Source organism: Lepisma saccharinum, chromosome 2 (assembly GCF_977018435.1).
Source record: "Lepisma saccharinum chromosome 2, izLepSacc3.1, whole genome shotgun sequence".
Taxonomy (NCBI): Eukaryota; Metazoa; Arthropoda; class Insecta; order Zygentoma; family Lepismatidae; genus Lepisma; species Lepisma saccharinum.
This window is the reverse complement of record NC_139230.1, coordinates 55828509-55972687: the sequence shown is the minus strand read 5'-3', so window position 1 is coordinate 55972687 and position 144179 is coordinate 55828509. Positions and strand designations below refer to the sequence as shown.

General features: G+C 37.3%; 1 protein-coding gene across 1 annotated transcript; it reads right to left on the bottom strand.

Moving 5' to 3' along the window:
- Positions 1 to 48574: 48574 nt before the first annotated feature.
- On the bottom strand, positions 48575 to 103808 carry LOC145984436 (delta(24)-sterol reductase-like). The gene is made up of 10 exons (XM_083118101.1): positions 103459 to 103808; positions 86250 to 86405; positions 85139 to 85244; positions 82351 to 82469; positions 81967 to 82061; positions 76818 to 76989; positions 72560 to 72700; positions 67081 to 67278; positions 53514 to 53692; positions 48575 to 48865 (listed from the first exon to the last, which is right to left on the bottom strand). The coding sequence occupies exons 1-10, from the start codon at positions 103654 to 103656 to the stop codon at positions 48712 to 48714; spliced, it is 1518 nt and encodes a 505-aa protein (XP_082974227.1). The 5' UTR covers positions 103657 to 103808; the 3' UTR covers positions 48575 to 48711.
- Positions 103809 to 144179: the final 40371 nt, after the last annotated feature.

Here is a 144179-nt window from a genome sequence, read left to right as displayed (position 1 = left end):
GGTAACCACTCAGCCACAGGGTCCGGCAAATAACCTTTTAAATTATGTGTTTTTGAAAATGTTAAGTCATGTAGGTTAGATGTTAGACCATAGTTTTTGTAATGGCGTCATTAAAATCGGTTTAAAATATATCGTCATCACCACGTTGAAGTAACAAATGTGGAAAATCATATTTGTCACTTTCAACAGTTTTCAATATAATTTAATTACAAATTATTTAGCACCGAACACAAAGAACGTTATGTTCTGAAAAAAGAATGCAAAAAAATGTTGAATCATGAACATTTTTGAATAGGGCAATTTACGACTTCCAAAATAGCCACCCTAAGTGTTTTTATGATCTCCTGAAAACCAATGATTTTCACATTCATTACTTCAATGTGGTGATGACGAATGTGGACATTCGAAAACAACAAATTATAACAACAGCAAAATCATCCAAATAAATATTTTATACAAACTGCTAAATATATAGCCCACACTCACAGTTGCATGTAAGTTATATTAGGCCTAATAATATCCTTACAGCACAAAATCCTATTTCAACCATTTTTCATTGTTACAAGACACCAAGATGCTCTACAAATACGTCAGCAAATGTACACAACAGTAGTGGAATGCAGAGGCAATGCAACATGCTATAGAAGCTGTAAAAAGAGACAAGATGCCATTTGCTACTGCAGCGAAACAGTTTAATGTTACAATATGTAGCAGGGTCAGAACGATGGAAAATATTTCACTTCCAGTGGAGAACGTGCCTTTTTGGGGGTGGATACTACAAGGTAACCAAAAAAGTTCTTGCCGTTTTTGACGTCCCATTAATCGTGCGCTCACAGAGAGGAAACGAAATGATGCATGTGCCTGCCAAGCGATCGGGAGTTAGTCTGACCATCGACTGTCAGTAATAGAGGAACGTTGCACACACACAGCAGTCATAGCTCATCCAGTGTTGAAGAGAAATGGAGGTATCAAAGCAGCTTGTTCGCGTGTGTTTGTTGTATGACTTTAAAGTGGGCCTGTCAGCTGCCGCATCAAGTCGCTGCATTTGCCAGGCATTTGGAGAGAATGCCGTGAACGAATGCACTGCCAGGCATTGGTTCCAGAAATTCCGTTCGGGAGATTTGAGGCTTTTGGATGAACCTCGCAGTGGACGACCACATGTGTTGGATGACGAGGCCCTGAAAACAGCCATCGAGGAGGACAGTGGTCTAACATGTGATGAACTTGCAGAAAGGTTCCATGTTTCCGCTGAAACAGTCAGACTGCACCTGCATGGGATAGGGAAGTCATACAAGTTAAGCAAGTGTGTACCCCACACATTATTGGCAGCCAACAAGGAACGAGTGACAGCCTGTTTGTCCTTGCTCACTCGGCACCTGAACACATCCATATTTGATCGCTTGCTCACTGGTGACGAAAAGTGGGTCCGGTCCTCTATGACACTCCCAAGCATACCAGACATTGGTTATCGCCACGTGACCCTGTTCCTCTCACCTCAAGACCACCTCTGCACCCATGAAAGTTTATGCTCTCTGTATGGTGGAATTGTTGGCAAGTGGTGCATTACGAGCTCCTTCCACCTGGTCAGACCATCACTGCTGACCTCTACTCTCAGCAGTTGCAAAGGGTGCACCGTGCATTGCGGCAGAAGGAGCCGGCATTGGTGAATCGCAAGGGTGTGCTGTTCCTGCACGACAATGCCAAGCAACATGTGGCAAGGAGGACCCGGGAGACCCTTCAGCAACTTGGCTGGGAGACACTGTGCCATCCACCATATTCACCGGACCTTGTACCAACAGATTACCACCTGTTTCATTCCATTGACAACCACCTCCGTGGGAGATTCTTCGCAAATGAGGGAGACCTGCGGAACACACTCACGGACTTCTTTGCATCCAAGCCCACCGAATTTTATCACCAGGGTATTGTGCAGCTGCAGGAACGTTGGCAAAAGAAGATTACTTGCTCTTTGTTTATCACTGCTCTAGAACAGCAAGAACTTTTTGGTTACCTTGTACATTAATTCCCAAACGTAAAATGCCCCAGACCCCAAGTTGTTAAGCCCTCGTTTGTCTGTAATGGCATCTTCAAAATGGCGGTCATGACAAAGATTCTAAATCTGAAACCTGTTACTTTATTGCAGGTATTTATCATTCATGATATCTTATTTTCACCTAATTTGCAGTTTATATGATATTTGTATTATGATAACAAGAAATTAAAAAGGCCCACTTTATCAAATCATATTAGATATGGCAGTCAATATGATTGTGAAAAGTCTAAAAAATAACCCTTTCAGGTTTTTCATCATGTTTTGGATCAAACCTTATCTTTTGGATGTGCCAGAACTCAACGGTAGCATCCAAAATAGCGTCAGACTAAGCCAATGAAAAAATAATAGTTCAATTTTTGACAATCTGTATATGTACAGGGTGTTTCAAAAGTCTTGACACCATAGGACAATTGTATTATTAGTGCAGATGGCGAAAAATGAATGTTGGAAATGTGAAGTTTTCAAAATAATGTGCTTGAATTTTCAACGTAGCATGCACCGTTGAGGCTGCTCGCTGGTATGAACCTCAATGAGAACTGACATTGCCTTGTTGCCCACATGCCAGAACTACAAGCCACAAAACCCTGCAGTGCGGGTCGAGTAGGGAGGCACAAGTAAGCCTTTAGGGGGCCCTCAGCCATTGACATAGTAGAGGGTTGGTGTATGTAAAAAATAAACATAGTTACTCGGGGGAAAAAAACGAATACAATATATACAGATAAAGGTAAAGATCCCTGTGCATATAGCACCGTGCTGTGAAGATACTTTTATGGTATGTGGGGGTAGGGCCCACACATTTTTGATGTTTGACATCTTGGAGGTGATGTAATCAGCACCACGCTCTGGCTGCCTTTATCCCCCACTGGTACCATTTGATTTGAGGCTGGGTGAGCCCTGGAGCCATTTTATGAGGGGACAAAGCCAGAAAAATTTTTACCTTAGATCAAATGAAGCTAGAATTTCACGAGAAATGCATTGGTGAAGGTTTCTTCAACCTATCTTTAACCAGGAAATAGTTATGACTGCATGATTGTAATAAATGTATAATTTTCCAGGTCTGAGAAAACCGTGTAATATATCACATTACCACGGGTGCCGAAACCAGGGGCAAGGGGGACCTGGGTCCCTCCAGTTCTTGTTTGGCCTCCCCCTAGGGGGCCCAATGCATAATTTTGAACATACTACATAACTTTTGCACACAGAAACTTCACACACAGCAGGTGGGAAATTATGCAGAATTCTGCTTTGATTGAGACTATCACTATGTTTGAGTGTCTATCTTGTGCTTGTGCGTTTACTATTTCAGTATTTCTTTTTTCAAACCAACAATGAATTAAGGAAAACGCATGGTATATTTTGAATGAATATGTGAGAGGATAGAGGAAGATACAAGGGAATACTGTAGTCTTCATGCTCTTTAATGAGCCAGTCCATTGCAAAATAGGCACCTTTGTTTCCCTTCAGAAAAGTCAAGCAGAATTTCAAAATATTCTGTTTTCAATATGCTACTGTTTTATATATAGTCAGGATTAGTATTTTTTTCATTTACCTGTAAACATGTATGTGCTACTTCATACTGCATTGATGTGGCTGGAAGTTGCAGTGCTACGAGGGTTATTTTTTAAGTAAGGTCCGTTTTGCAATAAAAACGAAGTAAGTAAATGTTTTTCAAAAAAACATTTATTTTCTGAATTTACTTACACTTCTCTATTTGCTACATAATTTCCTTGCTGGTTTAAACATTTATCGTAACAAACTACAAGTTTTTGGGTACCCTCCTTATAGAACTCTGCCGCCTGTGAGATAGCCAGTTACTCACGGTCATTTTCACTTCTTCATCAGCAGTGGCGTCTTGTGGCCTCAAATTTGGCTGGGGCTTATTTTTTAAAGAATTTAAAAATATAATGACAATTCACACGAATTACAAAAAATAGGTATTTTTTTCTTCTAGACTACAAAACTGGACTTACTTTTATGAAAGAAATTAAAATGTAATGACAAATTACATGAATTACAAAAAAACGTATATTTATCTTCTAAACTACAAAACTGGACTTATTTTTATAAGGAATTTAAAATATAATGACAATTCACATGATTACAAAAGAAACAGGTATTGTTGTGAAACATACCTTTCTACGAACGTTGACTCCTGTTCTTCTGCTCAGCAAATTTTGTTATTACTTTTTCGTTGAAGCCCTCTATGTTTGAAATGTATTCTATCTCTATTGTAAGCAAGTGCCAAGGCATTTGGTCTGTCTTGTCCCATTGCATTTCTTAAGCAGGTTTTAATACGCTTCAATGTGCTGAAACATCGTTCAGATTCAGCTGTTGCCACTGGAGTTATTAAAACTATGTTTGTCATTTTTACTTTTATTGAAAAGGTACCCTCTAAATAATTTTAAATAAAAAATGAATGCAATCTACTGATAGAGTTTATGTTTTTCAACTCTTCACTACAATAAAGAACACGAAGTTACCTCTTCTATGAAGGGATAATAAATCTGGGAAGATGCCTCTGTTTAAAGATTGTTCTCTTTCATTATGTCCTCATAGAGCAAGTTCATGTCGACCACAGAATTTTAAGCAATCGATAATTCTATTTAATATATGCCTATTTTTCCGAACAAATTCATTGTGTCTTGTAATTGACAGCCTACGTCCTTCAGCAATTTGTGTTCGAACATCAACCCTGCCAAACTCACTCAAACATAGCGAATGAAAGCCACCCAAACACTACAGAACAACACGCGAGATCAAATGCGACGCAACGGAAGTAACCCTGAATCAGCACTCAAATCCACTGCACTCTCCCCTCCTCTCTTTGCTAACATGTGACCTTCACTGTAGCGTAGATGGGTGTAGGCCACGCTTTCCTTTGCGACGTGCCCCGCCCCGGAAAGCGATAATTGATATCAATGCCGCTAGGATCACTGTCGTATCCATTGCAACAGACGATGAATTTATGTGGGTAAGAATCGCCTTTTAAAAGACTGTGTGATAGTTATGCGTTATGGTGATTGATAATTACGTGAATACGTCCGTTTTTCTTTAGGGCCTAAGCCCTGGAAGCCCCAAGGGACGAGACGCCACTGTTCATCAGTGTCTAAATGCTTGCCACCCAGGAAGGTCTTCAGATGGCGGAAGAGGTGGTAGTTGCTAGGTGCAAGGTCTGGACTGTATGCAGATGATTGAATACCTCCCAGCCAAAAGATTCGATCAAACTTAATTTTTCCCTTCTAATCAAGGTAGAGATGGTTCGATCTATGCACTAGTTTCAATAAAGGGGTATACAGACAGAAGGAGGACTAGCAGTGGGTAACCCAATTTCCGGGAAGCATTGGGGATTTTTATGCATTACCTCGAGAAAGCAGTTTTCGAACAAGTGGGGGGGAAATATCAAATACTTCGGAAGATATCTTGGTAATCGGGAGGAATACAGACCTCACAAAAATGCTTGAGTTGCTGGGAGAACAAGAGGACCGAATTAAATTCACAAAAGAAGAAATAGTAGGAAATGAAATGGGATTTTTAGATTTGAAGATCGTTAAAGCGGGAATTAAGACAGGGGTATTCCATAAAACCTTAGCTGGAGATTTGTTTATCCGCAATAAATCAGAGCATGCTAGAAGGATTAAACATAACGTTTTCCTCAACTTTTTTATAAGGGGCATAAGATTGTGCAACCAAATGGATGAAAAGAAAAAGGAAGAGGAATGGATTTATAAAGTGGGAAAAAAGAACGGATATAAGGAGAATGACTTAAATAGGATTCATAGAGTAGCCCACAAAATATGTGGAAAAGACAGGGAAAATAAAGATAAGGATTGGAAGGGAGAGAGGAAAAAGAATGGAATTGATGGAAAAGAAAAGAAGTATAAGAGGTATCCCTTATTTCAACGGAGTATCCATAAAGATAGAAAAAGTGGTTAAGAATATGGTATCAAATGTGGGATGAGTGCTCCGTGCAATGTAGAGAAGTATTTCACGGAATATAAGAAAGACGGTAAGAAAAAGGAGAATGAAGAAGATGATAAAAAAGGGGTTTATATCATAAAGTGTGTTTGTAATATAGACTACATAGGACAAACCGGGAGAAGCATGAAAACCCGATGGGGCGAACATGATAAAGATATTCAGGATGGGATACCAAGAACTGGGTTATCGGAACATATAATTGAAGAAGAACACGAAATTAAGAAATGGGAGATTGTCAGGATTGATAACAAACCGTTAAGTCAGAATGTTTACGAAGCGGCATCTATTTGCAAAGATAGGAGTAATAAGCTAAACAGAGAAGATGGGAATGTCGACGACCTGTGGATCAAATAAAGAAAAGATCGGTTTCCGGGTCACTCCGACCGTGATTAGCGCGACCCAAGAGATCAAATAATTCGATCTTGATATGATGGAGCTCTCATAATACAGAAGAGGAAAGGTAGGGGGCGTGGGACATCAACCAAAGGACTTCCGTCATTCTATGAGAGACCACGCCATTCCGTTACACAACTCTCCAATGTGCGCATCTAAGTGGGGCTTTTAACGTGTTTGTGTGTCAAGCCCTGTGTTCACACGGCCTTTTAGATAAAGTTTTTTTAACTTGTTTGTGAGTTAAGCCTTGTGCTCAAATGGCTTTTTAGTTCAGTGTTTTACAGTTGGGAACATGGCAGTTTTATGCATATGGGGTCAGATGACTAAATGTTCCTTTTTATACCTTTCAACCCACTTTAAATTCCCAAGTCCTTGTCACATCTGATGCAGCTAAGGTGTAGTTACACTGGCCTAGTTTGGTAACCTGATGAAGGGATCAGTGGAATCCTGAAACGTAGTTTTCATTAAAACCAACACTCACTAATGTAAGTACCTTTATGTATATACATTTTATTGTATACTAAATTATTTAATGTGAGTAAGTCGCACGAGCACTAAATATGAATCAGGGTAGATCACCACTAAAATATATTGTCCCCAGACAAGCTCTTCTGTTGGTGCAAACCTGACATGCCAACAATAATGACGATTAAGAGGTTAACAGTTCATGCAGACTTCACATTTGGTGTCCTAGGTGCACCATATTGAGTAAGTTGTGTGTCTCAATGAATAAGGAAAGACAGCTGGTACCGTTCATCAAAAGGAAGGAGGCAGTGGCGTGGATCAAAACCAGCAAGAAAAAAAATAAAAATTTCATGATTCGTGTGTTACGGGTTGCTATCTTCCGTCATCATGCTGCTTCTCCTCCAGATCCCTCTTGCACACAGCCAAAGTGCCAGTGCCATGCATGGAGGGCATCAATATCCATATCCAATCTTTCGTCCCATTTTTGGAGGTACTCTGGACAACTGGGGACCTTAACCTCTGCTGGTTACGCTGTCTTCCCTTGTCAGTTGTCACCATGCCTTGCTTCTCTGAAGATGCCATTACAGACAAACGAGTGCTTAAAAACTTGGGGTCTGGGGCATTTTATGTTCGGGAATTAATGTAGTATCCACCCCCAAAAGGGCACGTTCTCTGCTGGAAGTGAAATATTCTTCCATTTTTTCTTGCTTTCCAACTGAACTACAAGAAACACCCTTAAAGGAGAGTTCTGAATAAAAATCGTGATGCGATGAAGATAAGAAACTTCTAGGTAACTATAGAAAAATGTTTACTGAGCAACAGAAAATGGAACTTTGTGACCATATATTTGACATGGAACAATGATTCTATGGTATTACCCTAAATGACTTATGCTACTTTGCATATTCTCTTGCAGAGAAGAACAATATTCCTCACCCATTTAACAAAGAGAAGAAGATGGCAGGCAAGGATTGGGTAGCTGGCTTCAGAAAAAGGCACCCTAACATAACTCTGAGAAAACCAGAGGCTACATCCATGGCAAGAGCCCAAACTAATGGCAACACTCTTTTTAACATTCCTAAAACAGTGCAAGACAACCACTTCCATCCTGCTCATAGGATATACAATGTCGATGAGACTGGCCTTCTGACCGTTCAAACTCGCAACTCAAAAGTATTCTCTTTGAAAGGAAGAAAGCAGGTCGGGGCAATAACTTCTGCAGAGAAAGGCTTACTCTCCACATTTTCAGTCTGCATGTCTGCTGGGGGCACTTTCATTACTCCAGTTATTATATTCCCAAGACAAAAAATGAAAGAAGACCTAACAGATGGAGCTCCCCCTGGATCTGGGTTTGCCAGCAATCCCAGTGGCTGGATGCAAACAGATATCTTTATGCAATGGTTTGATCATTTTTTAAAACATGTGAAGCCTGTAGCAGAAGATCCAGCTCTTCTAATTTTCGATGGTCATGCCACCCACACTAAGAACCTGGACTTTATTGAAAAGGTCAGGGAAAATCACACAACAGTGATAGGTTTGCCTCCCCACTGTAGCCATAACCTGCAACCACTAGATGTGTCCTTTATGGCCCCCTTTAAGACTTAAGACAAGCTTGTAAGAAGTTCCTCCAGAACAACCCTGAAAGGATCATAACACAGTTCCAAATTAGTAAACCTCTTGGAGAGGCATTTTTGCATGCAGCTGTTCCTGTTACAGCTATCAAAGAGTTTTGTAAGTGTGAGGTCTTTCCTTTGGACCCCGATGTGTTTTCTGATGCTGATTCTGCAGCTGGAGAAGTGTCGGATATTCCGATGAACCCCCAAAACAATGATCTCAATGTTGCCCAGGGGTGCCCATCCCCCCCCCCCCAAGGCCAATGGCTCAATCCCCCCAAATCTCATCATGCACCCCCCCCCCCAAATCATGTGGTAATCCACATTAAGTATTTCATTACAATAGCGTGTCTACTGAAAGTAACTTTTTTTAAGCTTTATTGAACACGATACTTGATCTGCCCATCCTCCTTAAACAGAGGTTTCCATCCCCAACCTAGACCATGGATGCATTACCCCTCAAAATAGTTTGGTGAATACATAATAATTCATTTTATTTTAAGACAATAGCCTGTTAAACTGTCTATATTTGTTAATGGTTCAAATTTTTGAAATTACAGAAAGCTAGCAATCTCAAGTGTCATAATTATATAAATATACAGTGTTTGTGGTTGAAGAACAAGATTTCAATAACCCACAATTTGGGTATTTAACACAAAGTCTTATACAACTTAAGATCGAAAATTACAGAACCCTAGCTAGAAATTTCTAAGGCTGGGACGAGAATATAATAAGGTGTCTCCTTCAAAGAACCCCCTCTGCTTGGGGTAATTACATTTTTTTTTAGTAATCCATAGCAATAATTACATGGATTTCATCTTAAGTGCAAATTTCACTTGCTAAAGCAAAATTACCCTGCAACAATAAGTTAGAAATGCGAATTTGACACTATTTATTTTCCTGTTTTATCGAGTATTGTGCAAGGTGTTACTATGAAGAACACAGTTAGTACAACTATTGCAGCATAGACTACAGGAAATCAATAATAAAATAATATTGCTAATAGAACCATATATCAAACTGACTCACCTGCTTGTTACGACCTTACTTATTTTGTAACTTTGAGATTCCATGTTAAAAGAAAACTTGATATAGTGTTACCTCAAGTCATTGTTAATGTCCGTGATACTACATGTTGTGACGCAAATATGAACACGCCAATCAAGGTGTTGTTGAACTAATGTATTCACCTTTCTGTAACTATCTAATGAAGACAGCTCGCTTAAGACAACGGGCATTTATTATGATGTAAATATAGATTTGCCAATCAAAGATTATCCATGTTTGATGATGTAACCTAATTGTAATTAAATAATGGCGGAACATTTAAATTTGTATATTTCCAAAATGTAAGTTTTTATCAACGTTAAGGAAATAATTGTTAACTGAAATGAATATGTAAACTTTCTTTGTAAATTATTAATTGCCAAACTATGTATTTTTCAAATGTCTTTCTGTTGTAATTTAGAGTATTGTAATAAGAAATTACCTAAAGACAGGTGTTCGAGGCTGGAACTTTGGATATAAATACGAAGGAGTTTGGTCCGTATGGAGGTCTGTTCTGGTGTCAGTCTAGGAAGAAGTGAATAGGTGCAAGCCACTCTTCTGTAAAACCTAGACTGGTCAAATAGGAACGGTCTAATCTAGGAAGAAGTGAATAGGTGTATGCCGCTCTTCTGTAAAACCTAGGTTAGCCGAATGGGATATAAGTTCCAATTTAGGAAGAAGTGAATAGGTGCAAGCCGCTCTTCTGTAAAACCTAAATTGGCAATCTCGGGTGATAACTCCAAGTCTAGGAAGAAGTGAATAGGTGTATGCCGCTCTTCTGTAAAACCTAGGTTTGGGCCACCCTAGTTTGACCTTTCCAGTAAGTTTGAAATTATCTATTAACAATTGATCTCCAAGTTCCAGTTATGAATTACCTAACCACTGGCTGTAAGTATTCAAGCAGTAAATAAACATTTCATTAAAACTTCACGACGTTGGTTGGATTTGTTCGCACCTACCCTGAAGATAGGTTTCGGTGTAGACCCTTAGAGCCTCAATGCTCCCGGCTATAGGAGTAAAGGGTGAGGAAAGTTACTAGGAATGTAACATGCTTTAAATTAAGCAGTATACTGACACTAAACATTATATTTTAAGAAATTATATTATTAATAAATATCGAGAATATTGTTTATGTCTTGTAATGCAGCTACAGTATAATTCTTCACAATTGTCTCATGAAAATGCCAGACACACATTTTTGCAATGCAACATTGTGAGCGAAGCGAGCAAGAAAATTTTTATATTCATTTATTTGCAGGCTTGCAAGAATATTAATTTAATGGGACTTCAATACTTTCATAGGATCCCTTGATATTTACTCCTTTCCAGCTTCTCTTTTCCCATGTTCGGCACCGAAACGTGTGCATACCATATTGCTAAATATAGTCCCCAAATATAATGTTCGAACCCTAAAGAAATCCCTTGACAATCTAAGATTTTACACTTTATTAAGAGCTCCATATCTCCTCCCCTCAAATTTAATATTCAATCCTTCAACCTAGATATTACTCTCTCCAAAAGAAAAACCTCCAAACCAAATTTTCCGCTACAATCTCAGACGTAATATTAATACACAAGAGTTGGATATCTCCCCAAATTTAATGATCACCACCCCCTAACTAAAATTCCCATGATAATCTAAGATTTATCAATGATATTCAATAGTCGGATATTGCCTTCCTCCCCCAACATTTAATTCTCAATCCCCCACCATAATCCAGATGTCGATTTAAGAGTTGGATATCCCCACTTCCTTAATAATAATATTACCCATTACAATTTCCTTGGCAGTCTAGAATTTGCTATTTATGTAACAACAGTGGATAGTTAATAACGTAATTCAACGTGTGCCAAATGCTGTACAGCTTCACATTAAATTTCCATCACAAAAAATCGTCCCCCCCAAAAAAAAAAAGTTGCTTGGACATAACGTGATTTACAAACCCACCTGTGGTCATCATCACTACCTACCTCTAAATACTTCATTTTCTTCATCTAATGGATTAAATATGGTGTACCTAAGGTGTAAACATCTTTACATTTATTTTGGAAATAATATATAAATGTTGAATTTTTTATTACATTAAGGACCCCCCCAATTTTGATGGCACAATCTGTGCCACAATCCCCCCCTGTGGGCACCCCTGATGTTACCAAAGATGAAGCAAACTGTCAAAATGCACTGGATGAACATGGAGATGGACCAATTTCAACAGAAGAGGAAGTAGTGGATGAACCCAGTGGCAGAGTTTTGGCTTAAAAGGTGACAGTGGCTGGACCCAGTGGTGGATTGCAAAGTTTGTTTGCAGTAAGTCCAAAAGAAATTATTCCATTACCAAAACAAACCTTTGTTAAGCAAAGAAAACAAAAGAGGAACTAAGGCAGAGCAGCTGTTATAACATCCAGTCCTTATAGAAATGAACTAATTACAGAAAAGCAGAAAAGAGAAGTAGAGAAAGAGGATGGAGAAAAAAGCCTCCCACCTAATAAAAAACATAATCCTACCATTCAGAAGAAAACTCAAACTCAAAAGGCAGTTCAAACAAAAAGACAGCTTACTTTTGAACCAGACGAAGAAGAAGAGGATGATCATGATGCAGAATGTTTCTATTGTAATGAGGCCTACTCAAACTCGAAAGGCAATGAAGGATGGATTAGATGTTTAAAATGTAAGAAGTGGGTACATGAAGAGTGCACAAGTTGTGACGAAGAAGATGGTGAGTGAGTGTGAATTTTGCAAATAGGCCCTATGCCTAATCCTTTATATATAGACTATTGATTACGAATTACTATTTACTTTACATTGTAAAGATTTCATACTTAAGATAATAATTAGAAAAGATAATACTTATGTTGTTATGTTACTTGTGTTGATTAAATACACACTCTGAATCAATGTGATTTGTTCATTTACCTATGCAGGTAAAGTGGCAAGGGGCTGGCCACTTTACCCAACCTAAGCAGGCAAAGTGGCCAGTTTGTAGGTTCTTTTTTAAAGTAATGTGTACATTTCAAAACAACAAGAATTAAAAAAAAAGAACACAGCAATTGGGTGAGTGAGTGAGTGAATTGGTGTTTTAAATCCACTTTATGCACAGTAAGGCTAACCGGGACTGGACCTACAGTTTAAAGTGGGATCCGAACCACTATGTGCCTCCAGCAGGTATTGAACCCGGGACCCCTTGATTACAAGGCGATGATGCTACCACTGCGCCATCGGGGAGGCCCTAACACAGCAATTGGAACTAAAGTTATTATACTTACTATTGGTCTATGTTTCTATAACTTTGCTGATTAAAAAGGTATCATAAGAAATCATCAAACCCTAGAGTGGCCACTTTACCCTTCCTTCCCTTATGTAAAACTGTCTACCTTAACAGTTTTGTTTTCATTCACTTCAATTTCTTCTTGTTCCTCAAGTCTCCTTCCCCAGTTGTGCATGTATTTAATTTTGGAATCACATCACCATAACAATTAGCTTTCCTGCATCTTCCATTTATATATAAAACTTCTTTTACACTTTTGTGTGATTGTCCCAGTACCACTATGTCTTCTGCATATGCTAGACACTGTCTTCTTTTGTTAAAAATGGATCCTCCAGAGTTAATTGATGCATTCCTGATGGCACAAGTTGAAGAGAATTTTGAAGAGTGAATCACCTTGTACTATAGCTGTCTTAATATTTTCTGAACTGTTTCCTTGGATTTTTACTTTATTGTTTGTTTTGTGAAGGGTCATTCTTACTAGCTTAATCAATTTCATCGGGAGTCCCAACTCTTTCATGATTTCAAATAACTGTCTTCTATGTAAACTAGGTAACATTATCGTATGGGCAAAACGGATTCCTTCTATGTAAACTATCATATGCTTTCCTGTAATCTATGTATAACTGGTGTACATACATCTTATTTTCATGGGTCTTTTAAGGTTTCGTCTAAGCATAAATATCTGGTCTGTTGTTCCTAGGTTCTTCCTGAATTCACACTGGTAATCACCAATTATGCTTTCAGGATAAGGTTCCATATGCTTCGCCAACATTTTGGTGAATATCTTGTACAGGATGCTGCATATTGTATCTACCAATTTAAGTTGGCAACCCTGCCAGAATACACATGTGCATGTGTGGCATACCTACATCTGTGGATAGTTGGGAGTCAGGCAATTAGTATAGCATAGAGCATTGGCCTGTGCAGATGCAGATTACAGCAGTGGAATACTTCATCCAAATAGGCACCAGTCACTGCGGCAGAACCACAAAGATCGCCATCCACCATCAAAAAGAAATATGTGCTATTCCATGGGACATGTTGAGATGTGTGTCATGAAAACCTTGCTGCGTCGCCTTGAACAGTGCATCCAAGCAGAAGGAGCGCATTTAGAGGACGTTATTTTCAAGGTGCACTGATGCCTGCACTGAGGAAAAAGTCTGGTTGGCTGCAACAAATCCTAGTTACAGCAACCAAATCCCTTGTTTGTTATACGCAAGCAAAACATTGAGGTTCCCTCTACAAAATTATTTGATTGACAATTTTGTTCATCCAACCAAATCTCTTGTATGGTGTATCTAATTGGGTGTTGTTCTCTGAACAAGATAATTAGTACCATCAACCAAATTAATTATCAATTTGTTGGCAGTAAAGGATATTTTGTTGAAATTATTATTATTATTATTAAAAATATTAAAAAGCATGAAAACCCCAAGGGGAAAGGAGATAATTTCCCCCACCAACAATTTTGTGCTACTAGAATCCAGTTGATAAAGGGATTAGTTTGCTACTTTATAAATACCTGACATATATATGTAAGATATAGAATTAATGTATATATATATATATATATATATATATATATATATATATATTCATATATAATAAGTACTAAACCCCGCGACAGGTTAAGTTAGCAGCAACTTTTCGCATATATAGAACAAAACATGTACACAGAATGAAGTTGAGCTGTAATACTGCATCTGGGATATGAACAGCTTGGCGGTTGAGCCAAGACTGGCACGGGAGATGCTGAGTGCCGTTCTCGAGTGGACTAATACATAAAACCTGCTACTAACTTAACCTGTCGCAGGGCTTAGGACAGATCAAAAAAACCTCCAGAGATCACATATTCTAATAAACAAAGCCAGGTATCCTACATGACAGTCGGACATCCTACTGACTGGACCACCATGGTTGCAAAGACCCATTGCAATGTTACTATATAATTATTTATGCATTATGTTTTATAACAGCATGTTTCACCATAGCTACAAAATCTATGTGGTGTACTCCATTTCCACACTGTCATTATAAACAACAAATAATACCTTAAAGAGGAGGTTCCCTAACTTTTTCATATCATGGCACCCTTAGTGCTTCAATATTTTTTCTGTGGTGCCAAAGTCTGAATGTACGCCTGTCTAATAGTTGCAAAGCTCAGTTAGTCTGGTTATGTTGCTTACATTAAGTTAAATAATAAATGTGTATTTCAAATGCAAAAACATTTTACATGTAAAAAGTACTAAATAAGCACATATTCAGAAGTAAGTGCAATTTCATTGAATATTTCACAGTGCCTCTGTTAACCAGCCATGGTGCCGCAGCACACACTTTGGGAACCAGTGCCTTAAAGTATTTTTAAACCCTTCAATAGAGGGGGAAAATTAGGTCTATTATTGATAGCTATAGTACATTGTATTAAATCTTAATTAGGAAAATAAACTTAATTTCTTACAACATTCCGCTTATCCAAAGAAAAAATGCAGGTCACCCTTTTGTCACACATGCACAGTAGTGAGAGTTGTTTGCAATGGCACAAGCCATCATGCGGTTCGGAATTTATTAGATGACTGGAAGGTGGGTGGTTTGGCTTATTGATATTGCATGTTTTATTTTACATATTATTGTAATATTCAGTTTATATACCATAATCAAGAATGGATGGGGTTCGGAGCAGCAGCATTGAAAATCAGTGTAAAATGCTTCCGAAACATGTGACAAAGTGTCTTCAGGTCAGAGAGCTATCCCATTTCTCACTCTTGCATAATGAACATAATGGGACACTGTTGCCCACAGGTTACTGTAGGAATAACTTTAATCTATTCCTGAGCCAGGTCGAAGGCCTTGAATATAAAAACCACCACCAATGTTGGAAATGCTATGAATTTTCCAATTTTTAAGTTATAGGAAATACAGTATGTACAATAGTTCTAGCCTGTGTGCAGGGCCTCCCCGATGGCACAGTGGTAGCATCGTCATCTTGTAATCAAGGGGTCCCAAGTTTGATACCCGGTGGAGGCACATAGTGGTTCGGATCCCACTTTAAACTGCAGGTCCAGTCCTGATTAACCTCACTGTGCATAAAGTGGACTTAAAACACCAAATCAATCAATCAACCAATCAATTATAGCCTGTGTACATACATTTGTTATGTGGAATGTTCATTGTATGAGGTACAACTGTATTTTTAACATGCAGAGGAGGGAAAATTAAAGGAAAGAATATATGAATACTCCTACAATGGTCTGAAGTGTCCAATATGGATTTTCACCCTACATTATACTACTCCAAAGGCACAAATATACAAAATTATGAAGACAGGGAGGTTTACATTAATTTTACAACAGTTATACAAAATATGTTTGGGTGTTCAATTTGTTCTTACAATTTACTATTTATATGTTGTTCTTTCAGAAATTGTAGACAAAGTAATATCTCACACTTACCAAAGTAGCACTTGTATATTGCTGGAGGCGCTATTAGAGAATTTGTTCAGAGTGAACCTAAAATCAAGACACCATTTTCTTACCTATATCCACCAAGTAATGAATAACATTGGATCTATGGTAAATATTTGGTGCATGTATTTTGAAGCCCTCAAGACCAAATGTATTAATACTAACACTGAAAAAAAATATGTAAAATTTATTTTACAGCTCTTAGTAAAAAAAGGATTACAAATAAAATTTGCTTGTAGGCATGGAAACAGTATTAATGTTAAAGATTCATAGATTTTTATTGTCCATCAATCTTCGAATGTCTCCAGGAATCTAAAACAGAAAAATATATACATATATAGTTGATATTTATAGCTGGTTGTTTGGTCAGTTTAAAGAATTATAAAATTCTAACAATAATGTTGCTAATTCTGGGAGATACTTCAAAACACTTATGACCAGGGCTAGGATTTAGGAGTTTGATGAATTACCACTGAAAGTTTGTTATATTTTTACAAATAGTAATGTTTGTAATGATTTACGACATATTTTATTGTCAACATGCTTGCATCTACCTATAACACATACTTCTACATATTTAAGGAAAATTATGTAATTTTATATATTTCAAAAGGTTTATTTTACATATTGTACATGTTTCATCATTTTGTAATTGTTCAAAAGAAAGAAATTATGTAGCCCAATGACAATTATAACTCACTGCTCTGGCACATGTCCTTGTAGTATAAAGAAAGCTGTCATTTTTTATGTTTAATGCAATGCATATTGTTTTGTTTGTTAAAATTGCCATGCTTTGATGGGTGTTAAGTTCACAGGAAAAGAAAAAGATCCACAGCTTCGAAAAAGGAAAAATTATAGTGCTCCCCTGTCCTTTGCACCACTCACCATGAAGGCGTACAGGGGATGTGGAGTTATGGCCCTACACTTTCTTTATCATGGGCGAAGGTGGGCGTGATGTGATCAGCACCACACCCCTTGCCTGCCTTTACTCCCTAGAGTTTCCTCCAGGTACCCACTTTACGAGATGCTTGGTGGGTGCCAAAGTTGCTTGAACAAGTGGAAAATTTCCCGGTTCTCCCCCAACTGGAATCGAACCCGGGTCTCTCATATGGTAGTCTGACGGCCTAACAACTGAGCTACAGTGGCTTTAATCTGTACTGAGTTAATCGTTTTAGAAATGGTTGCATTAAAAGGGCTGAGCCAATACCACTTTGATTGAACCAATACCAGGGTTGGCATTTTGCCTGTTTTTTTTTTCGAAAAAAAAAAAAAAACAACTTGGGTGTTTTTTTCTTCAGATAAAACCTGGGCAAAACTGGGTTTTATTGATTTTTTTCAGGTTTTGTTTAAAAATATATATTTTAAAAATGAAATACATTTTTTCCCTAGTAGTAATGCATCGTTGTATACCTTGTCCCAACTATCTTTGGAGCAAGCGAACAAAAACAAGTCTCTGTGCAAGTAGTAATGCGAGATCGGCTCCACCAATGAACATCAGAGAGAGAGAAATAGATTGCCTGGAGAGGGGTAAGTGACTGCAGTTACCAGCCTTCACAGCAGCATATATTGCTTCGCTCTGTCCACTATTTCCTCCCCTTTGATGCTATGTGCACCCTTGCTCCAGAGATAACTGTGACAGGGAATAGTTGACTAAATCAAAAGCTATTTACCATTTCTGTTCTAAAATATTTGTCCAATAGTTTGATTCTACTCTTCCTGGAGGGTGTAATAGTTAATGCTGTTGCTTCGTGATCAGTTTTCAGGGTTGCATTCCCTGAGGAGGCACATACTTTGGTGTATCTAAGAATCAGAATATCAGGGAGGGGACAAAGTATGGTATGACAAGTTGTTTTTTTATCTGGTAGTCAAGAAATGGTACTCCGTACTGGCACCTTATTATAGGTGAGGACTAATAACATTAACATTTTATTCTAACAAGAGAAATGCCTATGATGCCAAAAGTCCTGGGTTCGAATACCAGCCTGGGCATGGGTATTCTTTTTGTCCCTTCATCAATTTCATCATATCATCACTAGTTCTCATCTTTGCGATTACCCAAATGTGGCAGAAAAGAGGAAGTAAAATAAAGCAAATCAATCAATCAACCAGTGACACAATTGATTGATTGATTTGGTGTTTTAAGTCCACTTTATGCACAATAAGGCTAATCGGGACTTGACCTACAGTTTAAAGTGGGATCCAAACCACTATGTGCCTCCACCAGGTATCGAACCCGGGACCCCTTGATTACAAGGTGATGATGCTACCACTGCGCCATCGGGGAGGCCCCAGTGAAACAAACAAGAAAATGCATATGCATGTGTGTTGTGTGCTTGGATGCATCAATGTTTATAAACATAACACAATTTTGAGTAGTTGTTATGATGAACACAGTAGCATATCAACATATCAACTTGAATTGTGCTGGAACCTTTCTTCCCAGAAAAAAAGCAATAACTGTAACTTTGTACATACTTCATTTTATCAATCAGGTTTCCTACCTTCTTCCTACATAATGATACTCAAATCTAGGCATGTTAAAGTATATGTTTCTTCATGCACATTTTTAGTTAATACTATTAGTGAATATTCCATTCTGATCTTTACCGGTCCCCATGGCAGAGAGGTTAGCACATCGTGCTACGATGCCAGGGGTTCGAATCCTGGCCTGGGCATGGATGTTTGTGAGTGTCGATTCATCAATTTCATCATATCATACCCATCTTCACAAATTAGCCAAAAGTGGCACAAAAAGCAAAGTAAAATAAAGTAAATCAATCAAAACCATTCTGAACTTCAGTTTATGAAACAAATTATTTTGCGAATGCAGTGTTGTGCATATGTTGGAATGAATTATGCTACATCTACAAACACACTTTTTATCTCATTTATTTCATATGCCATCCTCAGTGTACCAACCGGGTCTCTGAGACCCATAACTGAATTCATATGTCTATACTTTTGCAAGGACTTTTGCACGGACTATGAGGTCATGTGACTTCGTTGCAGTTTCGGTGAAGATTAAGTGTTGAGATTATCTTCGTGTTTGAGTTTGCTAGTAGATTTTTACAGAATGTAGTAGCAACTGGTACCAACTGGGTCTTTGAGACCCACTGATATTTTCTATTTCAATGTGTAGATGGCACTGGGGAATGGTGCTCGTTGCCCTGAAACTATTTTGCTATTTGTCACAACCAAAGGACGTGACCCCAAAACCACAGTATTCGGGTTTCAGAACAACGCAATGCTTGCATCCTACTGTCCCAACAATGGCAAAGTAGTTGTTGTTCTCAGCACCATGCACTCCAAAGGCAACGTTGATGAGAGCAACTCATTGAGAAAGTCAGAGGTCATCCTCTCTTACAATAGCACCAAGGCCAGAGTCGATACAATGGACCAAATGGCTCATTGCTATTCTGTGAAGAGAATGACAAGAAGATGGCCAATGGTGATCTTCTACAATATGATAGATATCAGTGTCCTCAACGCTTTTGTTGTGTGGATGTCACCAAATGGGAAAATCACACAAACGTCGACTGTTCCTTACCGAACTAGGGAAACAGCTTGCTGACATTGCTGGTGCTTCACCCTCAGCTGATCCGAATCCTATTCCACCTCCAGCACGAAACAAGAAGCGAAGGAGATGTTCTATTTACGAGTGGAAGGCATATAGGAAATCCAATCACATCTGCACAAAATGTAAGAAACTCGTATGCATGCAACATTCACATTTTGTTTGTGGGAAGTGCATAGATTTGTAAATAAATTTCCTACTGCGCAGTAGTTCTTGTACCACTGTAATAAAACCAGAAACAAATAAAATTAAAATTAAAATTGTAATAAAACCAAAGCATAATGTTACAAAACTGAATAAAGTATAATAAAACATATTGATATGTATGTAGCAAAACGGAAAAAAAAAAATAACTAATCATAATGTAATAGAACAGAATATAGTAGAACTGTAATTGTAACAAAATGTAATAAAATGCAATAAATGAATAAATCAAACATAATCACATAAAATAAAGATTCTTAAATTAAAATCTGTTTATTGTTAATTGTTATACTTCTCCCAGGTAAATACCACATTTTTTAATACTGGGTCTGAGAGACCCAGATGGTACCAGATGCTATATTTTTTCTGCGGTACTCCTAGGGTTAAATAATCCAAAAATACTATGTTTGTTCACTTTATCACAGTTGTGTTATCCCATTATTTTTCTGGATGTTTCAAGCAAAAATACTTCCTCCTCATATTAACTATGCCAAATTATAAGTTTGCTGTATTTAATTGTCTGGCTGATTTCATCTAAATGAAATATCTTATACATCTTCCAAAATATCTGGCTACTACGAGAATGGCAATTCTCATCATCAAAACATTGGCGACCTCCAATTTGGTCCACAATGATCCCCAAACATGCACTATATTTCAAAACATTTATCGTCAAATTATAGCTTAAATGAAACCCTAAAAGTATATTTTCTTAATCTCCAAAAATGTAGTTTAGACAGAGATTTGAAAGTGTCATCAGAATTTTGAATCTATTTTTTATCTACAATCTTGAAATACTTTGAACAAATACAAATGCAAAACAGAATCATTCCAGAGGTGTATCTAGTTGTGATTAATTTTAGTGATTATATTCTCAGTGATTAACCTCTAAATTTGCTGTAGTTGTTGTGGTGTCAAAATTAGTGACTTACCCCCAACCTTCCTAAAACACACACTACATTACAGAGTTTTTATTAAAAACTTAAAACTCAAGTGGTGCCAAAACATTGCTGAGACTTGTGTTTCTTAATCTACGAAAATATAACCTAGTCAAATATGAGCAAAATTTAAAGTTCTTGCAAGACATGTTAAACCAGTCTGTTGTCTACTATCTTTAAACATGATGACCAATTTTTCTCAAATACAATGTGAGACCAATCCTTCAAGTTATCTTGCAACTATAAAAATTGCAACTCAAAAGCTTTGCATTTATGGCGGTTATCAAAAATGGAACGTGTGTGATTTTACCTATTACCACCACTCCTCTCCTAAGCTATGAAATATTATTTTATACGTTTTACTGCAAAATTGTGGACCAATTAAATCTCTAAAATGACTCAGTTTAATTCCTTATACTCTGAGTATGTATTCTAGACCTTTTTGAAAAGAAAGAAGGGTCTGCAACATGCGGAAAATAAGTTTTTCATCCACCATCTTGATAAAATTGTTCAATTTTGTTCACAAGTTTTTTAGCTGCAGAAATAATTTTACCTAAATGATTCTAAATTTACAGCAGTTATCATGGTCATTAAATAGATGACTTATCCCTCTCTGCCCATCCACACTAACTCATGCTCCTCCTAAATCATGCACCATATTTTGATAATTTTATTGTCAAATTATAGTGCAAATACATAATACTCCTTTAAGGCCGTACTAAAGGCAATTTTGTGGTAATTTTTCGATAACAGATGGCAGCACCATTTGCCATGGCAACCGAGGACCATGTTGCCAGATCTACGCATTATAATCCAAGTAGCTACATACAGGTTGGTCAATAAACGATAATGAAGCAACATTTACTGTCAATAAATGACGTCACGTTTGCGTTTCTATTTCTTAAGTTAAGAGAACTGAAACGAGGGATATTGGAAGAAAACAATGTGCTAAATATTTGATTGCAGTCGTCTAAATACATCCTAAACAGAAGAGTTATTTATTTCACCGTTGTAAAATGACATTGAAATATTAAATATATGTATGTAATATAATAACATTTGGAGTTGATGAAGTTGCAGTAATTTGCAACATACATTACATTTGCAATTGATGCGTCAAAGCAAATATTTGAGATTTTCCTAACAGTGTTGCCTGTATTTGTTCGAAAGCAAATGTAAAGCACATTAAATTATTCGTTCTCACGAAATTTTGCAACAAGCATTTGTGGAAAAGACGGAACAAAATGCAATGGATTACATAAAAAATAATAGTCAAATGACTCTAATGATTATACATGTGAAGATGGCAATATTTGTGGCACATAGAAACGAAGAACGTAACTGTACCAAATAACAGCCTCCTCAAATATTGCGTTAGTCAATTGTAGTCAATGCATGAATCCATGTACGAAGTCATTTTGTACTGCATTATTGCTTGAAAACAGAACAAAACAGATTGTGAGGTTTTAGTACCATCCGTGTAAATACGTAGGTTGTACCTTATAGTGGGTTCCAAAAGTACTTCTCAGATATACTTATCAGGCAGGCATGTATATTTACTGCGGCAAATTGCTGACTTAGAGTAGCGTCGTCTTTACAGTTTCCAAGTTACAGAAAGCATTGGTGTTGTTTAGTAATGTAATGACGATCTGACATTGGCAAGTGTTGTATAAAACAGCAATGGTTTTACACAAAGGGTTGAAAAATATCTTCTATATGTGAACAAACAACTAATAAAATAAGATTTCCCAGCTTCCCCAGTCTGGATTTCAATTCTGGTGGGAATTTAAAGGCGATAAATCTGCTGCACAATGAAAATTGAATCATAAAGCCATAGTTTTGACAAGGAAATCTGATGTTCTGCTCTAATTGGGTTCTTTAAAAAATATACTCGTATGGAATTACATTTTAATAACTACGTAAAAAAGCAGTATCAAAAAGTAATTATCAAAATACATGTGAGATTATTAAGTGGCATGAATCATAAATAGGTGTAAAATTATTTAAATATGGCCCAAAACTTAATCATTAATTTCAACTCTTTCTAAGATGCCTGAAATCAAGAATAAATCAGAAGGTTTTACAGAACGTAAGAAATATTTAGCAATCAAAATACAATATATGAGATATAGTAAAGAAACCCTTCTTATATGAACTGTAACAAAGGAACATCGTAACATGTAATACACACACACACACACACACACACACACACACACAGATTCTCAGCAGGTACCGTCAAGCATACAATAATAATGAATACATGGGCAAGCAAATCGGAGCCATATAAGCATATAGGACTACATGATAGATATGAATAAATGCACTACACAATTATTACATTTGTATGTCATAAACAAAACATGCTAAATACGAGACTCAAATCGCTAGAAAAAATAAACGTGAATATATTTAACCTAAAAAAAATAAAGCCTAACATGTTAGTCTTGTCCATTACAATTTTAACTAACTAAAAATCCTCATACTCAGTACATACATAACTTTTTACAGCACAGCACTACCAAAATTATATATTTAATTTATGATACTCAAAGTTTTTGTAATTGAAAAGCCTATTTTACATTTTTCTCTTATCTTCTATAGCCTTTAACACATGATCAGGTTCTCTAAGGGGCATACCCCTTGCTGCTCGTAAATCCACCAGTTCAGGTAGCACTGACTCGTAATAGAAATTGTAGAGTTTGGGATAAAGATTTTCCCAAAATGGCTTATTCTGAAGAATTCTTATTGTCTGGGTATCATTCGGGGACCATACAAACAAATCACACCAGTCTCTGTCTGTTATTTCCAACTGTCCTTGTATTTGATAATAATAGCGGTGTTCTTTTCTAAGGTACATCTTGCCGTTTTCGTTTACTTTCAACCCGATTTTGCTACTTCTAGCAACGTCAACAAGTCTTATACATTCTCGGGCATTGTATGGACATTTTATCTCCAATAAGCCGTCACTGTTCACCAAACCATCTGGACTAGTACATAAAAAGGGGTGCATTTTATGTACAAATAATCCACATTGCTGCACATTATAATTTGAGTGGAAACTTGCATATTGCCTACGAGCTTCTGGTTCATTATCCCTTCAATAAACTAGTGAAAGGGCACAGCTGCTATTTTCATGGAGATTCGTTATTCATTTTACCAAACAAGAAGTACGTGTTGTTGGTCTTCGTGAAGCAACATCTTTGAACAAAGAAGATGGTATTCTTTTACATCTTTCTTCACGCCATCTCTCGCTATTGGCTGGGCCACGTGTTAGTACTTCAAGCTCATCTGCCGTTGATACACTCAATCTTTTTACATATCTTTCAGCTAGATCGTCAAATATTTCTTTCGAAAGATCTGGAACTCTTGGGTTAGTTCCATAATGATTATCGTCGCCAGCAGGAATTTGTTTACTAAACTTGCGTTGTTCTGAAACTTGACCAAATTGTGTTCTACGGCATCTTCTTTTCTCGCTGCGTAGTTCCCGCCTCCTAATAAATGACGTTACAGAGGAAGGAGGACTGACACCTGAGAGTTCTCTGTGTACAGCATCATGCCACCCTTGGCCTCGAGTTTGGTATGACAATGCAGCTACATAAGCTCTACGTTGAATACTTCCAGCTCTAGAAAAAAACACCCTTTTACCTCTTACAGCTTTCGCAAACTGACTCATGTAGCTTTCGGCCGGATTGTTGGTAGCATTCCACAATAATGTATTTGCAATGGATATTTTTGTCCTGTCAAATTCTTGCTCAACTGCTCCTAAAACACCACTCTCTTTCATTTGAATGTAACAGTCACCATCAGGATCAAATTCCTTTCTCTTGCAAAATTCCCCACACTTTTGATGAGTGCCAAACACATGACAAATGACATTCCTCAATTGTTTTCTGAAATTCTGAAGTCTAGTCTCCGTAATTTCTTTCATGTTCTTTATTGCACTGGATTTAATCACTGCCCGAACTCCAACAGCAAGTCGTGATGATAGTTTTTTCAAAGATTTCCTCGATTTGACACCTAAAGGGCCTGGAAAACATTTGCTAGAAGAAGAAATTTTGTCCAGAGCACGACTAAATCTTCTGACAGCATGATTGGCACATTCAATTTTTAGTATACGCGAACCATACGATACACATTCATGCACTTTGGTCATCGTGCTTGCATCACCGTCACCAAGCGCAAGCGGTGCACTTCTTCAATATAATTTAGGCCATCCGCAATGATGTCTGCTTCCATGGCAGTAGATGGCCCTTGCCAGTTTTTAAAACAAATGTGGATTCTTGGTTTCATATTTTCTTCATCAATAGCGCGACATATCAGACACACTTTATTTCTCACGCCAACAAACAGCAAGCACTGTGTTTCGGTTCCAATAATAACTGCCTGAAATAGAAAATCAAATTCATAATTAGCAAATCGTCAACAACAAATTTCAACAACTGCCTTTTTACATCAATTTTATGACATAGACAAAATTCTAAAGCACAACCATTAATTTGGTCAGTGAGATGCAATGCCCTTGGTAATTTTCTAACAGTTGTGATGTTTGCGTGTGCATGTGTTTTTGGATGGGTGGATCTGTAAGTTGTTACGTGAATGTAAACTACTCAACTAGTAACTTATCTTCATTGAAATTTATCATAATCCTCGATATTAGTGCCCCTTTATGGCCAATTGCTTTACGTTTCGGCTGAAGTTTTTCTATTCTAGCTCTGGTACGCATTCTTTCTCTTTCTCCCACTCCCCTCTTTTTCTCGCCCTGTTTCTCAGTGTTTGAAACTCGTACGGAATCTGCTGTATTCTGAGAATGAGAATTATTACATTGGACAGTGCAACTTTAGATGTTCTCTGCACTGTAGTCATCACAAATAAAGCTAGTTATTTGTTACATTATTTTTTTTACGAATATAAGTTGCCGTAACCCTACAGAATAACTTAAATATTTTCATCTTCAGAAAAGCAAATTGCATTTTAGGCAGCTTCATCCCATTTTGCAGACGCCACTTTTTTAATGATCCAATAGTGTATAGAACATTGGCAGATCTTGTGAATCAGATATGAATTCTAGTCAGGAGGAAGGAATGATGTTTTTATTTCTATAATTCTTCCTCTTCACTTTCATCAGTGGCAGCGAATATGAGGGACAGGCCATTCTATTTCATTTTTTCACTACAAGGAACACAAACACCTACTTTTCACCATTAGGTTTATCCACCTGATTTGGATATGTGCTGCACTTGCACAATGAGGATAAATGATCAACTCAAAATCACTAAACGAGCTAGACTAATGTTTGAGTAGTTTGATTTGAGTTTACTTTATGCACAAAAAGGCTATAATCGGTACTGGACCCACAGTTCCAAGTGGAATTCGAACCACTATGTTCCTCCACCGGGTACCGAACCCGGCACTCCTTGATTACAACGCGATGACGTTAACAATCAATTAACAAAATTGCTATTGAAACTATTAGTTTAGATACTTACTACCGGTGGAGCCACTGTAGTCTAGTCGATGGGGCGTCTTGACTGTCACGCGAAGACCCGGGTTCGATTCCGGGGGTGGGTCATCTAAGTTGGAATTTTTCCGGCCTTGTTCCCTGCATAAAGCGACTCTGGGGCTCACCCTAGCTCAAATCAATGGGTACCTGGGGGCTATCCTGGGGGATAAATGGGTCATGAATGTGGAAGGCCTTACCTCCACACCCCTATTTGCTTTCATGGTACGGTGCAATGCTCAGGGGATAGCTTTACCTTCTATATTTACCATATCTTCACTTACCACTCCTGACGATGCATTGTACCCATGACCGTAGCTTCTTTTGCACCAGCCGCCATCAACAATAGCTGTAATGTTATGGAAGTTTTCTGAATTGATGTCACCTCTGTTTTCTGCTAACTTCTTCTCTTCGGCAATTGCTTCATTTAATGCTTCATTTGTACCCAGAGATTTCTCATGATGAATAAACGTTGGTTGGCTCATATATTTAATATTCATGGACGAGAATTTCTCTTCTTCAAGAGAGTATGAACTGCCAGCTGATAGGGCTCCTAGAACGGTAACCATGTTTATAGAAATTGGATTATCCCCTGAAATGCTTGTAATTGTATGCCTATGAGAACATTCACTTTTGTTACACTCATAGAAGCACTTACTCTCCAGTCCATTCTGTGATGTTTTAACTAGAGTCATGGAAACCTAAAATTGCATTTATACGAATGCGCCTAAAGTAATCGTGCCTGTTCAATTACGTGACCCATGTCACATATGGTAAAATTGTCTCCATAATGCACTCCCTTTTTAAGTCTCTCAAATGTGGTTCTGAGTGGCGATAATGAACTTAAAGAACTATCTTCACATGTATTGCTTTTACATGCATTGAGTGGAGGTGTTTCTTGTAGTGCGCGTAGATAAGAGGACAATGTAGTCCCTCTCACAAGGTGAAGCATTCGGTGTAGAGGGTACACATTCTGACGTCGAAGATGAATTATCACTATCATTCACATCCGAGTCCAAAACTGCGGTGTGCTCCTCATTGTTGTGCGATAAGGGTGCATTTGGATTGTCTACTGCATACCTGCGAAAGAAAGGCATGATTGACATCAGGTATAGGACTTCAGACACACAACACAAGACAAAATAATGCTCACAGGATTCTTTAAGAAACATAAGAAAAGCAAATAAATGCCAAAAATTATTTGTGATTTTTACATTATTATAAGTAGCTATAAAAATAAGAGCAGCGTGTAATTGTCACGAACATTATCAAATTAGAGCTATTGGCACATGTTGTCACAAACATCTGATAAGCAAACAATGTCTGAAAAAGGTAAAGCCATAGACGACTTTACGTTTAATTTATTGGCATATTTGGAGAATATGCTAAGGAATATCAAGTTTATGTGATTGATTTGCTTTATTTTACTTCGCCTTTTGTGCCAAGTTTGGGTAATTTGCGAATATGGGGATGAATGATGATATGATAAAATTGATGAATGGACACTCACAAACAACCATGCCGAGGGCTGGATTCGAACCCTAAGTGCTCGAACTCGAGTGCTAACCACTCCACCACGGGGGCCGGCTCAAGTTTATATGTCCGTACCCTCTGCATACTGTGTGTGTGTGTGTGTGTGTTTTTGCATATTAATTGGGAACATATTAGCTTGATTGATTGATTGATTTGGTGTTCTAAGTCCACTTTATGCACAGTAAGGCTAATCAGGACTGGGCCTACAGTTTAAAGTGGGATTCGAACCACTATGTGCCTCCACCGGGTATCGAACCCGGGACCCCTTGATTACAAGGCGACGACGCTACCACTGCGCCATCAGGGAGGCCGGAACATATTAGCTATTTTTATGATTAATTTGGGATATTTAAAATTATTGTTCTAATTTTCTCTCTTCATGAAAAGCCTACAATTTGGAGCATATTCAAAACAATAAATACATGTAGCCTAACCTTTCTATAGTAGAAATATGCTGTGAAATGCTTAGACTTTAGAAGGATATCCTAGATACGTAAATGTTCATAGTTTTGCTATCCTACAGTTTAGCATATATATAAAATAATACAATGAAAAATAAATGATTTAGGTTCACAAAATGAGAAAAATGTAAATTGGAAGGTACGCCATTTAGGGTAATTTCACAACCTCCCTCAAGTATACAATATGTGTTTATGTAGACCTATAACATACTCCCTCTGTCCCATAATTATTGTCCGGTACACTTTAGTTTGTTGTCACAAAATACTTGTCCGATATTCAAACTGTGACACTTGTGTATACAGAAGAAGAAAATGAAACACGGGAATGAGTCATACAACGTTATTACTCAAGGATCAGTATAAATTGGCCGATCAAGTATCGAAAAGAACTTAAATAAAAAGTTGGCATACCAGACTATATTTAAGGGACAGAGGGAACATCATTTTTGCATGTTTTGCATGTCCTCACAGCTATTTATTATTTGTATTGATCTTCAGACCTTGTTTTGTGAATCAGTGCAATATGATTCACACAATTATATCTCATATATATTTGTTCAGTTTGGAACAAAGCAATTATGAATTGTACGAGTTATACAAAACAAATACGACTACATTTGTAACGTGATCGTGCCTCTTATTCTTGACTAATTACTGGTGTAGTACGCATTTTGTTTAACACAAAACATTTTTTTCTTCACAAACGAAGAAAACATTTGTACATGAGAGAGATATATAAATTTATTGTAAATTCCATCCTGTCTACTGTTGAATTGCCCTTGCACATAACGCAGAATGCTTAAAATCTGGTTACTGCTATGCTCAGTATTAGCCATGTAAGCTATTGACATCAAAGTTTCTTGGTTTCAGTCGAATTTTACAAATTTATTTATGTTAAATACGTATATAAAGTATTACCCTTAGGAGGAAATGGGCCACGATTAGTTGAAAGTGATGAGAGGAGGTTGGAGTTAAAAGCGTTACAGGAATACTGTTTTTGTGCTAATTCGAAGCTCGAAGTAAACTGTAATATGTAGGGCGTTGTGGAGAAGTTACTCAATCTGACCAGTGCTAACCTAACCAGCTTATTTTAGCCAAATCTATCGTAATGTAATACTGGATCATGAGCAACCTAACCAATGAATGTTAACTTGTTCAAACCATCTCACCTCATCAAACTATATCACATTGTATGGACAAAACAATAATCGATTTATTATTAGTCACAAATAATGGAACTCCGATATTGAAGATGGTGCAAGGGCAAAGTGAATTCGTAAAGTGAATGGCTACTAAGAGTTTGCAAGCAAATATCCGTGTACCTCAAATAATCAACAATTGTCATTGACCTCGCGTTCTGTTTGTACGAAATAAGCGAACAGAAATCGTATGACTTGTGAATTTCAAAACTTCACTCACAAGGAAAACTGTAAACGTTTTTTTCTTGTGTATGTATCTTTTACACCTCGCATGCAGACAATACATTCATTTTGATTGAAAAAAAATGTGTAAAGAAACATAATAACAAATATGTATACTGTGTGAGAAATGTCCATCTGTATTATGCATACTGAATTTGTAGCACACTTGATATCTGTAACAGATATGAGCAAGCAATTAAATATAAACAAGACTTACCTTTTAGTTCTTTCTTGCTTTTCACGTTCACGACGTATTCTTTGGGACAATGCTTTTCTAGAGCGAAATGGGTGTCTTTTACTTCCATAATTTTTGTCTCACTTTCCCCATTTTCCACACACAATCATTCAAACATGACAATCAACGTATTAATAACATATGGAATGTAAACTTGGCAACAGCGTTTGATATAAATATCTTGAGGATGAAACGCCACTTCAAAAATTATTAATATAAGAACTAGTTTATGGACGCACAAACTGAGTTTAAATTTACACACAGTGCTCCTAATACTTGAGACAAGAAACATGTAAAGACCGTTTCGTAAAAATCATCCTTAATAGACTGGCAACTTTAAAAAAATGCACCGGTATTAACAAAACTACCACTTCAGCGCCATCTGTATGCAGCAGTTTGAACATGACGGAGACCTTTTATTTTCTGTTATTTACTTAAATCCCTTCAATCGTAACAAAATTATAATGTTCACATGTTCTAGTGAATAAAACAATCTTTTATGTCGGAAAATTTCTTCCTTACCGAATCTATATTAGTTGTATGGCTATCATTAGAAATTTGGGTCTATGCTTTAGCATTGCTTTAGAACCCCCTTAATTTTCATGCACAAAGTTGAAATTGTGGTAATTATGAAGATGCACAACTTACATGGGTATAGAGCTTCTAACCAGACATAAATAACATTTTACTGCACAGGCAAGCAACCCATTAGGAGGAGAAATGACAAAAATCATTTAAAGAGTGTTCCAATTTAATTATGTCACAATTAACGAAATTTCAATAAAATGTACTCAATTCTCCTTTGTAATGTTTAAACATGCAAAAATGTATGTTGAAACTATGATGTGCCACTATGGATTCCCCCCACATAAGGAAGTGACTGATAACCAAAGCACTGAAACAATTTAAAATTATAAGCTTTGTTCAAGTATGCTGCATCAATAAATGCAAATATTTTATCTAAAAATTTATGCTACTTTTTCTTTTTTGTTTCTTGGATATATAAAATTTTTATTTGTGTTAAAAGTTCATTTCTATCATGATTTAAAGAAAACAGCCTGAAAAACCCAATATTTACTATTTTTAGTAACATAAGCTCTGATAAGCCTTTTCTTTACAAGTTTTCCAAAACTTTTTGACAATCATAGAACCTCACAAGTATTTAAAGCAATAATTTACAACATTTTATGAAAAAAACCCACGTGGGGAAAACTGGGCTGGGCCCACCTAGGCCAACCCTGACCAATATTGATACAGATACCGATACTCTTACCAATTCCCACCGATACCTATACTTGAAAATTACAATAATTAAAATTTGTTCAAAATATTTACCAATACTCATGAATTTGCCAAGAAATTTGCTTTAGAATATTCAAGAATTACATCAGAATATTGAAATGGATGATATGTAATAAAAAATACAGCTTTTCATAAAAATTATAAGGAAAGTTTAATTTTGCATAATTTCCAAGATAATTACACTCCATGAAAATGTCATGCAGCATTTTTGTAGACCTCATGAAAGGCCAGCATGTCAGAAAAGTTTCGGCTGGTATCGGTATATGAATTCCAACCAATACTGATATCATAGGTATCGGTATTGGCTCAGCCCTAGTTAAAAGTTAAAAATTTCAAAATGTTTTGCTAACTTATTCATAAAATTATCAGTTAATGAAAACCATGTAAAAAATACTACTTGTTCATATTATTCTATTGTTAAATACATATCTTAAGTTTGCAACAAACTGGATTTACAATCTCACCTATTCGATTTGTGATTTGTTTTGATTTGCTTTATTTTACTTTGCTTTTTGTGCGTTTTGGCTAATTTGTGAAGATGGGATGAGTGATGATATGATGAATTGACACTCACAAATATCCATGCCCAGGCTAGGATTCGAACCCGGGACCCCTGGTGTCATAGTGTGATGTGCTAACCAGTCTGCCACAGGGGCCGGCCTCTCACCTATTCGATTAGGTTAAGTTTGTTTTCTGTCACTTGTCATTTTTAAGCATTAATGCAATGAAATAGAATAAATTGTGTATTTTATTTGAAATCACACAAATGAGGAAATCACTATGAAGAAGTCTTCTTTGCATCGTCATTTTACACATGTGGATTCAAATTTTGCCATTTTTTAGTCTATATATATGTACACACAAAGCCACTTGTTAGAACATATTAATCCCAGCCCTGCTTATGACCAGTCTTTGGAAGTAACTCAGTTACACAACAGCTACTTTTTGAAGAAATATAACTGCAACTAGTTACATTTAAAATCAAGTAGCTGTAACTGTAACTAGAGTTACTATATTCAACAGAAGTAACGCTTCAAGTTACATTTACAGTTACTTTACAGCACTTAAATCAGAGAAAGAAGCAGGGTGGTATTTGTAAGGGGGATGGGGGAAATTTCCCCCCTCTGAGTACTGGTGTCTCCCCCTCTGCTTGCTAAATTGTATCCATGGGGGATAGATATGTTATATGGCTTGAAGTCATTATTTCATGCTGTCCCTGGACAGTCAGTAGAATTTCCTCCCCACTGGAAATTTCTTAAATACCACACTGGAAAGAAGCAATGGCCAATATATGTCTCTTCACCGCTACACCATGTAGAATTATTTAGCTAGTTATTGTTTGCAAAAAATATGTAACAAACAATGGGAAATCATTTTATTTATGGTAGTTACATTATTTTTATAAGATTTATCCTGTACTTTTCTTACCTATTGTGATAGTTACAATTAGCCTGTTTGTGCATAGAGTAGAGCTAAATAAAAGAATTGAGCACTTTTACTTATTTTCAATTTTTCCAGGTTATTTATCCATAAAGAAATTTGACAAAGGCTTACCAATTTATACCCCAGTTTGTGCTGCAGCACTGGCCAATCATTCATAAAATGTCTCCCTGTACTTCCAGCATCTATGATATTTTCCTTCCTGCATCATGCTCAAGGTATTTTGGCAATGCATAGGACATGGTTCAGTGCTATTCAGGCTAGTCACCTTTAACCCCTTCAGACCCATTGTACATGATCATGTACATCACTTTTATTATTTTTTTAATGCATGATAGCAAATGTTTCAGCATTTGATTTTTTTCCACATGATTTTGTATGTTTCGAGTTTGAGTTGCTGTTTTAAGTCCACTTTATGCACAGTAAGGCTAATCGGGACTAGACCTACAGTTTAAAGTGGGATCTGAACTACTTGTGCCTCCACCGGGTATTGAACCCGGGACCCCTTGATTACAAGGCATGGGGGATTTTGTATGTTTCGTCTACTGAGAAATTGCTAAGCTACTGCCACCTGGTATCACTGACAGAAAATAGGGAGTAAATAGCAATGATGGCGGGAAGAGTTGACGACATTGAAAGTAAATATCCTACAATTTGTTTAATTTTATTGATTTAGATTAGATCATGTTCATGCCAAAAATGTATGGATATGTTTTCAGAAAAAAATAAATGATGTTGATTTTGTAACCTACATTTTAGCAAAAAAAAAAATATTTCGTTATTGAAAATAAAACAGGTCTGAAGGGGTTAAGATAAAGAGAAAAACAAGGAAATATTAAAGTATAGGTTCCACTCTGAAACATTTGTAAACTTTAATAACAATACAAGTAATACTGTCAATAACATGAAGAATGCATAATATCAATCACAGGTATGAGAATAACATTAGTAGTGAAAAATATGTCAAAAAGTAAAAACACTATGTTCTTATTTTACAATTCATAAACAAATTCAAAGTGTCGTTTTTTCATTGAGAAAAGCTAAATATATGTTAGAATGAATGAAGTTTCTGGTAGGCTATTGGAGACTGGGCCTACCAATGTCTCTCTCTCTCTCTCTAAAAATAATGGGCAAGGAAGTTACACATGGGTAGGTCAAGCACAATTGCGAAAGGGCACAAACACTGCAGTTCTATTGTGCATGAAACAAAACATTTCAGAATAGTTTTAAGAAATGTAAATTGCAATAAAGACATAAATCGCAATAAAACAAAAGGAACTTGGGCCCTAAAAACTTTTAATATCACCTTTAATACACTTTACCTTTATGTGGTATGTATGGGGGGAGGGGGTATGCATTTGGCATTACAGCTCAAATAGGTGTTCTCGGGTTACCAGCCAGGTTAAATTGGAGTTGGCTTTCAACGTTTCGAGGGAATACATTGCTCTCATCTTCAGGGAATGTAGAAATGGAGACCACTTTTGCTGAGAGAAGTAATTTTATTTTCCTAAACAATAAACAAAATATGGTTACATAGAAAGATTATTATTTTATGTATATGGATGGATCAAAAAGTAGTCAAACTACTTTCAGAGGTATGCGATTATGCCCTGGTACCCGAAAATTAACCCCAGGCGTCAATTCCACGAATTTTTACGGATTCCTCTGCTTTTCTTTGATTCATCCTTTATTTTCCATTTTTCATTACAATAATTCACTGTGACATTGGCATGAATGCCCCAGTGTGAAGAACCAAATTTGTTCGGTTTTCCTGAACAAAGTTGGTTTTACATCATTCTACAAGGTAAGAGGATTAAGATAAAGGTTAGTAATAGTAGGAAGTAAATATTTGTTAGTGTTTAACATTAATATTACTTATGAATACAGATACGAAATTACATAAGTGTGTAATTGGGTGGGTAATGTTTTGTTAGGATAAGATTTATTTTATGTCGTGTACATTAGTGTTGATGAATGAGATGAGGGATGGACATTTACACGATTCTATGAATGTTAAGCAGGGTCTAGTATGTTATGTTTGAGATAGTGAGAGTATTATTGGCTTTGAGATGTAAGTATTAATACTAGGAAGGGATATGAAAGAACGAGTGGTGCTTGATGCAGGGAGACTTGCGGGAGACCAGCAAGAGTTGGTCGGATTGGGATGAACATCGGTACAACGGTTGGTACCTGGGACATCATCAGGAAGGAAAGAGGTAGGGAGGGATTTCCTGGGAAGTATCGGGTACTTTAGTATGTTCGGTAGTGGAAGTACGGAGAATTGTCAAGAATCAGTGAGAGGAGTATGCAGAGTGTTTAGTAATGAGAATAAAGAAGGGGGTGTAAGATTACAGTTTAAGAAAGAAATGAAAAAGAAAAATCTGAGTTAAATTTGGTTGGTTTCTGGGTCGAATCCTTGCAGTGTTATCCTTTGCCTTTCTCCAGGGAGGCGTAACCTTTTTTTCTTTTTGCCGTATCACTGTCTTGTGTATTAGTGTCTCCTTCTTGATGTTCCTGTGGGAGGGTCTGCTTCATTATCCTCTTGGTGATCTTAGTCCGAAGGAGGGATGTCCTGTCGTTGTTGCGTTTGTCGAAGGTGGATTCTTTGTGATCTTCTGGGGGGGTATATTACATTCCGGAGGTAGGGGTTGAATGGGGAGGTGAGTGATGCTGGATTTGAAGAGGGAAAGTTCCTCTTTTGACACCAGGTTTGTTAAGTCGTTTAGTAATGTAAAGTGCTCGGGATTTCTTATTAACTGGTACATGTTGAAGTTTGATAGTTTTTGTCTTAAATCTTCGATTTGTTTGTTCGGTGTGTGGCAAAAGATGGCTTTATGTTCCGGTGTGTCCATCTTGGTATTACATTTCAGGCATTTATCAATCTGTCTGAGTTGTGCTTATTTAGGTGTTGACCGTAGGGGCCGTGTCCCATTAGGAAATGTATGAGACCTCTCATGGGGTGAAAATGGTCCATCGATAGTTGCTCTTTTATGTTTGGAAGGAAGCTGTGAAGTCTCCTTCATTGTGTAGCTTGTGTCCATTCCTGTTGCCAGACGCTAAACAAGTGGTGGTAAATTTCTGGTACCGTGGCAGGGTTCATTCCAATTAGGTTATAGATTTCGTCCTCTTGTCCATTTCTAAAGTAATATTTTGATGCTCTAGTTTTAATGGCAATTTCAATAGGCTGTAGGCCCGCAATCATGAGAAGAGCCAGGGTTGAGGTTGTTCTGAATGCACCCGTGATGTGAAGTATCACTTTGCATTGTGAAAATCTCAATCTGTTTTTAATGTACTCTTTACTGGTTTCCATGGCCCACAGGGGTGAGACGTAGGAAATAATAGCATTATATATGGTAATGAGATATGTTTTTGTGTGATAGTGGAAGGTTGTAGTTTGCGGAATTCAATGTGGCTAGACTGTTTATAGTTGTTTCGGCCTGGGTTGTTGCCAGGGCTATGTGTCTGTTAAAAAACATCTTCTCTTGAAGAGTAATACCAAGGTATTTAGCTTCTTTTACTCTTTTTAAGTTTTTTTTTTCCTCCGAGTTTGATTTGAGGGTTTCTTTCTAACTTCCCCTTAAGGATAATATAATGCGTCTTTTCCGCAGCTATTTTGAGTTTAGCATGATCACACCAATCGGATAGCATATTAATTGCAGTGGATGCTTTATCTTCGATTTCCCTTCTTGAGTTACCGGAAGTGAGCATTATAATGTCATCCGCATAAGCTATGATCTGGTCTATGTCTGGATGGTCTTGTAGTTTCATAAGCGCAGGCTCCAAGTTAATATTCCAAAGCTCGGGTCCCAGAATGGAACCCTGAGGACAACCTTTTGATGTAATCTTACTCGTTTGTAGATCTGGATATTTGATGCTAACTTTTCTATTAGAGAAATAACTTTTCAGAAGTAGAAAGAGTGTTCCTGGGCAGTTCATTTTTTTGAGTGTTTGAAAGAGGCTGGGCCTCCACAAGTTGTCAAATGCCCCGGCGATGTCCACCATAAATCCCACCATGTACTTGTTTGGAGTGTTTTGTGTTGTAGATGATAGCAGGCGTAATGCATCGTCAGTGCATTTACATTTCGTGAACCCAAATTGTATCGCTGATATGGGGTTGAGCAGGCAGAATTCTTTGAGTCTTTTTAGATTAAGTTTCTTGAATAGTTTTCCCAAAACGTTGAGAAGGCATATTCGTCTGTATGAATTGACCCTGGTTTCATCTTTATTTGGATGTTTCTTGATGATTATTAAGTTTGCTTCCTTCCAGGTTTCTGGGAATGTCTTCTGGATAAGGCACTCATTAAATAGTTGAGTAATGTAAGGTGTAAGTACTGGGGTGATTTCTTGTATTATTTCCACAGGAATTCCGTCTGGTCCCGGGGACCTCTTCCTTTTCATGCTGCTTATTTCGTTTTCTACTTCCTGGGTAGTGAAAGGTAATATTGGTGATTCTGGATATAGCTGGTGATAGATTTTTCTTGTATCCTTATTTTCATCGCTGTCGTTTTCAGGTTTGTCGTTTGGTATGAGATTCTTCATTAGGAAGTTGATGGTTTCTTCCAAGTCCTTTGTCATATTCGAGTTGTTCTAGTCATTAATTAAGGTGGATATGGTTTGCGGCCTTTTTATTTTGCCGGTAGCGATTTTATACGGGGTGCCCCATTTATTTATTTTCAGATGTTTTTCGATGAAGATATTCCATTGTTGTGTCTTAAAATTTAGTAGCTCGGTTTCGTGTTGCCTTTTTTGGCATGGTAAATCTGGATGTTGGCAGTTTTGTATTGTGCGATGATGGATTTTTGATATAGTTTCCTGGCTTTTGCATTTGTTTCTTAAGGTTGGTTAGTTTCTTTGGCCATGGTTTCCCCTTCATTTTACTTTGGTTATTTCTTGGTGTTGAATTTTGAATTGCTTGTCTGGTGTGTGCAGAGAGTTCCTCTGTGAGCGTGTTGAGTGATTTTTGTTGCTCCAATTGTTCAGGGATAATGAGTTCTTCTAGGAATTTTTGATGATCGATTTTTCTCCAGTTTAATATGTTCTTCTGGTCTGTCTGTTCAAGTTGATGTTGCCTGTAGATTAAGTCGAATAGTATTAAGTTGTGATCGTTTGTTGTGGCGAGATCTATTTGGTGTCAGTTTCTTGGCTGTACCACCACGAAGAGGAGGAGTTTGTGTCAGCTGTGATTATGATCTTGTAGTTTTTGTACACATTGCAGATCAGATCGATTTTTTTCCAGATATGAGTCTATGCCATAGCTGAATTGAATATAGCTATTTATTAAGATCCAAGAACCATGCTCGGAAGATATTTTAGTGCAATTTATGTGTGTGTCACAGAATTGTGTTATTTTGGTGACTGTTAGATTTCTGTTTAGGTTAATTACTGCTGCCATGGTTTGATTGCGGTCCTGAATTGTGTGTACGTTGAGTGGTATGTGGGGAATTTTTTTTTGGATGTGTATGGTTCTTGCATGAGAATTATGTCAATGTATTGCTCTTTGCAGTAATGGATTGTTTCAAGTGTTGCAAGCTTGCTTCTTCTGGTGTTGATCTGTGCAACACGTATCTTGTCGTTTTTTATGAGTTCTGTACTAATTGGTGGCATCGGGGCCATTCGTTTGTTGCTATGAACTCCATCCTCCCGTGTGCCCTTACAAAGTCCACGTAAACATCGTCAAATACCAGGGACTCTCTGCGACATCTGAAAACTGTCTCAGTTATCTGGAGCAGCTCCTCTGTGTTGGTAGGAAGGTTGTAAGTTTTAACGTTATCCTGTCCACTGCTTCTGGTATGGGGAAGGTAAAAGTTTTGCCCTTGCGATGCTTCTTCCTGACAAGTAGTCTCAGTGCGGTAATGAGAATGTCTCTCTCTTCTAGAAGTGAAAGTTTCAAGTTGTGTTCGATGTTTCTATATATTAGGTACGGATCCAAGGGATGGGTTAAGTGTTCTGGTGAGGGTGATGAAGGTTCCGAGTCAGTATCGAGATCGGTGTCATGTAAGTCAAGGGTGTCTTCTGCAGTGAGTTCAATTTTCTTGAATTTGAGAGGGGTTTGAGATGATTTGTCAGATAAAGGTGTTGGTGTCAGAGCGGGTTTTATTACCTCAACTGGGGCAGAAGGAGTTGGAAAAGGGTCATTGAGGATGGAATGGGTGTTTGAAGTGGAATTTATATTCTCTGATGGGTTGGATGGTTCAGCAGAGAGGTCGAGAAGGGTCCAGGGATTGAAGTATGTGCTATATGGGTACATGAAGGGGGGAACTCTGGAAGAGTTTACTAAATCGATTGCTTTTTTTAGTCGGTATGCTGCCGCTCTCTTAGCGTTTCTTTTTCTTCTACTTGGTGGATTTATTTTCCTTTTTGTTTTAGGGGTGTTCTCCATAGTCTGTCTTGTCCACTAGTCTTTGCCACGTGAGGGTGTATGTTGGGCAGTCTTTGTTGTCTTTACTATTGCATGTTTTGTTCCTGTTTTTACATGGAATGCATGTTTACGGTTGTTGTTTTTTTTTTTGTCAGTTTTGGCTTTCATGATTCTCATTCCCACAATGGGTGCACAAGGGTTTATTTTTGCAGTATTTTCCTACGTGGCCCAGATCTCCACATTTCAGGCAACGTGCAACCACAATATAATCTTTGATAAAAAGAGATAGGAATGGTAAATATACCTTTTCTGTGCGGAGAAGGATTTTTCTAATTTTACTTGTGGTTTGTACCACTAGATGTACTGTGTTCCTGTTACAGGGTCCTGTTTTAAATCTCACATTGAAATTATTTGTGTATTCTTCATATGGAATAGATTCTTGGAGGTTAAGACTGTAAAATCTGTGTAAAATTCCTCTGGGTCTTTATTGGCCAGAACGTCATATATGATCAGAAGTGGGTCCTTTTTTCGAGGGTTTTCTACTTGGATGTTATGTTTAGGAAGGTCTTGATTATTAATTAATTTCTCGGCTTCTTCCTTGGAAGCTGTTTCCACTATCACCATTTGATTTGTAGTTCTTATGCTTTTGATTTTGATATTTTCCCTCACTGGATTTACTGTGGTGCTCAAAATTTCCTGTATCTTCTTAGCACTCATTTTCCTATCTTTGTTGGACATAAAGACGGTGTGCTTTATGGTAGATGTGGCTTTCTGTATTTGTTGTTGTTTGTCGGGTTTCTTTGTTAATACAACCTGGGAGTATAATACGCCTTCTCTAAGGTTTGCAGATTTTACATGGTGATTTCTTTCTTGAACAATTTTATTTACGGTGTTGAGTGATTTGTTCTCCGACACTGTTTCTTCATGTAGTTGTTCTAATTTGCTCATCAGTTCTAGGAGGATGGATTTTCTTTCTTCTGATATGTTTCTTTCTTTAGCGACGAGGGTAGTAATTTCCAATACCAGTTTTCTGTGCATCTCTAACTTGATAGTCTGAGAAACAGGAACACTGTCTATTGAAGATATGCCAGTTGTATTGGAGTTTGATGTCTGGACGTTAGTGCCTAGTGTCTGGGAGGAAGGGGTGGCTGAGAGGCTGAAGGGGTTTGCAGGTGAGGGATTGAATGACTATTTCCAGTGGTACTGGGGCTGTTGTAGGGGTGAATCTGGCTTCCTTTTTGTCAGAGGAGAAGGTGGGGGGGAATGATGGACAGGGCCTCCCTGTCCGAAACCAAAGTGGGTGTTTTGCTTGGGGGTTGAATTTTTGTTTTGGGGTGTGGCGCCACTGGTGGGAACTTTGAGGAACACCAACAGTAGTCCAAGTTGTGCGCACTGATGAAATTTGAATTAAAGAAACCAATTGACGGAGAGCGGCCTTTAACTGCAATCACACGGTCACAAACACAGGTTGCCCGGTGCTACGAGAACTGACGTGTATTCTATAGTATTGGAATGGACTTCATACTCTCGAGTGACATCACGCTATGTGAATGTCCTTTGTAACAGCTGAGTGAGTGAGAATGACATCGCGATTTGGGTTGTCTGTGTCTGCTTGTTATTTATACCACTGACATCCTTTAGGCTTAACTGACGTGGCTTAACAAGGATAGCATGGGGATGTTTTTTTCACAAGAGTTCTTTGCTTATGGGTGAATTCACTTTTAGTTTATTTACAGATCAAGATTGGTCCTTCTTACGTGAGCGTTTGGGGGTGAGCAAAGTTAACTACCCCTTGGGTGAGCTACAGGGGGTGTCTTTGTGTTCATCTGTGGGCAACAGTATTCTCCATAAGAAATATATGGAAAGTGCAAGCGGTCACTATTTTGGCAGTTTTTGAGAAAGTACTTACCGGAACAGATTGTGGGGGTGTCCTGTGACCTAAGACACACCATACACTACCGCATGCAGCCCTCACTTACACTAACACTCACTAATTACCACACATTTTGTCGATTTTTACGGAGCACTTTTACGCATGACGAGGTTTGCTTGGCACATGTGTACACGATGTATGTGGAGACCACTGTAGGTTAATATACATGATTATAATGTGGGGGAGTTTGGATTTTGTCTTCCTATTGGCTCTCTCAGGATCCTGGTGTTCTCATTGGCTGGTGTCTTTTTTTTTTTTATGGAGAAGTGGGTTCCAGGCATGACTGACCTGGAGTCCCACGTCCCCGTTGAGATAGGTGCTTTCCCGTGATATGGCTATAGCTTCCTTTACCCATCGGTCCCAGTAAGTGGTACATTTGGCTACTATTTTGGTGTTGGCAAATAAAATTCTATGTCCCTCGGTGATGCTGTGTTCCAAAAGTCCTGACTTTTCCAGTTGGAATAATCGAATATAACGTTGATGTTCATTCCGCCACTGCTCAATGGTGCATCCCGTTTGGCCTATGTATGGTGTCCCACACTCACAGGGTATTCGGTAAACTCCTGGAATATGGAGTTCCAGGTCATCTTTGACAGAACGGAGCAGGGCCTTGGTTTTCAGTGGCGGTCTGTGAATGGTCTTCATCCTGTGCCAAGCTAGACTTCTACTTAACTTCCCAGAGGTGTGTCCTAGGAATGGTAAAACTGTTACAGTAGAGCGTTCCTGCCCTGTGTTTCTACTGGTAGAGGGGCTGGGCAGTGCAGTATCGGCCCTTGTGAGGGCCACACTGTTGTCCGTGCTTAGTCTCTGCTGAAATGAAACTGCCTTGTTGATTGCCCTGTTGTTATCTCTGATGTGGTATCCATTCTGCTGTAGACTGGTTCTGAGGTGTGTAAATTCTGATTGTAGATTCTCCTGGTCAGGAACGGTTACTGCCCTGTGGGTTAGAGTGTTCAGAATGGCGAGGCATTGTGCTTTGTGATTGAAGCTATTGGCATTTAGGTATGGGTCAGTGTGAGTGGCCGCGGTGGCTCAGTCGGTAACGTGTCTGACTACCATGCTAAAGGTCCCGGGTTTGATCCCCAGCCGGTTCAAATCTGGGAACTTTTCTAACGTTTAAAATTGCGACCCCGGCACCCACCCAGCATCAAATAACATGGGTACCTGGGGGAAACCCTGGGGGGTAAAGGCGGTCAGGGGCGTGATGGTGATTACATCACCCCGACTCACGACCGGATCAAGAAAGTGTGGGGCATTACCCCCAGACCCCTATACGCCTTCATGGCGTGGTGCTAAGCACAGGGGAACACTTTACCTTTTTTTTATCAGTGTGGGTGGTTTTCTGTACACACTATGTCCGAGGGTGCCATCTGGTTTGCAGCAGATTAGGATGTCCAGGAATGGGAGGCAGCCATCTTCTTCTATCTCCATGGTGAACTAGATATTTAATTGCCGTTTGTTAAGGAAGTCTAAGAAACTCTGTAATGCCAGTCCTCCATGTGGCCAAATGGCGAACGTGTCATCCACATATCTGTAGAAACAGAAAGGTTGGTTGAGAGCATCTTTCAATGCTTCATGTTCAAAATGATCCATGTAGAAGTTCGCGATTGCCGGTGAGAGTGGTGAACCCATGGCCTCTCTGTCAGTTTGTTTGTAATATTTCCCATTAATTGATATTATGCATTCTTCATGTTATTGACAGTATTATTTGTATTGTTATTAAAGTTTACAAATGTATCAGAGTGGAAACTATACTTTAATATTTGCTTGTTTTTCCGCATGCTGGAACCAATTTATATTACTTAAAAACAAAGAAATCTATCATTTTTAAAAAATCAACAATTCTCGACAGAGTACATTTCGGCAACTGACCCCATAAAGTAACAACATGCAATACAGCGATACATGGTACACATTGCACTGTTACACCAGTAGCATAAAATCGAAAGGTAAAGTGTTATAAAAATAATATTAACTGCTGGGAAAATTCCTGGTCAAGACCACCTGCCCCAAGGATCGAACCCAGGTTGTCTGTGTGGTAGTCAACATGCTTCACCAACTGAGCTATCACAGCTGTGTAAACGTAAAACATACTGGCACCACTTGTAATGTATTATACTGTATATTCAGCATGATCAGATATTACTTGCAAAATAATTACTAATTAAGATGCGAGACAAAACTGCTTCAAATTTATGCATTGAACTTCTACGCCTGTATTTATTCCAATTTAACATCATTAATGTTGCACTTACCAGCAAATGTAGATATGAAGCTTTGAAATCCCCATAAGTGCATGGAACTAGCAGAACTGTAGCATAGATATGGAACAGATCTGTTTTGGTGGCCATCTTGGCATTGGTCACACTTGCCAGATCAAGCAACAAAATGTATGTTTCTAATAACCAAGGAAGGTGTTTCTAATGACCAAAGACTGTAAGTAACAAAATGTTATCTTTGACTGAAACAAAATACCAGCAACCAAATAATTTTCTTTATGGAACTCAACCAAATTGATTATGTAAACAGTTGCACTGTAGGCGTAACGAAACTTTGTTTAACCATAAGAAATTTTCTGCAACAAAATATATTTTGCATCTGCAACTAATCCTTTTTCTCAGTGTGCATTGTCCGTATCATAAACTGCATTAAATTACCATGTCTCACCGTCTTACTGTTGTCATTTCAAGTTGGTAGATTCAATATGTGCTACCCTGTATGATACACTCAGGAGTGTACACTATAGATTTTACACAATAGCTTGCATGTATCCTTTTTGTGGATAAGACATATTATAGATGTGTGCCAATCATCTGGCATTTCCTCTGTTTCCCAGACAATGTCAATTATCTCATAAATTCCTCCAAAGAGATCTGCCTCCCTGTTTGATGAGCTCCGCACAGATTGCAGCCTTTATTATTCTTTAAATTCCTTATACAAGGTCCGCCCATAAAGAAACCGAACTGTCAAAAAAGAAACAAACCAAATAAAAAGGTACCATATTCTGGCAACTCTGCAATGAGCTATATCTAAACTTCCTGTCAGTACATGTTTCAACCTGTTACAGACAGTCGGTATAATAGCAAACGTGCGTCAGATGCAAGTCATGTGCAGGTGGCGTACAAAATACACGCACCAAGATGGAACAACGTTACAGCATAAAGTTTTGTTACAAATTGGGTAAATCGTTTACCAATATGTTATAGATGATATGGGCAGTGTATGGTGATGCAGCATTATCAAAAAGACAGAGGAAGCAGTGGAAAGAAAACAGCACAGATGTCGAAATCAAAGACAAAGGTGCTGTTGATCGCATTTTTGATTTCCAAGGACTGATCCACCATGAATTTGTCCCTGATAACCAAACAATCAATTGGAACAAGGAAGTGCTTGGTCTACTCAGAAACAGGGTGAAGCAGGTTAGAAAAGACCTCTGTGATTCTGGCCAACGGTTTCTGTTACACAATAATGCTTGACCTCATACCACATTGTCTGTACAACAATACCTTGCTAATCGTTCAATGACAGTGATCAATCACCCTCCTTATTCTCCAGATTTATCAGCAGCTAATTTTTTCCTTTTTCATAAGCTTAAGATTGCTATGAAAGGGTGAAGATTTGATGACGTCACAGACATTAAATTAAATGTTATTCGCATTTTGCGAACACTTACTGTCAATGACTATGAGCAGTGTTTCCAAGACCTGTACAAATGTTGGTCAAAGTGTATTTCCTCCTATGGTGATTATTTTGAAGGTCATGAAGTCATTTGAAGGGAATTACTTGTTTTCTTTCCTAAAAAAAGAAGTGCAGTTTCTTTATGGGTGAACCTTGTAATATTCATAACTGCCTGGAATATTGGCTTGGCGATTAGTGGTTCAGATACTTCAGCATTCATCATTTAGGAAGTTTCTGAAATATTCATTCCATGTCTTCAGTATTAATCTTTAATCACCCATGATATTTCCATTCTGGTCTTTACAGATAGTTATTCAAAGTTGAATTATAACACCATTAAGCCTTGCTTCCATGATATGAAAAACTAAATATGCTGAAGGACAAGTAATTGAAACCGCTTGGCATCAGAAGAAGTGTGCAGCAGGGGTATTCTGCCACAAAAGAAGTGATGTAAGTGAGGTGACAAAAATAAATTTTATAAAGAATATGGAGGACAGAATCAAGAAAATATGCACGAAAGAATGTGAAAAAGAAGGCAAAATAAATAGCCTATGGAAACAGCTAGAAAAGAATGGCTATGAGAAGCAGGATAGACTGGAGATAAACAGAAGAAGGAAGAAAAGGGGCAAAGGAGAATTGGAAGAGAAAGAAAAAGAGAGAAGGTTTGGAATAAGGAGTATGGGGAAGACCACAGAAAAGATAAGCAAAGTGCTTAGGAAAGCGGGCATTAAAACTTACAGAAAAGGAGGGAGAAGAATCTTAGGAATAGTGAAGAATGCTAACAAGAAAAAGGAAAACAGAGAAGAGGAAGAGGAAGGGATTATCTACGAAGTGAAATGTAAAGAATGTCAGAGTGTGTACATAGGAGAAACGAAAAAGAGGCTGAAAGACAGGTTGAAACAACATAGGGACGATATACAACTTAAGAGAGAGAGAAATGCGATATTTAAACACACGAGAGAAACAGGACATGACATAGAGTGGGATGAGGCTAAGCAGATAGGAAATGAGAAGAGAATGCTAGTGAGAAAATGGAAAAAGGCCAAGGAAATAGAGAAGAAAGGTGAAGAAGACACAATGAACTGGAATGGGGGACTGAAGTTAAACAAAGAATGGAAGAAGGTGTAAGAAAGAGTGGAAAGGACAAGAGGAAAAGAGGAGAGGAGAAGAAAGAAAAATGAAGGAAAAAGAGCGTGAGATAAAAAGTCCAACCACATTCTATATGGAAGTAAATATGTTTAGCCTTTTAGGTGAAAGTACAGTTGACAAGGGAAAGCCACCTGCTAGAAAGTTCCAGAACAACTTTATAATAGTTTGGAGGGAGTAATGTTTTTGAATATATAATGCCCTGTTTTTGTATCTTGTTACATTTGTACTTGATACAGAGTCTGAAGAAGACCTTGCTAGAAGGTTGAAATGTTACGTTTAGTTTATGTTTTTAATAAAATAAATTACTGCCTTGGTCAGCATATTTAGTTTTTCAAAGTTGAAGTCTCCTTTCACTTTACCTACTCCTTTATAGAACCCATGTGTTTCATTTTTCCTGAACATATCCTGCATTCCTTCCACTTGAACAGTTGTTTAGCCTTTTTTCTAGCTTCCTTACATTCCTTGTTATTGGACCTTGTATTTCTGCATAACAGCTTACGATGTGTTCTTCACCTTGCATTCATCATCTAAGCACATATCTTATTTTCTCTCTGTTTCTGCTGCTTTATTTATTGCTTGTTTTACGTTCTGCTATTTTTCTTCTACACCATGTTCCTGTTCGTTTCCTTGATTTTCATCTAAACATTTAATTACTTCCTGTTTATAATCCAGTGCTACACTTCAATTTCTTAACTATCCACATGAAATTTGATACTGGTCTGTCTCTTAGTTCATCCTAGGAGTGCAACTCTTTGTCTGTATTAATCCTTCCCATATCACTGTCTATATCCTGACATCTGTATGTCGTATGTCTTGAGTTTATCATTACATGATCCATTTGATTTCATTTGATAGACATGCATAAAGCCAAATAACCAATTTTAAACAATTAATAATAATTCTAATTCTAATTAGTATATCATTATTAATTTGATGTCTGAATATTCTGTCAATGCTTTATAAAACATAGTCATGCTTTCACAGCTTGTGGATTAGTTCTCTGAACTTCAGTTTCAATGGGCATTCATTGTGATAATGTTCCATTTTTTAATCCTCCACCATTTTATCCTTCTATTATCAGGGTGGCTAAAGACAAGCAGGGATGAAATTCCCTGACTTTTCCAAGTTTTCCAAGACAAAATTTTACATTTTCCCCTCACACTTATAAATTAAATACATGTTTTTGTAAATGGAACTCATTTGTAAATGTAAACTCATAGGGGTGTAATGGGTGAAGTCATGTCAACCTCCCTTTCATGCAGTACATGCTGGACTGCATCTTGCAGACAAGTGAGGCTTTGGTGTCTGGACTCACAACTAGTATAATCAATCCTCTGTGAGGGTTGTGTTGTGTGCTGCTCATGTATGTGTATGAGTGTCACTTGATCCATGTCATCTTATCACCATTCATCCTCATCTTCGCAATTAGCCAATCATGGCAAAAAAGCAAAGTAAGATAAATCAAATCAATCAATCGATATACTCGTACAGGTTCCAGGTATGGATTGTATTATTGTGCCTTTATTAGTTTGCAAGAAAGTGAGGGCCTCCCGATGGTGCAGTGGTAGCATTGTCACCTTGTATTCAAGGGGTTCCGGGTTTGATACCCGGTGGAGGCACAAGTGGTTTGGATCCTACTTTAAACTGTAGGTTCAGTCCCAATTAGCCTTACTGTGCATAAAGTGGACTTTAAACACCAAATCAACCAACCAACCAAAAAGAAAGTGGTTTCATTTCTTTATGAAATGAAATAGTGAAGTTGAGTCAAAAGAGTAATAAAATTCCAGCGGCACCATTGCAGCAGTGCATTTATGCATGCAATTTTTTGCCAGATGTTTCATCTGACAAATAGTGTACATAACAAACAATTGTCCTACTTGGATATCCAAGAAACATTGGATTGATAAGAGTAAAATGCATGCGATTTTTGTTGGATGTTATGTTGAGATATTTTTTCACAGTTCCACATTAGTCAGATGGCAATATCCGACAAAAAATTGCATGCATCAATGGCACCTTAATGTTCGTACCATGATAGTTTGTGAGACAAAATATCAAGTTACATAAAGGCCCTAATTTGATTTCATGTTCCTTCAGAACGTCTGACAAAATGCCATACTGTGATTTCAGACATCACCAGATTGGTGGTGTGCTCCCTCCCCTCCAGTCCACAGCTCTATCCCTTACTGCTCGCACTCATACAAGGGAAAATAATAATTCAATGTATTTCGCGTGTAATATTTAGATTTATATGTAGATTGACCCTCAGTGAATTTCTCTCCCCTTCCCACTGCTTGTTACTGGCAATGTGATTCTATCTAGTGGACGGATGTTTAATATTCCATTCCTATGCAGCACTTCATAACAACATCTTTAAAAGCAAACATCTAACAAATTAATTGTGTTGCATCAACAGTTCAATAAATAAACATTTGTCAATCAAAAAAAAAATCCTTGACTTTTCCTGGTTTTCCAGGTTTGTCACCACCCCGATTACTTTATTTGCTAACACATAATTTATTTATCTATGTTTATATACACTTTTACCAAAATTAAAAACATATCTGTTGCAAATCATTTATTATTATCCATATGTATATATCTGTGACCACTGTGACTATATTTGATATACAAGAATTTCAACCACTGACGTGGATTTAGTGTAATGTTATTTTATTGTGTTCCCATCTGAAGCACTTACATATGTTATTAAATTCTAGCTTTCTTATTTACTTTATCATAAGCTTCAGGAAAAGCATTTTTACATTGCAAATTCCTTCTCACTCTGTCATAAAGACTGTGATCAAACATCTGACGAAATTCTTCTCTAGTTGTGTAAGTGTCAGCATAGAGCATTTGAAAACTGAAAATTAAAATTAAATAATGTGTATTAATGTATAAATGCATTCAAAGACAATCAAATTATTATAATATTAATATATATCCAATATTTATATTTTTAAATGTATACATATTTTTAATAATAAATATTTTAAAAGATTTTATAAATATTTTAAATGTTTTAAAAATATCCTTAAATGTTTTCCCAAACAGATTGAAGAAATTTTTAACACAAATAGGCTACTCAGTACTGAATAGATTTGGCATTGAAATAAGCCATCAAATATTTTGTATTGGTAAAATCTTGGACATCTTGTTTACAGGTAGATAACATTAAATACTATGATAATAATGGTAATACACAGCAGCAGGCAGTGGTAGCAATACTGGTTTTGGGTTCCCTGCACAACTGAATAAGTATAATTGATATGTAAGTGAAGTACAATAACTTTTCCATATTTTACAGTTCACTAGATTTTAAGATGATAAATGTATTGAGAATTCAATAACACCATTAATATGGAAGAAAAATTGGCATAATGAAATAATAATAGTATATTTACATTTTTGCCTATACTGTGGTGAATACTATACACATCTAAGGGAGCATTCTTCTATAGTTACAATAAAACATTGATTTTCGACTCTACCTCAAACCCTAATCCTACTTCATATGGAAGGGAGACACTTGCACCACTGTAGACATTGAATGTTATGTGGCTCATTTTGCAAAATACTGTGTGTACTGTTACAATGGAATTCATTTTGTACTGGTCTTGACACTCAATGAACAAATAGGAATTCCTTCATTAACCCTGCATTAGGCACCTCGTTTCCTGTAACATGCATAGGTATACAGGGTACGACCCTTTAACTATAGGTATAATATTCATCATTAATTACACTTTGTATCCATGCTGAATGTTCAGCTGCAATTTTCTGCTGCATTTTCCAAATGATGTAATATAAAGCTAATGTCAGTCACATGCTTGGGGGACAGTTGTCTCCCATGTGCCTAAATATGTAACAACCCGAAACAGTGTCATGTTCAGCTAAAATTTCTTACGGTTCTTTTGAAATTTTGTTTTTAATGATTGTACCTAATCAGTATTTTTCAGGAATTTTGAACCATTTCAAATTTTTTGGAACCTACTTCAGAATTTTTCTAGCCTAATTTAAGATTTTTAGAATGTATTTTAGGATTTGAGAGCCTATTTTAGAACCTCAATGCACACTTTTAAGAACCTAAAAATCCGAGGTCTAACCCACTTCCATATAAAATCTGAATGTGCCATGTGCTCTGTCTTTCTACACTTTGATATTTATATTGTTATGTATTTAGTACCCCAAGCAACCAACTGATGTTAACTTTGTTATATTACGTTCCTTAGAAGTGCAACAGAACAACACAGCTGAGGCATAGAACAAAGCAAGAATGTTCAGCTACACAAAAGTACCCATGTACAGTATAGTTTACAGTGTTGCAATCTCGCAATGAATATCAATGGGTGACACTGGTACCCCATGCACCTAATGGAGTGCTAATGAAAAATTTCTTTGATCACAGTAATAATGATGTGTGAAGTTTCATAGAGGGGAAATTTGTATTCTCTTTACATAATGCAACAAATCTTTCTTAATGACCGTGGGATGAAGCCAACCATGCCTTGGGCTCCGAAGGGCCCTTATTTCCACCCTTTGACACACATTTTTTTTTACTTACCCAAACATTAAGGCCCTCTTACAACTGATGATGATTCTACCAGTCACAGAATGGGTTAGAATTAATTAATATAAATAGAGTGCTTGCAATGTTTTGATAAAACCTTTAGAAGGGGAATTAAACTTGAAGTACCTGAAGTATCAATCAGCTTTTTTTTTTTAATTGACCAGTATGAATGCAAGAAAATAAATATAATATAATTGAATACATTCAGTGGATTGAACTTATTGAGCTGCAACTTTTTGCTGCTTGTAATTATCTTGAACATGAATAGACAGGATCTCATGATACAACTTCAACTTCATGGAACAACTTCATAGTTGTCACTGACATTTATTTTTCCTGTTGGATGAAATTCTATACACTGTGGAAACAATTTCTTGAAAGCAGAGATACTATCATGGCAACAGTGGCGGTGCCAGCATTAATCATCTGGGGTGCTGAGGGAGTGTGGAATGAAATTCAGGGGGTGCGGTCTTCAAAGTAAAGGGAAAATGAAACAAGCATGTATGCTTTATCCACTACATCAAATACCAATCAACATTTAGTAGACTTCTATTCTATGAAAATATGCCAGTGAGAGAGACGATTCAATTTTGCTTGCTTGCTTGCTCTGATAACAAATTATACCAAGAAGTAAATGTGGCTTCTCTCTCAGATTAGTATCAATAACTTGCATTTACTATGCAATAATAGTGGTCTTTCTTCAGTACTTAATAGTATACACTCATGACGACATAGTTTTCATAAGTCATAACGTAAATGATACTACAATACAGAAAAACTGATTTGGTTGAATTATCAAAACACGTTTGTTAAGATATTTGGTAAATGTAAACAAAAAACATAATACCATTTACTACAGTTCGTAATTTTGAACAAATTCTTTGCTAACTATAAGTACATGTGATAGATTACTAAAGAGCATTTAGTACTGGTAAATAATATATTGTTTGTCACTCTTGTAAACAAATGTTTGGTAGTCAGAAGCTGTTTTTGGTTATTTAAAACTTTTCCTCCTTGAAGATTTAACAGTACTTTCGGTTGAAAATTGGTTTAAAAAAAAAGGGGTGCTGAAGGAGGAATGGAAGAAAATTAAGGGATGTGCAAGCCCCCTTTGCACCCTATGGGACTGGCCCTGCATGACAAAGTCATGGACTTTAGCTTTCTAATCAGATTATGCATTTAGAACCACACAAACAAGTTGCTTATTATATTTTAAGCATTTGCATAAAGAAAGAATTCATAGTCCTTGTGTGGCCTCCGCGATGATGCAGTGGCAGCGTCGTCACCTTGTAATCAAGGGGTCCCTGGTTCGATACCCGTTGGAGGCACACAGTGGTTCGGATCCCGCTTTAAACTGTAGGTACAGCCCCGATTAGCCTTACTGTGCATAAAGTGGACTTAAAACAACAAATCAACAACAACATAGTCCTTGTGAGACATATTCACACTCCAGGTCTTGCTTGATCTTTCTTTATTGGTTTCCAACAGAAATAATAAATGTCTGTCACATGTTTGCATACATAATATACTAAATGTGTCCAAATGTCCAAAACATGTTCAAAAATGATCCACAGAATGTCCAAAACACATCCTTCCTGCATATCCTATGGATGTCCCATGAACGGACATATGGATATCCAGGGGACGTACTATGGATGTCTACTAGACATTCCGGGACATCCTATGGATATCCAGAATTTTGGCATGAATATCCAGAAGATGTCCATTAGACGTCTTCTGGATATTTGTGAGCTGTATGGGCAAAAGCCCATTTTTGGAGATATTTAGCACTCATGAACCAAAACGTCATTAATAAAAGTTAATGAAATTATTGCCCTCCACATACTGTGAAAGTTTATCAATGAGTTGGAAGTACGGTAACACTCAAATCCATCCATGCCTACCCGATGGTATAGAGGTAATGTTGTCACCTTGTAATCAAGGGGTCTCAGGTTCGATAACCGGTGGAGTCACAGTGGTTCGGATCCCACTTTAAACTGTAGGTCAAGTACTGATTAGCCTTACTTTGCATTATATGGATTTAAAATACCAACTCAATCAGCATCAGAAGCAAAAAAAGTCTCAGTAAACATGGGGTCACAAACAAATGGTTTACGAGATAATAGCGAATGTATGGTTATGATCTGTCACTGACTTGATTGTACACATCGTTTGTGAGATAATTGTGAATGTATGGTTATAATTCGCCACTAACTTGATTATTTGTACACATCATGCACTTGTCTCCTTGTGCACTCTGAAGTTTCTCTGTTTGAAACTGAACACTGCCACACATGTCCTTGGTAATAAAAGCAACAGTAATGTCTAGTGAGGTGAACCTTTTAATTCTAGTATTTGTTACTAAATAGGACTATGGTACGTGAAAGCATACAATTTGTGCAAACAATCAAGTCTGAGGTGGATTCAAACCATATATTTGCAATTATCTTGTAAACAATTTCATTGCAACTCCATGTTTACTGATAATTTTTTTGCTTCTACTATTGTGTACTTTTCACCATATTTTTTATGCTATCACTTCTGGTATGCCCTGTGTGCATACATATATGCCTGCTTACTTCATATGTTTTTCCTCTGCAGAAATAAATTTCTAAATCTGCCTGTGTCCCAGATTCAATCCTCCACTTAATACTCATTGTTCACCCAGCACTGTGAGGACAATTGCCCTTGAAAGGGATAGTTGGAAACTCCCAATAGATAAAGCCATATTTGACTTGATGGTGTAACCACACACCCCCCAATAAAAATCTGCTTAACAGGCCTTTGCCCTTATGAGAGATGGCACCAACAAATTTTTGTGACTCTGTGTTATTTAATAGGTGTAGACTGTGGGTGACTGCATTATCTCAACTGAGTATTTAGAACTTCTAACTTACTTCCATCTGGCTGATCAAATAAAGGCTGAGATATTTGCACCTACCCTTTAACTTTCCTGACATATTCTTCGATTCTTCTTGTTGTTTCACGTGGGTGGAAGTCTTTCACCTTTGGTACTCCATATACTCCAATGTCAACATACATATCAGTAGTATCTTTTGGTGGATGCACCATACCAGGAACATTTGGCAAAGTAAATGGACAAAGCCAAAGTGGATAAACCTAATAGGGCAACAAATATTGATATGGTGTGAGGAGCAACAAATGAATTTTTCATAGTTGAATGTTACTAAACACAGCAAAAATTGTACACGTATATAATTTAAGATCACATTCAAATTGAGTAGATAAGTGTTTACTTATTTTAAATATTTATGTTGTTAATTTACGGGCATATTTACAACTCTAAATTCACACGAAATTCATTACTTGCTTTTCTTTACATTGGTAGTGATACACATAATGATGGACTGGTCACTTACATGAGCCTAAGTGGTCAACATTCAATCTCGCCAGGTTCAAGTGCCAGCCTGGGTGTGGGAATTCTTCTTGACTTCATCAATTTCATCCAATCAACACTCATCCTCATTGTCATGATTAGCCAAGAGTGGCAAAAAACAATGTTAAATAACAAAACTGCATACCCCCATAAATTATAGTTTGGCCCATTAAAATTTTTATTTAATTACTTTTGGAATATAAGTAGCTGCTTTTAAAACCTCCCACAAGCCAAAAGCTAATTCGAGAAGACTACCATGATTTGATTCCAGTTTATGGACAGTGTTACAAACTGTAAAGAACTTCCTTCAAGTTATCTGCAGCAAAAACAACTTTGACAATGAAGCAGGAGCAAAGAATGTGTAGTAAAATGCAACACTAGGAAGTTGTTTAATCATCTGTTATTATTCATTAAAAGTAAGTGTATGCACCAATTACAGATCAGTTACATCATCACTTTTGATGTGCTAGTGATATTATTTTTTTTTACATCAGCGAGCAGATTTTCAAGGGTGGGTGTTTTCTTTTTTCCACTCACAGATGTATGTACATTTCTGTTCACAAAAACGGACACACTCGTTTGAGTTAAAGATCAGCTGCCAAGCCGATCGAGTGTGGCACTACACCCGAAGTAAAGGTTTGGGAAAACAGCACTCTGCAGTGTTGCTTACCACTAAAAGTTTTTCAAAGGCTGCAGATAATTTTCTGACTTGCCGAGTGAAAAGAAACGGTTACAGGAAAGCCTTGCATTTTAATTATTAATGCAATCCAGTGTCCACATTTACAAAAGAATGGCTGGAAAAGAATGTTTGAGATACTCAGTATCCCATAACTAATCTAAAAAAAAAACTGCCTCAATCCCTTTGCTTGGGGAAACCTCATATTCATTTGAAAGCAGAGGGGAGTGGATGGTGGTTCCATTACCTCTATCCCTAGCTTAACGTAACAGCAACGTTGACGTTCAACAAGAGGACCTGGGCTCGAATTCCAACCTGAGCATTGGTGTTCTTTGCAAGTGTTCCTTCATCAATTTACCCATATCATCATTTATATTCTTAGTCGCGATTTACGATTTACTAAAAAGTGGAAAAAAAGCGACGCTAACAAAAAATAAATAACATTGACATTCAAGATGCGAATGGGAGAAAAGAAACAATCCAAGTTAATAAGAATATATATATATATATATATATATATATCTCTTTCTGTAACAGCCTGAATGATGTGACTTCAGGATCACATTTCTTTCTTTCTCTTACGTATGCAAATGCTTTTCTATCTTGTAATTTGAACACAAAAGTAGGATAATAAAGCTCACAAAATCAGTACAGGCTGGATGAATGTCTTCATAGATTCCTGACAAATCACTCTTCTCCATCAAATAGTTAGTTTAAAAATATAATAATGTATGTCCCATTGACTTATAATATTCGTAGCCACATATCAGAATCTGCTATGTTGACAGAAGCTAGAGCACGATGATCATTAGGGGTTGCAAACACTAACCTGGCACAAAAGCACGTCACGTCTTCAATCGTCTTCATTAATATACAAACACGGCATTAACTTAGAGTCTGTGAACAATGTGTACACAGCATAGAGACACTATACCATGAAGTGTAGAGCTTTCAAATGAATGTAATTAGAGAGAAGGGATATCGGAAGTTTGGAACCGGACAGGTAAAGGTGCAATCTTCAGGAGAAATTACCCAAATAGCATGGTTTCTGCACCGCAGCTTGTGTCCATGTCAGTAAAACGTCAGCTTCATAAGCTGAAATCCTAGGTTTGATTCCACTTGTGGTCGAAGTGGGTTTTTTTTCCTACCAAATGGGTGCCACAAAAAGTATTTCACTTTATTGTTGTCTGTGTGGCAAGAAGAAAATAATTATTGAACCGACTATGCGTGTGACATAATTTTTAATTTGGAATGTATTTTTCATTGTGTCGTTATGTCACTAGATGATCAAACATTATTCTTTTGTGAATGAAAAATCACAGAATTTAATTTCAAAACTTTGGGTTACATCAATAAGTGAATATTAATGTCTTCCATCTTTTCACCCCCCCCCCCCCTCTCTCACACACACACAAACACTGAGAGACAGGTTGCATGCTGGATTTTACATCATTATTTTCTGGATGGGAGGAGAAATATGTTGGTTAATATTGTAAAATCAAGGCAATTCTGTATGAAGGTTGAAGGTGTTATTACTATAGTAAATATTCAAAATTTATTTTAAATCGACCGAAATGATATTAATTTTGTGTTTGCTTGAAGAATAGGTCAAAATGTCTTCTAGTTTGAGAAATCAATAATTAAATTTTAGAAATGATGGAATTGTGAGTTTTACAGTAACTTGGTTTGTAATCTCTTATGAGATTTTGCTTACAACTTTTAGTATTATGAGACAAGAGAGCAAGTTTTATTCGTGAGGTGTAGTAGAATTTAGCACATATATTGTAGTTAAATGGTCATGAAAGAAAATTTCGTGAGCATGCACAAGACTGTAATTGGAGGTTTCACCTCTGTTGAGGGAATGAAATAAATAAAGTAACTAAATTACACCAACAAAATCCTATCCGTGTTGAAAATTATGCATTTAATGCTACAAAGTTCCAAAATATGACTGTAATTTTGAGTTTGGCACCTATCAGAACTCATCAAGTTTGTCATATTTGGTGAGCATTTAATTCAAACCACTAAAACCATGATAGAAATTTGCATACCGTCTTGCCTCTTTTTTATGCAGCAACATGGGCTATTTCATATTTTGATTATTGAACTATGTTTAATTTCATGAATTGATGTAGAGAATAAATTTTATACTTCCCTAGCTTAATCATGCCTATACAAGGGCCTCCGTAATGGCATAATGATAAAGTCATCACCTTGTAATTGAATGGTCTGGGTTTTGATACCTGATGGAGGTATTCAGTGGTTCGGATTCACTTCAAACTGTAGGCCGAACCCCAATTAGAATCTCTTTGCATGAGTAGACTTATATCAAAAGTCAAGCTCATGATGGAACAACTATAAAAAAATATCAGCCTAGATCTGTATTGAAGGTTCTAACTTTGTAACATCAAGTGCCTGAATCTCTCCAACAGTGAAGTGTGACATGTCAACAGATTTGCAAGACATTATGCAGTTAAAAAAGAAAAAAAAAGAAAAAAAATTGCAAGAAGCATGCCACATTGAAAATAAAATATTTTTAAAAATGTAAAGTCATAATTTTGTTCTTTTTTGAGTATTTTCCCCTAAAAATGAAGAAAATATAGGTTTCTCTTTGGCACTACTTTTTGACATCTGAAGGTTTGCTATTGAATTGAAAGTTGGCAGCTTTCACAATTATCTTATGCATTAATCATATTCATGAATGTTTTGGTTGTTTTTCAAAAAATCATAGAAAAAATATTTTTAATTTTTTTTTATTTACCACACATTTCTTAAATCTACAAAACTTCCTCTTTTCAATGAACAAAAATTTGTTAAATTTTCTTTTCATTTTCAGATATTTTTGAATATTTTTTTCATCAATGTTTTGTGAAAAAAGACAAAGTACAACATTGTAACAAATGTTAATATAGAGATATTTTAAGTTCGTAATCTGTAAATTTCAATAATTAGCAATGCAAAAACTACATAAACTATCAATACATCTTTTGAATCTTGCATAAGAATACTTCTTATGTGCACATAACAAAAAATAACTACAAATTACAGGTAATTAGCTTTTGTATGAAAAAGTTCGAAACATTCAGGAATGCAGAGAGCAACGTCACAGCTGGGACAGTAAAATGTTGTGTCTTTTCTTGTCGACTTGCCAGTTTCTTTAGTGCCTGTCTCCACAAATTTACATGACCTACAGGGCCTTGACTTTTTCTCTGTAGGGGCGGCCTGTTAGCCTATCTGCTGTAGTTGACATTGATGTTTGACCTTGAATATCTTCGTCCGCTTTGATGAGTAGTGCTTCCCCTACTTGGATGATGAACTTTTCCAGAGACATATTATGATTTTCCCTGTTTACTTTCTTATAAATTACATACACATTCACCACTGACCTAATGAACAAATGGAATGCAGAATTTCCGCTATGCGGTCTGGATCTAACGACACCATTCTAAACAATGCAACGTACATCAACCCGACAACAAACAGTCGCTGGTGCAAGATAAAAATAGGACATAAGTCACCTAGCGGTTGGAATTTCAACCAAGAGGCTTGAAGGAACACGCACATGAGACGAACTATGAACATAGCCCGTAGTTCAATCGGCAAAGCAATTGCATACCGCAGGATGGGCTATGCCCGTTTTTCATCCACATTGACTTTAAGTGCACTGCGGGCTATGCCTGTCGTGAGACTTCAATGTGTTAAAGTGTAAAACGAGATGTGTCAGCCCCACGACGCATACGCTCTATGCACTCATTGTGTGCAAAGGGTTCTGCAAGGAATCTCTCTCTTGCTTCCTGGGGAGAAAGCTAGGTGCAACGGAAATATGTGATCCCTTCTTATCTTTCTAGAGGAAGTTTCAATTAGATAATTTGTTGGCTGATTTACTTTAGTTTATTTTACTTCGATTTTCTGTTAGTTTTGGCTAATCGTGAAGATGAGGATGCATGGCAATAAGGTGAATGATTAAATCACAAACACAAATGAGCAGCATACACATTTTAATCCGGAAGGGGAGTTAGCATGGTGTGCCTCCCCTTGTATGTCACACACGGTCACAGTAATTTGTGTTCATGTGCAGGGACATGATTACTGCAAACTTGAAAGAGTGTTTTTTGAGTGGGCAAAACTATTATAGGGGGAAAACTTGCCTCGTTTGCCCCCCTTGAAAAACAAAATACCGTGCTTCTCTCTCCTGCAAACGTCCATGAGCACAACACAAATCCCACAGAGAATTATAACGACTGTGTTTCCAGATGTCAAAGCCTCGATTAGTATATTAAACACCAATCATTTGTAAGAAGGAGCAATATATTGCATGAAATATAAGTATCAGAGATTATCTGTAAATCAATTTACATAGATAAGTCACCAGAGATATCACAGAGGATAATGTGGAGTGAGAATAATATATTTGTTCATCTTTATAGACTGAGAACGCTGCCCTCTTATGATTGAGGTTACTATGTTGCATTCATGATTCAGGGACGTTTTTTCATGCATTCTTCCTCGAAAGCAGAAGATAAATAAAAGTTGTGTTGTTCATTCTCAGCAGAACCAGCGGGGTATTTAAAGATTTAATTTTATCTCTTGCACTTAGATATTTCTCAGGAAAATTAGTTTCAATGTTTCTCAGAGAATAATTCTTCATATTGAATCAAGAATTCAGTGTATTGAATGCACATGTGGAAGAACTTGTATCTGTATGTAGGTATGAATGTGTGTGTGTTTGTATGTAGAGTAATGTGCCCGCAGGTGACAAAAATTAGCAACTGGACAGAATTTCCCACTTGAAATAGGTTAGATATTCACAATTGTATTAATTTGAACAGTGACAAACATGATGCCCTAATATTCCCTATTTACATTACGTGTGAAGCGGTTAACCAGGACTGGTCCCAGATAAATATACACTATTCTAAACAAGAAATGTCTATTTCATCCTTATATCTAGCTTTATCAACAAATCTAGGTTCCAATATCTTACAATAACGGATACTCATTTCAACGAGTCAGACCTCTGTCTGGCCATCATTCATTCTCATCATTGTGATTTGTCCACTGTGAATTTGGCCATGTGCAATTTAAAAATACAAACAACTTGAGTCGCACACACGAGGCACCATTTTCCCATTATCACTCCTCCTACAACCCATAAACACATTATGGCAATAAGGACCCTGCTTCATTTGCTCGTGATTAGCACAACACACTATGATGTCAGGGGTCCTGGGTGCAATCCCAGCCTGGGCATGAATGTTTGTGAGTGTCCATTCATCAATTTCATCATGCCATCACTCATCCCCATCTTCGCAATTAGTCAAAAGTGGCATAAAACGAATTAAAATAAACCAATCAATCGTATCGTCATACTCAGCTTTCAGTAACTTGCTCACCACATTAGGGTTATGATCACTCAAGATTAGCATATCTGCATAAAGTGTACTTCATAAAAAATCTTAAATCGCATCTGCTGTTAGATGCACATATGAATTAATATACATACTATACTGAATTAATTCTGTGCATATTTTGGGGCTGGTGTCCATACAGAACTCAAGCTAAGCAAATTTCCTTTGATATGAAGGAGATGAGTAAATTGCTTCTCGTAGTTGGGTCTATGCTCAAGGGTTGCAAAAATGGAGAACGACTTATGAAGGCAAGAAAAGAAACTATACCTAAGTAAGATACATAGAAAAAAGGAAAGAAATACTAGAAGTGATACAAAGAGACCAAGAAACACAGGGTGAGGTAGAATAAATAATAAATATGGACAGAAAAATTGCAAAATAATAAATGAAGAGAAGAAATTTGTAAGAAGAAAGATACTCTGAAAATTTAGTGAAGATCTGCAGATACAATATAGGATGCAAGGAAAATGGGAGGGAAATTAAAATGGGAGAAGATTATAAAAATTGTAAATTCATTCTTATTGGAGGAAGGAGCGGCCACCAAAGGTAAGAGAGATGAGAAAATAGCATCATGAAAAATATGACGAATAATTATTTATATTATATATAAATTGTATACAGTATATACACACTACATAGCCGGACCCCTGTGCTGTTCACTCCAAAGACACCAGCCAGGTATCTAATAAGATGCTGGACCTCCCTTCGCTATTACAGCATTTACTCTTCGGGGCAGGCTTTCCACTAAGTGCTGGTATATTGCTGGTGGATTTTTTTCCCATTCGTACTGTATCCTTGTGAATAGTTCATGGGTGGTTTTTGGTCGAGTGGGTCTGGCATACAACGGACAGTCCAGTTCATCCCAAAGATGTTCTATGGTGTTCCAGTCAGGGCTTTTAGCAGGCCACCTAAGCACATCCACCTGATTGTCCTCAAACGACGATGCAATGGTCAGAGGCACTGTTGTGCTGATAGAGAAAATGGCCCATTCCGAACTGTTACCACAGTGTGGGCAGTATGCTATTGTCTAAAATGTCCTCATAAACACCACTGTTCATGTTGCCATTGACTAAAACTAATGGCCCGAGGCCAAACCAGGAAAAACAGCTCCAGACCATGACACTACCGCCACGCTCACTTGGGTGTCCGGTGAATTTTCGCTATATAGTGTACAAATATTATATTATTAATAATTTAAATATCTAATTATCAATAAAATGAATTTACATTTGTTTTCTAAACATAACATCAATGTTTTCCATCCAATAATCGTAGTTGAAGATTATTTTTATTTATATAAAAACACCTTCAATCAGACAGACAGGAATGTCTTGACTTTACAATTTTAACAGTAAATTCCTCCTCTCATTCAGGAATTATTGATTTAGAATCGAGCATGCAACCAGTCTGTCAGTGTTTGTGTGTGTGAGGGGGGTGAAATGAGGGAAGTGGCAAATGAATAACAGAAAGCATTAATATTCACTTATCAACGTAACCCAAAGTTTCGAACATAAATTCTGTGATTTTTTTTTTTCACAGAGGAATAACGTTTGCTCTTCTGATGGGATTTGTTACCAAAGAAAACATCAGAAGTGGTTGTTATATGCAAGGAGTTTCTGTAACAACACAATAAAGAAAAATACATTCCAAACTCAAAATTATGCCACACATGTAGTCAGTTCAATAATTATTTTCTTCTTGCCACACGAACAACAACAAATTATAAAGCTGTGACTCGGTGAAATACTTTTCGTGGCTCCCGTTTGGTAGGAAAAAAATACTTTGACCACATGGGGAATCAAACCTAGGATTTCAGCTTATGAAGCTGACGTTTTACTGACATGGACACAAGCCGTGGTGCGGAAACCATATTATTTGGGTAATTTCTCCTGAAGACTGCACCTTTACCTGTCCGGTTCCAAACTTTCAATTTCCCCTCTCTCTAATTACATTCATTTGAAAGCTCTAAACTTTATGGTATAGTGTCTCTATGCTGTGCACACATTGCTCACAGACTCTAAGTTAATGTTATGTCTGTATATTAATGAAGAAGACTGAAGACTTGCTTTTGTGCAAGGCTAGTGTTTCCAATCCCTAATGATATGTGACTACGAATATTATAAGTCAATGGCACATACATTACTATATTTTTAAACTAACTATTTGATGGAGAAGAATGATTTGTCAGTAATCTTTGAAGACATTCGTCCAGCCTGTACTGATTTTGCGAGCTTTATTATCCTACTTTTGTGTTCAAATTACAAGATAGAAAAGCATTTGCATACGTAAGAGAAAGAAAGAAATGTGATCCTGAAGGCACATCATTCGGGCTGGTACAGAAAGATATATATATATATATATCTTCTTCTTGAGGCGCTACAACTTCATGTATTGAAAGTTTTGGCCTTCTCAACAACATCTCTCCATTTTTTCCTATCCTGGATGCTCTTTGTCCAATTCTTTACTTTCATGTCTTTCAGATCTTGAATTATTTCATCTTCCCACCGTTTCTTTGGCCTGCCTATGGCTCGTATCCCAAGTGGTTTCCATTTATATATTTCTCTTACTAATCTTTCATCAGACATTCAATTTACGTGCCCGAACCATCTTAGTCTTTGTGATTTTATGAAATTTATGATATTTTCATTCCTGATTAACTTGTTGAGTTCTTCGTTGGTTTGTATTCTCCAATTTCCATCAGGTTCTTTCAGAGGGCCATAAATTCTTCTTAAGAATTTCCTTTCAAATATTGAGAGTTTCTGTTTACAGGAGTCTTTGAGGGTCCAAGTTTCGCATGCATATGTGGTTATGGGTCTTATTATGCTATAATAAAGTCTCAGTTTCGCAGATTTAGATATTAGTTTGCTCTTAAATAGGGCTAAGTTGGCAAAATACGCTTTATTACCTAGAATAATTCTCTCTTTAATTTCTTCTTCAATTGTGTTGTCGCCATTTACAACTGATCCAAGATATTTGAAAAATCTCACTTCTTCTATTCTCTCGTCGTTTATAATTAGGCCTTGTAATCTGCTTTTACCTTTTACACATCTGAGATATTTAGTTTTCTGCATATTAGTTACGAGCCCCATGCTTCACTTTTTAGTTCTTCAAATGTTTCTATTAATGTCTTTTTTGTCCTTGCTGTTATAAGGATGTCATCGGCATATGCAATACATTGTTTTAATCTTGTTGATATGTTTCCTCTCAATTTCATCTGTTTCAATACAGAGTTTATCACTATACTAAACAGAGTTGCAGATAAGGGATCACCTTGCTTGACTCCACCTTCTATTTCGAATTCTTCACTCAGTTCCCTGTTTATTTTGACTCTTCCTTTATTGTTGGTTAAGGTTAACATAATTAGTCTGATTAGTTTAGTTGGTACTTCATGTGATTTTAAAACATCTATTACTTTGTTCCTGTGCACTGAGTCAAATGCATGGGTAAAATCTATAAACAAGTTGTAGAGTCCAATATTACATTCATAGCTTTTTTCAAAAATCTGTCTTACTATGAATATATTATCTATAGTTGATCTGTTGGCTCGGAATCCCATTTGATATTCGTCAAGTTTGTATTCAGTGCATTCCAATAGCCTTTTATTTAGTATTATAGCAAGTATTTTATATGCAATGTTTAGGAGTGTAATTAGCCTGTAATTATCACAATTTAATCTATCTCCCTTTTTGAAAATTGGGCACACTATACCTTCATTCCATTGAGTTGGTAACTTTTCATCATTCCATACACTTAATATCAGCTTGTGCAACTTCTGTTTCAATGTTCTCCCTCCATTTTTAAATAATTCTGGAAGGATGCTGTCTGATCCTGCAGCTTTATTTGTTTTTAGATTTTGTATTATGTGGGTTATTTCGTTCCACGATGGAGGATGTAGTTCTTGTTGATTGTTGTCATTCTGTTCTATTGGTGCCTGCATACTTGTTGTTACATTATTATTAAGAATCCTTTTAAAGTATTCCTTCCATCTATTTAGGACTAGTGCTTTTTCTGAGATGATGTTACCTTCTGTATCTTTACACATCATTGGCGATACTGTTTGCTGTTGTTTAAAGGATTGTATCTCTTTGAAAAATTTTCTTGTCTCATTTTACTTATAATTAATTTCAATTTGCCTTATTTTATCATTCAACCATTTCTTCTTCTTCTCTCTACACATTTTATTAGCTTCTTTCCTTTTTATATTATATATTTCTTGGCTGGCCCTGGTCTTTATTTGCATCACTCTCCTTCTTGCTTTGTTCTTTTCTTGAATAATCCTTCTGCAATCTTCATCCCACCATTCATTTTTGGGGGTATTTCTTTCATTTTGTATAACTTCTTTAGCTGCCTCATTTTATGCAGTCTGTATATATATATATACACAGTGATCAGAACGCTACATTTTAAAAGTAGCTTTGCTACAGCTACAGCTACTCTTCCAAAATGTAGCTTCGCTACAGCTACAGCTACGTACATTTTCCAAGAAGTAGCTCGCTACGCTACTCCTGTTCGCTACTCGCTACTTCGCTACTTTTCCGCTACTTTTGCATAAAAGAAATTAACAACCACATGGATATTCCAAGAAGACCCTAGTATGATAGTTGTACTTGCTGGGAAATAGATTCTGTTATTCATTATCATGATTCCCGTCATTCTGTAATTTTGATAGCAGTGTTACTTCAGTTGCTTATTTTCAATATAGTGTTTTAGAATAACGTACCTATGTAAGCGACAGATCAATTCAATTAGGATGACACAAAATTAATGATTACAACTATACACAAATAAAATTTGGTAGAATTATTTACATTTATATATCAACATATTTTCCTTGAGAATAAATATTGAGTTAAGTCACATAGGTGTTCGAAACCAGTCTCGATTTGCTTATCTGTGCATAACGTGGACTCCAAATGAAAACTAGGAAAGACGCCTGGAGGATGGGATCCTCCTGCTTCTCCATTCCCCACGCTGCTCATCGTCTTTCATCATTCTTCATCATTCTCACAATTATCCAAAAGTGGCAGAAAGCGACTCTAGAAAAGATTGATTGACTTTTTGTTTTAAGTCCACTTTATGCACAGTAAGGCTAATCGGGACTGGGCCTACAGTTTAAAGTGGGATCCGAACCACTATGTGCCTCCACCGGGTATCGAACCCGGGACCCCTTGACTGTAGATAAGATATTTACTAAATAAAGGATTGATCTTCATTGTCATGAATAGCAAAAGTAACAGAAAAGCTAAAGGGAAATATATTGAGAAAACTGATGTGTAAATCTGAGAGTTCTGTTAACATACTGAGCCATTGATTGCTGGCACTATTGCTGTCATTCTAGTGGAAAATGGCTCGCTCATTTTTGCACTGCAAGTTGTGTTTTACACAGTAATTAATTACATTTTGCTGCCTCTTATACTAGGAATGTCCACAATATATGTTCCGGGGTGGCGCAAACGAGGTATTTTTTTTTCCAGGGGTGCCACAAATGAGGCATTTCCTCAAAATCTAAAAAAAAAGTAGCTGTTAGCTGGAATATATTCATATATGTCAGTTAGTTATCTGGATATTAGAATTATTAAGATACTAATGAAATAAATTACGCGGATACCTTTACTGTGATATCAAGATATTTATTATCTACATTATCCATATTTCCATGTAATAGACTTTGTCTTTATAATCCTCCTGCAAAAGTAAGCGTTATTGTCGATTTTTTTAATGCTGTTGCCACATTCAGAATTTACCTCAAAATGCTGAGAAGAAATGTAGCTGTAGCGAAATTTTCGCTACAACTACAGGAATTTTGTAGCTTCGCTACCGCTACAACTACAATTTTCAAAATGTAGCGCCGCTACAGCTACAGCTACAAATTTTGTAGCTAGCTACAGTAGCGCCGCTACAAGTAGCGTGCTACTTTCGACCACTGTATGTATATATATATATATATATATATATATATATATATATATATATATATATATATATATATATATATATATTCTTATTACCTTGGGGTGTAAGGGGTGACCTTCCACATAGTACACCCAAATGTCAACCTCACTTCCATGTTAGTACACCCTGGACTCAAGACTAACAAGGCTCTGGCGACTGGCCAAATGGCCAGTATAATTTTGTTTGTATTGTCATGTTGTCCTTATGTGTGCTGAGTGCCCGTTTACAGCCTCAGCTTTTAACAGAAGTCAGAACATTTTAAGATTTTTAATTCTGCAATGTTAGAGTTGTTCTTTGTACTGATAAGGGGCAGGCCCCCGTATAATGTGACGGGAGCAAAATAGCCTAAGTGCTGATGCTCCCACAATTTTAAAATCAAAATCAAAATCAAATCAAATCTTAATTCCTTGGATTGTTTCTTTTCTCCCATTCGCATCTTGAATGTCAATGTTATTTATTTTTGTTAGCGTCGCTTTTGTTTCACTTTTAGTTAATCGTGATGAAGAAGATAAATGATATAATGGGAAAATTGATGAAGGAACACTCACAAATAACACCCATGCTCAGGTCGGAATTCGAGCCCAGGTCCTCTTACTGAACGTCGACGTTGTTCTTACGTTAAGCTAAGGATAGAGGTAATGGAACCACCATCCACTCCGCTCTGCTTTCCCCAAGTGAAGGGATTGAGGCAGGTTTTTTTTTATTAGTTATGGGACACTGAGTATCTCGAACATTTTTCCCAAATTTTTTCCAGCCATTCTCTTGTAAAATTGGATAATTAATTAAGAATTAAAATGTAAGGCTTTCCTGTAACCGTTTCTTTTCACTCGGCAAGCCAGAATATTCTCTGCATCTGGTGAAGAACTTTAGTGGTAAGCAACACTGCAGAGTGCTATTTTCCTGAACCTTTACTTCGGCTGCACTGCCACACTGAATCGGCTCGGAAACTGATCTTTAACTCAAACGAGTGTGCCAGTTTTTGTGAACAGAAGTGTACATACAATTTTATGTATGGTATTAAATTGAAGTCCGAAAGCTATTAATATCTCATAAATTAAAGAAAAGATTTACTAACCTGAACTTCTTTATCAAACAATGATACTGCCTCCATGAAAGTATCAATTGGTACTAGCATATCTTGTATGATGTGGTTGTTTTCATAGAGCTCCTTAATTGATGCTGTTTGAGTGAGTTTTAGGAATGACACTTTCAGAGGCATCATCCAACCAAGCATGTATCTAAATACAATGTTATTTCCAAATGGTATAATATCCTGCAAGAAATAACTAAACATTAATATTCATTACCACCATACATTTTAAAAAATTATATCGATGGTGTATTAAATGAAAAACAGTATTTGATTATTCAATGAAGTTTCCTTTACTCTGCTTAGATTGGACCAGAGGAGAAAGAATAAACACTGAGTGGTTGAATGAATTCTCTCAAGAAAAGAGATGGCCTTTTGACGTTTTCCATTCACTAGGGTCAATGTTAGATTTAGATGTCTCGGAGGGTAATTGCTTGGTTTTAGATGTCAATATTACTATGGAACCAGTTGCTTACTTTCAGACATCAACATGGATCAATCGCCTTTTTAAGATCTAAAAGAAGTAATCACCATTTGATGTTCATTGATAGTCTGTTTTACAAGTTTAGCTGGTGATCTCAAAATTTTAAATTTCAAGAGGGATGCTATTTACTCTTGTTCCTTGAATTATAGAGCTAGTTTTATATTTTACAAGGGTGCAATCACCTCCACCTTAATCTGCCCATGTTAGGACACATGATAATGAAGCAAATGAAATTACTAAACTTTGTAACATGATTTTTTTTTCTTAATAGTCTGACTTTTTTGATGTATATAATAGCATTTCGCCACAAAAGTTGCAGTTTGCATTAAGTGAAGAGCTGCACTTTCTTTATTTTGATACAAGATGAGGAGACCTCTTGGGATATGGATAGAAATCCATGAAAAGGGCTATAATTATTTGTGAGATGTTTTGGTACCATTATGCAACTTATGCTACCTCAAGAGGCCTTCTTATCTTGAATCAAAATAAAGTAAGTGCAGCTCTTCACTTAATCCAAACTGCAACTTTTGTGGCAAAATGTAAGTATTTAAAGTGGTCCTAGCTAAAAACATAATAATGAGACCAATATGTATGTGTGTGCCTGCACACACACACACATGCGCACATGTGTCTGGTCAGTGGCATGGCCAGGATTTTTGAAAGAGGGTGTTATGTATGCTTATTTAGTAGTCAGTCCTCATTTTACCATCTTTTCCTGCCTTTGACGTTCTTGTTTTAGGAATACTGGTCCAAAATGGAGATTATAACCTCCATTAACCCCTCCCCCTTTGGGTACACCACTGTGTATAATGTAATGCAGCAGGTTGCAGCAACCCAGCGGAGGTGGTTGCCAACAAGTTCCATCGTGCCCTCCAACCACTTGTCTCTTCCCCTACCTGTTATTTTGCTTCTTTCATTGTGCAAAATAATCAGATTTCCCTTCACAGCCATTCCTTACACCAGGTTTAAATCTGATATAAGAGATCACCTTTCACTTTGGCAGAAGATGAAGAATCGCACACTATACTAACCAGTCTCTCAACTGATTGGGTATGACTTGGGAAGCGAGCAACTGCTGGTTCACAAATATTGTGATCATCCACCATTTTCTTAATGTTATCAAAATTCAAATGGCTAACTATAGGAAGTTCTGTTACAAAACACACATCCCAGTCTATCAAGTTGATGTAGTCCTCTGCCATGAAATTTATGTCTGCCACTTTGAACACTTCACCAGATTTTCCTGGTCCACTCATCTAAAATCCTTCTCATGGTCATTTCTTTGATGCCTATCATCTATCAACATAGTGAGCAGAAAATTCTCTGGATGAGCGAAAGATGAATTCCTGGTGATCACCTCATCCACTAATTCTCAAAAGTTCTTCGATTTAACTTGAGAGCTCAACTGCCAGAAACACCATCCTTGCACATTGGATTTGATTTTAGAGAGATCTAAACAAGGGCATGCACACACACACACACACACACACACACACCAGAAGCATGCAGTAAGGAAAGGCGGTGCAAGCGCCGGTTGCGTTGTTTTTTAAAACACTTTTACATCTTAAGTTCGTGTTTTTCAATGCCTTTATACACATTAGAATGGAATTTATTTACTATAAGATATTTACATTGCAGAATTGTCATTTCCCCTATTTTCTGTTATTTTGGCTTGAAACATAAACCGGCTACACCCTTGACGACGCTGGGAGATGTGGCACGACTGACCGCGTTAGAAGAAGAGGACTGCTCGCCTTTCTCCCCGCTTTTCGAGTGACTTATGCAGTTCTTGCATGGACACTGTCCATCCCCGTTTACGAAGATAAAAGGCAGAGGGCAAGCAACACCAAGACCGCATCTGTCTTTGGCAAGGGTGTTTGAAAGAATTTGTCCACACTGGCCACAAGTGTTGCTAACTTCCAGAATTTTCTGTGCATCCGTAGCACCATCTAACGTGGTACGATTTGCATGTTTGAAACTCAATAGTAATCAACAAATTACATTATGAAGTGGGTGCTGCAGATGTGTGTTGTTTTTTACTGTGATATTGTGCTGTTTTTTTCTGTTCTTTGTACCTGGTGTAAAAGTATGATTCTACATTGAAAATTTCCACCATGGTTGACATACCAGACGAGCCATCGATTTGCAGTGCTGCAGGTAAGGACTTGATTAGGGACCTTCTTTCAAAACCATTCAGTTCGAGAACATATGGTGTAAAGTTGGAGCTTGTGATTGTGAATCATGAGCGACCGTTTCCTGAACTGTGCATAACCAAACCAACTAAGAAAGATGGGAAAGTATTCATTAGGCAGTTTAAAACATCTCAGTACAACAATATTATGTTGTTATGTGGCAGCAATGATCTTAATAAATTATTTTGTTGGCCAGATGTTTTGTTCAATACAAATTTAGGAACATGGAACTATACAAGCTACAGTGACTTGAGCAATTTTTATAATGCAGTGCAAAGACATGAACATTCCCAGAATCACATCTACGCTTGCATCCAACTGAAGACAAGTCATGATTCATAATTCTAGCCAAGTAAGAAACCGAAACCTGTCAGTTTATTTAAGATCGAAACTTTATGCTAATAGGATGTTTATTATTTTCAGGGTTAAAAAAGAACGTAATTTAATTTACAGTTGCCCTCAAATATCAAGTAAATCATTTTCTTCATGGTTGAAATTTACAAGTTTATATTGAGAGGCTGTTTTTCTTCTTTATAAACCGTGCAGCGAAGATTTGATTTTACGGTATGTATGCACTTCACACACTCAAGCCTGATAATTCACCATTATGCACATTATTGTAAGTAGGGATGTGTGTAGGCCTATATTATATTTGACATTGTTATAATTAACCGAAACGAAAAATCAACCCATTGCTTGCCTATCATGAAAGGTCACAGCACGCCCCTGACACACACACACACACACACACACACACAAATTGAACTTAGCAAGAATTTTCAGTTCTTCTGTTGTGTTTTCTGTTAATAATTAAACCTGAAGCAGGCAACAGGCAGTAATAAGCCACCAAGCATGAGATAATTTGTCATATAGATGTGTGTCACACTTACCATTGATGGCAACTTGACATATTTGCTGAATGTAATGCTGATCTGAGCTCAAATCTTTTGTGTGTAAAGTTAAAATTTCCGCAGGGATAGCCTAAAAGTTTGTCATTGTCAGTCCTCACAATTATGGAGCATTTTTCCTACAGGTTCTGTTGTCTGTCCATCAATTGTTTTCGACAGATGTCACATTGGTATGTCATTGAAATACAGGAGACAAATCAACCACTGCAAAGGTCTTCCAGCATGGTTCTCGAAGAATTTTATGAGTCCCCCTCGAGATATGACATTCATATTAGTTCCATCACAACCAACAGCCCTCAGAACTACTGAGTTCACAGAGAGGCTTGAATCGTCATTGAGATTATCTATTTTCAGTTAGTTGCTTTTACTTTTTTTCATTTCTCAAGGTAGCCCTGACACTTTGTGGTATACTTCAATCATGTGAATAATCCATTATAAGAAAACCTGGGAACTGAAGAATGCAACTACATTTCTTCAACTTTTTGGCCACTTCTTCACAAATGAATTGATTTGTTGGTTCTTTGCCACCACCCCCTTTCAAATCTGTACGAGTAAGTCTGTAGCATCTCATTATATCACCATATGAATGTAAAGCCCTGGAAGTGAAGGCACAAGGAGTTCAAAGAGAGATTCATAACTCAGACTTGTGTGAACATATTATTTAGCTGTAACCACACACACACACACACACACAAATCCAAATCTGTTATCAATCTTCTGAATCTTGAATCCTTGATGTCAAAACTACAGAATTGTCAGCAATGAAATGCAACTTTTAGCACAACCATGCCAAATATTTCGGCGACAATCCTTCTCTCTTGCAGTAGCAAGCAGGTGGACTATCTGAACAGAGCTTCCTGACTTCCAACTACTTTCCCTCTCCTCTTTATGAACACCACTGTACAAAACCAAGATTTTTCTCTACTTCATTGTATCAAGTAGATTATCACAAAGCTAATTATTTATATTTCCCCATGAATTTAAATGTTGAATTTAAAATCAGTCAACTTCAATTTCAATAATACCAGGTGTTTCAGAAATAATTGAGGGGTTACAAAAATTTACTGCAAGTAAATCATTGAACTTAAGTTTAATGGAACCAGTCCAACACGATTGAGGAACTCAAAGGGTTTGTGCGTGTTTGTTTTGTTAAGCTGAGAGTTCACATCATGCCACTAGGCGACACTCAAATCACCCACATCACTCACAGTGTTTTGTTCAATGTTTTGGTCCCCAAAATCACCAGGACTTACACTGTGTGACTTCTTTTTATGGGGTTTCATCAAAGACAGGGTATTCGTCCCACCAATGCCACATGATATCGCAGACCTAATGGAGTGTATGATTGCAGCAATGGACACTATCAACAGGCCCATGTTGATGTGAGTGTGGCAAGAAGTAGACTATCGTGTTGATGCATGCCATATCACCCGTAGTGTGCACATTGACCATTTGTAGGTGTAAAATAAACTATTTGAGTTCCTCGTTCATTTTGGACTGGTCTTGTTAACGAAAGTTCAATACTTTACTTGCAATAAATTTTTGTAACCCCGCAATTATTTCTGAAACACCCAGTATAATTCAGAAATTATAACTTCAAGCCCAATGAGGCATGGTGAGAAATTGAATAAAATTCCTGATTTTTATTCTGAGAACTTTTAGGACCAAGAAACAACTTTTGCACATGACATGTTTTCAAATTTTTGAAAAGAAAAGGAAAAAAATAGATACACCTTACTGCATATACGCTGGCATCAAATAGTTAAGCATAGTCAGAAAAACAGAGAAATGCAAAGGTTCAATGCAAGGGAACAGCAGAAGTGCCTTTTCAATTCAAAATATAATAAATATTGCAAAACTGAAAAAGATATTGAAACTACCTGAACTTCCCAAAACAGCGATTTTGTATGTCTATGATAATAATCCCTTAAAGGTATGTATTCCACAGCAGGTCCAGTTTTCAAAAAAGTTTCAATATGTTTGAAAAACCATGGCATGAACCAACGTCCAATTTCATTTAGCTGAAAAAATAAGCAAAATTACAAGTACTATATTAAGCTGTACAGAAAAATGTGGCTTTAAGGTCCATGTATGTATGATATTGAAAATCAATCAGTAACTATGTAGAAGTTACACACAGATTATTAATTATTTATGAAACTTATGAAACAAAGATTTCTTTTTTATTCAATATATATATGCAGTGCTCGAAGAATTTTCTTCAAAGCTAGGAGCCAGCTCTGAAAATCAGGCGCCAAGAAACTACCTACTAGCAATTGTGCATACTACAGAGAGTTTCGAAAGTCTCACAACCCCAACTTTGAAAATTTATATCATGAAAACCGTAAGAGGTATTTACACCAGGTTTTCTGCACTAAACTAATCATGTACGCTATCACTGGGTTAATACATTTATGTTACCATGTATCCAAATAAAAGCAATTACATTATTTTAAAAAAATATTGTTAATTTGCTGAAAACATCTGAGAATTGATTTTCAATAATATATACCAACGTAGAAATTTTCAGCAAAAAATGCAGGTTCGACCAGGACTCGAACATGGGTCTCTGATATACCGTGGCATTGCTCTAACCACTTCTTTTTTTTTCTTTTTTTTATTTACTTACTTTATTTTACTTCGTTTCTTGTGCCATTTGTGGCTAATTTGTGTAGATGGGGATGAGTGATGATATGATGAAATTGATGAATGGACATGCACAAACATCCATGCCCATGTCGGGATTCGAACACAGGACCCCTGGCATCATAACAAACCACTGAGCTACTGAGCCGGCCTGGCTTCCCCTGATTTTTCGCTGTTGCTGCTTTACCTGCATGGTATCTTCTCTGCCAGCGCTAGCCCAACGGGATCTATTGCCTTTGAAACACAGTAGACTTCGACGTTGCCTGGTTCCTCACAGCATAGAGATGTTAATTATTGAAGATCAGGCACACACAGGAAATGTACTATGTAGAAAGTTTCAGTGAAAGCTTATTGTTTTTGTTTACATTGAGATGTTGTGTTTTCGTGCGAAGCTATATAGCATCCACATGATGGGAGCTCGAGGCTGACTTATCAGGGTTGGGATTGACACCGGAAATGGAACAGCTAGTCGAAATTTGATACAACTTTTCCCAATGGGCTTGTCATAAGGGGCATTAAAAAAACAGATGCATTATTGTTTGGCTTGGTTCTCCGCATTGACAGGAAGTTATAGGTACCACATGTATTCTTGCCAAATGTTGATTCACCAGAACATGAACCGTGCGCATTCTCAAGGTGAACACAATCATGGCCCGAGGCATTTTCAAAGATTGATACCAAGGTTGTTTTGTGCCGATGTGCGTGTTCCACTTATAGGTGGTTGTGTTTTGGATTTCGTGTGCACACCATTCATCCCATTCGTGTTGGAGTTTCATTTTTACTCTAGGGAGCAAGTCTGTGTAAGGCAATCGTAAGGGGGTTGTGTGTTCGAGTGTTCGAGCTTGCTTTGCGTAGATGTGTACGAAGTTGTGACATTTGTTTTGATTGGAATGTGCCTTGATGAAGGTCACTTCTTGTCCCCATTTTCGGAGCCGTAACGCTGCACTTTGAAAAGGTGAGGAAATATTGTAAGTTTATAGGCTGCTGTGCCCCACCGTATACTGCTCTGTTGGTGTGCCTTATATATTATAATGCGCAATATGATATTTTTGTGAATGTTCGTAGGAATATGGAAACGAGGATAGCTACTATTTCAGCTTGGAAATCTTGTTTTAATCTTATGCCATTCGGAATCCGGACTTCTGTATGTTGAATTTTTTCGTGTACTAATATTACCATTCCCCTATTAGTTGTTGGTGTGCCGTATATATTATAATGCGCAATACGATATTTTTCATGTTTGGTACCTTTAACTTCCTGTAAACAGAGTATTTGGGATTGATATTCGGCAATTAAATCTAGTAATTCAAGTTTTCTCGCGGAGAAGCTATTAACATTCCATTGTACTATTATTTCCATTTCCGGTATCTATCGGAAACCTTGTTCTGTCAATGCGTGGATTCTATAATAGCCAGGAGATTAGATGTTAGAGATTGAATTTGTTTGATGAGTTGAATGCGATGTTTTTTGTTCTCTGTTTCCCGAAACGCATCCCATAAATTGGGAATCATGTCTAGGATCGAGTTGTAAATAAGATTGTGCTCTATTGTTATGTGCGCTGAGGTTGAGTTTACTCGATCTATCTCCGTCTTACTTGTCAAAACAGCGGGCTGAGCATTTTGTAGTATCGGTTTGGAATAATTGCTTTCTGTGTCAGAGGTGGGACTGGAGGTCATGATTAGCACTTCATCATCATCATACCAAATCTTGCTAGTGTTCGTTTTGCGGGGTTTATGATCGTCTTTTCTTTTTGTTTTGGATGATCGATGTCTATTGGTTAGCCTTGGTGGTTTAATGACATCAGTAGGGGAATTATATTCTAATACTGGTTCTTCCCTTGTGAGCACCGATTGCATATGATTCAATATCTGATAGTTATTGACCGTTTATGTCGAATGGGCCAAGTCAAGTCTAGTGTTGTCCACCAAATGTTCCGACCTTGGAAGACATAATGGGGGAAATTAGTACCTGTAAATCTTGGGTGGAGAACTTCCTCCCTGGTGGGGTTGGGAATAAAGATCCCTTCTAGTTTGTTTTTTGCCTCGTGGTATGAAATGTTTTCTTCAGCCGTTTTGTTTTGTATGGCTGATTCAAGTCTATGTCGGGGACAATTTTTTGATAAAGAGGAATGGGTTTCTTTGCAGTTAATACACGAGGGTGAACTGTCGCACTGGTCTTCATGTTTATCTTTGGCACAATAGGCACACATGGGTTTCGAACGGCACTGTTTATGGTGGTGCGAATAACGCCAACATTGGGAACATTGCAATACTGATCTTGTTCGAGGTGTTACTTCATGTATTTGGCTATTAATGATGATTTTATCAGGTATTTGGTTCCTGCGGAAGGTAACACAGAAAAGTTTTGTTGGAACGAGGTCAAAAGTCCCATCTTCTCGCCAGATCTTTTTCGGCCAGCGTATGACTGTGAGAACCCTGATGGGGCTTTCTATACCTTCCAATACGTCTTGTTCAGAGGTATCATGTTCAATAACAAATACCAGACCTTCCCTTTGAACTAATGAAAGTGGCATCCGTGATTGAACCAGCATTTCCCGATGTAAAGCAGTCTGCAGCATGAAATTATTAGCAGCCCTTGCTGTTTTGAATGTTACCTGGACCCGATTGATACCACATTGTTCTACCAAGTTCACGGTCACATTTTTTTTCCTGAGAATGTTTCTGACGCTACCTGCGGCAAGTTTTTTCGTGTTTTTCTCAATGCCGTCCAGGAGGATGAGATATGGTCCCGGCATGTCTTTGTCGTACCAGTATTCGGGAAGAGTGGGTTGAAGTTCTGAAATAGAGTCTCCGCGAGGAACTTTGTCTGGCTGGATCGATTCCTCCATTTCATCCCGGTGGCATTTTTGGGTGTTTTTGTCCGCACTTATCTGAGAGGGTGGTATGTGGTTAGTCTTGGTTGTTGATGAGAGTTGTTCTATTGTGTCCATGTCGGTGTCTGGGGATTCGTTCCCGTCCATGGCCGTTCAGGCTGGCTACCCGGGTGAAGGGATACATATCACTGTTCTATTAAACCGCGCGGTATGTGTTCCTATACAATATTTGTTCACTACACTATCACTTGGTAGCAAAATCGCAAGAACTAGTTGAAGAGAAACCACTGCACGAGGATCTTCGTACGTACGTCTTGATCCTGTCAAGGTTCCAGTTGAACTCCTCTTGGAAAACCTCTTGCATATGAGTGTAAGAATGAGTAGTAGAATACTCTTCATGCGCTGCTCCAAAGAATATGCTATGCTCAATCAATTAAAGGAACAGGCATAGTAGCGTCGAAAGTGAGCGAAGATAATTCAGTGTAACCAGAGGCAGACTAGGATTCTCTCAAGAGTTCAATTTCGGCACAAAATCTTGGTTTATGATTTTTCACATAAATACTTAGGCACATGTGGCGTGCGTCTGTTGCTTAAATGGGCTGTTGAGACAGCACCATGTGCTATTATTATTATTATTATTTAAAAAGATAAAATATTACCTTTCCTGGTTCTGCAGACGATACCATGTTTCCTGTCATAATCACTCCACTCTCCTTGCTGAACATGATTCCTTCCACAAAGTCATTTTTATCTGTGTTGAATGATTCCTTTTTAAAGTGTGCAGAAGCTTCTTCAAGAGAATAAACAGGTTGATAATGTAACTTGACAAATCTGTAGAAAAGGAAATGAAATTGAAAATTAATTGTTTGTGTGTGTGTCTGTGTCTTCCATGCTATGATAGATGAAACAGTAAGACATGAGAAAAGCAGAAAGTTGTGTGTCTTTCTGCTGAACAGGGCAGGTTAGGTGGAAGAGAGAGACACCTGAAAGAGGACAATGCCCCGAATATGAGGGGTAGGAAATACTAAGGGAGGGTTGACTATATTAAGAGCCCTTGTTCCCAGGGAAGGGTAATGGAACAGCACGTAGAAATTCATCCCTAGGTGATGCAGTTTTTGCCTGCTTCAGGAGGTTTTGCATATTCTGCTGCATGATGTCACTGAAGACACTATAAAATTGCACCTAAAAACATGGAACAGACGCATAATAACCCTTCGGAATTAATGAGCACATCAAGATCACACCTTTCTTGCCATTTCTGGAAATATAAATAAATGTCAACTGAAGAAGTGCATGATAGATTCAACACGTGTTCTTGTCATAGTGGTCTAGCACCAATTCTCACACCTTTTTAAAAAAAACTGGTCGTAACAGTGAGATGAATGATGATTAGAGAAAACAAAACAGAATAAAACATTGATAGAATCAATCGGACTGGAAAATCATTGGGGAATAGTAACTTTCTCACAAATATAAGTATATAATATATATAAATAGTAGAGTGCCTTTTTTGGTCGAATTGCCTGTGGAATGGTGGTTAGCTCGGCAGGAAGAGACATTACATTCATATAATCTCTTGATAGTGATCTTGCTCAAATCTCGATTGTAAAAAAATTATAGTATTTTCCAGCAGAGGATCATTTTACTGTGGATATGCCATATTTTACTATTAGTATTAATTGTAATAAAAAAACTTCCATTACTAGCCAATGTATTAGCAATCACTGACACAGAAAAAAAAATCTCTTCTGAAACTGAGTCTGTCTTTTTGTTGAATTACATTCAGTTGTGTATGTTGGTATTTGACTCTTAAGTCATAATAAACACAGCTGGCCAGGGGTCATGGGTTCGAATTTCAGCCTGGGCGTGGATGTTTGTGAGTGTCCATTCATTAATTTCATCATATCATCGCTCATCACCATCTTCGCAAATTAGCCAAAGTGGCACAAAAAACGAAGTAAAATAAAGCAAATTAATCACTCAATAAAAACAACAAACAACAACAACACTAATTAGCAAGGTGGTTGTTATAGACCAGTAACACTTCCATGAAATTCATGCCATGCCACTAGTATCGTGTATGTGTTAAATAACTATTATTCTTATATTGATCATAATATTATTTATCGTCATTTCAATGAAACATATAGCTATTATCTTGCTCCCATTATTATCTGGATAAACAATAAATTTAAAACACACAGAATAAGTATCTAAATACACCCTATACTCAAATTATATTTTTTTTTTTTTTTTGCCAACAGTGTAAACTTTCTACAAATCAAGACGGAAAAATCTATTCATATCTGTTCCTAATGACTGGACCAATGTGGAACATTTCCCCCCTGAAAATTAATGCCAGTGTAAAATATATATTGCACACGCATGTAATTTAATTTCAGTCACAATTATTTGTGTAAATTATTATACAGAACTGATAATTACAAGTAATAATGATAGAGATTGTTGCAGGTACACAATAACTTGAAATGGAAGCCATATTTCAGAAAAAACCCTGTGGATGCCCATGATTGGATCACTGTATGTTTGTCAAATCTTTACTGTTGATCTAATTAATGACAACGTGTATGAATAAATAAAATACAATATTATAAATTTGTGTAGTGCATAATTTTCGTAATAAAAATCCCTACATCAATAAAAGTTCTCTCAATGAAAACATGCATTTGTTTTACACCTAATTTTAAAATAAAATGAAATGAAAGTGTTGTGTGATGGAAAACACATAGTATATCAACAAGATTAACTGCATTTATTAAGGAACTTGGAAAACAACGTAACACTTTACATTATAATGAAACTACAATCTCCATTCCAGGTTCTTGTTTGCACAGACTCTTGACTAGCAACAGTAGCTTGATTCTTTCTCCTCTAGGAGGCAGCACTACATTCCTCCCAGAGTTACAAAACAAAATAATTAACAAGGGTAACCATATCTGTCAGGGGGTACCTTAATCCTGGTCAATCTTCTAGGCACATGAGGAGTGTATCTTGGTCGTGGAGCAGCGTCAGCATCTTGGGGTTGATGGTCATCAACGTCTGGTTGAGGTGGGGTAGTTTTGAAATCCCAATTTTGATCCTCTGCCATGCCTTCTGGTCCAGGTGAACTATCACCAACCCAGGTTTCTGGACTGTTTTGTTGTGTGTGAGTCCTGTGACGAATCCAACGTGAATGTACCACTCTTTGAGTTCCATCGGCAAAGTGCACTTTGTAAAGGTGAGTTTCACCCAACCTTTCTACAATATCTGCCTCCTTGAAGTTAGATGACAAGTGCTTCGGTGATTGAACTCATACGGTTTCGGTAGGTGAAAATGTCCTCTATGGTTTGGTGTGGTTGTTCCTAGGCTTCAAGAAAGGAGGAGCTTCCGCTCTCTCGGCATCTCTAGTATGAACATCACGTATACAGTTCCACCATGTTCTTGGACTGAAGTTGAGGACTGAGACTGTAGGAAGACTATGCTCCTCTCCCAACCGGGAATTCCTCAAAAACAGCAGGGACTCTGCTAACTTGGTATTGAACTGTAAAGAAGTCAGATGTGGATGTTCGTGCAACACCTTCGACATGCCAGACTTCACCGTGCGTACATGTCTCTCTGCAAGCTCGTTGCTAGGACTGTGGTACGGTGGTATTGTGATGTGTTCAATCCCGAACTGCTGGCAAGAGGAACGGAACGTGAGGCTGCTGAACGTTGGACCATTGCCAGAAACTATTGTCTGTGGAATTCCGAGAGTCGAGCATGACTAAAGAATCCAGTGTATGGTTTTCAGTGTATCTAACGACGATACTGGCCAGACATCTATCCAGTGACTGTAAGCATCCACAAGTAATAGAAACTTCCTCCCAGCCAAGAAGAAATAGTCCACGTGAAGTCTTTGTCCTACGGATCTAGCTTCCGGCCACCTATTGCCTGGACCTTTCTTGACCTTCGGACTTGAGGCTTGACAAGTTTCCTCATCACCTGATCTTTCCTTGTTAAAAGGCAATCCGCTAAGTTTATCTGATGTAGGTGCAGCATCTTCACTTAACGGCACGTGTATGATGTTTGACATCAACTTCGATATGTCTACACTAGTGCTAGAAGTAAAGACTTGATCAGAATTTGTCTGTGAGTGTTGAAGTTGCCCAATCTCTGTAGGTATCACTACCATAAAACTTGCCGACTTTGAGCGTAACAGTAGCGTTCTCCAATCCAGAGTAACGATATCTAACCAGGAACGACCTATGAGTGTATAATATAGATGATCCTTGCATAAAATAACGAGAAGTGAGTAAGTCGATCCAGAGTGTACAAGTTCAAGTTCAGCTTGTCCTTCCACAGTAGGGGTATTTCCCTACTCTATATATTTTTATAGTGGAGCAGTTAATATTGGTTGTTGGAAACCAATTCCTGAATGAATCTGCTTGGAACAGAGTTACGGCAGATCCTGTATCGAGCTCACATTGAATAAACTTGCCGTTAATAAGCAAATCCTTTACAATTGGATTCTTTGATAAAGAATAATTGGAAGTAGGTGACCCGATGATGTGTGAGTCACAACTGTATGAGACGACACTAGGTAACCATGTTGTTTGCTCATCAAGTGAACTTCGAGATGTTGACATCTGCAAATTTGTGTGTTCAGTAGTGTGCCCTACGTTATTATTACTATTGGATTTTCGTTTAAACTTCCCTCTCTTCCTGCACTGCTTTTGCCAGTGACTACGTTTCCTACAGAATGATCAAACAGAATACTTGGCTGGACAGTTGTCTTTAGAATCATGTTTTTATGTACAGTTAGAATGGCTGTAAGCAGTATATTTCATTCCGTGAATTGTTGAATTAGACAAACTATAAGTACGTTGTTTTGTATGTTTGTCCCCTTGCACTGTTCTTCTTGGAAATTGGGTTCAGGTGCATGAAACTGATGACTCTTGCTTTACATTTTCTGATCGTATTAACAATCGGGTTTCTTTCTCTAACAAAGCTTCATCCAGATAACCATAGATACATTTTATGGCTTGTTGCTTTAGTCTAATGAAATGATCAGAAACTGTTTCACCTTCCTCTTGTACATAACGTCGAAACTTATATTGTTCAATAAACTTATTTGTTACAGGTTTTTAATGTGACAAAAGACTATCCTTTAGATGAGAATACGAAAGATTCTGCACAAGATCTGATGCGACTACATTTTTCAAAACTTTAAATGCCTTTGCACCTATAAAGGGAATGAGTACAGGAACTCTCTGATCATCGCTGAACTTTTGAATAATACATAGCTGTTCAAAGCATAATAAATAATCTTCAATGTCCTCTGAATCTTTGTCGAAAGCATTTATTGTGTGCATATTTATGAAAACTGTGAACCCTTTATTCCTTGGACTAAATGGTGTAATATGAAAAAAAATTACCTGATTCCTGTATTTTATACTTAATTTTTTCAATCTAACAAAGTTTATACTATGGTTATTCTGTTTGCATATTAATTAACTTTATTCCTGTTATCAAATACAGTATATAAATAACAAACTCTCTGCTTTATAACTTGAAATGTACAATTTTCCGTTACAGTGAAGGTCGATGGACAAGGTCGTCCTCCCCCCTCCTGATGATCATGGAATGTTTACAATTAACTTAAATGGCCTGGGCATGGATATTGTGAGTGTCCATTCATCAATTGCATCATATCATCACTCATCCCCATCTTCGTAAATTAGCCAAATGTGGCACAAAAGGCAAAGTAAAATAAATCAAATCAAATCACAAATCACAATTAACTTAAAAATAAATAAATCTAGAATTTACCTTAAAGCTGGAATAATTTTAATCTCCACAGCGGTCAGAAATCCAAGTGTTCCATAAGACCATGGTACAGAATAAAATAAATCAGGATTGCTATCCTACAAGGGAAAGGAAAAATAGTAATCTTTAAACCAAAAAATAATATAAAAATAGAATATTTAAAATATATATTAATAGTTAGATGCCTGACTCTCTGCACATACATTTTTCATTTTAATGCATGCTTTCTGGTGTGCAAAGTTTCACAGATATCATTAAGCCAACAAATTAATCATAATTCATTTTTTACATACGAAATGAAATAACATTACTTTGCAAGTCAATCTGTACCTATACTATAACATGTGAATTTAATGATGAAGAATATGTTGAGAATATCTTATTTACCTTGGAACAGGTTGCAATGCTGCCATCAGATAAGACTAGCTCATATGAAACACAAATATGTTGAAATAACCCAAATTTATGGGATGCAGATTCAATACCAGTGCCCATTACCAAACCACCTGTATAATGAAGATAATACAGTTTAGTAATATTTTTTTGTTCTAGTTTGTACAATATTTTCTCTATTAATATGGTTTGAACTGACATAACACCTTTATCTCAATACCCTGAGTCATTTTTGTTTAACAGTCAGCTACAAATATAGTTTTAGTTTTCCTTGACTATGGACGTTTGGAAGGAGGGACAAAGGGGATATCCATGCCCCTCTCCCCCTGATTGATTGATTTGGTGTTTTAAGTACACTTTATGCACAGTAAGGCTAATCGGGACTGGACCTACAGTTTAAAGTGGGATCCGAAATACTATGTGCCTCCACCGGGAATCGAACCCGAGACCACTTGACGCTACCACTGTGCCATTGGGGAGCTGCTACTTACTGCATCATGCCTGCTGAAAACTCTATATTACACACACATAATTTCATTTCAGCCACATTAATTTATGTTAATAAATAATGGTGTTTTGGGAACATAATTTCAAACTGAAGGAGTATTTTTTAAGGGGCAGTGCTATTTTGGAAATATGAAATTATTATATTACAGCATTATCGCTAGAACTACAGGAGAATTTACCTCCCTAGACTTACAGCAAGGAGTCAATTTGACTGCCATGTAATTTAAATGAAAAAGATAAATAAAATGAGAAAAATATTTCAATTTACGAAGGATTTACTTATTCTTCACATCTTGATTCCTCTATGTGTGAAATAATAACACACACTTATTAATTTTCTACACACACTTGAAGCAATGAACCTTTTGTCTTTAGTCCAATATCTACACAGACATAAATACAGTGTCTATCACAGCCAAGGTGGCCATGGAGTGGCAGCTAGCATGCTGGGAAGTAAGAGCGAATCTGATAGCAAACTGGATGCAATGTTCACATAACTTAAACTGCTAGGTATGCAATGAAATAAGCTCATACAATTACATTGACAGTTACAATTAAAATGAGCACATACTTTGTTACAAGAGGTGTTTGAAATGGCGTACTCCTGCATCCACACATTTATGGCATATTTATATGAAATTTTCACTAACACATATCAGTTCCTCTTCCAAAATTGTTTCAGTTTCACCCCTGAGACTTTCTTTCAATTCTTCTAATGTATGGCTTCAGGTTTAAGAGCTTTGTAGCTCGCCATGCAGGTGTCATGGAAATGTCTGTTTCATGTGCAAGACACTTGAGGGATTTTTGAGGAGTATGTTCCAATCATGCTACAACGTTGTCTAGTTTCTCCTCAGTAAGCACACCGTTTTACCCTTTGCTTCTTACCAAAAACAAACCCTGTTTCCCTAAATTTGTTCACAAGTATCCAAACACTGTCTCTGTGTGGAACAGGAACATCTGGGAATTCTGCTACAAAACACCTTCTAACTTCCCTACAAGAATTCATAATAAAGTAAGAGTCATACATAAAAATTTGATGTTTTAAATTCTACCTATAGTGTGGCATTATTATACTTCAGGCAAGCCCCAGTAATATGTAAACTAAAACAAAACAATCTAAAACACCTGTTAACACATTAACACTTCACAAACATATACAAACTGGATACCAACTATCTGGATACTGAAGCACACTGATGCATCCAGCACCATGGTCATCATACAGCTATGGGTCTAAATGCTGGCAGATGCACTCTTACTTCCTGGCATGCTAGCCACCCACCACTCAATGTCCACCTCTGCTGTTAAAGGCACTGTATAAGGTCATACACTCCACAGAGGAAAATTGTAGATAAACCACTATGTGTGTCTTCCTCAGGCATCATTTAATAGAAATAAATATTCGGGTGAGGTGTAGGGTTTCGAATTCCACTTACACACATTGAAAACAAAAGCAAGCACACAAGGAAACAATTGAACCACATGGCACCATCTTGAACTACGTTTCATGTTCAGGTAGATCTGATTGACAAAATTTACTGATAATTTATGACAATGGCATGCTATCATTGCACTATGAATGAATTTATCCATACCATATTTATATAACAACATCATGATATAGAGCAGGGTTTATATGTTCACAGTACAACCAAGTAATGTTACAGTGTTTTCAATGCTAACATATAATTTAAAATACTTAACTTGTAACTAATGATTATAAAATTACTAAAACTGCACTTGGATTACCTTCTCTTATTGAAATTAAAGTAAGAAGAAAATATAATTATATATTAATAATGGGATACAGGAGGTTTTGCAATAATTTTCTGCATTTTTCTACTAAGCTTCTGTACCAATACTGGTACATGTACCATAGTTTGAGAAACCTTGGAGAGTATAATGAAAAGGTAAAGTCGTCCCCTGTTCATTGCACCATGCCATGAAACCGTATAAGGGGTGTGAAGGTAGGGCCCCACACATCATAAACCTAAAAGAAAATTAAGTTTGTCAATTCTGTAGGAATATCACTTTCTATTACACTGTTATCATGTACTGAATGATCATAGAAAGGAATTATAATACAAAACAAGATAAACTTTTGTGCACAAATTTGAATTTCACATCTATAATTTCAGAACATATCACACTATCATCTGAATAATACAGGCAGGGTTTAAAATCTCTAAATATTTGAGAATCCTGCATTTATCCTTCTAGTTATGAGATAACTAAAGAAACCAATAACATGAATTTTATAAATCGTCTTACTTACCAACTGTAAGATCATCTATCTCAGGAAGAACAGGGATTGTCCAGCCAAGAGAGTTAAGAGTAGAAGTCAATTGGCCCATTGTAACTAAAGGTTCAACACAGACAGTCTACAAAATACAAAATATGATTTAAAATTATATTGTTGACAATAAAAACAAAGTACTCAATGAATATTATCATCACTGCAATTAAGTTGACAAACATGAACATTATGTCAATTCATAAAGTTCTGTTCTAATATATTTGTCGTCATGACAGCTTCCATCATAATTTTAGTTACTCTGTAGTTTATCCTTTATTTTTCTACAATAGTAACAATGATTTTAGAATACTGCAATTATTGAATTGTCCAGAACAATTTCCACATTACATATTTCCCATTTTAAAGAAAAATGCATCAAGATAAGTTGTAATTAATATCTTATTTGGAACATTAGGTTAAGTTACATGGGAGGAATAGGAGGAGAAGTGGTATGGGGGAAAGCAACTGTGACTTTGTTTAAGGAGTTAGCTACTGATGGAAGTCATAGAAAAGTCTCAGTCAGGTGATCACTTGGGAGAGTTGAATCTGTGGCACACCTAAATTTACCTGCTTTAGGGAGAAGTTACAAATAAATAAACAAATGAATTCATATTAACAGTAGTTTTTAATAAATAAATTTGAAGTTTGAAACAATTATGCTTGCTATACATGTTCATTAAGCAAATCATAGGTTAGAATAATATCATCAACACTGACAAGGAACAACATTATTTAGTGTAATGTAATTTTCTCTACATGATATCTATCTTCATTGCTTGACCTCTGCATTAACATGAAGTGAAGCTTTGAAGAATAAACAATGCACTCAAATAGTTTTCAAAATATACCCTCTACCAGGTACACTAGGTAATTGTAAATATATTATACTGCACAATAGACACTGCACATACAAAATATAAACTGCTATAGTATGCTGTATGATATGAACTGCTTATGTAATCTCATTCTGATCTTGATAAATAATTTGAGTATTGAGATTATGATTTAAAGAATTACAAATTATAAATTCCATTGTAATCTACTTAGATCTGGTCTTTCTCTAACAAATCCTGATGATTTACAACATTACCTGTTTGTTACAATTCACTTCCAGCACATCCATAAGATTTACACTTATGTTTCTCATGGTACTCTTATATTTCCCTCTTCTAAAACTCATTGTCTGCCATCCGGGTCTAGCTGTGCACATCTTTTCACTCATTCCCTCTGACCGCCATTTTTGAACCTGAAATATGCAATCAGAACAAAAGTAAAAACAATTGCAAATAGATACAACATTGCTGTACTTTTCTCTTAAATATCTTTGCAATATTGTATTTCAGATTGTTGTCCATAATTTTAATCTCGAGCAGAGAATATATTTTTGAAGTCACAAAAGCGATTATAAACTTATCTTTGTTGTGGCCTCTGCAGGACAGATCTAAAACACAGAAACAAGCCTCCAGTGGGAACAAATTGGAAAAATTGTATATTCAAATATGATAGCACTGGAGTTGCCTCTGTGGTGTCATGAGTGCCGGACTTCTGATTTTGCTATTGGCAGTCTGAGGTTTGAGTCCTGGAACAGAAGTTTCTTTGTGCAGGTGTCCCATTCATCACCATTCATCCAAATTGTCGTAATTAGCCAAAAGTGAGAGAAAAGTGATGCTAAGTATGAAAAATAGAAAAATAAATTAATTAGCTTTGTGTCTTGGAGAGGCTTTATATTAACCAGACTCATTCTGCTAAGAATTCATTACATAAATAACCCATGGTGCAACAGCATGTGAGGGCCAGGGACTACCTACCAATTGCTGGCCGCACTCCCACATGAGGTGGTAGAGCGTCTGACCAGTTACGGGGTGACATGTGGTCTGCACGATGAACCCTCAGTCATTGTTGTGAATTCATTATACTGTTGCAATTAAAATTCTCATAACTTTATTACATTAAAAAAAGAACTAACAAATTTTATTTTTAAAAAGGTTGGTAAATTTAATAACAATTAAATTGGTATTAAAGTCCCACAGGAATTAAGTTCCTTGATTACAAGACAATAAATCTTCAAGAGTTTTATTTATTGAGTAGAACTTGTTAATAGTGTATGATCCAGCACATGTATTATTTTATTTTTTAGCTAAATACTAGAAATAATCTCTAAATGATAACTTAAGGAAAAGTAGACTTGGTCAACAATGGTAAACTATTTTTAAAAAACCTCTCTGTGATATCTGATTCTCTACTCTTATCAAACAACTATCTCGACTTTTGTACCATAGATAACTTTCAATCACTAAGTCATCACAGGTGTAGTTATATCTGTGAGCTATTGTCACAAGAAATATCTGGTTTTAGATGATAATAATAATGTACCACCTGGTGGTGTGGTAACAGACAATTGACTCCATTTGTTAATACAAGTATCTTGGACTATACTGAAAACTGAATGTGATTATTAATAATCATATGTACTTCACCATAGGTGTTGCAAGCTTTGAATTATTGACACCTTCGTCGCCAAACATATTCAGTGATTGAGTCATGACTCATGAGTTTTGGCTTAGCGAATTGATATTAACTAGCTACAAAATTTGTAGCTGTAGTGATGCTATATTTTAAACATTTCTGAGTTTGCACCAGAATACCTGCTGCAGAGACTACTTTCAAAACTTTATTGTTAACATTTATATTTGAAATTGAACTTGACAATATTATTATTGTTGACCGCACCAAGTGTGGACAGTAGAAGTTGAGAAATAATTTTTTCATCATATTTTTATGAATGAACTCCAATCAATGTTCATTGAAAGAGGAGTTTGTCTTGAAGTCAGAACCAGCCTTAGGGGATGGGAACTCAGGAACTCGGGCACTCACCCCATGCATCAGGGGGCCCTACACCAGGCCATTCCCATACAGAATAAAAATAAAGTACTTATCCTTATCAGCAAATACAATATTAAAAATAAGGTACCTGAAACCAATATGGCCTATTTGCTGTTTCCAAGTAGTTACAAGGTCATTTCACAGATGACGTTAGTATGCCATTTAGACTGTCCGAATGACATGATTGAACCTGTTGGCTGTACTTATAGTGCAGTAACTTGAGGACAAAGAACCGAAATAGCTGGACATCATGATTGTGTTCTACGTAATTTACTGTAATATTGCATATGGAAGTTATTACTTACTGCATCTTCTAAGTGATAGGTGTTTATATCACTGGCACAGTGATAGCTTCGTCGCCTTGTAATCAAGGGGTCCCAGGTTCGATACCCAGTGGAGGCATATAGTGGTTCGGATCCCACTTTAAACTGTAGGTTCATTCCCGATTAGCCTATCTGTGCACAAAGTGGACTTAAAACACCAAATCAATCAATCAGTCATATTATGATAGCTCATAATTTGAACCTTACAACAATGTACTTAGTTTACACTTTAATCTAAAGTCTTGTTTTAAACGGAAGAAAAAGAATACTAAACACAGTCAAAAAAGTTTTGCATCATCTGAGAAGTGATGAAAATAGCGTCCACAACATGCCGAAGCGGACAAGAACCGATGAAGCAGAGCTCATTGTGCGAAGTAACGCAGTCGACATGCAATACCGATCACCACAGATGACTACGGGAGCCGGCAAGTGCATGCGTGTGTTCGAGCGTAGCACCACAGTAGTCAGCGAAGGTTAGGTAGGTGTTCCTTGTGTCCAGTTAGTGAAGGTGAGCGAGTGCAGCCGTGTACAAGGCATGCCTAGGCGTACAATAGAGCAGTTTGATCCGGCCAGGATCATCACGCTACTGCAGACTGGCATGTCACAACGGGCTGTAGCTAGGGCTGTTGGAGTGGCGCAAAGCGATGTCTGTAGGACCTGGAGGTGGTATACAGACAAAGGAACAGTAGCAGATCGTCAACGGACAGGTTTTCCACGGGTCACACCACCATCACAAGACCGCTATGTACGACTCTCAGCTCGGTGACAAAATACCATGATGGAAAGGAACATCACTCATGCCCTCCAGGCAGCCTCTGCTGTGCATGTGTCAAACCAAACTGTTTGTAACACACTCCGAGGAAGTGGTTTACGTTCCAGAAGACCTCTCCGGCACCAATACCTATTGCCACGACATTGGCGCGAACATGTGCATTGGGCCCGTGCACATCGAAATTGGGTACCCGATCATTGGGCTCATGTGCTCTTCACCGATGAATGTAGGCTCTGTCTAAGGTCAGATTCACGAAGAGGATGGGTGTGGCAAGGCCCTGGACTGCAAGAGGGGCTTCGTGGTGTCCAGGGTGTCCATCCATACCAAGGAGGAGGAATCATGATATGGGCAGGGATCATGCTCGGACGTCGAACGCCCCTAATTCCAATTAGAGGGACACAAACAGCTGTTCGTTATGTCAGGGACATTCTCCAGACGACTGTGGAACCATTTCATCAGGAAATTGGTGACGAATTTGTCTTGGTGGATGACAATGCCCATTCACACCATGCACAGATGGTGCACGATTATCTGCAGGTGGCAAATATTCGTTGCATGCTCTGGCCAGCGCAAAGTCCCGACATGAATTGCATCGAATATGCATGGGCAATGCTAAAAAATGCCATTGCAAACCATCCTGTGGCTCCCACCAATCTTCGTGAAGTTCTTCTTGCGGCACAGGACGAATGGGATCGCTTACCACAAGATCACCTTGATCGTCTCATCCTCAGTATGCCACAGCGTGTTCAAGACCTTCTTGCAGCCAGGGGAGGACACACCAGGTGGTAGGCAATGTTTCTGATGGATCCACTATGACGAACAGTCTTCTTGTGACAGTTCTTTGTTTTTTCGCCTCCATCATGAATTGTGCCATTTTAGTTTTAAAAACATTTCTGGGAAAATTGTACGTTTCTTGTTCCCTTTTCATTCAACATGTCTTGTTCTTCATCTTTTCTTTTGTATTCCCACTGTGATTGTCAATAAACTTTGTGCTTCATATATATTTTGTCATTTTCCATCCTGATGCAAAACTTTTTTGACTGTGTTTATGTAAGGTACACTCAATATGGCCTACATAGGAATATATCGTGAAGGAGATGCACAAATGTGACATTTGTTACTTTTATATTCACGTAGAGTGTGTAGGAGTCACTAAGGATGATGAGGGACCTTTCATTTACCCAGACTATCCATGGTCTTCTGGTGACAAATTATGACATGTCACTTCCTTGTTTTTCTTGGTTTGTAAATGATGTTATTTCTTTGTGTAATCTCATTATATCGTTATGCAAATAATCTCATTATGTTGTTATGCAAATAAAACATAAGTGCATCAATATACTTGTCTAATGATAAAAATGACATTGTGGTACTTTCTTTAAAATTTCTGTCACATATTTTGATGTGAAAGAACAAAATATATTAGTAGGCTATATTGGGTACATATGTACCCAACATGGCCTAAATGTTACTTTTTAACAAAATCTTCACTGCACTTATGTTATTATTTGGAACTGACTCCAATTTTCATAAAAGTCCAGAAATGTTCCCTCTTTTGAATCTTGCGATAAGTTTTACCTTTCTGACTTTGTACACCACTAGAAACAATCGAAAACCTTAGGTAGGCCATATTGGGTTCAGGTACCTTACTTGTAAGATGATAATTTTGTATTACATTTACAATGCACAAAGGTGCATGACTATGCGGTAGGATGAACATTGAGCCATGGCGAATGTTGCGATATTGATTGCAGTGATTTATATTCAGAATTGAAAGTGTTCCGTTATCTCTTACCTTGGGAAATTAAAACAGGAGAACATGCCCTGAAATACATTCAATATCTTTCATACTCCTTACATTGCTTTGAGAATTTCGCTGGCAATGCCTGTTACTGTAGCTAGTGCTGAGAAGTTTTTCAAGCTTAAACTTATTAAAAATTACTTGAGATCAACGATGTCGCATTGAGAAGAGGATTTCCTCGTTTCTAGATTACGGAGAGCTCAATGAAAAGTTTGCATTAAACAAGACAAGATAAGTTAAATGTTGGTAGACAAACTAATAGAAAATGCTAATAAAGGCAGCTGAAAGTTAAAATGGAAGTTGTAAATGATACTACTAGTTTCACATTACACAAAATATGTAATACATAGCTCTTTATTACTTAGGGAATCGACTTTCAGAATGAGCAAGAGTTTATCCAGAATTTTGAATTTCGACATGAGTATGTACGATTTTAAGGGGTAAAATTATAACATTTGCACCAAATGGTTAACAGAATATTCCCTGTAAAAAGTTTAGGAGGGGTATATATGTCACTGAGATCTCTGATTTTTAAAATCAATCTGAACAATTTTTGTTATAGGTCCCGTGCATTCTATGTGTCCTAGACCTCACACCCACTTAGGGCCGGCCCTGCTTGAAGTAGGCTAACTCATGGTAGAGCATGGTCAAGCAGTTTTGATATGTAAAGGCGTATCCCCACTATGCCGGTCGGCAAGGCCGAACGCCAGAGCTGAACAAATGGGCACATGTCGTCGGTCTCTGTCGACTGGTCAATCGGCATGCCAATTCCAAGCCGACTATAAGTGCAGGAGGCCTTAGAAAGAGCGTTTCGCGGGCTAACAGCAGACATCGCTCGCACATTATTGCCGATACTCTCGTGTCGTCTGCTCCTCAGCCGAACAAACAGGCCGAGGTAGCAAGAGGCAGAGGTCACTCACCCTTCCAGAAGGGTGGAGCGAGCTAGCTGTGGCAACCGGGCTCGCTCATTCGGGGACCTGATTGGTTCTCGAAGACACACCCCCATATTGTCGTCTGCTGTAAGCCCGCGAAGCGATTTTTCTAAGGCCTCCTGCACTGTAGTAGCTGTTTACTGCAAAGGAAATCGTGCCGAGTGGCGCCGAACATGAATAGACAGGTTGAGGAAGGATTGGTATTGGTTGTTCAACTTTTGATCATGGAGTGGATGACGCATGTTGTAACATTAATAGAAATGAACTGTTTTCGTCAGCAGATTGGAGGACTATAGAAATCGGAACAAATGAACTTGCTAGTGGAAATTACGATTCCAATCGAAACTTCTAAAGTAGACGTTGAACCAGGGGTGCCCATCCCCACGAAGGTCAATGGCACATCCCCCCAAAATAATGGCATGCGTCCCTTCCCCCCCCCAAATCATCTCATTCGCGCCTTCAAACCATAGCGTAATCCCCACAAAGTATTTACTTACGATAGCGTGTGTACCGAAAATAACTTTTTCCTTAGCTTTACTGAACACTATACTTGATCTGCCCCTCCTTCCTAAACAGGGGTGCCCATCACTCAAGACCGTCGCTAAAATCGTTCATCATAATCCCTCCAAAATAATTTGGATGAATACGTAATTATTGATGTCTACATATTTGAATGAAATACCAAATTAAACTGTCCGTAGTTTTTGATTGTTTGATTTTCGAAAAAAAATAAAAAATTAAAGCTAGCACATTGATTGGTTAAATGTAGTAAATTAAAATATCTAAATATGTATATAAATAGTATTTGTGAGTGGGTTTATAAAACTCACAATTTGAGTATTTAACACAAATTGTTACACAACTTAAGATAAAGATATTTGGCAAACCAAATAACATGCTCCCGCCGTATGACCGATTCAATTATTGTCTCACGAGACATTACAGAACCCTAGCTAGAAATTCTTAATGTCAGGGCGATAATGTAATACGGTTCCTCTTTCAAAGAACTCACTCCTCCCCCGTTTTCTTGTGGTAAATATAATTATTTTAGTAACCCATAACAATAATTACTTAGATTTTATCTTCAGTGCAATATTAAGTTGTTGAAGTAAAATTTTCCTGTGGCAAGAAGTTAGAAATGCTGATTCGACATATGTTTGTTCCAAATGATGCACCTGCTTTAAATTAAGCAGCATATCAAGAAGTGATGTTATTAATGAATTACGAGAATATCGCTTATGTCTTGTAATGCAGCCATAGTATAAAACTTCACATTCACCTTCATGTAAAGCACCAAACACACATTCACACAACATAATATTGCGAGCGAAGCGAGCAAGAAATTTTTCACGTCCATTTCTTTGCAGGATTTCAAGAATATTAATTTAATGGGGTGTCAATACTTTCTTAGGATCCCGAGATATTTAGTATTTTCCAGCTTCTCTTTCGGCACGTTCGGGGTCAAACACGTGTGGATATCATATAGCTAAATATAGTCTCCAAAATTTCATGTTCGAACTCTCTTTCCACTACAGAAATCCCTCGACAATCTAAGAGCTTCCTATCTCCCCCTTTAAATGTAATACTCAATCCTACCATCAAAATTTCCATGCAAATTTTAGACTTACTGTTTATATTGGCGAGTGGATATTGCCTCCTCCAAAAAATTAATTCTTATGTCAGTCTCCACACCAGAATTTCCGCAGCAGGCTAAGACAATAGAAGTACACAAGAATTGGGTAGCCTCCCCTGTATTTAATGCTCAATCACCCTCTAACTAAAATATCCGCCCTAATCTAAGACCTAGAGTTGGATACTGCCCCAACATATAATTCAGAATCCCCATCCCCAGAACCCACGTGTCAATTAAGGCCTAATATGTAGGAGTTGGATATCCCGCCCCACTCCGTTTCGAAAATACCCTTAAACACTTTTTTTCTTTATCAAATGGATTAAATATAGTGCATTTAAGGTGTAAAATTTTTAGATATATTTTCAAAAATTATATAAATGTTGAATTTTATGTTATTTGAAGGGAAAAATCCCCCCCAAAAAAATAACCGCTTCCCACTGTGGGCACCCCTGAGTTGAACGAAAAATTAGGAATTTGGCAAGATATTTTGCAAAAGAATGTAAAAAGGGAAAGAACACCAACAAGTCCGGTAGTATTTGATCAAATCACTTGCGCTATACTTATTTCGACTTTTCATACTCGGACGAATCCAAAATCTCCTCGGACTCTTGATAGCACTAGCAATAACAATTACAGAAGCTGTTGCTAAAAGCTCATCGTCCTAATCATACATTTTCACGTAGTATTTCACGTGTGTTCGCTGACAACAAGGCGTCGAACCAGACTGATGAACGTCTCCACACTGTGGGGTCATCCATCGATATCGTCAAAGCAGAACGGCTTTGGTGCAAACCGGCATAGTGGGGATGCACCTTAAGAAAAGCCTTCCTGTCAATTATCTATTGTCAGGCACCATGATTCGTAATTCATAGAGGCACATATTTTTGGTAAATAAAAAGGCAAAATTTCGGTACAAAAACTGAGTCAATTTCGGGTTCAAAAGCGGTAAATAAAATAAAATATCGGTGTTATAGCGGTGAAAAAATGGATGAAAAGTGGTATATAAAGAGACATATTGGTTTTAAAATTGTGAAAATAATCCTAAATTTGATTTAAAAACTACACTTATTCCACAGAATTAACATTTCACTTCTAATAGCACATTTATGTAATCATCAGAGTATTAAGTTTATTTCTGTGTAAAGGAGTCCATTCTTGCTTCTCCAATATTAACAGCAGAATTAATCAATTTTCCGGGAATTGCATAACTCTCAGGATAATTCAGACCTCGGAAGGTGTCACGGCGGTGAATAAACCCTGAATTTCGTGTTTAAGAGTTAATTTCGCTTTTTGCAGTTCATTTCGCATTATTTCGTGACAAAATATGGTCACAAAATGCACCTCACACCTTTCAAAAACATGAAAAATTAACACTACAATGTGTTTTTTCAAATTTCGTTTTTTCGTCAAAAACGAAATATGCATGCCCCTAGTAATTCATATGCCCAGTGGCGCTGGAACGTTTTTCATTTGTGTGTGTACACACACACACACACACACACACACACACACACACACACACACACACACACCCACCCACACACACACACACACACACACACACACATATACTACCTAGCAGGCACGTATCTAAAAAAAATATAAATGCTTTTCAGGGGGGTCCAACCAAGTGTCGCAATAATAATAATAATAATAATAATAATAAGCAATTAGAATTATTATATTTAATTAAATTAAAATATTAATTAAATATGTAAATTAATCAATATTGTATTGTTATTATTACATGAATAAGATAGTAAAATAATAGATATATATAACAGCATGTTCACTATCTACCTTACGTGTAGTTAAGATCACCAAGATTTGCACAAAAACAACTTGCCCTAGCAAGGAATTTAATGTCAAGTAGAAAAATAATTGCATATTTATTGAATAACAAAAAAGGAACTAGATCCAATTAACGAAAAGTAAAGTTCCTGATTAATATTTTATGCATATTATCATTAGTACTGTGCATAAATCCTTGGAACCCTTCAAAGCCGCATGAGCCAAATTACTTGCCTTCCAATAAGTTCAGCGGAAATAACTATCGATTATATATCTAATGCTAAACAATTATATTTTGATTATTTACTTTTACTGCTTAGTAAGTTTTTTGGGGGGTGGGTCCGTATCCCTTGGACCCCCCAAATAGGTCCTTGATACCTGGTATAACGTCAAGCCATGGGAAATATTAGCTATTTTAGAACAGCACACACGAATGTCCTGTTATTTAATGCAAAAATTTGCATAACTATTTTTTCCTTGTTTTTCTTAGAATTTGTGTTCTTTTAAACAGATTTTAAAATCTGAAACATATAAAGCTCTGGACCTCGTTCTGGGCTTATTTGGATTTAACGGAAATGTGGAGTTTGAAATGTGAAAATTGCGAACAAAGATACATCTATTCATTTTAACGCAGGTTGAGATTAAAGGGGGTGAGGAGGATCTTGAGCCACCCCAACCAGGAATAATCATCTCCCACCCACTGGATATAGAAACCTCATTATTGAATATATCATACTTATAGAGTTCCACTTCAGATCAGTTCATTCTAATTTTAAAGTCCCATAGCTACGCATAACAATATCTTTAAACAATTTATGGCAGATGTGTCCCAGACATCTATAGGGCATCATTGTATCAAAATAGAAAGAAAAAAAAACTGAGTTGAGATGTTTGCCGATCAACTCTTAAGAAGTCTAACTTTGAAATATTTGTGAAACATTTGACAAAGCATTTATTTGTTATATAATTAGCTGTACCTAATGCCACTCTTCAAGCACTGAAAGCACTATCATTATATATACAAAACCTAAATCCTTCAGATTTCAGAGGAAGCAAGGCAAGCCATACACTCAAAAGTTTTCTTTTCCTTTCAATCTTTGGTGGACAATATGAAGAGCCGGCCAAGTGTTTCTTTTCGTATGTGGTGGTATTAAATGCAGATACATGCGTGTGTTTTAGGGTGACATGTCAATTTCTCGTTTATGTGAAAAGGTAAACTTTAATATAAGCAAAAGCATGTACGCGTCACAGTTGAAGATTTTCGCATCTACAAAGAAAATCCAAAACACATTCCCACCGGAGGGGTTAGTATAGCGTGCTATGACGCCAGAGGTCCCAGGTTCGAATCCCGGCTTGCGCATGGGTGTTATTTGTGAGTGCCCATCAATTTCATCATATCATCACTCATCCTCATCTTCGCGATTAACCAAAATTGGCAGATATGCGAAGTAAAATAAACCAAATAAATCAATCAAACATCTCCATCACACTCAAAGACCTTGTGAATCCAATCCAAAATCTACCAATAGAACCTGCAGTGAGTCTCATTTATCTCGTGCATTCATCTGACTAATGTAATATTTTTAGAGTTTGTCTTTAGGGTTTAACATAAAATGGCATTGTGTTTGTGTTGTATTCGATATCAAAATTAGATAATGTCCAATTATAAGTATACCTCAGGCGCGGAGCGTCCTTGCAAGCCGGGCTTGCACTTTATTAGTTCTAGTAAAATGTATGCAATTATATGGCAAAATTCGTAAACAACTTCAAAGTTCAACTCGGGTCAACACCAGTGTTCGAGATCCTGTTTGTTAGATTGCAGCATTTCAGCACCAGGCGGCCATGGGATCTCCCGCCTTCTGCTTGTGAAAAGTTGTAAGCCTTCTGAATTTTGCCTTACAAATTGCTGACCGCGAACGAGCAGGGGCTAAGCCTACCATATCTGGACTGTATGGAGAAGAGCGGGCCAAAACCCTACGTGTGTAAACCTACGGCCAGAGACTTACATGCTTAGAAAAAGTGTTGTTCATGGACGTCTGCAGTATCTATTTCCACCAGGGAGGATTAAGCAAAGTATTTTTTTCCAGGGGTTGGGGTAAACTAGGTATATTTCCTCCATAATAGAGTTGCCTTCTCAAAAGATACTAATTCAATTTGAAGCTAACATTTTTCTGCGTCACCCTTACAATAATTAACATAATTTGATGTGACTGAAATTAAATTATATGTGTAAAATATATTATTTTATGGTTGACATTTATTTTCCAGGAATGGTCCCTTGCCCCTTCTGGACATCCATGATGTCGTTTAAACTCCGAAATTATGCTACATACTACTAAATTGTTCTGGGATCTACATATTATTAATACTAATTTATAACAAAAACAAATATATATTCGAATGGTTCAACCAACGGTATGAGTTCGACGTTATACGTGAAAAGTTTGAGAAAATTCAACCACCACGAACATCGGCCCTCTTGTTTTATTTGTATCCCTAACTTCCAAACGACTTTTTAAACTGGTGCGAGATTTAGCTTTTTATGCTTGGGTTGGTTTCACAGGTGAGGCACAGGTCCTGTAAGAGGAGGGGGCTCCAGTGTTGTAGGGTATGAATGAATGGTTAGCTGCAAAGGAAATTTGAGCCGGTGGTGTTTCAAGGAGGTTTTTTCCAGGAACAGGGAATTCTGAAGCAAAAAACTAATAACAGGAAAGGGAAAAAGGAGAAACCTAAAAATGAGCGGGAAACAGGAAAATTAGATTTACATTAATATGCTAAACGCTTGTTTCTGTTTTTCGCTTGTAGGAGCATAAACATCAGAAATAATAAGATCTCTGTTTGTTGCTTATGTGTGAACTCAGTTGGTAGTAATTGAGCTAACAAGTGTAAAAAGTTTTTAATGTTTAATGAAAGCTCAAGACTGAACTAGTTTTACAAATCTCATGTCAAATGTGAACCAATTAAATTTTATTATATACGAATTACAACAACGTACGAGAAGCCTGTTTATGCTAGATTTGCTTTTACACTACCCTAAGAAAGCACTTACATCTCATTTGATAGAAACTTCTGGATATTTCTCTACAACTACAATTATTTTGTAGTTTTTTTTCTACGAAATATAGGGAATTTATTTATATCCGAAAGGTATATATTGCCTTCTAAGTCCGAAACATCACTGCTTTGAGCAGTGCCCGCTTTTGGATCTTTTTTTTTTTCCTATCTATTGAAAAGCAGGTTGTCGTTCCTGTGCTGTGGTGTGATAGTGAAGTGCATTATTGAAGAAAACGAGTATGATTGTACGGTGGGGTGGAGAACTTGTTGAATACGCTGTTTTCCAGCAAGGATTTTGCTGCCAAGAAGAAGAAACTTGTGGATGTAGATAGGCCCACCCCTTCTCTGTAGCAGGCATGGTAACAGAAACGAAAAATGAAGTATGTCGATTTTGTGATCCATGGTACGAAGATGATACTTGATTATGCGGTTGTAAAAAGTATTCAGCACTTTTTCCCCTTAGTTCTGTGGCGCCTTTGGTTAGGTTAGGTTACACCGCCTTGAATAACGTAGTGTGGAAAACGACCCAAGAAACTGGTTCCCCAGACGGATGAGAATCATAGATGGCAGTGCGATCAATATCGGTGCTAATTTTCTTATGAAAGTAATGCGGCTTTGTTAGTTTTTGGAATATATTATGTAGATTTGTTTGTCTTGAAAGGCGGTACGTGAATTGATGAAAACAGTTATATTTGTGGAGTGATTTGCAGTCACGAAATAACATTATTTGGAAAGAAAAGTAAAATAAAATTAATAAATAAATAGCATGCGTAACACAAGAAGAAACATCGCAAAGTTATTCCGGACGTCAGGTGTTGGATTGTGTACTAGAGTTTTATTTTTCTATGTTATTAGAATATAAATAGTATCCTGAGAGATATTTCATACCGAGGCGACAAACCACAAGTGTCGCTTGGAAGCGAGCAGTCCGTAATCAATGCAGCCTTTCGAACCGTAGGGACACAAGCTCTGACTGCACCGTTTCCTCAAGGAGATTTTACACCAAAGCGACACGCGACAAACGATACGAGGATTTCACACCAAAGCGACACGGGTCCTTCGGTCCAAGGCAACTTTCACACCGAAGCGACACATGTTGCTTGGAAACGAGCCAATCAAGAGCAACATTTCACATCGTAGCGGCATGACGGGAAGCACAGGCCAGCGTTCGGTTGGTGAAATCCTCAAGCGACAAGTGTCGCCTGCCCCTTGTCGCTTTGGTGCACAATCTCCCTAAAGCAAGATACTCATTGCATCGCGCATGCGCGAACAACAAACCACGGCAAAATGTTGCAAGCTATTGAGGAAATGGCCCAGTTTGAGCGACGCACAAGCGACAAAGCGACACGTGTGACTTATCGTGTCGCCTTGATCTGTTGTTGTAATGTGCTGTTTTTCGTGTGGCCTATCTGTTGTTCGCGCAATTAGCAGCGAACGCTTGCCAATAGACTGAAGGCACCATGTCGCTTGTCACTTAGTTCGGAACTCCCCCTGTAGCGCGTCGCTTCGGTCACAGCACCCTTCCTTTAAGGAGCTTTCCGACCGAAGTAACAAGTAGCACGCGAATACGCCATATGAACGTGTCGTTTGCTGTTTGGACCCTCATGTACAATGAACGCTATTTTACAGTCTGGAAGTGTGTGTCACTAGTGTGACAGTATGAACATCCCGTGTCGCTTGTCCCATTGGTTTGAAAGTTTCCTTACACTCATGTCGATGGCACTAAGAAAGTTTTGTGGGGTTTCCCTTGTCGTTTCATGGAATCATCATTATCATCATCGCCGCGATTAGTTTAAATCGGAAGAAAAGAGACAGTAAATATCAGAAATACAAATGCTTCAGTGTGTATATCTTTAAAAGAAATGATGATGATAATAATAATGGACCTAATTCATACACAAAAATTTAGTTGCAAAGAGCATTCCACGCGTATTTTTTCTCCCGAATTATTAACGAAAGTATGACGATAACAGGACGTGGTCGACTGTCTAGAATGTTTGTTAATATCTTCGCGACCACTGTACCAAATATCATAGCAATTATCACATTCATAGAAATGCTTCATGTAAAAGAATCAGACGTTGCAGCGTAAACTCCATTTACTTCCATTATAAGCAGACGAATACCAAGCACCGGGTTCAACGCCAGCGCCTGTAGCGGATCATTTTCGAGTAGAACCAGCCTCAGCGCCAGTGTTGCCACATGAAGGGAAATTTCCCTTTTGCAGGGAAATTCGAACCGAAATTTTAGCCAAAAGGGAAAAAGGGAGTTTTGATTAAAAATACCACAATTTTAGGGAAATTTTTAAGACATCTGACTACATTATTACAATTTATGTTAAGTTCCAGTGTCATATTCACATTTTCATTTTTTCTGTTCTTTTTCCGTTTCCTTGAATATAGCCTGCATCCAAGGTCCGTTGACTTGTTTGCCGCCTGAAGGCTAAACGAATATATTTTTCATTATCTAATTTTAGTACTTGATAAGTATTTGGGTCGGGGGGGTCCAGACCCCCTGGACACCTCTAAATCGTAAATACAAAACAGAAAGTACTTCGTGTTTTGTCAAGGAAGAACATATTTTTTTTGCGAATTTATATTTGAACCGCAGGATTCAAAAATTAAAATGAAAAATACCATGAAGCAAAAACAATGGATCCAGTGCTGCTCTTTATTCTTTCCAGCACTAACCGTGAGTAAATTTGTGATTTTACTTATAATTTTTTCTATGCACCATCACATTCATGTATTCTGTGTAAGTTATGTTGCGATGCTCTTCAATATGTGTTTTTCTCTTAAAAACAAGAGCGTTGAATGCTTTACAGTGTTGGAAATAGCAGACACTCGAAGTCTCATCCTGATGACGTCACAGAGACTCTGCCGGGGCTGTAAACATGGAGGCTGAAAAGAAGGCGAATTATGACCAGACCTTCAAAAGCGGGGTAAACTAGCGGTCTACGGACCTTGGCCTGCATCTATTTATATTTCTGTTAAGTACATCGCTTTTCTGCACCCTCGGATAATAGTAACGATGAGGATTAACATTTAAATGGATTCCTGACCAGGATCCAAACCTAGGACAACTGGTCAGGAACCAATGAAAGTGACATGTGAAAAAAATACGTACATGGACCAACGGAATTACTACATTAATAATAATAATTATTATTACAGCTACTGCTACTACCACTAATAATATTATTATTGTATGATTTGCTTAGGTGAAGGGAAAAAATGGTCCTGAAAGGGAAATTTTGCCCCTTGGAAAGGGAAATTGTGCCCTCATATTGTGGCAACACTGCTCAGCGCGCAGAACTGTGCCGTTTTGCACAGTACGTTATTCAAGGCGCTGTAGTTAGGTTAGGTCCTGATCGTCGCAATTGCCCTACCATTAATTTGTAAAATGACCTTCACCGTCAAAATCATCGCAATTGTCCGCGATTTTGGCTTCATCGCATTTGTCCGCCATCGCAATTGTCCTAGATTCATTTCATTTCCCCAAACAACTTTCAAACACTTTTTTTTAACGATAGTATTCTGTCGACGCCCCTTAGTACATATATGCAGTTATATAGTGAATAATAATCGCATAACGTAATCATTGATTGATTGATTTGCTTCATTCTACTTCGCTTCTTTGTGCCACTTTTGCCTAATTTGCAAAGATGGGGATGAGTGATGATATGGATGAATGGACACTCACAAACATCCATGCCCAGGCCAGGATTTGAACCCGAGACCTCTGGCGTCGATGTGCTCGCCACTTCGCCACGGGGGCCGGCACATAACGTAATCACAATATTGAATAGTAGATATACGTATATAAAGCACTTTTCTATTGTCATTTTGGGGTGTAAGGGGTGACCTTTCACGTAGTATACCCAACTGTCAACCCACTTCCACGTAGTATACCCTGGACTGCATTTTGCAGACGACTGGCACTATGGCCAGTATAATTTTGTGTGTGTTGTCCTGTTTTTGTCCTTGTGTGTGCTGAGTGCCCGTTTACAGCCTCAGCTTTTAACGGAAGTCAAAAAATTTTAAGATTTTAGTTATGCAACGTTAGAGTTGCTATTTGTAATGGTAAGGGGATGGCCCCCGTATAATGTGACGGGTGCAAAATAGCCTGAGTGCTGACTCACCCAAAATTTTAAAATCAAATTCAAATTATATTGTCATTTGCCGACTCGCGAGAGCAGAAATCTACCGGTGCGATCGTGTACTCGGCTCCTATAATATCAAGGGGCATTTTTAAAATTCTCTTTCTAATTTGGTCTTCTGCCTCACCGGCTATGGAGCGACCTTTTCTGCAAACACCCAAATGTCAATCTCCCTTCCACGAAGTACACCCTGGACTGTCGCGGACTCACGAGGCTCTCGCATCTGGACTCTCTGAGACTCGTGCTGTCGCCCGTAAATGTTTGTGATTGTCCCTCCACCCGTCTAATTTTATAACCATTCATTCCCATCGTCGCGATTAGCCAAAAGTTGCAAGAAAAGAAGCCACTAAAATAAAATAAACCAATTTTATATGTAATTAACAGTCCCTTGTAATAATTTAATGCAAATACTAATTTCGGGGTGAGAAGTAGGCCTACACTCCTTATCTTTTCCCCCTCCAGACGCTCATGTGTGTGTGTGTGCTGTCATACTTGTAAGCGTCAATGTGATGTGTAAAATCCGTTTCTACACAAAAGTTATTTAATTTTCATTTTCTATTCACGTATCCAATAGGAGATCGTCGCCATGTCATTAACGGATCTCGGGTTCGATCCCAGTCCTTCCCTCCCTCCTTGAAAATGAATGTATCTTAAATTCCACATTCCACACATATAATTTAATTTCAGTCACTGTAATTCATGTTAATTCTTGTAAGGGCGTTGCAGGAACATAACTTCGAACTTAGGAGTGTGTTTTGAGGGGGAACCGATGCTATGAGGGGAAATTATCATTTGTCTGTCCTCTCTAGAAAAAATACTTTACTTGCCCCTTCTTGAAAAAAAAAACCTGCTGACATCTATGCTGCTATGTTAAATAACGAAATGTTGTTTGCAACCTAACCAGTGACCGAAAGGCCTAATCTGACTGTGAAATTTAACATGCTCACTTACCTGCAACTGCACCCTCCTTACTTTTTCTTCGTGGCGTTTTGGTGCGCTCCCTAACTTGAAAATAATCCATGATCTAACAGAGTGCCAGATATTGTACACAAGACAAAGCGGAAGTAGGAACAGGCACACAAAAACCCATCGGTAGTTAATCAGAATATACTTGACAGCATCGTCAAACGTTAGTCCTAGCGGCTTCATTATTCAAGCTTCACTGATCTTGAAATCCAACGGAGGAAGGTCACGAGACACGGCCGCCTCGTTATCGGGCGATAACCACAATAAGCTAGTCGGTGTCTGTCTCACACAAGTACATCGTGTTACTGCCGGCGATAAGATCAGTCCAAACTGGGATCAAAGATTAACAAGAAGCGACAAGCGTCTCATGTGGCGCTATCCAGAACTAACACAACACGGTATAGAGGAGATGGGGCCTCCTGTTAGTACCTGGTTTCTGCGTTTTGCAATTTCTTCGTTTATCGTTAACATTCGATGTTTACAATTTGGCACGGGTATGTTTTCTAGACGAGAACAAGGTCTATTTGCGAGAACGAAAGTGTGACGCGGAAAATGTGATATACTCGAACCTGAACCTGTTAGCCTCGGTCCACACGGGCGGAAAGAATGCTTAAAGAGTGCTTAGCGTTTCAGCACTCTTTAAGAATTGGTTGTTATGGCTGAAGGAAGTAATAGGATCGGCCACACGGACTGACTAGCCTGCGGATGCTGAACGTCTGCCGCATTACGTAAGCATCGCCCATAGCGGACAAAGTGCGGAACGACGACTGGGCTGACTGCTATATATTTCATGTCTGTCAACCTGTAGTAGCACCATTTTGAATTCGAAAAATTCCTATGCCATGATGATCTATGGGTTTTGTATAGTTTTGAACAACCTTTAAAAAGTTTTGAATCCGATTCAGTTTTTCGTAATAACGAATTCAAAAATGCTACTACAGGTTGACGCCTCAGTAGCACTTTCACCAAATTCAACGGAAACGATGCCATTTCGTAGTCTAGGTTATGTATCGTTTTGAACAACCTTCAGAAAGTTTTGAATCCGAAGGACAACTTCAAAAATTCAAATTCAAAAATGCTACTATAGCAGCACTTGTTTTGAATTCGAAAAATTCCTATGCCAGGATGATCTATGGGTTTTGTATAGTTTTGAACAACCTTTAAAAAGTTTTGAATCCGATTCAGTTTTTCGTAATAACGAATTCAAAAATGCTACTACAGGTTGACGCCTCAGTAGCACTTTCACCAAATTCAACGGAAACGATGCCATTTCGTAGTCTAGGTTACGTATCGTTTTGAACAACCTTCAGAAAGTTTTGAATCCGAAGGACAACTTCAAAAATTCAAATTCAAAAATGCTACTATAGCAGCACTTGTTTTGAATTCGAAAAATTCCTATGCCAGGATGATCTATGGGTTTTGTATAGTTTTGAACAACCTTTAAAAAGTTTTGAATCCGATTCAGTTTTTCGTAATAACGAATTCAAAAATGCTACTACAGGTTGACGCCTCAGTAGCACTTTCACCAAATTCAACGGAAACGATGCCATTTCGTAGTCTAGGTTACGTATCGTTTTGAACAACCTTCAGAAAGTTTTGAATCCGAAGGACAACTTCAAAAATTCAAATTCAAAAATGCTACTATAGCAGCACTTGTTTTGAATTCGAAAAATTCCTATGCCAGGATGATCTATGGGTTTTGTATAGTTTTGAACAACCTTTAAAAAGTTTTGAATCCGATTCAGTTTTTCGTAATAACGAATTCAAAAATGCTACTACAGGTTGACGCCTCAGTAGCACTTTCACCAAATTCAACGGAAACGATGCCATTTCGTAGTCTAGGTTATGTATCGTTTTGAACAACCTTCAGAAAGTTTTGAACCCGAAGGACAACTTCAAAAATTCAAATTCAAAAATGCTACTATAGCAGCACTTGTTTTGAATTCGAAAAATTCCTATGCCAGGATGATCTATGGGTTTTGTATAGTTTTGAACAACCTTTAAAAAGTTTTGAATCCGATTCAGTTTTTCGTAATAACGAATTCAAAAATGCTACTACAGGTTGACGCCTCAGTAGCACTTTCACCAAATTCAACGGAAACGATGCCATTTCGTAGTCTAGGTTACGTATCGTTTTGAACAACCTTCAGAAAGTTTTGAATCCGAAGGACAACTTCAAAAATTCAAATTCAAAAATGCTACTATAGCAGCACTTGTTTTGAATTCGAAAAATTCCTATGCCAGGATGATCTATGGGTTTTGTATAGTTTTGAACAACCTTTAAAAAGTTTTGAATCCGATTCAGTTTTTCGTAATAACGAATTCAAAAATGCTACTACAGGTTGACGCCTCAGTAGCACTTTCACCAAATTCAACGGAAACGATGCCATTTCGTAGTCTAGGTTACGTATCGTTTTGAACAACCTTCAGAAAGTTTTGAATCCGAAGGACAACTTCAAAAATTCAAATTCAAAAATGCTACTATAGCAGCACTTGTTTTGAATTCGAAAAATTCCTATGCCAGGATGATCTATGGGTTTTGTATAGTTTTGAACAACCTTTAAAAAGTTTTGAATCCGATTCAGTTTTTCGTAATAACGAATTCAAAAATGCTACTACAGGTTGACGCCTCAGTAGCACTTTCACCAAATTCAACGGAAACGATGCCATTTCGTAGTCTAGGTTACGTATCGTTTTGAACAACCTTCAGAAAGTTTTGAATCCGAAGGACAACTTCAAAAATTCAAATTCAAAAATGCTACTATAGCAGCACTTGTTTTGAATTCGAAAAATTCCTATGCCAGGATGATCTATGGGTTTTGTATAGTTTTGAACAACCTTTAAAAAGTTTTGAATCCGATTCAGTTTTTCGTAATAACGAATTCAAAAATGCTACTACAGGTTGACGCCTCAGTAGCACTTTCACCAAATTCAACGGAAACGATGCCATTTCGTAGTCTAGGTTATGTATCGTTTTGAACAACCTTCAGAAAGTTTTGAACCCGAAGGACAACTTCAAAAATTCAAATTCAAAAATGCTACTATAGCAGCACTTGTTTTGAATTCGAAAAATTCCTATGCCAGGATGATCTATGGGTTTTGTATAGTTTTGAACAACCTTTAAAAAGTTTTGAATCCGATTCAGTTTTTCGTAATAACGAATTCAAAAATGCTACTACAGGTTGACGCCTCAGTAGCACTTTCACCAAATTCAACGGAAACGATGCCATTTCGTAGTCTAGGTTACGTATCGTTTTGAACAACCTTCAGAAAGTTTTGAATCCGAAGGACAACTTCAAAAATTCAAATTCAAAAATGCTACTATAGCAGCACTTGTTTTGAATTCGAAAAATTCCTATGCCAGGATGATCTATGGGTTTTGTATAGTTTTGAACAACCTTTAAAAAGTTTTGAATCCGATTCAGTTTTTCGTAATAACGAATTCAAAAATGCTACTACAGGTTGACGCCTCAGTAGCACTTTCACCAAATTCAACGGAAACGATGCCATTTCGTAGTCTAGGTTACGTATCGTTTTGAACAACCTTCAGAAAGTTTTGAATCCGAAGGACAACTTCAAAAATTCAAATTCAAAAATGCTACTATAGCAGCACTTGTTTTGAATTCGAAAAATTCCTATGCCAGGATGATCTATGGGTTTTGTATAGTTTTGAACAACCTTTAAAAAGTTTTGAATCCGATTCAGTTTTTCGTAATAACGAATTCAAAAATGCTACTACAGGTTGACGCCTCAGTAGCACTTTCACCAAATTCAACGGAAACGATGCCATTTCGTAGTCTAGGTTATGTATCGTTTTGAACAACCTTCAGAAAGTTTTGAACCCGAAGGACAACTTCAAAAATTCAAATTCAAAAATGCTACTATAGCAGCACTTGTTTTGAATTCGAAAAATTCCTATGCCAGGATGATCTATGGGTTTTGTATAGTTTTGAACAACCTTTAAAAAGTTTTGAATCCGATTCAGTTTTTCGTAATAACGAATTCAAAAATGCTACTACAGGTTGACGCCTCAGTAGCACTTTCACCAAATTCAACGGAAACGATGCCATTTCGTAGTCTAGGTTACGTATCGTTTTGAACAACCTTCAGAAAGTTTTGAATCCGAAGGACAACTTCAAAAATTCAAATTCAAAAATGCTACTATAGCAGCACTTGTTTTGAATTCGAAAAATTCCTATGCCAGGATGATCTATGGGTTTTGTATAGTTTTGAACAACCTTTAAAAAGTTTTGAATCCGATTCAGTTTTTCGTAATAACGAATTCAAAAATGCTACTACAGGTTGACGCCTCAGTAGCACTTTCACCAAATTCAACGGAAACGATGCCATTTCGTAGTCTAGGTTACGTATCGTTTTGAACAACCTTCAGAAAGTTTTGAATCCGAAGGACAACTTCAAAAATTCAAATTCAAAAATGCTACTATAGCAGCACTTGTTTTGAATTCGAAAAATTCCTATGCCAGGATGATCTATGGGTTTTGTATAGTTTTGAACAACCTTTAAAAAGTTTTGAATCCGATTCAGTTTTTCGTAATAACGAATTCAAAAATGCTACTACAGGTTGACGCCTCAGTAGCACTTTCACCAAATTCAACGGAAACGATGCCATTTCGTAGTCTAGGTTACGTATCGTTTTGAACAACCTTCAGAAAGTTTTGAATCCGAAGGACAACTTCAAAAATTCAAATTCAAAAATGCTACTATAGCAGCACTTGTTTTGAATTCGAAAAATTCCTATGCCAGGATGATCTATGGGTTTTGTATAGTTTTGAACAACCTTTAAAAAGTTTTGAATCCGATTCAGTTTTTCGTAATAACGAATTCAAAAATGCTACTACAGGTTGACGCCTCAGTAGCACTTTCACCAAATTCAACGGAAACGATGCCATTTCGTAGTCTAGGTTATGTATCGTTTTGAACAACCTTCAGAAAGTTTTGAACCCGAAGGACAACTTCAAAAATTCAAATTCAAAAATGCTACTATAGCAGCACTTGTTTTGAATTCGAAAAATTCCTATGCCAGGATGATCTATGGGTTTTGTATAGTTTTGAACAACCTTTAAAAAGTTTTGAATCCGATTCAGTTTTTCGTAATAACGAATTCAAAAATGCTACTACAGGTTGACGCCTCAGTAGCACTTTCACCAAATTCAACGGAAACGATGCCATTTCGTAGTCTAGGTTACGTATCGTTTTGAACAACCTTCAGAAAGTTTTGAATCCGAAGGACAACTTCAAAAATTCAAATTCAAAAATGCTACTATAGCAGCACTTGTTTTGAATTCGAAAAATTCCTATGCCAGGATGATCTATGGGTTTTGTATAGTTTTGAACAACCTTTAAAAAGTTTTGAATCCGATTCAGTTTTTCGTAATAACGAATTCAAAAATGCTACTACAGGTTGACGCCTCAGTAGCACTTTCACCAAATTCAACGGAAACGATGCCATTTCGTAGTCTAGGTTACGTATCGTTTTGAACAACCTTCAGAAAGTTTTGAATCCGAAGGACAACTTCAAAAATTCAAATTCAAAAATGCTACTATAGCAGCACTTGTTTTGAATTCGAAAAATTCCTATGCCAGGATGATCTATGGGTTTTGTATAGTTTTGAACAACCTTTAAAAAGTTTTGAATCCGATTCAGTTTTTCGTAATAACGAATTCAAAAATGCTACTACAGGTTGACGCCTCAGTAGCACTTTCACCAAATTCAACGGAAACGATGCCATTTCGTAGTCTAGGTTATGTATCGTTTTGAACAACCTTCAGAAAGTTTTGAACCCGAAGGACAACTTCAAAAATTCAAATTCAAAAATGCTACTATAGCAGCACTTGTTTTGAATTCGAAAAATTCCTATGCCAGGATGATCTATGGGTTTTGTATAGTTTTGAACAACCTTTAAAAAGTTTTGAATCCGATTCAGTTTTTCGTAATAACGAATTCAAAAATGCTACTACAGGTTGACGCCTCAGTAGCACTTTCACCAAATTCAACGGAAACGATGCCATTTCGTAGTCTAGGTTACGTATCGTTTTGAACAACCTTCAGAAAGTTTTGAATCCGAAGGACAACTTCAAAAATTCAAATTCAAAAATGCTACTATAGCAGCACTTGTTTTGAATTCGAAAAATTCCTATGCCAGGATGATCTATGGGTTTTGTATAGTTTTGAACAACCTTTAAAAAGTTTTGAATCCGATTCAGTTTTTCGTAATAACGAATTCAAAAATGCTACTACAGGTTGACGCCTCAGTAGCACTTTCACCAAATTCAACGGAAACGATGCCATTTCGTAGTCTAGGTTATGTATCGTTTTGAACAACCTTCAGAAAGTTTTGAATCCGAAGGACAACTTCAAAAATTCAAATTCAAAAATGCTACTATAGCAGCACTTGTTTTGAATTCGAAAAATTCCTATGCCAGTATGATCTATGGGTTTTGTATAGTTTTGAACAACCTTTAAAAAGTTTTGAATCCGATTCAGTTTTTCGTAATAACGAATTCAAAAATGCTACTACAGGTTGACGCCTCAGTAGCACTTTCACCAAATTCAACGGAAACGATGCCATTTCGTAGTCTAGGTTATGTATCGTTTTGAACAACCTTCAGAAAGTTTTGAATCCGAAGGACAACTTCAAAAATTCAAATTCAAAAATGCTACTATAGCAGCACTTGTTTTGAATTCGAAAAATTCCTATGCCAGGATGATCTATGGGTTTTGTATAGTTTTGAACAACCTTTAATCGGTGTTTCAAAATGACGAGTTCAAAAACGCTTCTTCAAATTTGCAACTCAGGATAAGTTTCAACAAATTCTACCGTTGAATTTTCCTTTTCTTAATACACTCAGGACTGTGCACATTACACTAGAAATTGTTTCATCTTAACACGTAATATTGATGTTGATAGTTCCTTAGAAAAGGGGCCACGCCTTATAATTTTGTCCGGATTGCAGGAGCGAAATACTGATAAAATAGTGTGGTCAGATAAAATGTTTATGAGTAGAGCCGGGAAGTTTGGCAAAAAGCCTCTTTTTATCTACTGCATATATTGCTAAAATTTTTCCGTTTCTCATGTTGTTTCGAATGTTTTAGAAGCCTTTTCATTTTGCCTATTTTGCCTATTTGGAACCCCACTGCCTATTTTTAATTATAATGCCTTTTTTTGCCTTTTTCAATTAAATTTGACAATTTTTTTAAAAAAATGTGTATATAAATTTTTTTTCTCCCAAAAAACGTTGTTGGCATTTATTTTTCTTTCGTTTATTATGTGAATAATTTTCGCCTTATTTAAGTAATATTGAACTCATGCATGTTTCAACATTGCTGAAGGAGAAAAGTGTGAGAAAAATGTATTTCATGCTCAGTTAGGATATTGCCTTTCGGTTAACATTTCCTTGTGCTGCTGAAGTGCTGAAGTGGACAGGTTGATTTCGAACACAAAGAAGATATTTCTAAAATCTCCCTCTCGAACCCGAAAATTTAAGGAAGTTGCATTTGAGCTTAGCTTACCTCCGCAACCAGTCTTAACCAGATGGGGAACCTGGATATCAGCAGTTACATATTATGCTAACAACCTTGAAAAAATCAGTGAGGTGATAGATGCTCTTCCAGAAAATGAAGCGGCTTCAATTCGTGAAGTGAAAAAACTCCTGTGCTATTCAAGTTTATTTTTGCACATTATGGCGCATTCCCAGAGACAATTACAATTACAGAACTTAAAAAAAAATACCTTGTAGCATCCATGAAAATGTACGAGGAATCTATGCAGCAGATGATGGAAGTGCCAGGAGAAAAGGGGTCAGCTGTTGCGGAAAAGTGCAAGCGGGTAGTGAGTGCAAATGAGGACTTGAAACAATTGAAAACAATTTGTGATATTCTAAAAGGTGAAAATGCTGTTACCGAAATTCGTCCAGCTACATTAGCTTGTTTTATGTATGCTCCAATAACTTCTGTCGAAGTAGAAATATCATTTTCTATTATGAAAAACATTCTCTCTGACAGACTACTATCAATGAATGTTGAGTAATTAAAAAAAACACCTTGTAGTTATGTGCAATCAAGACGGAGAAAATTGAAATGCTCTTCCCAATGTAGATTTTAACATTTTGCCAGAAATTATAGATAAAAGTAAGCGACTTCCAAATGTGCCTTTTTTCGCTTTATTTTGCCTTTTTTCATTTTTAGTGCCTATTTTCCACATTATAAATGCCTTTTTGCCTGCCTATTTTAACGAAAATAAATGCCTGAACTTCCGGGCTCTATTTATGAGTTTTACAAGCACGTATTCTATGGCCCTCTTACTTTCATTCTCTCTTCTATTTTTTTGTTTTTCTTTCGCCTTTTCTCTTTGCTGCTGCATCACTTCTTATTTACCCTTTTCCACCATTGTCCTCTGCTTGTAATCCAACCACATCGCGCTAAGACGCCAGGTGTACCAGGTTCGAATCCTGGTCTGGGCATGCATGTTTGGAGTGTCCATTCATCAATTTGATCACATCATCACTCATCCCCATCTTCGCAAGTTAGCCAAAAGTGGCACAAATAGCGAAGCAAAATAAAGCAAATCAATCAATCAATCAATTGTATTACAGCCCTCTCTTCCGCTTTCGCCGTTTTTCTAATGTTCTTGTTAACTGTCTGTCTCATTTTTAGTATCTCTATCCATTCCAATCTAGAAAGAAGTAGGGAAGGGACTCGATGTTGTCACCTGTTGTTCCTATCTCTCCTGTTTCAATCTTCACATAATCTTCCTATTTCTCTCCCTCTTGAGTTTCCCTAGCTCCGGTCTCCGTGGCGGAATGAATAGCGCGTTTCTCGGTTTTGAATCCCGGCCTTGGAATAGGTGTCCCTTCAATCAATTTCATCTTAGCATCACTCATCTTCATCTTCGCGATTAGCCATAAGTGGCAGAAAACCGAAACAAAATAAAATAAATCAAATGAAAGTTTCCTAGCCTTCATTGTATCCCTGTCCATGTATTTCAGTTGCTCGCAGTGGACTTTTCTCTTTAAGTTATACTAGTATATTAGGTGAACCAAGCAAATTACATTAATTGATATGAATGATTTGTATCATTTAGATTATTATACTGGCTTTGAGTCCAGATGTCAAAGGTTTGTTAGTCCGCAAAATGCAGTCTAGAGTGTACTAAGTTAGCATTTAGGGAACAGATTAGAGTATATTGTTTAATTCATGCGACAATTATGAAAAATATGGAAAATTTTCTTTACAAGTGCAAGTGACACCCAAGTTATACTATAGCCGTCCGTAGGAGAGGAGCAAGGTTTCACACTTCATGGATGGAAGCAAACGAGCAGCAAAACTTTTTGAAATGTAATTTTTGCGTTTAGAATCTATTTTGTATGTATGCAACCCACCACAGGAAACGACCGTTCTGACTTAACTTCCAGGGGAGCGCGGCAGGGTTGCCACTAGCGTCACTTGGCCGTCTTACTTGAGTTAAATACAAAAGAGTAATGATATTTGCGATCTTGTAAGAATTACATATTTACAGTACTTATTAGAATCAACACTCTTGAATTTCAGTCCTCATTTATTTGAAATCCTTTGCATTGGTAAGTTTGTAAGTACTCTAAATACTACTTACAACATCACAAATAACATTATTCTTTTGAATTTAGCTCAGGTAAGACCGCCAAGTGACACTAGTGGCAACCCTGCCGCGTTCCCCTGGGAGTTATGTCAGAGCGGTTGTTTCCTGTGTTGGGTTGCATACACACAGGATAGATTTTAAGCGCTTGTAGCGCAGAAACTAAGCGCTTTCGAGGAAAAGTATATTAGGAAAAGTTACTTGTTTTTATGATATCTACCAGCACCCAAGCGTTGTTGAAGTTGTTTTGCGACACCCTGTAAATTAAATATAAAATTGATTTAACTTCTGATTTTCCTGTGTTCAGTACTGTCCTTCACTTCTCAAAGTTCTCTCGATCCATCCAAATAGGAGTAGCTACGTCTGTCCATCTTGAAGTGCTTCTGAGTTCTAATTTGAAGAAATCCTACTTTCAAGAAGAATTACAAAACAACCCTTTTTCTAGCTCCACCTTTTAGTCTACAAGGAACGGACATGTTTCCATTTTCATACTGGTGCTAATGCAGGCCCAGACTGGCCCACCGGGACACCCGCCAAAATCCTGGTAAGCCCTCTCAATGCCTTTCCGAAAACACATTTTTGTCCCCACGTTTTTGTCAACTCCTGGCAATCGGCGCCCTGTTGAGAAAAATTGCCTCCGACCTCTTGGCAGCCCCAGTCCCGGCGCAGTGCTAATGCACGTGTTTCTGGAGAACAATTAACAACACCTTGCAGTCACGGTAGCACGTAACACATAACAGAATAACGACTTACCTTCTTCCGTTTGGAAACTGTTTTTGGGGAAATGTTTACTGGAATGTTTTCGATTCTGTATGATTGTATTGTTTGTCTCAAAACTATAAGTAACTATCGATCTAACAATACATCGCTGTTAACAATTGGGTCGTAATTTGAGACGGAGTGGTGGACTATTGCGGTAGTGGTTTAGATTTGTCATCATTGGATATACTATATGCGTCAATAAGTTGAATTGTTCTACAACTCACACCTAGTATCAAAATATAAAAGATAAGTTTAACGCGGCAGAGTTGAAACCTTTCAACGCCTTTACATAAATGGCAATCACACTGTATTTTTGTCTCCAGGTCTGAAACTTCTATTTTAGGAATTTCTTTGTAATGCTATGTGCGCCCGCTCGTGTTCGTATTTTACCGTATATCTTCCTGCACTCTATGGAAATACAAAAATATCGTCCTGTTAATATTTACTACAATTGGTCCACTTTGCATGTCAAATGTACGCCTATAAGTATATCTGACTGTACTAAAGGAACGTGGAAAAATTCTATAGGCTGAATTGAATTAAGTAAATGTATCGAACAGAATGCAGTGGTCATTATTTAGCTGATTAGAAAGTACTTTCGTTTTTTGTTTTTCAAATTGCCTCGATACACTTATCGCCTTTAAAGAATGGTATCGAAGGTGTCGTTATTGAGATTGAACTCAAGATAAATATGTTCTTAGTCTTAGGAATGTTAGGAATGTTTCTGTTAAGTTTTCTTTAAAACGTATTGTTGAATTCAAAGAACATCCTCTGTGATATTTTAAAAACATTATTTTAGAAATTTCAGATTCTCGCCCGCAATAGCAGAATAAAAAGTTCGGTAGGGGAGACTGTTGTCCTATGGAACACATCTAATTTACATTTAAAGTGTATATTGTTTACAAACATTACCTTCTTCTTTAAAATAATTCAAACCACTGTGAACATATTCTACAATATAGTGGTAGTTAGTTCACTTTATCTGTGCTCTTGTAAACATTTTTTTAAAGAGATGAAAATTGTTTAAAATGGGTGTGTAATGGTGTAATATGAAGAAGTGTAGTTACAGGATATTACGTCGATTCAGTGCCGGATCTACAAGCCGCAAAACCCCGCAGTGCAAGGGGGGGGGGTGGGGTGGCGGAGACAAGCAAGCCTTTAGGGGGCCCTCAGCCATTGTCATAGTGGAGGGTTAATATATGCATAGGCTATGGAAAAAATACAAAGTTAGTTACTCAGGGGTACAGAAACGAATACAATATATACAGATAAAAGAAAAGTTATATTCCCTGTGTATATAGCATCGTGCTATGAAGGCACATTTAGGGAATGTGGCCTCACAGATTTTTTATATCAGCCATCTTGGAGATGATGTGATCAGCACCACGTTGCGGTTGCCTTTACCCCCCCGGCCAGATTCCATTTGATTTGAGGTTGGGTGGTCCCTAGAGTCGCTTTATACGGGGACAAAGCCGGAAAAATTACGACCTTAGATCACCCACCCTGGGTCTCCCGCGTGGCAGTCAGACTAGAATCAAATCAGGCTAGAATTTTACGAGAAATGCAGAGGTGAAGGTTTCTTCAACCTATCTTTAATCAGGAAAAAAATATGACTGCATGATTGTAACAAATGCATCATTTTCCAGGTGTGAGAAAACAGTGTACTATATATATATATATATATATATATATATATATATCACATAACCCCCTTCCCATTTAAAAAAAAATTGAGTTGGGTGGGTGTGTGTAGGTGGGTGGAGGTAGGGGTGTAACCTTTGGTAATATTTTGCGGGAGGGGGGGGCAAGACTTGTAGATACCGCACTGCGTCGATTGCTTGATAAGATGTAAATTTGTTTCAGAAGACTATGCTGCACGCCTTCTTTCTATCAGATTTTTTTAAAAATAATTTTCCGAAAGTAAATACCGTACTTACACAATTCACACAAAAGATATTGTAGGAATTTTTACTACCTATGAAATTATATATATTGTAACTTTTTGTATTCCATCACTAAGAAGAATTGATTTTTTCCTCATTGTATGCATATATAAATGAATTAAAAAGGTCACATACTTTTATCAGATAAATTATTTGCAGATAGGTATTTCTATTTCAATTTAATCGCCTGGTTCAGTCCCGATTAGATTGTTTTAACAAACTTCTGAGTATAGACTCAGACGAGAACAAACACAAACAAGGAGAAGGGCCTCACCATACACAAGACGAAACGAGATTGTGACAAATCTCGACTCGTCTCATCTCGATAATATTTCGAATAGGTTGTGAGTTTACTATCTGAGTAAGCTTGTAGGTGTGTGCCAGTAGTTTCCAAGACACACAGGTTTCTATTAATTGAAACCTCGCATGCACTATCTCTTTTATCTATAAATTAAGTGTGCTATTAATTCCATGTTAATTGCTTAAAATCTAGTTTTGTTATCACATGGAACACATATTAACATAATTTATAGTTAAATTCTAAAATCAAACTATAAACATTCAAAGTTAAATTCTAAAATCAAACTATAGGAAAAATCATATAAATCTGCTGATTAGACAAATGAATGGGACTGTTCCTGCAGGTCTGATGGTTAACCAGTTGCTGTGTGAAGGGAACTGAGATCCTTGGACTTGATAAAAAGAAACGGTTCTATTGATTTCTCTCATCTGATAAAGCTAGATTCATAGCATTGACCCCGCTTTCACATTCAGCTGTAGATATTGTTACAATTTCGATTGGATTCACAAAGTCTTTGAGTGTGTTGGCAGTGTGATTTAGATTTTCTTTGTAAATGCGATAATATATAACATGCTTTCGCTTACATTAAACTTCACATTTTCACATAAACGAGGTACTAACATGTCGCTATAAACACACACGTTGACGCTCATCTGAATGTTATGTATCTGCATTCAACACAAATATATCCAGAATATTATATATATTTATTTTGTTCAGTGTCTTCAGGACATATATTACATAGTTTGTTACATATTTGCTGTTATTTATGTCACAAACCAACTTTTACTGTAGTCGGCCCCCTTGGGGGAGTAGTTTGTAAATTGCACTACGACGTCTGAGGTCCAGGGGTCCCGGGTTCGAATCCTGGACTGGGCATGGATGTTTATGAATGACCATTCATCAATTTCATCATATGATCTTTCATCTTCGCAATTAGCTAAAAACTGGCACAAAATGAAGTAAAATAAATCAAATAAAGAAATCAACTTTTACTCTAATTCCCAAATTAAAGTAAATAATTGGAGCTTTCTAATTCAATTAAGATATAAGATAACTTTATCAAACAAAAACCATAAGTTATCAAATGGTCTGCTCTTTAATTTTGGTTATCTTCAGTTTTAGTGCACAATTCACCGTTTTCGAGATATTCTTTTTTTTTTTTAAATTTTCAACGTTAAATCTTGGCGCCCTTTTTCAAGATGTCGTCGAAGTTACAGATTAGAGAGTTGTAAACTCTTCAAAATCGGATTCGTCACATTTTTTTTACTATGGAGGCAGTTAGTTTAATTTCTGTTGCAATTAGTTGCCCAGACGACATTACTAGACTAAGTTCTAAGGTGTTTCACTCAATGTAGCATATACTACTGTCAGATTTGTTTTATACCTGTTCTCAAATCAACCCCTAAATGAAACGTACACCAAACAGACATTACACTTAACTGCATAACATACCTTATTCCCACCAAAATTGAAGATCCGCTTTGCTAGGTATTCGAAGTCAAAGGTCACATCATGTGAGCTTGTAAAGAAACTTAATTTTTTTTATGTAAGACTATTTTTTTTACGAAACTTATGCTCCCTTAGTTCCAAAACAAGCCCAAGATGAAAGTTACACCATAATTAGAAGAAAAGTCATGATATCTTTTGTTGGCCTTGTAAGAATAAATTTGACATTTTTTATGAAGTTGGCATCCCTGCTGCAGGAACACCGTGTATCATTGAGGGCTAAATTTTTACACATGTAAGATATTTCATGTCCTCTACCATTCTACCAAATTTTATGAAAATCTTAGATGCTAGGGTAGGGAGCTGTGATGATTTCACACGCAAGAACCCTATTGTCAATATCTGTCTCTTTGTCATCATCCTTGAAAATATACGGCACACACAACATTGTTTTGTATAGCAAGAAAAAAACAAGGCATTTCCTTTTGAAAAGTGCGTTAGTAGTAGTAACTAAGGGTGCAACTGTAAACTTCGAATTTTGGCATAAGTTGCTTTCAGAATATAAAACGCTAAAATTACATTTCAAAACGTTTTGCTGCTCGTTTGCTTCCATCCATGAAGTGTGAAACCTTGCTCCTCTCCTACGGACGGCTATAGTATAACTTGGGTGTCACTTGCACTTGTAAAGAAAATTTTCCATATTTTTCATAATTGTCGCATGAATTAAACAATATACTCTAATCTGTTCCCTAAATGCTAACTTAGTACACTCTAGACTGCATTTTGCGGACTAACAAACCTTTGACATCTGGACTCAAAGCCAGTATAATAATCTAAATGATACAAATCATTCATATCAATTAATGTAATTTGCTTGGTTCACCTAATATACTAGTATAACTTAAAGAGAAAAGTCCACTGCGAGCAACTGAAATACATGGACAGGGATACAATGAAGGCTAGGAAACTTTCATTTGATTTATTTTATTTTGTTTCGGTTTTCTGCCACTTATGGCTAATCGCGAAGATGAAGATGAGTGATGCTAAGATGAAATTGATTGAAGGGACACCTATTCCAAGGCCGGGATTCAAAACCGAGAAACGCGCTATTCATTCCGCCACGGAGACCGGAGCTAGGGAAACTCAAGAGGGAGAGAAATAGGAAGATTATGTGAAGATTGAAACAGGAGAGATAGGAACAACAGGTGACAACATCGAGTCCCTTCCCTACTTCTTTCTAGATTGGAATGGATAGAGATACTAAAAATGAGACAGACAGTTAACAAGAACATTAGAAAAACGGCGAAAGCGGAAGAGAGGGCTGTAATACAATTGATTGATTGATTGATTTGCTTTATTTTGCTTCGCTATTTGTGCCACTTTTGGCTAACTTGCGAAGATGGGGATGAGTGATGATGTGATCAAATTGATGAATGGACACTCCAAACATGCATGCCCAGACCAGGATTCGAACCTGGTACACCTGGCGTCTTAGCGCGATGTGGTTGGATTACAAGCAGAGGACAATGGTGGAAAAGGGTAAATAAGAAGTGATGCAGCAGCAAAGAGAAAAGGCGAAAGAAAAACAAAAAAATAGAAGAGAGAATGAAAGTAAGAGGGCCATAGAATACGTGCTTGTAAAACTCATAAATAGAGCCCGGAAGTTCAGGCATTTATTTTCGTTAAAATAGGCAGGCAAAAAGGCATTTATAATGTGGAAAATAGGCACTAAAAATGAAAAAAGGCAAAATAAAGCGAAAAAAGGCACATTTGGAAGTCGCTTACTTTTATCTATAATTTCTGGCAAAATGTTAAAATCTACATTGGGAAGAGCATTTCAATTTTCTCCGTCTTGATTGCACATAACTACAAGGTGTTTTTTTTAATTACTCAACATTCATTGATAGTAGTCTGTCAGAGAGAATGTTTTTCATAATAGAAAATGATATTTCTACTTCGACAGAAGTTATTGGAGCATACATAAAACAAGCTAATGTAGCTGGACGAATTTCGGTAACAGCATTTTCACCTTTTAGAATATCACAAATTGTTTTCAATTGTTTCAAGTCCTCATTTGCACTCACTACCCGCTTGCACTTTTCCGCAACAGCTGACCCCTTTTCTCCTGGCACTTCCATCATCTGCTGCATAGATTCCTCGTACATTTTCATGGATGCTACAAGGTATTTTTTTTTAAGTTCTGTAATTGTAATTGTCTCTGGGAATGCGCCATAATGTGCAAAAATAAACTTGAATAGCACAGGAGTTTTTTCACTTCACGAATTGAAGCCGCTTCATTTTCTGGAAGAGCATCTATCACCTCACTGATTTTTTCAAGGTTGTTAGCATAATATGTAACTGCTGATATCCAGGTTCCCCATCTGGTTAAGACTGGTTGCGGAGGTAAGCTAAGCTCAAATGCAACTTCCTTAAATTTTCGGGTTCGAGAGGGAGATTTTAGAAATATCTTCTTTGTGTTCGAAATCAACCTGTCCACTTCAGCACTTCAGCAGCACAAGGAAATGTTAACCGAAAGGCAATATCCTAACTGAGCATGAAATACATTTTTCTCACACTTTTCTCCTTCAGCAATGTTGAAACATGCATGAGTTCAATATTACTTAAATAAGGCGAAAATTATTCACATAATAAACGAAAGAAAAATAAATGCCAACAACGTTTTTTGGGAGAAAAAAAATTTATATACACATTTTTTTAAAAAAATTGTCAAATTTAATTGAAAAAGGCAAAAAAAGGCATTATAATTAAAAATAGGCAGTGGGGTTCCAAATAGGCAAAATAGGCAAAATGAAAAGGCTTCTAAAACATTCGAAACAACATGAGAAACGGAAAAATTTTAGCAATATATGCAGTAGATAAAAAGAGGCTTTTTGCCAAACTTCCCGGCTCTACTCATAAACATTTTATCTGACCACACTATTTTATCAGTATTTCGCTCCTGCAATCCGGACAAAATTATAAGGCGTGGCCCCTTTTCTAAGGAACTATCAACATCAATATTACGTGTTAAGATGAAACAATTTCTAGTGTAATGTGCACAGTCCTGAGTGTATTAAGAAAAGGAAAATTCAACGGTAGAATTTGTTGAAACTTATCCTGAGTTGCAAATTTGAAGAAGCGTTTTTGAACTCGTCATTTTGAAACACCGATTAAAGGTTGTTCAAAACTATACAAAACCCATAGATCATCCTGGCATAGGAATTTTTCGAATTCAAAACAAGTGCTGCTATAGTAGCATTTTTGAATTTGAATTTTTGAAGTTGTCCTTCGGATTCAAAACTTTCTGAAGGTTGTTCAAAACGATACATAACCTAGACTACGAAATGGCATCGTTTCCGTTGAATTTGGTGAAAGTGCTACTGAGGCGTCAACCTGTAGTAGCATTTTTGAATTCGTTATTACGAAAAACTGAATCGGATTCAAAACTTTTTAAAGGTTGTTCAAAACTATACAAAACCCATAGATCATACTGGCATAGGAATTTTTCGAATTCAAAACAAGTGCTGCTATAGTAGCATTTTTGAATTTGAATTTTTGAAGTTGTCCTTCGGATTCAAAACTTTCTGAAGGTTGTTCAAAACGATACATAACCTAGACTACGAAATGGCATCGTTTCCGTTGAATTTGGTGAAAGTGTTACTGAGGCGTCAACCTGTAGTAGCATTTTTGAATTCGTTATTACGAAAAACTGAATCGGATTCAAAACTTTTTAAAGGTTGTTCAAAACTATACAAAACCCATAGATCATCCTGGCATAGGAATTTTTCGAATTCAAAACAAGTGCTGCTATAGTAGCATTTTTGAATTTGAATTTTTGAAGTTGTCATTCGGATTCAAAACTTTCTGAAGGTGGTTCAAAACGATACATAACCTAGACTACGAAATGGCATCGTTTCCGTTGAATTTGGTGAAAGTGCTACTGAGGCGTCAACCTGTAGTAGCATTTTTGAATTCGTTATTACGAAAAACTGAATCGGATTCAAAACTTTTTAAAGGTTGTTCAAAACTATACAAAACCCATAGATCATCCTGGCATAGGAATTTTTCGAATTCAAAACAAGTGCTGCTATAGTAGCATTTTTGAATTTGAATTTTTGAAGTTGTCCTTCGGATTCAAAACTTTCTGAAGGTTGTTCAAAACGATACATAACCTAGACTACGAAATGGCATCGTTTCCGTTGAATTTGGTGAAAGTGCTACTGAGGCGTCAACCTGTAGTAGCATTTTTGAATTCGTTATTACGAAAAACTGAATCGGATTCAAAACTTTTTAAAGGTTGTTCAAAACTATACAAAACCCATAGATCATCCTGGCATAGGAATTTTTCGAATTCAAAATGGTGCTACTACAGGTTGACAGACATTCTTATGCCATCGTCCAAACGAGCGGAAAGTCTGCTGGACTGAATGATCACGTCACGCGCTTTGTGCATTGTTTGACACCACGCGGTGCTGAGTTCTAGCGTTGTGTTTCTGATAAACATTGTTTTTGCAAGTGAAGATGGGTGATCTAGATATAGATAAATTAGACACAGAAGTATTTATTATGGAAGTGGAAAAGAGGCCATGTATTTGGGATATTAGGTGTGAGGAATATAAGACAGAAACAGAAAAGATTCGGTGTGGAATGAAATTTGCTGTACTTTGTTACCGAATCCACGACTTTTGCGACACCAGTATTTCTGCCGTCATATGCGACACTGTATGGAAAATATATTCCATGACAGTTGCGACACCGTCATCTGCGACACAAAGTGTAAATAGCTTCCCGTCACACTTTATCCAGGCTTAGGACTGGCATCATCATGGAAGCTGGTGTGTTTTTTAAAACCTTTATCAGTTTTCCATCACACTGGCATCATGGAAGCTGGGTGTTTAAAAGCTGGATGTATTTATCCTTTGTCAATGACGGATTTTTTAGATCCCTTGTCAGTATATTAATTGATTGATTGGATTGATTTGTTGTTTTTTAAGTCCACTTTATACACAGTATGGCTAATCGGGACTGGACCTACAGTTTAAAGTGGGATCCGAAACACTATGTGCCTCCACTGGGAATCGAACCCGGGACCACTTGATTACAAGGCGACGACGCTACCACTGCGCCTACAGTTTAAAGTGGGATCCGAACCACTATGTGCCTCCACTGGGAATCGAACCCGGGACCCCTTGATTACAAGGCGACGACGCTACCACTGCGCCATGGGGGACGCCTCCTTGTTAGTATATAAGCAGACTGCAATCCCTTGTCAATGTAGAAATGTAGTTGAACCAACATCTTACTATTTTCATTCTAATTTCTGAACGTACGCCATTCTCCTCAAAAAGCGCTTAAGATCTCTATGCACTTCATAGTCGGCAAACGCTCTTTGTATTCTCTCATCTAATGTAATGTACTGACGTCGTCTACGTTTCCCTTTTAAGATTCAAGGCCTTCCTCTCACATAAGTAGTCGTTGTACACAGCTTCTAATCTTAAAGTCTTCACTAATTGGTACACGTTAGGACTTGACCTTTCCGTCAATACATTAACTGTATGGTTCCATCCCTCGACTGCATTGTTAGTCCTGTGCCGCTGTTGGGAGCAGTTCCACATGGAAATGTCGAAAACAGAGTTGTTCATCCACTGTTCAACGAAATGATCCAAAAATGTTCTCAATATGTCGTGGTTTGGCGCATCTTCCATCACACACAGCCATCCATCATCGACGTCAGCCACAGGAAGGTAAGCCAGAGCTGAACACATTATTATACACAGCCGCACGTCTGGATCTGTTTTGTAATCGTTTGCCAGTCCCAACTCCTGCACCTTTCGCCACAAACATTTGTTAAAGTGATAATTACAACCACTGGTCTGAGCCTCGGGAAATACTTTCTTCAGAGACTCTATTGCTGCTGCACGTACGCAAATGTCGCTAATTCTGGTAAACAAATTAGAAATCGTAGGGGAAAATCCAAGCAGTGTCGCTTACGACCGGGAAAAAACAGTTTTTGCCATAGTGTCGCAAATGACGGTGTCGGAAATGTCGGAACTCCTTTGTTACCAAACTTGGAAGAGCTTTCAGTAGTTGTAGTACAACGAACCACTCATCTTTGGTTTATTCACACGTACAAGCTTCCCGTCTATTGCTCCTATGCAGCATGGAAAATTAGTATGATTTTCGAAGCCGTTTGCAATATTCTTCCACCTCTCTTCTGTTGATTGAGGAAAGCACTGGCTCTGTAGAGTGTCCCATATTGCACGACAAACTGTTCTGACAACCTCACTGGCCGTAGATTTGCCAACCAATTCTATAGGTATAGTGCAGCTCAATAAGGTAGCAACCAGTTTCGGTCCAGGAACCTTTTTTCCCGCATCAATTTTAATACGGTCCAGGAACCTTTTTTCAGCTTTCAGATGCAGAGAGGAAATCTGTTCGTAAGTCATGACTCTTGTACGAGAGCTTATTCATAACACACGGCATGCAAACACATTAATCCGGATGAGTAATTTAAAAAAAGGTTACTAGTAAATATCTCAAAATACACCGACATAAAAGCCATTCCCTTCTCCCAAAAAGGGAAGGGGCTCAACTCTTTTCTTTTGGTGAAAATATCACTTTTTAAATGTTTACATTCCTCACCAAAATATAATTGGCTGTCACTTCAATAAAAGTTACGTATTTTCAGTTTCCGCTGAGTGTCAGCATTTTCTCGGCATTACCTTACGGACACAATGCGCAAAGAATGCTGAGACGTTAAGCACTTTTTAAGCATTCTTTTCGCTCGTGTGGACCGTAGTGTTGCCCACGAGACGAGACGAGATATTGGTCTGTCTCGTCCCGTCTCGTGAAAGTGCTGCCCCATCTCGTGTCTCGTCTCGAAAATATTAGTTTGTCCCGTCCCGTGTCTCGTCTCGAAGGCTTCTGTCTCGTCCCGTCTCGTCTCATCTCGTTTTGTCTCGTCTCGTTTTGTCTCGTCTCGTCTCGTCTCGTAAAAATAATGTGGGATATCTTGCTAACAAAAATCAGAAGTGGGAGAACCAGAAAATTTTATTCCGGATAGTGGGATAAATCTCCAAATAATTTACTCATTGTGTGGTGAGAATAAATAAGGTTCATTAATCATGGGAACATTAATATGTATTTGAAAATCAATTTGTTGGTTACTGATAGCTAGCTAGGTATCTTGTGAAATCTATCTTGTGTTTCTTTTCTGACTTCCATACAACTCTCTATCCATCGTACTCAGTGGCACAGGAACGGGGGGTACAGGGGTACATTGTACACTCCCAAATTTTTGAAGGGGGTACTGTAACCCCTAAATCCGTAAATCGAGTTGTACCCCCTGTACCCCCCTTTGGTAATTTGACAGCAAACGCAAGGTGCTACTGTTAAAAGAACCTATTTTCAATTCACCCAATAGAAAAGTGTAGGCTATACTGTTTATAAGCATTATCTTCCTTACCACAGTAATTCAAACCATTGTAAATTTATTCTATTACATTGTGCTCTCGTAGTTAGTTCATTGACCTATGTTCTTAGAAATCTCTTTAAGGAGATGAAAATGATTTTAAATGTGTGTGGAATGATGGAATCAGATTTGCTCTCAGAAAATTACGCTGCAGACGAATGCTCCTTTGCGTAAGGGGGGGGGTACATTTTTCTATAGAAGGGGTCACGTCGATTCGAAGATAAAATACAAATCTTCATCAGAAGAGTATATGACTGACACCATTTTCTCTTGAATATTTAAAATGGAATTTTCCGAAACGAAATACTTACGCGAACGAGACGAGACACGATAGACCAACTCGGGGGCATTGGTAGCGTCGTCGCCTTGTAATCAAGGGGTCCCGGGTTCTGCCCCCGGCGGAGGCACAAGTGGTTCGGACCCCACTTTAAACTGTAGGTCCAGTCCCGATTAGCCTTAATGTGCATAAAGTGGACTTTAAATACCAACTCAACTCAACAATAACCCAACTCGGAGGTACAATGTACTCCTGTATCTCACCCATATTTTTCATAACTTAGTAAGAGGGTGTTCGACAACCTATACTTAAACCTATATTTTAAGATATTTTTTTGAAAATAGAGTCCCGATTAGCCAATCTGAGCATGAAGTGAATCTAGAACAAGTTTTAATAACTTCAGAGTGGAAACCAAAATAATAATAAATACAAACAAGAACGAGAAGGGCCTCAACACACAGGAGACGAGTTGAGTCTGTGACAATTCTCGACTCATCGCAAAACCATATCATTGCTAGGTGAAATAACATTTTCCATAGACATTTAAATAGAGTGCAATTTGCGATTTTATCAGGGGGGTTAGCTTTACCTATGTATTAAGTATTCTTACAATTGGACATTAATTGCTTAGAATCTAATTTTAATATCGAATGCAACACAAACACAATGTCTTTTTAAGTTAAACCCTAAAGTCAAACTGTAAGGAAATTACATTAGTCAGATGAATGAACGAGATAGGTGAGACTCACTGCAGGTTCTATTGGTAGATTTTTGACTGAATTCACAAGGTCTTTGAGTCAGATGGGAATGTTTGATTGATTTATTTGGTTTATTTTACTTCGCATTTCTGCCACTTTTGGCTAATCGCGAAGATGAGGATGAGTGATGATACTATGAAATTGATAGACACTCACAAATAACACCCATTCCCAGGCGGGGATTCGAACCTGGGACCTCTGACGTCATAGCGCACTATGCTAACCCCTCCGCCACAGAGGCCGGCGAGGTGGGAATATGTTTTGGATTTTCTTTGTTGATGCGAAAATCTTTAACTGTGACGCACACATGCTTTTGCTTAAAATAAAGTTTAGCTTTTCACATAAACGAGAAATTGACATGTCACCCAAAAATACACGCATGCACCTGCATTTAATCCAATTACATACGAAAATAAACCTTGGCCAGCTCTTCATATTTAGTGTCGCCCACGAGACGAGACTTTGGCCTGTCTCGTCTCGTGGAAATGCTGTTAAATGCTGTCTCGTCTCGAAAATATTAGTTTGTCTCGGGACACATGATCAATCTCGTCTCGTCTCGAATTTTTAAAAGCCTGTCCCGTCTCGTCCCGTGGGCAACACTATTCATATTGTCCACCAACGATTGAAAAGAGAAGAAAAACTTTTGAGCGTATGGCTTTCCTAGCTTCCTTTGAGATCTGAAGGATTTCGGTTTTGTAAATGTATTGATAGTACTCTTAGTGCTTGAAGAGTGCCATTAGCTACAGCTAATTATATAAGAAATACATGCTTTGTCAAGTGTTTCACAAATATTTCAAAGTTAGACTTCTTACGAGTTGATCGGAAACCATCTCAATTCAGTTTTTCTTTTCTTTTTTAATACAACGCCCTAGAAGTCTGAGAAAATACCAAATACATGGCTTCTAAAAGGCATTGGATGTTGGACACATCTGCCATAAATTGTTTAAAGATATTTTTATGTGTAGCTATGGACATTAAAATTAGAATGAACTGAACTGAAGTGAAACTCTATAAATATGATATATTCAATAACGTGGTTTTTGTATCCAGTGGGTGGGAGGTGATTGTTCCTGGTTGGGGTGGCTCAAGATTCTCCTCACCCCCTCTAATCTCAACCTTCATTAAAGTGAATAGATGTGTCTTGGTTCGCAATTTTCACATTTCGAACTCCTGATTTTCCGATCCGTTAAATTCAAATTAGCCCGGAACTAGGTCCACAGTTTTTTGTTTCAGAATAGTTATCTGATTTTAAAATCTGTTCTTTTTTAAAAAACATGAATTCTAAAAACAAACAAAAATATTTATGCAAATTTAGCATTAAACAACAGGACATTCGTGTATGCTGTTCTAAAATAAAATACAGCGTGTCCACAAAAACACTCCTCGATTTTATTTGGTTATAAAATGAAAACTTTTTGCAATATGTTTGTAAGTATGGTGTCAGAAGGTGTAGTAACTCAAAATATTTTTGTTTATTCCCTACAGGTTGTGAAATTGACCCATTTTTCAGCAACGAAGTTGGTGTGTGTTACAATTTCACACAACAAAGAGTGTCGTGTCTGTTCAACGTTCGTTCAGGCGTAAATTTGGTGTGGAACCACCTTCGAACAAGTCCATTTTGAAGTGATACAAGGATTTCGTCGAATAAGGGTGCATCTGTGACAAGCGGAAAGGGCACTCTGGCCGACCGACAGTCCCAAAGCAAGTTGTTGAGAGTGTGAGGGAAACCTTTGTTCGGAGCCCCAAAAAGTCAGTGCGCAGAGCGAGTATTGAACTACAAATCCCAAAAAGTACGATTAGCAAGGTGTTACGAAAACGCTTGCACTTTCAGCCATATAAACTGCAACTGGTGCAGAAGTTAAAACCTGAAGACCGTCCAAAGCGACAGCAGTTCTGTTCGGATCTCCAGCAGTTAATGGAAAATGATGACAATCTTCTGTCGAAGATCATTTTCAGTGATGAAGCAACCTTCCACCTGCATGGTAAGGTAAACAGACACAATGTGCGGATATGGGGATTGGAGAATCCCCACGCCACGCTGGAGATACAACGTGATTCTCCAAAGTGTAATGTGTTTTGTGTCATATCTGAACAGAGAGTTTATGGTCCTTTTTTTCTTTGAAGGCGAAACTGTGTCCGGCGACAGTTACTTGGATGTGTTACAAAACTGGTTGATGCCTCAACTTACTGAGGTAGGTGACTACCGTTTCCAACAAGATGGGGCACCACCGCACTGGCATCGTAACGTCCGTAACTTTCTCAATGAGGTCCTGCCAAACAGATGGATAGGTCGTGCTGGACGCCATGATCAGGTGTTTCTTCCCTGGCCTCCTAGGTCACCGGACCTTAGTGTTTGCGATTTTTTCTTGTGGGGTATATCAAAGACATAGTGTTCGTACCTCCCCTACCTGAATCCATTGAAATTCTGCAGGACAGAATCACAGAAGCTGTAAACACAATCACGCCCGATATGCTTTCCAGAGTCTGGAATGAGCTCGATTATCGCCTAGATGTTTGCCGTGTGACAGGTGGGGCACACATTGAGTGTCTGTAATGAAATTCAATCACATGAAACTTTATGAGTTTTTACATGTTTACCCAAAAAATGAACACAATATTTCTCAAAGTTTTCATTTTATAACCAAATAAAATCGAGGAGTGTTCTTGTGGACACGCTGTATTTATCATGGCTTCACATTATATCTAGGTACCAAGGTCGTACCAGAGAGTCCGGACTCTCCACGAAAGACTTTATTGGTAAATAATCAAAATATAATTGTTTAGCATTTGTTATATAATTGATGGTTATTTCCGCTGAACTTATTGGAAGGCAAGGAATTTGACTCATACGGCTTTGAGGGTTCTAAAGATTTATGCACACTACTAATGTTAATAATAATCAGGAACTTTACTTTTCGCTAATTTGATCTAACTCTTTTTTTGTTATTCAATAAATATTCAATTACTTTTCTATTTGACATTAAATTCCTTGCCAGGGCAGTTGTTTTTATCCAAATCTTGGCGATCTTAACTACACGTAAGCTAGATAATGAATACGTGCTGTTATATCTCTATTCTTTTACTATCTTTTACCTGTTCATGTAATAATAACAATACCATATTAATTAATTTACATATTTAATTCATATTTAAATTTAATTAAATATAATTATTTTAATTATTATTATAATTATTATTGCGACACTTGGTTGGACCCCTGAAATGTATGTCTAGATACGTGCCTGCTAGGTAGTATGTAAGGGAGGCTGAATTTTGTTCCTACCCCCCCAAATGATAAACGTTCCTGCACCACTGATCGTACTACATTTAAGCGAGTGCTCTCACATGAAACTTATCTTTCATATTTTGTGTAGCAGTCGTCACTTCCAACGGTGTTCATCCCCTCTCCCCACCAAGACCATCAAGACACTCTCACATCTCGTCATAATACTCGTAAAGTATAGGGACAGCGTGATTATCCTATTACTGAAAGTCAGTTTTGTAGCTTCACTGAACACTTAGTTTGACCCACCCAATTATTTTCTTTTCTTCATTTAACGGATTAAATATGGTGCACCGTAGCAAAAGTGACTTGGAATCAGTTAAAGTAAATAATTTACCAAGGAAATATATTCCCTCCCGGCTCATCGCACATATTGCAGCATGGTATAAGTGTGTAAACTTTTTTACGTATACTTTAGTGTTTAGAAAAACGTATACATGTTGAATGTTACATTATTTTAAGAAACATTATCCCGCTCTGTGGGCACTCCTGGTCAATCCCATCATCGAAGTCAAATTTTGACGCCATATCACTTTCTGTCGCTAATCTAGCGAGGGAGTGGTATTTGAAGAATTTCAAGTGGGAGGAATTTATTTCAGTTAACCCTTGAATTCCCAGTGTCCCCTGCAGGGGACTCTATTTTGAGACGTAATATTTCATTTTCAACTTAACTTTTAATTATTTTTTTAGGATTCTTTCTAATTTTAGTATATTTCTGAAGGCAGCCAATACAGATATAACTGTTGACTCACCTCTTGGCGCTTCCAGGAAATAGTAATTCAAAATGGCCGAGGAGTTGATGGACGGTATCGCCATGTCTTCCTCTTCAAAAACACGTGCAACAGACAAAAGGTAAGATATGTGTATATTTGTTAATTTTATAATATAGGTAATAGGCTAACGTTAAATAATAAATAAAAAGCAAGATCAAACACTAAATATAAATACGAGTTATTTATTGAGAAATAATGGGTGTCCCCTGGAGGGGACACTGGGCATTACATGATGTGAATCACATCTCACTCATCCAATGTTTGATTTTTTATAAGAAAAAAATTCTGTTATAATAATTATTGTGTAGAATATTTGTAAGAAACCGTAACGTTCTAACAATTTTCTTTGTCTTTTCAGTCTACAACTACACGAGAGTAGTAGGTATCTACGATAGTGGCTGTTGCTATTTAATATTCGCAATTCATTTGCACGTACTTATAACTAATTTGCACGTACTTAGAACTAATTCGCATGTACTTAGAATTCATTTGCACGTACTTAGAATACTTTACATTTATGTATTTGCATGTTTATAACTTTTTATGAATATATATTTATTTATTTTATGAAAAATATGTATATAGAAGGTAATTAGAGGTACTAAACGCTATGCATATGTTTTTATATTCATTACTGCAAAGTATGTAATGTATAAAATGTTAATATTAATGTTTATAATATTGAAAATAAGTTTTCTATGGTTTATGAACCGCTATGAAAGGTGGTAATGGTACGAAAGAAGACGGTCCCGGTACTCGAACCCGCGATATGTAACGTTATTAATTAGTACTATGTAATAATGTATGTTATTATGGTATGAAACACGATGGTCTCAGACGACAGACAGAATACTGTCTCCGAATCTCGACTCGGCGGTGAAGGTAGACGAGAAAGGAATTTGGGGAAGTGCGGTGATGCCAGACAGAGAGAATGAATTAATATTCCGCGCAGGTAGACGAGAAAGGAATTTGGGGAGTGTGCGTTCAAGGTCAAATGACGTCAGAACGTCAGAACAAAGGAAAAACCTGATTGACCAATCAGAGAACGCGTCGGTAGGTTTTCAGAACCGGTTTTTTCCAAGGTTAACCAGTACGCAAGAACAGGGGAAAGCTATGCAATACTGTAGGGCAGGGGAGGGATTGAACCAGACAACAAAGGATGTCTGAGAATGCGCAGCAAGGGTCAAATTTTTTGAAACTGAGCGTCGCTTGCATGCTACGACATGTTTCTGTCAAAGTATGCCAAGGTTACCGAGAACACTAGAACAAAGGATGATGGGAAGGAGTTCAAGGTGAACTAGAACGCAAGAACAAAGAAAGCGTCGGTTTTATTTCAACCAATTAGAAAACGCGTCGGTTTTATTTCAACCAATCAGAGAACGCGTCAGTTTTGTTTATGAAGTATAAAAACACGCGTAAAAGCGAGAAGATGTTAATTTGAGAAGAATTTCTGAACCATTGTGTCAGAAAAGATATCAACTTGTGATTATTGTCTGAGATTTGAAGACAAAGAAATCAAAAGAAGCTATAATTAAGGTAAGTGAATTGTTACATATATGTATTGTGTTTTAAATAATATGTAATTCAAATAATGAACCGAAGCAAGAAACAAATATGCGTAATGTGATCAAGTACTACAACTATTTTTTCTATTTTTTTACAGGTGATTCTATTGTCTGTGTGCGTGCGACTGGAAGGGACCATTAGTGAAAGATGGCGTCTACAAGCTCCACAAACGAAGCTAACCACACTGCGGTGAGTACTTCGAACGAAATTATATGTAATTTTCATTCTGGAAAGTATACTTCCCCACTAGAACTTGTTAATGCATACTATGATATGTGTGACAGAGTTATTTTCCACGACGATATCCCTTCTTGTGATCCGACTTTTTTCTGCGAGACAGTGCAAACAGCAATGTGTCAATTAGGGGTGGGGGCAAATCAATTTTCTATTGTGGATGAAAGAGAAAGATATTTTAGACGGTTTGGAATGGTAGGACGGGAGGTATCCATTGAAATACCTAATCAGGTTGTGGGGGACCCTGAATATTTGGTTGGGTCCATGTTTCAATTTTTGATGAAAAAGATTTTCTTTGATGTGGCACCGGACAGTCAGGTTGGTTTGATTATTTTCGGCAATGAAACCAATAAGGATATTTATATCCCTTGGCGCAGCCTTTCGGCATTAAATCCCAAGATTATTCAACACTATGTAACCAAAGTGCTGAACAGCAATGAATCCTTCTTTGTGGATAACACCATCAAATGCATGGCGCATATTGTCGAACCCAAGCGCGGTAGAGGGAAGAAAAAGTACCCCCTTTATAGAAAGTATGCCCCTTTACTATCAATAAACAATTCTAACCAGAGACAGCGGGCTATCACTGTTCTGACTAACGATGACAATTTGTGCTTGCCACGAGCTATTGCATTTGCCCAAGCCAAAATTGACAAAAACACTAAGAAAGTCGACTCGTTCCGTAGATACGATAATAAACTGAAAGAAGCGGCTATGCGGTTATGCCATGAAGCACGCGTTGATCCAACCAATGGATGCACTGTAGAGGACATTGTTAAATTTCAGAATTATTTGGGACCAGAGTACCAAATTGTTGTGTTTTCAATGAAAGAGGGGGAAAGAGAGTATGAAGTTATTCGGTCAACGCCGTTCGCCTCTAAACAGATTAATTTATTGTATCACGATCAACATTTTGATATAGTCAACTCTGTCCCCAAACTTCTTGTGAAAAATTATTACTGCCCAAAATGCCAAGTCGGATTTAATAATAAACCTCAACATACTGAATGCACTAGGTATTGTTCATTGTGTGAATACAGTCATAGTGATCAATCCACTAAAACTATTCCCAGAAAATGCACTGCATGTAACAGGAAGTTTCTGTCCCCGAAATGTTATGAAAATCATTTGCGCACAGAAGGGCGGAAATCCAGTGTTTGTCAAACTATACACCAATGTAACGTTTGTTACAAAGTAGTGAACAAAAGAAATCGCAAAACACCACACAAATGCGATGAATTCTTTTGTAAAAGCTGTAATGCTTTTGTTGATCCAGCACACAAATGCTATATTCAGCCTGTTAAGCCCGAACCTGCAAAGTTTCTTTATATTTTCTATGATTTCGAGTGTATGCTGGTAGAGGGCGAGAATGAGCAGAAACACGAAGTCAATCTGGCTGTTGCTAAGCAAGCCTGTCATGTCTGTAAAGACACTGATGCAGATTTTTGCGAGACGTGCGGTCCCCGTGTCCATATTTTCCCCAATATTCAAGAATTTATGCAATATATACAAACTCCGAGGGAAGGGTTTGATAAAATTGTGTGTATTGCTCATAATGCAGGGCGATATGATTCTCATTTTGTTTTAAATTACCTGGTTACTAAAGAGAATATTACCCCCTCCGTAATTATGCAGGGCAGGAAAATAATAGAGATGTCAATTACCAAGAAAATAGTGTTCAGGGACTCCTTGAATTTCATGCTCATGAAATTGAAAGATCTGCCTGCAAGTCTGGGACTAGCGGAAGATTTGCAGAAAGGTGATTTTCCGTATTTGTTTTCAACCCCTGCAAATCAGAATTATGTAGGTCCATTCCCTGATATTCAATATTATGATATAGATTCCAAGTCCCCCAAAGAAAGAGAAGAGATGCTAAAATGGCACGAGGAAACGGTGCAAGCAGGGAAAATGTTTGATTTTCAAAAAGAGTTGCGTGAATACTAGTAGTGGTCATGGGCCGGAACCCCAACAGAAAATGGGGCTCGGTGGGGCTCGCAGTGTTGCCAACCGCTTACTCGAAAAAATCACCAAGGTTTTGTTGGTTTAACCTAGCATAAAGCAAGGAGCTGGCAATATTGCTTGAGAGTTCACAAACCGGAAGTGGGGCTCGGTGGGGCTCGCAGTGTTGCCAACTTCTTACTCGAAAAAATCACCAAGGTTTTTCTTGGTCTAACCTAACCTAAAGCAAGGAGCTGGCAATATTGCTTGAGAGTTCTGCAACCGGAAGTGGGGCTTGCAGTGTTGCCAACACCTACTCGAAAAAAATCACCAAGGTTTTTGTTTTGGTCTAACCACCTAAAGCAAGGAGCTGGCAATTTTGCTTGAGGCTTGGTTTACAGTGCATAAAGCAATTTGCCAACCTACTAGTACTTTTGCTATAGCTTTTTTACAAAAAAAAGAGAGAGGAGAGAGAGGGGGAAGAGTTAAACAACTGACAATGTCGCTAATATTTACCTACAGCTTTTTTTTACTTGGCAAGGGGGTTTAGCCAATTTATATACTGGCGTAACATACATACACTGGGCAAGGAGAGCCGGCAACAAATATATACTGCCGTAAAAGAGAAAAAGATGGATGGATGGATGGCAACACAGTATGCGCGTGCGTGTGTGCGTATAATATGTAGCATTATTAACTAGAGTGTGTTGGCAATTTACTTACAACTAAAAAAAATAGAGATGCCAACATTGCTGTAAGATAAAGAGAGAGACCTATCGTGATTTTTGTAAACCTCTCTCGGGGGAAACACGATGTGCTATACACACGTGCGCGCGCTGGTGCTTCTTATCGTAATTTTCCAAGTCCCCGGGGGACCAAATGTTTATATATTGTGATTTTTGTAAACCTCTCTTGGGGGGACGATATACCACACACGCGCACGCGCGTGCCTCTTATTATTTCCGTATTGTGACGCAAACCAAACAAATAACATGCTATTCATCATCAATTTAGCTGTGTTCTGTTTGGCGTCTATTTCGAGCAGTTTGCCCGGCGGTAAAGTCTTATTGTAACAATCGGAGGTGTATATTGGCTGCACCGCATTTTGTTTATTGCAAAAAATAATCTACAGTGGGTTGGATATTACAAACAATACGAGTTTGAGTTTTGAAAGTGTAATGTCTGGCATCGAATACCTGGTGACTATTTCTGATACATTAAAATTCGAAATATGAGCACGAGATGCAGAAGGAAAACGCTTAATCATCAACGTGTATTCCTATACGTTGGATAAACATGTCGTGCATCCCGTCAGGATAAGCGATGTCGACGATGATGATGCTCGTGTGATTAATCTTCTTCTAATTTCAAACGACAGTGTTCACCATTACTGTCTCAGGAATGTTATGTTTTTTTTCTCTATAAAAAAGAGAGATTTGTGTTGATTGTTTGGTTAAAAAAGAATTTCCTAATTATTTGTTTTTTTGTCACAAGAATTGTTTGAATTTCAAACATTCCTAAGTGTTTGCTTAAAGATTGATGCATTAACCTGTTAAGAATGTCATATTAATAATACCGGCTCGGAAATGTTATGTCCTCTTCCTCTATAGAAGGTCATATAAATGTGCTAATTGGTTGGTTAGGGGGGATTTTTTGATTAGTAAATTGAGGTTATAAATACGTACGTATAAAGGTTTTGCTAATATGGAATGCTAAAGCTTAGTACTTGGCTTTCTCAGAGATTCGAATTCTATTAGGTTAAACAGCATAGAAATTTCACAGCAAGAATTGGCGTATACAATGTATATATTTTGAGAGGGGGTTATAGCTTTTTATGCTGTACGAATACTGGAAGCTTGACAGTGACAACCAACAGAGTAGGTAAACCTACATCCAGGAACTGGCAACACTAGTTTCTGACAGTGAATTTGAAATAAAATATTAAACAAAATACATGAGTAAGCACTGTGGGTACAAATAGTACCAGTGTTATGCCCCCAACTCCAACTGGACAACTGGGGAAAATAATTGTACAATACTTGTACCTAATTGTACAACATATACACAGACATAAAAGAGAGAGCCTTCCCGTAACTTACTTCATGTACAATTTATATGATTTTACAACTGTGAAAAGAAAACATATGTGTTCTGTATGCACACATTTATTCTTATTTTTCGAAGTTGAATGAAAGCACATGTTTTTACGCTCTCGTAATACTAATCTTGCTCCACTGATTTTAAATTGCTTCCATCCGCTTTTTTTTTCTGTGTTATTTCCGCATGCACGCAACATTCGCTTTCAATAGACAGAAGGAGTGTTAGTATAGCAGGCTCCGAGTTTACAATTTATTAAATTAAACAATAATTTATGTAAGAATATACTTGTACTTACCGAACACAAAATAATAAAAGCACATGTGAATGTTTGCGTGTGTTCATGTTATATGACGACTGAGTAAAAAAATAATGTTGACTCCTCGAAAGATAAAGTACTCCACGTCACCAAAAAAAATATCTCCTCTTGTCGATAAGTTGTCACGTTGTAATCAAAGGGTCCCGGGTTCGATACCTACTGGATTCCGATTCTATTTTAAACTGTATGCCCAGTCCTCCGATTAATCTATCTGTGCATAGAGTAAACTTAAAAAATCGTTTAATTATTGTTGCGATTAAAAATTAAAAAAAAAAGAGTGGGTGAAGTCAGATTCAAAAAGAATGCCACGTGATTATTTTGATTCAATAGCTTCGTCTAGTTTGCTGCATTTTTTGACTGCACTCACGCGTTTAGTTGGTTACACGGTGCAACCTACCTTGTTGATTTTGGGTGTCATGTAGTGTATTTGGTGTCTGCACCACGTCTTAGAGAGGTGTAATATGTGGTGTGGTGTATGACCACGTGGTGAGTGGTTAACTAATCAAATGAATGTTTAAAGCAGCAGACAGGCATTTGTTGAATCTTCTGAACTTGAACACTGCTATTTGTCTACTCGGTTGAATGTTATTTTTTTCACCAGCCTGACACCGGGATACACCTGCACTGCATCTAATGTCAAAGAAGTGCAGCGTACTAGACGAGGATATTAAATTGCATACTGATCTATTGCATGCTAACCAAACCTCTTGGGAGGTGGGCCACGGGTCCTCCACATGTATGTATGTATGAAATGCGATTTGGGGGAGGCCAAATTTTAAATTTACAGCTTAATTAATCTGCATGCATGCTTAATGTTTGATTTTTTTGTTTCTAGTTCGACATGAGATACACACAATTTTATTTTTTGAAGTACCTAGGTTAATCTGTGACATACAACTAGCGATCGACACGACCACCTGACACACAGACACAGAGAGAGTGAGCAAATTTAAAATGTGATCTATCGTGAATTAAACTAAGCTCCCTCACCCACCCACATATAGCCTTACAGGTGACTCAAAAGCAGAAATTGGTCATAGCGTGACAGGTCGATCTATCGTGAACTAAACTAACCTCCCCCACTCATACATACACACTATGTCTTACAATAAGTAAGGCTGCTATATCACATGTAAGGGCTGACGGTTGCCAACACACACAAGATCTATTGCAAATTTTATTAACCTACGACATAAGCCATGGACACACACACACCAAGCCTTCCAGATAGGCTATAAGCAACTCACCTCTTGCAATTGTATAACAGGGAAAATTAACCTACAGCTAGCAACACTGTTTGAGCTGCTTTCGACGAGTAGTGTTACCAAACTTACTTTTTTGCAAATAGGCTCTACAGCTAGAGGCTTGAAACATATACCCTACCAGAGTATGCCAACTTACCTCATGTAAAAATATTACCTAGTACGGGTTAAGCTGTGACATACAACTAGCGAACGACACGACCACCTGACACACAGACAGAGAGAGTGTGATACAGCTTATACGCAGTTTTTCCTACACACGTACTGGGTTTAAAAGATAACTTGCAACAACCATTTCACTCACCTCCTATCATATAATAAAATTACCACAGGTTTTTGATACTTGCTGCCAGAACATGGTGGTTTTAGACTGGAAATTCAGCCCGATTATTCTATTTGTGCAAGAGAAAAATGATGATGCCTGCATTTGGAATATATAATTCTTCTTACGGTATTTTGCGTGCCCCCAGTAATCTTGTTTTCGATTCACGGAAGCTATGACGTGTATTTCCTGTTTCGCGAACATACGAGAATTTTTCATAATGTCGCATCAGATAATATATTGCAAGAGCGAGTTGGTTGTGTATATAAATCTAGTCTTGGGGAATGGACATGAATATAATGTCAAAATTATTGCATAACTTAAAAAGAATATTTATTGCACTGCGCTTTCTAGCAAAGGTAAATGTGGAATGCCCCGGCCCCTCAGAGATTCGAATACTGTTAGTTAAACAGCAAGCATTGTCATATGGACTGACGATTATTATTTTTTAAAAAAACAGACCTCGTAGTAAGTTATAACCTGAGCTGTCTTGCAAGTCTCTCGAGTTTGATATCTGGTGAGGGAATATGATGCCACTATAAACTGTACACAAGATATACCCAGTCCCTGGCATGGGATGGACGAGGACCTATACAGTTGTACAATGGTTGTTTTTTTATTAAAGCATAGCGCTTATTTACATGTCAGCGCAACATGCATGCAAAGAAGGGAGGGAGACCATAACGGATAATTCTTATTTCGATTTCAATATTTTTGTTTCTACCTAACTCAAACGTTTTCCAAAATTCCAAAACAGTTAGTACGCGACAACGCTAATTTCATATGTTTGTTTCGTCAAGATCACACCAACCTCAAGCATGCGTACGATGACTACGTAGGCGGAGACATGAACTACAATCAATTTTCGGAACGCTGCTGCTCTACTTGCTGGAACGGTGACGATTTCGGATTCGCGACGATCGACATGACGAGGAAACCCAACGACGGAAAATACAGAAACAAAATCAACGACTTTCTAAACGTTGCAACGTTGTGAGAAACGACGTATATAAATAAACGTTCGTTGAAACGTTTCAACGTTTATGCAGAAAGGTTAAAACGTATTGTCACGATTAGTCGAACATGTCGCGAAAGGCAAAATAAAAAAAAATAACTCCCAAATTCAAAATCGACCAAACAAGAGATAGTAAAAAAAAAAAACATGGAACCTTACAACATCTATTGAATAATCGACATTTTGCTGAAATGTCTCAGGCGTTCGCTGGATGATCATGAAAAATTACATTTCTAAAATTGCAGGGAGAAAAAATGATAATCTAGAAGTCTCGATTGTGATAACAGAAGAGATGGACGCGACGAAAAAACAAAAAAAAAAACATAAGAAGATTAATCGATGCGGACAAGATAAACGATGATCTAATCAATAACATTACAGCATTAAGTGCCATGCATTCTTTCCTCGTTCGTAATAAAATTTAACAAATTATAAAAAGGATAGCAATCCAACTTGTCATTTGACCTCCTTAGTGAAGTATGTTATAAAAAATATATATATATTGAAAGTTTCCAGTTCGTTTCATTTCGCGATTTATCCTCATAGCCGCGATAAACTTAGGAGGCACAGGCTTGTATACATTCCATCTTTCGTTCGGAGGGACAAGGTAAACCGAGCACCTAACCAACCATTCAATGATAATAATATTCATGAATTTTTGTTTTGAATTGAGAAAATAAAAAAATAATCACCTCCTTTAAATATCACATCTACTCTAAAGCATTTATTCGCTGTTCATATTTTCCGTCCTTGAATTCGAATGTATGTTTTGTCTAACAATTGATTAAATTAAGTACCGAACATTATCGAAAAGCAATTCTGAAAACATTATACTGAAATATTAACATTATAATAAGTGTCCTTCCATAGCCGTTTCAGTCTTCAAACTGCTTCCAACACTGCTTCTGCATACTTTTCAATAAAATCAATTTACCGTACGCCCTGGCCCTTTGCAGATTAACAAAAAATCGTCTAAAGTTTGAAGTTGTGACCCTTCTCTATACCGTTGCAAGCTTTTTTTGTGGTTATTCAAAGTACCTTATTTTCGCATATTCAAATACACACCAGTGAAGGGAGTTCATGTCTCATTAGTGATTTTAAATTTGTATTTTTGGGACCATGCACACACTTCCTAACATTGTTGCTTTGTAGTCGATGAGTTGTGCGGGTACAGATGTGAAGTAGTTAATAAGACCCCACACAGACAAGCCCCCCACCATTTCTTTCCGACATAGTTGTTGTTTTGTTACTAGAAAATTGTTATGATTACAGTACACCTGTATTAGTATAGAATAACATAGTGCCATTTTCTGTTTCTGTTTGCCAACAAAGCAAATCTACAGGCCACAGGTTCGAGAAACAAGACATTTTTTAAAAATTCTCCTGCGCATAACATAGACCACCTATAGCGATGATATAATATAGATCAATTTTAACAAATATAATTCAAAATTATGTAGTGAGATTTTGGTTTAGTATTTAATCACAACAGCAAAACAAACTTCACAACTGAAGTTAACTATATTTTGCATACATGCAGAAACATAAATTTACGCCCCCCCCCCCCCCCGAGGTGGTTGTTGGAAGACTATATACAATAAGACACACCGCCCCATTCTTTACAATAATAAAAATATTGAATAAGTAAGCAGTGGAGTAAAATCCTTTGTTTCATTTTGATGTGAACAAAAATTATAGTTGATCTGAACCCCCTTGTCCAAATGAAGAGTAAGCTCCGGTCCCATCTGGAGACTGCAAAACTGATATGTATGTCTATTCAGAAAAACCCAAAAATTTTAACATCCATGCACATTACCGTACTGTGGCTGTTGCGCCCCACACCCATGTGTAATATTTTATTTCTCTTGTTGGCTGAACGCAAAAATGCTCGAGACTGCTTTCAAAAATTATTTTCGGCCTCGCTTCACGATACAGCCGTATGCATGTAAAACTAGTATATCACACACAGGCAGAGGGGCAAAAAATAACATTTCTCTTTTTCCCTCGCTTTTGCCCATCTTCCAGTGTTCGTCTAGATAGCGTGACTAGCAAAAATATTGAAATCGAAATAAGAATTATCCGTTATGGTCTCCCTCCCTTTTTTGCATGCATGTTGCGCTGACATGTAAATAAGCGCTATGCTTTAATAAAAAAAACAACCATTGTACAACTGTATAGGTCCTCGTCCATCTCATGCCAGGGACTGGGTATATCTTGTGTACAGTTTATAGTGGCATCATATTCCTTCACCAGATATCAAACTCAAGAGACTTGCAAGACAGCTCAGGTTATAACTTACTACGAGGTCTGTTTTTTTAAAAAATAATAATCGTCAGTCCATATGACAATGCTTGCTGTTTAACTAACAGTATTCGAATCTCTGAGGGGCCGGGGCATTCCACATTTACCTTTGCTAGAAAGCGCAGTGCAATAAATGTTATTTTTAAGTTATGCAATAATTTTGACATTATATTCATGTCCATTCCCCAAGACTAGATTTATATACACAACCAACTCGCTCTTGCAATATATTATCTGATGCGACATTATGAAAAATTCTCGTATGTTCGCGAAACAGGAAATACACGTCATAGCTTCCGTGAATCGAAAGCAAGGTTACTGGGGGCACGCAAAATACCGTAAGAAGAATTATATATTCCAAATGCAGGCATCATCATTTTTCTCTTGCACAAATAGAATAATCGGGCTGAATTTCCAGTCTAAAACCACCATGTTCTGGCAGCAAGTATCAAAAACCTGTGGTAATTTTATTATATGATAGGAGGTGAGTGAAATGGTTGTTGCAAGTTATCTTTTAAACCCAGTACGTGTGTAGGAAAAACTGCGTATAAGCTGTATCACACTCTCTCTGTCTGTGTGTCAGGTGGTCGTGTCGTTCGCTAGTTGTATGTCACAGCTTAACCCGTACTAGGTAATATTTTTACATGAGGTAAGTTGGCATACTCTGGTAGGGTATATGTTTCAAGCCTCTAGCTGTAGAGCCTATTTGCAAAAAAGTAAGTTTGGTAACACTACTCGTCGAAAGCAGCTCAAACAGTGTTGCTAGCTGTAGGTTAATTTTCCCTGTTATACAATTGCAAGAGGTGAGTTGCTTATAGCCTATCTGGAAGGCTTGGTGTGTGTGTGTCCATGGCTTATGTCGTAGGTTAATAAAATTTGCAATAGATCTTGTGTGTGTTGGCAACCGTCAGCCCTTACATGTGATATAGCAGCCTTACTTATTGTAAGACATAGTGTGTATGTATGAGTGGGGGAGGTTAGTTTAGTTCACGATAGATCGACCTGTCACGCTATGACCAATTTCTGCTTTTGAGTCACCTGTAAGGCTATATGTGGGTGGGTGAGGGAGCTTAGTTTAATTCACGATAGATCACATTTTAAATTTGCTCACTCTCTCTGTGTCTGTGTGTCAGGTGGTCGTGTCGATCGCTAGTTGTATGTCACAGATTAACCTAGGTACTTCAAAAAATAAAATTGTGTGTATCTCATGTCGAACTAGAAACAAAAAAATCAAACATTAAGCATGCATGCAGATTAATTAAGCTGTAAATTTAAAATTTGGCCTCCCCCAAATCGCATTTCATACATACATACATGTGGAGGACCCGTGGCCCACCTCCCAAGAGGTTTGGTTAGCATGCAATAGATCAGTATGCAATTTAATATCCTCGTCTAGTACGCTGCACTTCTTTGACATTAGATGCAGTGCAGGTGTATCCCGGTGTCAGGCTGGTGAAAAAAATAACATTCAACCGAGTAGACAAATAGCAGTGTTCAAGTTCAGAAGATTCAACAAATGCCTGTCTGCTGCTTTAAACATTCATTTGATTAGTTAACCACTCACCACGTGGTCATACACCACACCACATATTACACCTCTCTAAGACGTGGTGCAGACACCAAATACACTACATGACACCCAAAATCAACAAGGTAGGTTGCACCGTGTAACCAACTAAACGCGTGAGTGCAGTCAAAAAATGCAGCAAACTAGACGAAGCTATTGAATCAAAATAATCACGTGGCATTCTTTTTGAATCTGACTTCACCCACTCTTTTTTTTTAATTTTTAATCGCAACAATAATTAACCGATTTTTTAAGTTTACTCTATGCACAGATAGATTAATCGGAGGACTGGGCATACAGTTTAAAATAGAATCGGAATCCAGTAGGTATCGAACCCGGGACCCTTTGATTACAACGTGACAACTTATCGACAAGAGGAGATATTTTTTTTGGTGACGTGGAGTACTTTATCTTTCGAGGAGTCAACATTATTTTTTTACTCAGTCGTCATATAACATGAACACACGCAAACATTCACATGTGCTTTTATTATTTTGTGTTCGGTAAGTACAAGTATATTCTTACATAAATTATTGTTTAATTTAATAAATTGTAAACTCGGAGCCTGCTATACTAACACTCCTTCTGTCTATTGAAAGCGAATGTTGCGTGCATGCGGAAATAACACAGAAAAAAAAAAGCGGATGGAAGCAATTTAAAATCAGTGGAGCAAGATTAGTATTACGAGAGCGTAAAAACATGTGCTTTCATTCAACTTCGAAAAATAAGAATAAATGTGTGCATACAGAACACATATGTTTTCTTTTCACAGTTGTAAAATCATATAAATTGTACATGAAGTAAGTTACGGGAAGGCTCTCTCTTTTATGTCTGTGTATATGTTGTACAATTAGGTACAAGTATTGTACAATTATTTTCCCCAGTTGTCCAGTTGGAGTTGGGGGCATAACACTGGTACTATTTGTACCCACAGTGCTTACTCATGTATTTTGTTTAATATTTTATTTCAAATTCACTGTCAGAAACTAGTGTTGCCAGTTCCTGGATGTAGGTTTACCTACTCTGTTGGTTGTCACTGTCAAGCTTCCAGTATTCGTACAGCATAAAAAGCTATAACCCCCCTCTCAAAATATATACATTGTATACGCCAATTCTTGCTGTGAAATTTCTATGCTGTTTAACCTAATAGAATTCGAATCTCTGAGAAAGCCAAGTACTAAGCTTTAGCATTCCATATTAGCAAAACCTTTATACGTACGTATTTATAACCTCAATTTACTAATCAAAAAATCCCCCCTAACCAACCAATTAGCACATTTATATGACCTTCTATAGAGGAAGAGGACATAACATTTCCGAGCCGGTATTATTAATATGACATTCTTAACAGGTTAATGCATCAATCTTTAAGCAAACACTTAGGAATGTTTGAAATTCAAACAATTCTTGTGACAAAAAAACAAATAATTAGGAAA

Bases quoted from the DNA above. Each gene is read 5' to 3' on its own strand.
- LOC145984436 (XM_083118101.1), bottom strand. From the start codon at position 103,656: ATGAAGCCGCTAGGACTAACGTTTGACGATGCTGTCAAGTATATTCTG. The intron at 72,701-76,817 runs GTAATATTTTAT...TTATTTTTTCAG, and splicing joins CGTCTGCAGAACCAGGAAAG to CTAAATGAAATTGGACGTTG. The intron at 48,866-53,513 runs GTAGGTGCAAAT...TTTAATTTTCAG, and splicing joins TATGTCAGGAAAGTTAAAGG to TTTTCAAATGCTCTATGCTG.